At 37.2% G+C, this 125,559-nt stretch overlaps 7 protein-coding genes and 2 pseudogenes across 21 annotated transcripts; 5 read left to right on the top strand and 4 right to left on the bottom strand.

Annotated features, from left to right (window-relative positions):
- The first annotated feature begins 19,630 nt into the window (after positions 1-19,630).
- On the top strand, positions 19,631-23,134 carry LOC110802232 (UDP-URONIC ACID TRANSPORTER 1). Its single transcript, XM_022007674.2, has 4 exons — positions 19,631-20,373; positions 21,327-21,430; positions 22,258-22,486; positions 22,740-23,134. The coding sequence occupies exons 1-4, from the start codon at positions 19,930-19,932 to the stop codon at positions 22,884-22,886; spliced, it is 924 nt and encodes a 307-aa protein (XP_021863366.1). The 5' UTR covers positions 19,631-19,929; the 3' UTR covers positions 22,887-23,134.
- A 1,098-nt stretch (positions 23,135-24,232) lies between these two features.
- LOC110802213 (calcium-transporting ATPase 4, plasma membrane-type) lies at positions 24,233-31,742 on the bottom strand. Its single transcript, XM_022007650.2, has 7 exons — positions 31,351-31,742; positions 28,171-28,222; positions 26,162-28,086; positions 25,915-26,070; positions 25,377-25,548; positions 24,992-25,290; positions 24,233-24,903 (listed from the first exon to the last, which is right to left on the bottom strand). Exons 1-7 carry the CDS (start codon positions 31,510-31,512, stop codon positions 24,598-24,600), a joined length of 3,072 nt encoding a protein of 1,023 aa, XP_021863342.1. The 5' UTR covers positions 31,513-31,742; the 3' UTR covers positions 24,233-24,597.
- Positions 31,743-32,195: 453 nt separating this feature from the next.
- Positions 32,196-36,204, bottom strand: LOC110802214 (uncharacterized protein At2g39795, mitochondrial). Its single transcript, XM_022007651.2, has 3 exons — positions 36,013-36,204; positions 33,295-33,629; positions 32,196-32,641 (listed from the first exon to the last, which is right to left on the bottom strand). Exons 1-3 carry the CDS (start codon positions 36,136-36,138, stop codon positions 32,476-32,478), a joined length of 627 nt encoding a protein of 208 aa, XP_021863343.1. The 5' UTR covers positions 36,139-36,204; the 3' UTR covers positions 32,196-32,475.
- Positions 36,205-38,934: 2,730 nt separating this feature from the next.
- LOC110802225 (uncharacterized) lies at positions 38,935-62,034 on the top strand. Of its 15 annotated transcripts, none has more exons than XR_008930293.1 (8): positions 38,938-39,138; positions 39,669-39,869; positions 39,951-40,031; positions 40,117-40,197; positions 46,716-46,832; positions 47,005-47,078; positions 58,025-58,112; positions 58,309-58,613. XR_008930293.1 is itself a non-coding variant. In XM_056840080.1 (7 exons), exons 1-6 carry the CDS (start codon positions 39,109-39,111, stop codon positions 58,064-58,066), a joined length of 666 nt encoding a protein of 221 aa, XP_056696058.1. In that variant the 5' UTR covers positions 38,935-39,108; the 3' UTR covers positions 58,067-58,112; positions 61,810-62,034. The 15 variants fall into 15 exon arrangements, 13 of the variants coding, with proteins under 13 accessions (XP_056696058.1, XP_056696057.1, XP_056696056.1 ...); XR_008930294.1 differs by having other exon boundaries at positions 58,574-58,613; XM_056840080.1 differs by lacking the exons at positions 46,716-46,832; positions 47,005-47,078; positions 58,309-58,613 and adding exons at positions 57,603-57,833; positions 61,810-62,034 and having other exon boundaries at positions 38,935-39,138.
- A 17,505-nt stretch (positions 62,035-79,539) lies between these two features.
- Positions 79,540-81,454, bottom strand: LOC130469612 (protein FAR-RED ELONGATED HYPOCOTYL 3-like). The gene is made up of 5 exons (XM_056839001.1): positions 81,114-81,454; positions 80,601-80,994; positions 80,091-80,435; positions 79,829-79,969; positions 79,540-79,701 (listed from the first exon to the last, which is right to left on the bottom strand). The coding sequence occupies exons 1-5, from the start codon at positions 81,452-81,454 to the stop codon at positions 79,540-79,542; spliced, it is 1,383 nt and encodes a 460-aa protein (XP_056694979.1).
- A 6,603-nt stretch (positions 81,455-88,057) lies between these two features.
- Positions 88,058-89,771, top strand: LOC130469613 (uncharacterized; annotated as a pseudogene).
- A 48-nt stretch (positions 89,772-89,819) lies between these two features.
- LOC130469614 (granule-bound starch synthase 1, chloroplastic/amyloplastic-like) lies at positions 89,820-92,985 on the top strand (annotated as a pseudogene).
- A 2,576-nt stretch (positions 92,986-95,561) lies between these two features.
- LOC110802221 (nuclear pore complex protein NUP93A) lies at positions 95,562-110,038 on the top strand. The gene is made up of 15 exons (XM_022007657.2): positions 95,562-95,802; positions 95,903-95,994; positions 97,137-97,203; positions 97,485-97,544; positions 97,846-97,935; positions 98,870-99,139; positions 100,222-100,317; positions 100,418-100,552; positions 100,759-100,812; positions 100,913-100,996; positions 101,346-101,432; positions 101,526-102,425; positions 102,781-102,962; positions 109,161-109,452; positions 109,567-110,038. The coding sequence occupies exons 1-15, from the start codon at positions 95,701-95,703 to the stop codon at positions 109,642-109,644; spliced, it is 2,589 nt and encodes an 862-aa protein (XP_021863349.1). The 5' UTR covers positions 95,562-95,700; the 3' UTR covers positions 109,645-110,038.
- Positions 110,039-110,341: 303 nt separating this feature from the next.
- On the bottom strand, positions 110,342-112,281 carry LOC110802224 (flavonoid 3',5'-methyltransferase). The gene is made up of 5 exons (XM_022007664.2): positions 112,122-112,281; positions 111,930-112,015; positions 111,276-111,420; positions 110,927-111,058; positions 110,342-110,829 (listed from the first exon to the last, which is right to left on the bottom strand). Exons 1-5 carry the CDS (start codon positions 112,182-112,184, stop codon positions 110,518-110,520), a joined length of 738 nt encoding a protein of 245 aa, XP_021863356.1. The 5' UTR covers positions 112,185-112,281; the 3' UTR covers positions 110,342-110,517.
- Positions 112,282-125,559: the final 13,278 nt, after the last annotated feature.

The following is a 125,559-nucleotide window of genomic DNA, read 5'->3' on the forward strand; positions in this document are numbered from 1 at the left end:
GTCACTTTGTGATTCAATTCCAATTAATTAGAAACTTCATACTATCATAAAATAAATATTCTTAATTAATCACCAAGTTCATTAAATTTTTAGCAACATATTTAGATTTGACATTGCTTTAATTAATTAGAAATCAAATTTTTTTTAGCGTAAATAATAATTCTAATTAGTTAGCTGAAACCATAGCATGAATATTAATCAAAATCATGCATAAACCTTTAAAAATCAACACTTTAATGGTCATAAAAGAATATGGAAATTTCAATTGATTATCATAATTAAAATCAAAATCTAATTATGCGAATCAATAAACCATATAGTTTTAATCAAAACCCTAATCATATAATATAATTAAAATCATTAAAACTTATAAAAATTCATGCTTTAATAATTAAAGCCAATTTGAAAATTAATTCTCTAATCCTTACTTTAAATTATCCAACAATCATCCATAAAAACCATAACTTTAATCATCAACAATAAAAATCCCAAAACAATTAATCATAATTTTAAAAAGAGGAGAGATTAGGAAGAACGAAAACACACCGGCCAGCCAACAATAAATGGGCATGACACAAGGGACGATGGGGGTGGTGGTTCACGGCAGCCGGGCGAACAGAGGAGAGGGAGAGAAGCAGTGTTGTTGCTTCTTGATGAGTGCGAAAGTAGGAAGGAGAGCGCGGGCGAACGCATGCGCGCGAGGGGCGCTGCTCATGTTGCTGCGCGTGCAGCTGAGCAGCCTCACTACTGCTTGCCTTGTGCGTGGCATGCGAGCAAGTGTGGTCTGGCAAGCTGAAGGGCAGCGCGCGAAAGAAGAGAGGAGAGGGGAGAGGAGTGTCGGGAAAGGGAGGAGAGAAAAGAGATGAGAGAGAAATTTAGGGCTTATCAAAATTATGTGGGGATCAAGGGGGTTATGAAGGAGTATTTATAGGCTTTGAAACCATTAACGGGCTAGGCTTAAAAAGTCCCCCTTCCGGGATTCATTAAACATAAGATGGGTTGATTTAATTTTTTTGGACTTGAAATTGAAATTGAAATTGAATTGGGCTAGAATATTTTAGAACTTGTTTTCTTTTCTAAAAACCCTATTAAAATTCTCCAACTTATATAAAAATCATTTTCTTTCCAATTAAAAATAATTCATACTTTTAATTAATAAATATACATTAAAAATAAATATTTAAATGCAACTTTAATTATAAACTCTATAAAATTCTTTATAAATATAATTAAATTTATTTATAATTACCTAAAAATACGGGGTATTATAGAAGGTGTAGGGGTTCATTTTCACGTCCCTAGCCCACGAGGCCTTTGTGAAGGGGTTCAAATAGACGAGGATTTTCCGAAGAAATGACTCGAACGACTACCCTCGCAGATGTGGAAATCATATTAAGTAAAAGGGTATAACTGTGGGCTATAACCTCCTTTTTACTAGATCTTGGAGTCACCATTCAGTTTCCAACGACATTGAGGAGAACTGATAAAACCAAGTTATTGTGATACGCAAGTAGAGCCGAACCCCATGCGAACGTATTTGTCCCCAACGACCTTAGGTTCCCTTGTGATCCCTAATGTGGAGATCTCTCAATGTACATCATCAGAGTAGGGATTGAGGGTTCGGGGGACATTTACTAATGTTGGGAGTGCACAACATTAGCCCATGCAGGTCCTTACTAAGTTACTAGTTCAATGCAACGACAAAAGGGATATGCGTTAGGCTACATTACTAATATGAGTTGATTTTAATGCACAAGTAATTAACTAACAATTGTCAAAATAGTGATTTGGGTTGATTAAAGGTTCTTAACAATACCGGTTTGTCCAAGAATTATCTTATTAGGCGTGAGTAATATAACAGATTATGTGACAAATTTATAATGGTGATGAAAGCAGTAAAAAATATGTATATTTGCAGGTTACAATACAACTTAGGCTATATTGCGGTCCTCAGGAATACATACCACTTGTCCTTACTAGATTTCCGTTTCTGCTTAAAACTTCCTGGCAACTGACTGACTGTTCCCGATTTCTGGTGCGATTCCTCCACATTTTCCCCTTAGACTCCTTAGTTTAGGCTCAATAATTGGTTATAACTTCGTCAGTGAATGGGATGGTTCGGGTGTTTATACGGGCAGGGCTATTAAGGGTAGGGCGGGTTTAAGCTTCGGTTAATACTCGAGATTAAGGTTAAGAATTCTTTGGGATTTGGTACTGATCGAGGGGAAAACTAGGTCGTTACTAGTCTCTCCTAATCAAACAAATTACCTAAACTAACCACTAAACAAAAGTAAAGCGGTAAGCAAGGGTCGGAATCCACAAGGACTAAGGTGCGCTAATTTATGCTAATCGAACAACAAGCTAGGTCGGAACGAGTTGAAAAAGTCAACTAACCAACTAAAACTAAACTAACCACCAAAGGACAAACATGGTCAAGGAATGAGATCAAACACCAACAATAATGAAACAAGTATACAAGCAACAATTAAGAATGATGAAGCACAAGCAAAGTATGAATGATGCGTTGGTTAGAAATAGATCCTCAGATGACTCCCGCATCGTATCAATTCTTAGAATAGTCAAATGCGAACTCCAGTCCTACACACAACTACCCTTAGGTCACGATTAAGCACAAACCAAACAATAGTCAACTTAGGTCACGATCCCTCGATTTTCCTAAAGTCAACTACCCCAAAATCAAAGTCATACACAAGTAGAGCTGGCAATTTCAACCGAATCCGATGGATATTCATCCACCCGATCCAGATTATACGGACGAAAACCCGAAAATAAGCGGATGGTTGACGGATGATGGATGGATCGGATGACGGGTGGGTTGGATATGGATGAAGGTGCATCCAACCCACCACCCGATCCATCAACCTATTACATTAGTTGTATGCTTTAATTTATCGTAATTTACTTTCATAATATATTTATTATTGTAAATAAAACTATACTAGACATAAGCGTAACACAAAATATTGCGCGCATTCCCTTACTAGTATAACACAAAGATAAATCTAAAGCTTTGTAAAAGTTACGCAATGGTTTTATAAAAAGAAAAATAGTCATGTGGACTATATGTGGAGTAATTATTCCTAATTGAAATATGTGTCACTTTAAGTTGTTTTTATATATCTTCAAATTTATTTCACCCGATTCTCACCCGACCCACTCGAATCACCCGTGGATGATGGATGGGTTGGATGTGGATGAAGAATTTTACGGATGATGGATGGGTTGGATGACGGATGAAATGTCATGGATGGATGCGGATTGAGCTTCACCCGATCCAAACCCGATCCATTGCCACCCTTATACACAAGTAGCTAAATTGCATACAACCAAGTTCGAGTATGATCAAACAAACAATCATTTAATCATGCAACATCACAAAATTCAAAATTATTTACCCAAACCAATCATTGTTAGATTTTCACCCAAATCCTAACCAATACACTACTCAATCAACATAAAAACACTAAATTTAAAGACTTTAACAACTAATAACATGATACTAAGCAAAACAACAACTAATTTAAATATTAAATTATAAAACTAAACATGAAACTAATCGAATCAAAGAAACATATAAAACAATAAATAAGACAATAAATGAAGAGAGAAGAGCAAAGAAAATCTCATTGATTAAATGATGGAAATCTCCATATCATCAAGTTCCCCATCTTTAATTCTTCAAAATCCAATTTCAACCCATGTTTCTCTCACTTTCTCTCTCTCAAAAACTAAACTAAACCCTAGAAAATTAGAGAGAAAAATAAACTAAATTATGTATATTGTCCCCCAAAATAAAATGAGAAAAAGGAGTATTTAAACAAAAAACTAATAAAAGAACTAAAAATAGAGAAAAGAAAATAAATGAACAGTAATTAAAAAGGGAGGAAAGAAAAAGAAAAAAGGAAAATTAAAAGGATTAAAATCCCCCCAAAAGGAATGGCAGACCCAACCATTTTTCCTTCGTCCTTTTCGATCCCAAAAACCAAACAGACCCTCTTCCCCTTCTTTGTCTCCCGGTGCTGCGCTGCTCTCCTCTTCTTCTTTTTATCATTTTCTTCGCAGCAGCCAGCAGGTCATGGGATTTTCTCCCAATTCGCAGCTCCATCGTCCTCCTTTCATCAATTCATCATCATCGTCCATCATCATCAACAATCTATCATCAACCGTCCATCATACACCATCCTCAACGGCCCTCATCTTTCGATTCAATTTCACGGTTCAAATTCGCAGATCAATCTTCATCAACTTGCAGCCATTGAGCGTCATTTAATCCGTACAACAATTAAGCGCCCAAAAGTTCGGTCGAACCCGGCAAAGGTCCGTGCGAACCGATTTCTAGTTTTGCTAACACCGTTCAGGCTCGACCGAACCTCATGCTTGCATGAACTTTTCTAAATTTTGGTTTCGTCCGAACCAATTTATGGTTCGAACGAACCAAAGTGCCCTGTTTTTGCTATGTTCTTGGCTTCAGTTTTGGATTATTTTGGGTTAATTTTGGTGTTTGTTGTTACGATTGATGTTATTGGTGGTGCGAATTGGTATAGGGGAGGAGTTACGGGCTTATGTGGTTGTTATATTTGGTAGATGTGTAACATGACAGTATAAATGACAGTTACTAAAAATGGAATGCATATTCTGGGATCGCTTTAGTCAGTCGTAGGATGTTATTTGCTTACTTAGGAAAGCATCAAAAAGTTGTGTTCGGTTTCAACATTGAACTTACGGCTTCTGTCCAGGGATCAAATGTAGGCGTCTACAAGTAGCCCCCACTTTGATTAAGTCTGATTAAGACGATGATCAAAGTATTGACAAGGTGCGTCGGGAATTCAGTCTGGATTGGAACAGATTTATGCAAGGGGTCTTACGAGCTCCCGAGTGATAACATTTGAATTAAGGTTCATCACTAGGAATGTCAACATTTTTTTTTCTCGCAAGTCATTGGAAACCTGTTGGTGTGAACTTAACCTTCTCATCGAGTCATAAGAGGTGTTCGGGTGGTGGACGAAACTTTTCGAAAATCAAAACTTGATTGACTTAAAATGGGTTGATGAAATTTTATTAAAGAGGAATGAATAAACCTCGATATATATATATATATATATATATATATATATATATATATATATATATATATATATATATATATATATATATATATATATATATATATATATATATATATATATATATATAGGGTCACCCTCCAATGAGAAGTTTCTTAGTATGAGAAGAATGAGAAGGAGTATAGACCGTACAAATAAATTGATCCAATGGCAGATATTCACGGAGTTGTGAGTTGTAAACTGACCGAAATTAAATCTTAGCTGAAACAAATACCACCTCTTCTTTCTCTCTCCACGATTTGTCATTGTGGGGAGTTCTACCATTACCCTCTTTTCCTCTCACAACTGTTTCACCAGCAATCTTCTTCTTTCTTCAATTTAATTATTAAAAATCCATTATTTAAAAGTTCACAACTTAGTTTTCAATTGGTATCTAAGTAAAGATATTGACTAAAGTCTTACGCTAATACCAATGAAGGAAACACTGATACTAATACCAATGAAGGTTTCCTCCTCTATAACAATACTCTGTACCTTTATTTCATAATGTTTTCGGTTAAATTACTACACTGTTGATTAGAATGAAGAAATATTGGGTATTTTTTCTGGGATTTTTGGCGAAAGTTGAGTGTGTGGCAGTGAAAGTCCAAGTGCCTGATAAGACACGATTTAATAAGAAGAGTTCTAGCCTAAATCAACTTATTAGAATTAAAGGTGAATTCACGAGAAACACTGAAACAGTATGTTTTTTAATTTGCTCATTTTATTCAAATGAGCACAAATAATTTGCTCATTTTATCCAAATGAGCAAAATTAATTTGCTCATTTTATCAAATGAGCAAAAAAAATACCAAATGAGCAAATTTCCAAAAATTAATTAGCAAATTCTGCAAATTACCATTACTTGTCGAAAATTATGTGTTCAATTGAATGGTGATTGTCGATTCAATTAATAGTACCTCCGATTTAATTATCCATACACGAAACTGCACCCTTTTTTTGGTTTGCAGTGGTAGTATAATTCTTGATTGGGCTGATGAGAGGAGAGAGAAAAATGAGGATCTTAGCTTCCATTGTTGAAAGCTTGAGGAGGAGAGAGAAAACAAAACTCAATTATGGAAGTTTGGAAGTTGACCAGTTAGGCGAAATAACGATGGTGGTGACTGGTGGTGTGGCAATAGGTTGGGCGGAAATACGGTGCATGGTGATGGAGCGGTTGCGGGTTCGGCGGAATCACGATGGTGACGGTGCGGTGGCACGTTGTACGATGGAGCGACGAGAAGGGAGAATAAAGAGGGTGAGGGTGTTGCTTCCATGGTAATTGGTTGAATGCATGAGGAGTGATACAATGAAGCTCAAATAAAGGAGCATGACGGTTGAGAGGAAGAAGATCGAAGGAAGTAAAATAAAAGAAAACATAAAGTAGAAAATTCATTGTTAATTTCGGCGGTTGATTTGAAGGGTTATAATTCCTTCTCATTCTTCTCATTATAAGGTGTTTTCTCATTTGAGTGTAAATATATATATATATATATATATATATATATATATATATAATTCATAACTTTCATTTAAATATGAATAACTATACGTTAAAATATATTAATAAATTTATAAATTTACAGGGGATTACATACATTGAATTCTGAAGGAAATAATGCCTTGGTACAAGTTTGCATTTAATGCATTTAATGCTAAGTCTAATAAATGCGGTTCAGTATTAATTAACAAGTTAATAATTCAGTGAGATCAAGTGAACTGAATGCCTAGCTAGAGGCTGCTTCAGTTCAAGTGGAATTAATAATATTAATCCACAACTTACTCTTGACTGAACCCGTAGGGTCACACAAATAGTACGTGAACGGATCAAGTATTTTAGTGAATATATTATTTATTAAGTACTCTATTTATGATCATTCGGAAATGACGGATCTCGGTTCCAGTGGGAGCTGAAATAGTCAAAAGGAAAAGTAAAGAATATTATGAAAATGAAGATATTGCCGGAAACAGAAATATGGTTCATGACGGAAATATAAATATTATCCAAGTCGTAGATGTTTCCGGAAACGGAAACATGGATCGTATCGGAAAATATTATCGGAAATAGAAATATTGCCGAAATCGGAAATATTGCAGGAAACGGAAATATTACCGGAATCGAAAATATTAACGGAAACGTAAATATTTGTTCAAAAGGGATATAGATTCCGGAATCGGAAAACGAATTGGAAGCTCGACGAGCGACAAGCCGGCAAGCGAGCCGGCCCATCGCTCGACAAGCACGAGGCCGAGCGCATAACACTGAGCACGAAGCCCAGCGCCAGCGCCCGGCCATAGGCGATGGGCTTGGAGCGCTGTGGGCCGTGAGCACACCAAGGCACGAGCAGCAAGCCAAGGCAGCAGCAGCCCACCAAGGCCAAACTGCAGCGCGCTGGGCCTTGGGCCAGCTGCGGCTGCGTTTGGGCCTAGGCAGACAAGCGCGCTAGCGTGGCCCATTGTGGCTGCGTTGGTTGCTTCATCTTGGTCTCCAAGCAAAGTCCTATTAATTAGTTTCCAAGTAACTTTGGCATTAAATATTGGCTTTCCAGTCCTACTAGAATTGGATTAATTAAGAGTTTAATTATTGCTACAATCTTAATTGGTTAAGAATTTCAATCCTAGTAGGGTTGGTAATTCTTTTCCTAGTAAGACTCAAATTCCTTATTTCCTACCCTATAAATATGAGGCTAGCCCTCATAATTTATATACATCAAAACATATTCTTTACATATATTGTGTTCAAGAGAGAGCATAGTTTATAGCCTAACTCGAGTGCATAAAACCTTAAGTAATATCCTAGTTGGTTGAACATAAGGCGGATCCGAACGTGTTGTGGACTTTCTACGGAGGGGCGACACTTGAAGCTCTAAAGACTTGTTCTTGTTCGGTTCGGGAGCAGCTAGGGAAGGCACGCATCACATTGTATGTAACCTAAATTATGCTAATTGACTATGTGGCAATTAATTTGGATTCCTGGCTTTATGGTTTATTCCGCATGAATTATATTGTTTGTATTATTCATAACCCTAAAAATTCAACCGAGTTTAATATTTTCCTATCACATATTGTGAGTTCCCGAGTGCATAAAACCTTAGAGAATATCCTAGTTGATTGAACCTAAGGCAGATACGAACGTGTTGTGGGCTATCTACGGAGGGGCGACATTTGGAGCTCTTTACTTATTCTTGTTCGGTTCGGGAACAGCTAGGGAAGGCACGCATCACATGGTATGTATACTAAATTATGCTTATTGACTATGTCGCAATTAATTTGGATTCCTGGCTTTATGGTTTTTCCGCATGAATTATATTGTTCATAACGTAACAATTTTTTCTTTGGACAGACAGTGTGAGTGTGATTTTCATTACCACAATGAAAGAATACTTTGATGCTAGGTAATTCAACATACTTCTTTTTAGTGAAGCTATTCTTCTTATGAATGTACCCTAGGCCTTATATTCCTCTAAATCTAGCGTTCTCCATCCACTTGGGAACTTCGAGAGATTTCGATTGGTTCTAGCTATTTATTTTGTTCAGTGCCTTTTTTAGTCTCTCTTTGTGACTACTAACTGATATTAAGTCATTATTTAATCGCTCAAGACCAGTATTGAAGTCCCATATTTATTTCAGTCGAGCCAATTGGATCTAAACTTATCTTAAACAACTTGTGCTGAATCAATTCAACCTTTAAGAGAATGTTTTCGTTTTTTACTTGCTCAAAGGAGTTCCTATCAAGAAATTCAGAGAATCTTCCTTGAACATCAGACCTAACATTGTTTAGATAGGTTATGTGACTCTTACTTAGTTCTAGAGATTTATCGTTTTGACTCTTAATAATGCTTAGATTTTTATAATCATTCAAAGTTTCAAGTAGTAAATCAACAATCTATTTTTGTGTACAGCTTGAAGGTTTTCAGGGTTTACCTCGTCAGAAGGAACTTGGTCCTTCTTGTCCATTCCAGCCAACATGCAAAGATTAGATGATTCCTCACTGGGTTGTTCCTCTTCTTCCTCAGAGTCTGAGTCTCCCGGTGCAGCAATCATAGCCTTCCGGTAGTCAGTCTTACCAAATGGGGGTCTGTTGTTCCTTTCCTTGGTTTATTCCTTTATCTTTCTTAATGTCCCATTATGGACATTCACGGATCACGTGGTCAGGGTTCCCACACTTGAGCATCCTTGATCGGACTTTATTCCTCCAGTCTTTTTGGAAAAGGTTATTGCCTTCTGATTTTCAGGTTTGAAGTTCTTGTAAGATCATTTGAACATTTTCACCAACATGGCTGCTTCTTCCTCATCTGGTTGCGATTCTTCTTCATCATTGGCTTTTAGAGCAAGAATTTTGTTTTTGTTTCTCTCAGGAACACTTGCACCAAGATACAATTCATGTATTATGAGAGATCCTGCCAATTGTTCAACATTGAACTTGGTAAAGTCCTTGGTTTCGAACAAGGCAGTTACCTTTGCTCTCCATCATTCGTCATGGGGCATGCTCCTTAGGATTTTTGTGACTTGCTCATCAGTTGGTATGTTCCTTCCAAGTGACACTAAATCGTTAGTTATATTTGTAAATCTTGTGAACATATCATGTATGATCTCCTTAGGATGTATTTTGAAGCGTTAGTATTTAGCCATTAGAAGGTCCATTTTGGAACGCTTGACCTCGTTGGTTCCCTCGTGGGTTACCAAGAGTAGATCCCATATTTTATTTGCGCTCTTACACCCCATGACCATATTGCGTTCATGGGGTCCAAGACCACTGTGGAGAATTTTCACAGCCATTGCATTAATCTCGTATTTTTTAAAATCTTCTTTAAAAAATTTAGACATAGGTTTAGGAACTACCTCATTTTCAGCATTGGTTTTTGTTACCTTGAAGTCTCCAACCTCTATCACTCGCCAGACTTGATAGTTTTCATCTTTGATAAAGATTTCCATGCGGTTCTTCCAGTAAGTGTAAAACTTGTCGTTGAACATGGGTGGCCTTTGCGTGGAGTACCCTTCTTCAAGTTTCTTGTGGGTGTTCATCTTCTCCAGGAACTGCTCAACAGGGCATCATGTTTGGATGGAGTTCCTGCTCTGATACCACTTGTTACTCGGATGAAGACTACAAGAGGGGGGTAAATTGTAGTGTATGAACTTGTAGCTAATTTTGCGAAATTTAAAACTAAAAGCTACAAGAACTCAAACGCAAGTGCAAGAGAATTTAGCGAGGAAACTTTTCGGTGCCAATCTGAAAATAAAACCTCGGCCCACTAGGGATTTACTTAAAAATATTTCACTAAAAATGGCAACAACTCTGTTACAACTTATCTCACTACAAATAACTCGAATTCCTCTATGAATTCAAGTTCCCACAGTAGCTCCCTCGAGCTACTGAACCCGCTCAACTTTAACTCAAAAGTTATACCCTCCTCTCTTAGACTTAACTCAAGTCTAAACCTTAAGGATCCACTCAACCCTTACAAACGAATGAAAAAAAAAATTACAAGATAAATAATTGTAACACCCCGACAATTCTCTCTTTTCCAAACTAACCTTTTTATATAAAACGTAGAGAATTATCAAGGCATTATCGCCCGTGTGAAAACGTAACGGCTTATTCAGAATTTTGCAGCGGAAAACATAAAACTAACTTTAGGTTTATAAATAATCGATGAAAGGTTTAATCCCAAAAACCAATAAACGAAAATAAGGAAATATAATTAGTACGACAAGTTTAAAGTCCAAATTAACAAACCAAGTCACTTAGCAAAACAAAACTAAATACAAGCTCTCTAATCCCGATCCCCATGATGCATCATCTTCAAACCTGTAGATGGGAAACGCTTATTGATCCTTAGAGACTGCTCACCAAAGATGGGTCATCACAGGATCAATAAGGCATAGCCATGATCAACACACACAAACAAAGCACGTAATCAGCAAAGCTGAGTACTAAACAATAATAATCCTAGCATGATACTATTAAACGAACAACCCTAACATGATACTAATAAAACACGAGTAAGGGCAGACAAAACATGTTTATTTGACGACCACACTTGACTAGACTAGGCTAGAATTTTATAACAATAACAATATTATTTTAATTGAGATAGTCAATGGACCGAGTTTTCCAGCTAGAAACTTCTTCACTAAGGAAGACGAGGTACGGGCGCGACTCCGTAAACCCCAATGACCTGCGATATCGAGGGACTTTTAAATAAAATAGACACGGTGATCAATCCGGTCCGAGAAAAGGCCATGGGCTACCACCATGAACCCCAACTCCTGTTTGTCCGTCACTTCAGACGTGCACAGTCTAAAGCTATTGCTATTCAGTTTCACTTTACATGATTTACATATTAAACTCTGTTGTGACTCAACAATCACATAAGGCATACAATCAACAATTATTCACAACTGCTTTTATCTTGGAATTAAGTAAGTGATCACAAAGGTATCAATCAAGACTCATTCCAATTAAATTCAACCTTTCCTTTAATACTGAACAACCCCTGTATATGGGTATAAGGTTTCAACTTACTAAACAAGGTCCACGGCCCTCATAAAGTAGTGAAAAGCTAAAAGGGAACAACGATCAATCGATCTGAATCAATATATATGAAATAATCTAGTGTTCCCAACCAACATGCTCGCATAAATCATCTATACTAACATGTTATAATTCTCATAACGAAATGTATGTTCAACATGTTCGTTTAACAACATTAAACATGTAAATTTCAACACAACCAGTTCATCGACAAATTCAACATGGTTTCAATAATAACACACATCTCCAAGCACACAGGTATGTACGTACCTTGTGTAAACAAACTGCGAAACCACTTTAACAATTCAAAAGTCGCCTAAAGAGAATTCTCCGCCTAAAACAACCAACAAATAATCCCAATCAATTCCTAATCATTCACGACTATAATAAAGCATTCTGAATACATCCTAAACATATTTAGAACCTTCCCCAATATCCAAACTTGAATATTTGATTTCCTAGCATCATAATTATTGAATTAGTGATTGAAATTCGTTAAAAATTCTTTGCAAACATCGTACTTTAAATTTTCAGCAATATAAACTCATTTAAAACTTCACCAAAACATAATTAACATGTTTGAATCATAAAAACAATAACTTTAATAGCTTATAAGCATCCTACCATGATTTGAAAACTATTAAAAATTTAAAATTCAAGCCTCTAATAATTAAAACCCTTATTTTAATTCAATTATATAAATCTGAAAATTAAATTATTAATCATGCAAAATATATAATCTGAAATTCATAACTAAATGATAAAACTATAATTTAATTCGATAAAAAAACATGAATTATATTAATAAAACATAATTAAAACACTAAATTGGTTTAGGGTTTAAAGAAATAACCAAATAAAGAATAGAAGGAGCTGCTGGCCGGCGACAATAGCGGCAGCAGGCGGTGGTCCGGCAGGGCGACACAGCTGGTGGCATGGGTGGTTGCGCGGTTGATTGGTGCCGTGAGAAAAGCTTGTGGAGCAAGAAAGAAATAAAGGACAAGGGTGAACTTCCACGTGGAGAAGGAGAAAGAAGAAGCCGACGGGGAGGTTGGGCGGCGACGAGAAGCTGGGCGGCGGAGGCGGTGCAACAAGGTGGGTGGTCGTCGGCAGGGCGACGAGACTCGGTTGTGGCTGCGGTTGCTGGTCGACCAAACAACAATCATTAAGGTGTGAAAGAACTAAACCAAAGGAGAAAGAAACAAAATTAAAAAAAAAGGAAGAACGAAGGAGAAGGAGGTTACCGACGGCAAGCAGAGAAGGACGACGGAGGAGAGGAGCGCCGACGGTGGTGGCGGCTGGGCAGCAGCAACAATGGAGGTAGGGTTGAGGTCCTTATTCACGTGAATAGTGAAGGAGCAGAATGTCTGATGTAATTCTTTTGTTTCACGTGAAAATAGAAAAGGGGAGGGATTATTGTTTTGGGTTTTATTGTTTTGGGCTTTACCCAATTGGGCTAGGAGTAGAATTAAGGTTGTTTGAATCCAAAATGGTTATGATTGTTTTCTAAATTCAAATTCTTTCCAACTTAAAATTCTAAAATCATTTTCGATTTCGTAAATCGTTGAAAATATTAAAATGTAATAAATAAATATACGTTAATTATATATTTATTTCCAAAATTCATAAATTCTTATTTAAATATATTAAATATACGTTAAAATATATAAATGAAATGTATAAAATTACGGGGGATTACAATAATACTCTAATGTATGTTAAGAAAGGAACTCGGTAGGAATACTTAGAGGATCTGATCTTATGAGAGCAAAACAACTTAAGAAAATGTAAACTACTTTTCTCAATTTAACCAGGTAATGTTTTGGCAAATCAAAGCATAATATTTATAGGCAAGGTCCACGTTTTATTCAAGCTAACCTAACATAACCCTAACTAACTTTCCTAGGCTTAAGGCACGACTAGGCTGACTGAATCATGGAGAGAGTGGTGGCGTGGAAAACAAGTTTTCCTAAATTTTCTCTACTATCCATGCTTAAGAAAAACACTTTCCAAAAACATTTTTATTTTCAGCTTTATTTTAAGCATTTCCTCTGACTTTCAGCTTGATTAGTACGCAACCACCAAGGAGAAAATCAAGGAACAAAAACGTTTCGTAATTACTAGAATTTAATTAAAACATGGGTTTATTTGATTGCCATAAAACTCATCGTTTACTTAATAAAACAGTTTAGGAAATGAACAGGCTAAGATGATGTTTTTGTATTTATTAATATACTAACTGAAAATACTCTAATGTTCTTTTGCTCACTAAAGATCAGATACTACAAAGTTCTTGCGATTCCTTCTTTTCAAACACTTACACTTTTATCCTAAAAATAACTCTATTTTTAGTCTTCATTTTCTCCATATTGAAGCTTCTTGTGTAGCAGCTCCAGTCCGGTGTTCCTTCACAAGAACTCTCCAAGCTCCTTGTCTGGAACTTCAGATATTTTTGATTGTTTGATAGTTCTCCAAGTTTCTCTGATTGATCATCGGCATGTCTTACTCCAGACACTATGAACACCTTCCCTATTCACTTCTTAAACTGTTAGTAAAGTTTGCATGTCATCTTCAAAACCTAAGGGGCAACAAAATGTTTCAGTTCCACTTTAAGATGCTTCTATGTCAGCCAATTCCCTGCAAATCAGTTCTGCCATCAGCCCTACCCCAACCATGTCTCAAAACCCCATCAAAGTCATGATGCTCAGCAAGATAATTGGGGAATTTAAAAAGCCGACCCCCATAATTCTCATTCATAGTGCAATTAACAATCACAGGACAATGGTCAGAAAGCGAAGGATTCAAGTATCGAGCTTGAATCTCACCATAAGAATCCATCCAGTCAATGTTACCGGCTGACTCTACCTTCACCTAGTGCTTTATTTGAACAAGAATAAAACCACCATGTGTTATTCAACTCAGTTAGCTCATTACTTTACATAAATTCCAAAAAATCTTTAGTTTCTGTTATGGAGACCTCATTCCCATTTACTCTATCACAAGAATAAAGTACAACATTGAAGTCACCAGATAAAATCCAAGAATACCCCATAATAGTGCTAGCCATAACACCAAGTCTATTATTTTTTAATTATTTTTTAATTATTTTTTAATTATTGTTTAATTTTTTGTTATTATTATTATTTAATTTTTTGTTATTATTATTATTTTTTAATTACTGATTTATTTGATAAATATTTGTTTTAATTATTTAATATAATAATTTCCATTTATTATTAATAAATTTTCAGACAGGTAGCGTTAAAAGAATAAAAAATAATTTATCGCTGGAAGTTATTCCTGTAGAAGGGAAGGGGTGAAAGATGGATGAAAAAATGAAATGCGGGTTTAATATTTTTATCAGGCCCGACCCAACGGGGTAGGCGAGGGGTGCGACCGTCTAGGGCCCCAAGGCGGAAAGGGGGCCAAAATAATAACATGTCCAGTAAATTAGTACTAGGAATAAACAAATACACATGTTATTCCCTTGGCTCATTGGTAGAAACTAGGTGCTAAAGTTTTAATATCTACCATTGGTCTAGAGTTCGACTCCCCATACTTTTATATGCTCAAAACGAACGGATCAATAAAGTAAAATTACAACAGGAATGCATGATTTGTTACTTTTTATGGGGTAAAAGTATTAACGACGACAGGATTTTCCGTCGTAAAAGAACAATTACGACGTGATTCCGTCGCAAACCCGTCGTGAAAGGGGTCGTTATAATTGACTACCTCATCGCATATATCATATCGATAATTAGATATCATGTCATAGATTTTTTTTTTTACGTAAAAGGCGGGATTTGAATCTTCCATAATAGCCTTCTTTAATGAGATTGTTTTTTTTTTTGTAGTTGCATTATATAGAGCATAGTAGTTGACTCCTGGTAAAGTTTATCTCATATTATCTTTTACTAAGTATTTATTTATCTATTCAGACTCCTAACAAAATTTATCTCTTATTATCTTTTTACCATTAGTTGACTCCTATTAAAATTACTAAGTATTTATTTATTAATCTCTGATTTTGAAATTCTAGGATCATGCGAAGGGGATATAATAATTTTTTATGATTTGAGTTCAACAATATAATGGATTTAACAAAACAAAAAATGATATTATATCAGTTAAAAACGTATCATTTCGGAAGGGGTCCTGATCCTTATTTCGCTTAGGTTCCTCAAAATACCAGGATCTGAGCTGATTTTTATAAGGATAAAAGTATTTTTCACGTGAAAATGCGAGCGATTTTTGAGTACCCGAATCACTATAAGGGGCCGTTTGGTTGGGAGTATTCATCAAAGGGAAAGGCAATCAACTACCTTGATTCCCTTTGTTGTTGTTTGTTAGACCAAATCAATCATTCCCTTTACCCTCATGATTACCCAATTTTCCTCTACCTTCATTCCCCACCACCCCCCAAGGAATCATCCTTACCCCCAAAGTCCTCATCACCCAACTAACCCAACTACCACTTTGACCACTATTGACTATCTCTATAACCACACCACCCACCGGCTAACACCACTACAACCACCGACGATGTCGTTAAAGTGTCCAACCAACACCCAACCACCTCCGGCACCACCCAGCCACCGCCGGAACCACCCAACCACCATCGGAAACCTACTACAACTCCCTCAAAATTACCGAAGCACCATCGGAAACTTACTCCAACTCCCTTAAAACCACCCAGCCACCTACGGGGCCAACCACCACCGAAAACCTACTCCAACTCCCTCAAAACCACCACGAAACCACCCTTGCCATCACCAAAAATCTAACTTATCTACCACAAAACCACCAACCCCCCACCGAAAACAACCCCACTTGTCCCAAAAATTACTTTAATCACTTGAAAATCATAACTCCTACCATAAAAACAACACCAATTATAAATAAAAGTCTACCAAACTCCAAGATTTAAGAGTTAAAGATGAAGGGGAAGAGAGAGAAAAAGATGCGAAAAGATAGAGAAGGACGAGCAGAGGCGGCAACCATGGTAGGGAGCAACGTCGGCGGCGGGATGGTAGCAAATTGGTGGCGAAGATGGATGGACGATGATGGAAGAGGAGGAGGAAGGGAGGGTGTACCTGATTTTAAATTGAAAGGGAAGATAGTTTATGGGTTTCATTTTAGAAAACAAACAACATGATAAAAGAAAGGGAATTGTTTTCCATTCTCTCTCTTTTCCTTTCCTATTGTCATTCCCTTTACCCTTTACCTTTTACCCTTTACGAACCAAATAGCCCCTAAGAGAGCTCTAGTTTATTACCAAACAAAATAGTAACCCCCCTAGGCCCCCAACGCGCGGATGGTGCAGGGGCCTGCACGTAGATCTACGTGCATCTGCACCAAAACGCAAAAAACAAAAAAAATACAAAAAGAACATAAGAAACTAAACAGAAAGAACATAGTAAACGAAAAGAACATTAACCAAAAGCTGAAAAGAACACTAATGTTAAAAAACTAAAGAAAATGTACAAAATTGAAAATAACATATTCTCTCCCCTGATACACTATAAAAAGAACAACTATTTTACAAAAAGAACATCAAGTGAAAAATGCAACAGAAAAACAAAAAAAAAAAATTATTGATAATATTATAAAAAATTAAGAAACAGTAAAAAAGTTTAAAAGAACACAAAATAATTAAAAAAAGAACAACACCTTTTTTAGAAAACACAAAGAACAAAATCAAAAGAAAAATAAAATAACAAAAACTCAAAAAAGTTTAAGAAAAAGACAACAAAAAAAAAAAAGAACAAGAGAACAAAACACATGAAAAAGAACAACATTTTTTTTCCTTATCAAACAAAAGAACAGAATGAAAGGGACGAAAAGAACAACAAATCTATGTTCTTTTATTAGTTGTATTTGTTCTTTTCAAACCACTTACTGTTCTAATTAAAATGACAAAAATGACGATATTTTGATGCACGTAAAACTAGATCTATATTTTTATTTAAATGTATTTTTGTTCTTATCCAACACATCAGATCTATGTTCTTTTATTAAGTGTTATTTGTTCTATTCAAACGATTTTATGTTCTAATTAAAAAAAGACGAAACGACGATTTTTTGATGCACTTAAAACTAAATCTATATTTTTTTAAAAAGTAATTTTGTTCTTTTACCACGAATCAGACTATGTTCTTTTTTAAGTGTTATGTGTTCTTTTCAAACCATTATATGTTCTTTTTTAACAATTTAATCTATGTACGTTGATATAAAGGAACAAACTATGTAGATTTAAAAGAACAAACTATGTTGATGCCACAGTAAAAGTAAAGTTGTGAAAAGAACATTACAATTTGAAAAGAACATTAGAGGAAAGAACAAGGAAACCTACCTTAAACACTTGATCAACATTTATCAGGAGCATTAATATCTTTTAATAAATCTTCAAAAACTGATCTCAATCCTCGGAAAATATCACGCTCTCTAGATATTCTCTTGCTTCGAAAACTAGCCAAATTGAACTAGTGTTTTTCTTAATTCACTCATTTTTCAACAAAGGAGAAACATTCAGAAGGAATTTTAGAGAGAGAATAAGGAGAAAATATATTTTTTACTCTTTCACTCACCATCTCACTCTTTCTCTCTCAAAAAATCTCTCTTATGTTGAGAGAATATAAATCCTCTCCTCTTTCTCTCTCTAAAATGTATTTATAAAATGACTAAGGGTTATGATTCATAAGTACAATTATTATATATATAGTTGCCGAAAAATAGAAAATGAAAAAATAGGAAGTAGAATCAAAGAATAACAGAGAAGGAGAAAAGAAAGAGTGCATAATGAGAACTATGCACGTGTTTTTATTTTGTTCTTTTAACAGAATATTATAAAAAGAACAAATGAAAAGACTAAAAGAACAAATAGAGAGACTAAAAGAACAAGTCAAGTACCTTGTTCAACAAATAGAGAGACTAAAAGAACAACCCGGAATCATCATTTTCATCATTCTGTTATGAATTATCAAGCATAATATTCATAATATCTGAAAAAATAATAGGTTAACATGTATAAAACCAAGATAAAGAATGCAACCAAAAGAACAAAGGATAAATAAAAAGTAAGAGAAAAATAACACAATAAAATAAAAAGAACAAGTTATGAAACGCAAATGAAATTGAAAATAATAAAAAAGAAGAACACAATAGAATGAAAGAACAAATTATGAAACGCAAATGGTCTATTTTTCTACTATAATGAAACTGTTCTTTTAATACGAGCATAAAGAAACTGTTCTTTTAATACGAGCATATGTTCTTTTAATACGTAAAACTGTTCTTTTCTGGAAAAAAATCGTAATTACATAATCCAAATCTTCAAAATCAGCGATTTCAACGAAATCAGCGTGTTGTTACATAATTTGATTCATTAAAATCATCAAAACCATCAAAACTCGATTATTACAAAAACAAAATCATCAAAATAATCAAAATCATCAAACACACGATTATTACAAAATTAAAATCATCAAAACCTAGAATTTATTATTTCAAAATTGGAAAATTACCTCCCAAAATCTGATTATCAGCTGCAAAATTCAGATTTGAAGAAGAAGAATCGATTTAATTTGATGTTGAAGCAGAAAAATCAACGAATTTTTGGGAATTTTCACTACTTTCTCTCTCTAAGAACCATTTTAGAAAACCTAGTTCATACTTTCTCTTTCCTCTTCACAATTTGAGTTCAAAACATAACATCTAGAATAATATATATCGCAAGAAGAAAGCAAATCGAATAAAAAACGCGAAAAACAGAGCTGAAAAGAACAGAGCCTTTAATATTCTTTTGTTCTAGGGTATTGTTCTTTTGTTCAAGGAAAATGTTCTTTTGTTCCCGGGATTTAATGAAACACGCGCGTTTTATGTATTTTTTATGTCGTTTTGTTTTCGGTGCACCTAGAGCACAGTGCACACGCCTGCACCATCAAATTTGCGGACTCCTACTATTCGCAGTACGAACATTCTCCCAAAATAACACAAACATCACGCTTTCTATCTTCCTCTTCTTCCCCACCACCTGCAACTTCCCCACTCTTCCCAGCAACCTCAAAAACATCCCTTCCTCTCTCCTCCTAACCCCAAAAAGATTGTTTTTTTTTAATTGATACATTATTCCAAAAAAAATCAAATATAAAAAAAGATCCTGATCCAGTCGCCATTAAAACTCCACCAAAAAGCTTCAATTCATCCCTTCAAAAAAAAAAAAAAAAAAAAGCTTCAATTCAAATTCCCCAGATCCCCAGAAAAAGAAAAATGTCAACAAAGAAAGAATTGATTTTCATAGGAACATTAATAATAATATGGTATTCATCAAATATTGGAGTATTGTTGTTAAATAAATTACTCCTCTCAAATTATGGATTTGGGTTCCCAATTTTCCTAACAATGTGCCACATGTCAGCTTGTGCTTTGCTGAGTTACATCTCCATTGTTGTACTCAAAGTTGTTCCATTGCAAAGAGTGAAATCGAGATCACAATTCCTTAAAATTGCAACGTTGAGCATTGTGTTTTGTGGGTCCGTTGTGGGTGGTAATGTTTCTTTGAGATATCTTCCTGTTTCTTTCAATCAAGCTGTGGGTGCTACGACGCCGTTTTTCACTGCTTTGTTTGCTTATTTGATCACTTTCAAGAGGGAAGCTTGGGTTACTTATGCTTGCCTTGTGCCTGTTGTTGGTGGTGTTATCATTGCTAGTGGGGTAACTTTTTTTAATTTGATCTTCTTCTTCTTCTTATTATATGATATTTTATTCGTCGACGATCACATGAGATAGACTCTTGGTTCATGTAGCCGACCCCATCCTTGTGAGGTTACTACGATTCGGCATTGTTGTTTTTGTTGTAGGATTGTATTTTTGGGGATTTCAATATTATATGATTGGTGATGGTTTCCCTTCTTAATATGGATCTTGTTTGTTATGATTTGATCTGATTTGGAACTTTTTAGTAGGAGAATTTTGGATCTGTTGATGTTTGGTTTAAATATGGCTTTGTTTGTGATTATTTAGGATGTCAGAAATTTCTGTGTTGGAGCATTGGTGGAATTTTAATTTTTGTGTTGGGTGTTTCTAAAGATAGTGATCATGGATTCATGATATTGTGGAACAGTAGATGCTTGAATAAGCTCCCATTTGGTCCACCATTGATGGATATTTCGAAGTAGAGGGTTGCGTGGTGATATGGTGGTTCATCAATTTGATTTAGAAAGAGAATTTATAGGTTGCTAATGAAGATAGGTTTGGGAATATTTTGTTGGGGTGGTGGTGGTAACATTCCCAAATTGCAGGGAAACATTAATTGAATTGCTTGTTCAGTTGTTTGTTGATTTGGTTTGCTGAATAAATAACCCCACTTGTTGATACTCAATTGATTACTCCGTACTAATCTAGTTGCCAATGTGGTCCTTTCTGATTATAAATAGAATATTTGCATGAAATTGGTGCAAGAAAAGAAAATATAAATATGCATGCCATGCATATTTTTCACAGTGATTCTCAGTTATAGCTTTGCTTCTTGTGAGAGCATACACTAAAGCGAAAGCGAACAACTACATTTCCTGTTGACCATCTTTGTTTGGAAGTTAATTCGGAATTGTGATTAAGTTGAACTTAAAAGTTAAGAGCTTGATGGAATTCTTGTGGGTTTTTGACAGGGGGAGCCAAGTTTTCATTTGTTTGGATTTATTATGTGCATAAGTGCAACTGCAGCAAGGGCGTTCAAATCTGTTCTCCAGGGTATCCTACTTTCTAATGAAGGGTGAGTTGTTTTCACATTTTTTGCACATATATCTATCTTGTCACTGATGTCAATGGACATTACTATGAAACAATATGTATACAACACACTATGTATTCACAAGTATAGGATCATTACAGGATATTTGTTAATACATTTTATCATTACACACTATATATGTATACAAACAAGGAAATTTGTTAATACATTTCTATCATTACAGGATCAGAGCGTAATGAGTTGACTAGTTGAGTCAGTAGAACACTACTATATATCTATATACTCAAACTGTCAACATCTAGCTTAGCTCTTCTTTGTCAGATCACGAAGAACTAGGGTTGACTGTTAGCTGTTAGCTTGATCTACGGAGTATTAAGTACTGTACGGTGTAGCAAGTAAAAAGGAAAAATCTCCCCAGGTTGTCTTTTACTACTCGTGGATTTCTGTTGTATTATATACAAGATCACAGATTTCCTTTCCATATCTTCCCCTATCTAAGAAAGAAGTCAAATATCTTGGTAAGTGGTGAGTGAGAGTGTGAGACATACACAAAGAATATGGTGAGGAACATGGTCATGACCCATAACAAGTGACACGATATAAGGCGTGGTGCGTCAAATTATTTAGAAATGAGTACTACATGACCACGGTGCTGATCGATAACACAACTGCATAGCAGTCTTTCATGTATCTTACAACAGACACTTTTGTAATAAGATATTACTACGTGTTAGTTACCTTTCTTATTGAGTTAAACTTAGAAACAAGGTGCAAAGGTAAAACTGAGGTGGAATTCAATATATTTCTGTTAGACTTTTTAATCTGACATGATGTATTACTTATTTCAGGGAAAAGTTAAACTCGATGAACTTGATGCTGTATATGGCCCCGATTGCAGTTGTCGCCTTAATCCCTGCTGTGCTTATAATGGAGCCCACTGTACTAGAAGTCTTTGTTTCTTTAGGAAATCAGCATAAGTTCATGTTGATTACTCTAATACTGAACTCACTCATGGCTTATGGAGCCAATTTGTCCAACTTCTTGGTGACCAAATATACAAGTGCCCTAACTCTCCAGGTATGACATCCTCTTGTCACTTTCCTCTTGTTTTTAATGTTTATTTATTTATTTATGTGTTACTTTTAGTAAGGGAATTCTTGATTCTGCTTGTGTTATAGCGCGAATATCTCTATCTGTTGTCTAACATATAATGGCGAGGTTTTATACCTCTCATCCTACTTATAGTCTGTTTCCTAGGGATCCCTGTGATATTGGTGTTTCCCCTAGTTCTAAGTAGCTTCACTCATAAAATGTTAAAATTTTCTTACAGGTTTTAGGCAATGCAAAGGGCGCTGTTGCTGTCGTTATATCAATACTTATTTTCCAAAACCCAGTTACGGTGATTGGTATTGGTGGTTATACAATGACTGTTCTTGGAGTAGTTGCTTATGGAGAGACGAAGCGAAGACTCAAGTAGTAGTAGATTCTTGACTATTCAATTTGTGTTTTTTCCATCTTAAAAACTAGGAAGAACGATTAGCTAGGTAATTACAGATAACTATACTTTGCCAATTATTTACCCCCCTGTACTTTAGTAGCATTACATGTTCATATAGAGAGAGGTGAGAACAGGGACTATAATTTTAGTTTTGATGTAACTTTCTGTTCAAGGGGCGGATTAGCTCAAGAAATTTATTGGAGAATTTTTAGTGATGGATTATACTACGAAGTTGGTTTTAAATCGGCACTTGTGTCATTGTCTGGATATAAGCCGATATAATAGTATCAGAAAACAAGACAATCTTTTCATGTCTAGGTCCATGCAAGAAAACACTTGTTCAATTGTTATCGCAACTCTTGGAAACCCTACTCCCAAGTAGGGGTGCAAATAAGCTGAGACTCTCAATAAACTACTCGGGTTAGTGTTCTGTTAAAGCTCGTTCATGTTCATTTATTTAATAAATGAGCTGATCTTGAACAACTTTTGAAGCTCGTTTAATAAACGAGCTTGAACGTGAACATACATATGCTCGTTCATTTAAATTCATGAACAACTTGTTCATTTATGTTCGTGAACAAACTCGTTTATTTCTGTTCACAATCAAAATTTTCATACATAATTGTTTTATTTATAGATAAAAATCGTATTTTGACTTAAACATCCATGAAAAAAAAAATATCATAGAATAAAACATTTTGAATTTAAATGGCTAAATTAGTGCGCATTCAAAATTATGTTTTCAAATTGTTAAATTTTAAAGCGGAAGTTAAGCTCTTTTATGATCTCGGCTCGATTAATAAGCAAGACGTTCATGAACCGTACTAAACGAACCGAGCTTGAACAAATTTTTGAGCTTGGTTGAAAGCTCGGGCTCAGGCTCGAACTCGCCTAAGTTAATTGAACATGAACAAGGTAGTACTCGGCTCGGCTCGGCTCGTTTGCACCCCTACTCCCAAGTGCATCTAATAATTTACCTCAATTAAAAACGGCCAGGAACATTAATTGTTACTTCTAGACGACAATTTAAAAGACTAGTGAAGGCATACAGTCTAGGTTCCAATTAATGGCTTCTCAGTTAAACATGGTCATAAAACTACTTGAAGTATCCTCAGAAGTTGCTTCAATTCCACATATTTTCTCATACCAGAGACTTTCAACTCAATTCACTCGCACCAATATCACAGGCGTTTGTACTTTTTAATAACTTTCATTTTTAGCTATTTTGAATATTTTCGTCTCGGAAATAATATTCAGGCTAGATTTGTGTTCAGTATTTTCGTTTTAAAACGAAGTTAGCACATCTATATTTATAGACTAATATATAATGGTTGAATATCAATATTGAAACAATTGAACCATTAGATCAAATTTACCAATGTTTTCAAAACATTGTAAATTCACACGCCTTAACTATCTACATATGAATTTTAACAGAAGAGTTAACTCCGGAACCTAAAACGAAAACCACTTTTATGAATATCTGAAGTGAAAGTCGGCCTAATCTCAAACAACTAAAACAAAATTATCCAAAAATATCAACACCTGAGATATTGGTTAGACTGAATTGAGTTGAAAAAAATGTGGAATTGACTCAACCTGTGATGATACTTGAAGCAGTTCTCTGGGTCGTGCCATTTTGTAAAATTGAGTTATGCAACTGTCTGTTGTGATCAAAGTTACAATGTTATTAGACCTGCTCTGGACCACTAGGTAGGGCATCATACCCGTCGTGTTGTTGTGGAGAAGTATTTCTTTCAACAGGAATGCACTTTAGAATGACAGCCAAAGGCATGCTAACTGCTCCGATCAAAATGCAGATTATCCAATGCTGCCAGCTTAAGGGCACAGTGCTTGCAAAAGTTCCCAGAAACTCAACTATGACGGCTTGAAATGCAATAGTGCAAACCATAACGACAATGAATATCCAGCTACTGAATATGCCACGGAACACATTTATTTTCTCTATATCACGACTATTTATTTCGTTGAACACCTGATGAAGAAGAATAGAGCAGAAAATACACATTCAAAAACTGATGAATAAAAAAACCCAGAAAGGCAGGGAAGTAGCAAGAAGAAACCTGGCAGAACACGAAGGAGTTGAATATGAGTGTATTCAGGATAGTATGCGAATCTGAGCCGCTAAGTTTAAGTAGCCGCTCTCCATCAAAGCTTAGAACAGCAAGGACAGTTAACTGATATACACTCTGGCCAAGGATATTTCTCCACATAGCCTTGCTAATAAAACTTGCATTTCTTCCAATAGGTGGTCTTTTCATCAGCTCATCAGTAGGTGGTTCTGTAGCTAGGGCCAGTGCGCCAAGTGTATCCATAATCATGTTCACCCACAGCAACTGCACAGCCGTCAATGGAGCAGAACCTACAAATCATTTTCCCAACTAATTCTATAAATTTCTCAAACAGATTATGCAAACAAAGAAAATACGACAAGACTGTTTGACTAACCAGTGATGCATGCAGCTACGAAATTGAGCATGAGGGCTACGATGTTGACTGTCAACTGGAACTGAACAAATTTTTGGATGTTTACGTAGACAGCTCTCCCCCATTTTACTACATTCACAATGGTGCTGAAATTGTCATCTAAAATGATGACATCTGCGTTTCCCTTTGCAACCTGTACACAACAGCTTCAGGGGTCAAAACTCAAAAGGCTAAGCAGCATAACATCCACATGCAACTTTCAGTTCACAAAATTTTAGACCAAATATGGTAACTGCTGGATGAAGCTCAAACTCCAGTCTGTTCAAATACGAGTAATATACTAATATCTAACCGTATAGAAGCACATCTGCAGTTTATCTGGATTTTGAAGATGATAGGTGTTCAAAATATCTTTTATCAGAAACATAATACTAGTGAAAAGATATGCAAAGCTATCAACAACAATAGCAAGTCCTAATTGACCCCTTAATCCATTCTCTAAATAAAATCAAGGCACATCAATATTGAATATTCACAAGTAATAAAATTATTGACAAACCTCTGTTCCTGCAATTCCCATAGCAAGTCCTATATCAGACTCGTGCAATGCAGGTGCATCATTGGTCCCATCACCTGTCACAGAAACCACCTCCCGGAGCAGTCTCAAGTTGCTCACCAATTTGTGCTTGTCTAAAGGAAGAGACCGTGCCATCACCTGATTTTATTCATTAAAAACAATCCATGCTTGTTAAGTTACTATTCAACTATAAATGCGTGCAACTAAAGAGGGTCTCTACAATAATGACCTGGATTCTTTGTATGGTCTCTTTCAACTCCTCATGAGTCTTACTACGGAAGTCTGATCCTTCTATGGCAAGGCCCCCTTCTGTTAGTATACCACATTCTCTTGCTATGGCCTTGGCTGTGTTAATGTTGTCACCAGTGACCATACGCACAGTGATTCCAGCAGCTAAACAAGTCTGAACAGCTTCTGCAACCCCAGGACGAACTGGATCCTTGATTCCAACAACTGCAACTAATGTATACCCGTCTTCAGGAATGATGTTTTCATCATATCCATCATCCATGTCTCTGAAAGCCAGACACAGAGTCCTCAAAGCTTCATCAGCATAACCATTTATGACATCAGTTATATTCTTGATGTTCTCTTCAGACATATCAACAGAATTTCCATTGGAATCAATCATTCTGTGGCACAATCCCAAAACTATTTCTGATGCACCCTTGCAAAAGGCTCGAGTGCCACCTTCTGGCAAAGCCACAAGAACAGACATCTTCTTTCTAACAGAATTAAAAGGCTCTACATTTTTTATCTGGTACTTGTGGCGAAATTCATCAAAATCACCCCCCAGAAGCAATCCAAATTCAAGCAATGCTGAATCTGTTGGCTGCCCTAAAATGGAAGTCTTGCCATCATGGTTCTTTACCACTTCTGCACCAGTATTTAAGAAAATTACTTGTAAAAGAGCGGTCAAGGTACTCTCAGATGTTTCTGATTTCAAATCATTTCCTTTCAAATCTTGGTTTTTTCCAGATAACCATATCTTATCAACTACCATATGGTTTGTAGTAAGTGTTCCTGTCTTATCAGTGCAGATGGATGTGGCAGAACCCATCGTTTCACAAGCAGTAAGATGCCTTACCAGTGCCTTGTCATTCATCAATTTCTTCATTGCAAAGGCAAGACTTAGTGTAACTGCTAATGGAAGCCCTTCGGGAACAGCAACAACAATAATTGTTACTGCGATAGCAAAGTAGTCTAGGAGCATCAATGCGTCTGCTGAAGACCAGTGTGTGAACTCATCATGAACCACTTTTTGAATTATAAATCTAGTGGTCAACATTAAAAATGTCAGTACTGCAAATAATAACCCTATTTTCCCAATAATAGTAGCAACTCCATTTAGCTTCACCTGCAAAGGCGTCTCATCTTGACCCCCCTCATTTAGAGTCTCCATCAACTTTCCCCATTCAGTCTTCATACCAACAGCAGTCACAAGCATTTTAGCTGATCCGTCTTGTACTTTTGTTCCAGATAAAAGAAAAGGCTTTGCATGATTTATGTAAATTGGCTCGCTCTCACCCGTTAAGCTTGACTCATCAATCAACAAGCTATAGCCAGAAATAAAGATTCCATCAGCAGGAACTATATCTCCAGTAGACAAATTTACTATGTCTCCAACGACCAAATCAAAAATGAGTACCTTCTGCCTATGTCCATCCCTTGTCACCTGAACAAATATTTTCTTCTTCTCTTTATCCAGATCTATGAATTGCAATGACTGTTTGTAGTCACTGACAGCAGTGACAATGACAACCAAAAATATACTGAGTAGAATTCCAACACCATCATACATTCCTTTCGGAAACCCTTCAGTACCAACTCCTACGCCTACTGAAACCACCGCACAAACCATCAGAATTATTAATGTCAAGTCATGTAACGCCTCCCAAACAAATCTCCAAAAACCTCTTGGAGGTTTTTCAGTAAATGTGTTCACTCCATAGATATTTTGCCTACGAGGTACATCATTTGATGAGATCCCATCTTTGAGTGACGATGTTACTTTCTTGGCAAGACCATCTACACCCCCATGGGTATTTAAGCCCTTTGTATCACTGCCACGAACAATGGATGCCAACTCATCGGATTCAATTCCAAAACCTTCCTCTTGAGTCTCCTTTGAAAGCTTATATTCAGTTCTACCAGCTGCAATGATGATAACATATTACACACAGATTACTCGTGAAATAGATAGTACGTAATATCACAGAATACTGCCAAGCTCCATACCATCACTAAAACGAATTGCCGCTTTATGTACCATGAATGCAACACGTAATTCCTGTAAAAAATAACAGTTCAGTACATGGATCTAGATAAAACTAACTCAAGGAACACACCAGACATTAATGGGTATGGCACACAGTCTAAAGCTACAAGCGACTGCCTCGACATAAGATTCCCTAGTGAAGTGTCAAGAACACAGGAGACATAAATGTGTATAGCTCACAGTTGTAGGAGCTACAAGAGACACCTCTTAAGATTAAATTCCCTACTTTTAGCTGGATTATTCATTAAAAATAGTTTTAGCTGGATTGTTCAGCAAAATTTTACATTTTCTCTCAAGATCCTCTCAAAGGAAGGATCTGTTAGAGTTACGATAGAGTTATGACATCTATCTAGGGTTCAAGTTTATGTATGAAATCGTTACATAACTGTAAGACTCTATACCATTAGATCCTAAACTAACACAATTCTAGTTTCCTAAACATACAAGAACCCTAGACATATATCAAAACTCTTCCATACCTCTAACATGATCTACGCTGGATCATTGTTATTATTCTTCTTACTGACTTACTGTAAGACATTATCCACAACCAATAACCAGAAATTCATAAGACTTGTCCAAAATTGACCAGATCTAGCTAGTCCGGCTTTGTTCTAGCTCCAGTACATCCGTTATTTAATGGGTAAGATACCATACAAGAAGGCTAATTGCATTACCAATAATTGACCCCTTTTGCATGGAGACTAAAATGAAGAACAACCGGACATAGTCTTATTAGTTTCATGCAGATTACTGAAGTTACACTAAGAGTTTACTTAAGCCCCCTCCAATACACCTCGAGAAGACAAGTTAATACACAGAACTCATACTCAGGAGAGAACAAATAGTACCAGTTACGAGATTCAGGCAAGAAATCGAAGGTAACATGCCATTATGCAACATCAGGTGAACATAAACTTGGTCCATTCCACAGTTATGGAAAGATGGTGCTTAGAGTAGAAAAAGGGTTCAGATAGGATTATGAACTTCAAAGCAAGAATTTTATATCAGGTTAGACATCCATGCATATGTATCCAATTCTCAACTGCAAGATCAAATTTCCTTATACCAAATGTATATAGAGTGTTCATTGACCATGCTCAAAGTTTTACGCCAAGAAACAGCGTAATAACACACATTCCTCACACAGGTTTAAATTCATCTTATTTCATTTCATTCTTTACTTGAGTTATTTCAAGGCATTTTTATCAGATTATAACGAGCTAGACAGTAGGTAACTAGGTCCGTAAGGTACCTAAGTTGTTAGGTGTTACGATTTTTTCACAAGGTAACAACTCTTAACAAGGGATCGTTCTCGTGACTCGTGAGTTGCCACATTGGGTCAGTGGTATCTAAATGCACGTACAAAGATTTAAATTGAGGCATTTAAATTAGCACAACAAAAAGATAAAGAACAGCTACAGCATTGTCAGATACAAGGGCCAAAATTAGCCAACTTTCACCAATTTGTGGTGACAGAATCTATACCAGTACAAGATGCCCATATCTACCAAAGTTCAACGAAATTTCCTGGGATATTGTAGAGAAGTTAAGTTCAAAAAAGTGATGTCTAATAAACCCAAAAAAAACACTTTTAAAAGGTAAAAAAATTGCGGTCAGAATCTCTCTTTTCCCACTACTTCTATCTTACAGTAATTAAGAAAAGTCAAGCTCCATATTTTTACTGCTATTTATGGGTGCACCAACTTGCTTCCACCACTACACTGCAGAATTTAAAATTTAATGAATGAACACAGAAGTGGGGCTTTTCGAATAGAAGTACCCCTTCGGTTTCGTAAAAGATTACTGTTAGAATATTTCTGCAACGTTTCTTTCCATGTAACTATCATTCTGGACTAAGATTATCTGTTTTAGGTCTATTTTCTGGGTTTTTCCTAATTTGTATTGAGAGTATTATATAAACTCCTTAATGAATTGTTAGTTTGTTAGTGAACCACGTTAAATATCTTTGTTCTTTGTTTACGTTTTTAATTGTTTTTTTTTTACTTCCATTGTATAACTACCTGTATTGTCTCGTCAAACTAATATGGAAACTCTAAAATAAATACCAAGAATGGACAATCTAACAAATTAGGATAGGAATAGTCTACACCTTAGATGCGCATTATACTCCACGAGAGTTTGGAGAATCATATGATGATCACGTTAGCCTTTATCAAGTGGAAACCTTTATCAAGTGGAAATCAGGACATTGGAGATATCGTGTGTGTAGTTGTGTACCATTGAATTACGTTGTTTAGGACTTTAGGTGCGTGATAATGTTATATTCTCTCCCATCACTTCAATCTTTACGTACGGAGTATTATTTTTTAAACTTATTTTTAGAAAAAGGTTTAAATAAATAAAAATTAAAATTAAAATTAAATATACTCAAAATAGATTTAGAAGTTTAGGTAAAGAAAATAACGTGTTTTCCATCGTATATCCTTTATATTATTACTGATTATGTAAATATACTTTAACATATTAGGTAGATTTGATTTTATAATATCTTCTAATTATGTACAATATCTTTGTTATTTTAGCAATTGATATTATTATTGACTTTGTAATATTTTCAGACTTGTATAAATTTTTCATTGCAAGCGTCTATACAATTAAGTTTTCTCATAACTCTGATAATTTTAACTACAACCACGACGGATTTGAATCAAAGTCTTGTTGAGTTGAGTTCAAAGTCTTGATTACCATTTTTCAAAAATGTAACAACCACCGAGTAAAGATTACTTGGCATACGAGAAATGAATTACTTCAAGGTCGTACGAAGTATGTTTTGAATTGAAGATACGCAACACATTTTAAAACCATCATAAAATTCTATACTATTGACTTTTGTTCATTACTTCGTAAATGATAAAATTTAGAGACTATAATGGATAATTTTAGAATATCTATAATAAAATGGTAGCTATGGTAACTTCCTCCTATCTATACCATTGATTTTATACCTTATAATCTTGACCATTTATTATAATGACCAAATTACAGTAAAAAAAAAAAAAAGCATCAGTAATCAATCGTTTATGTTGTATAAAGCCAAATGTATTCCGTAATGAGTGGAGTTTTTAGAATAGAACAATCAAAAGGAAAAAAAAAGTCAACCATAAGTTAGAAAGAACCTGAAGAGTTTTGGCATCTTGAGAGCGTTTTTTAAGATTAGTAACATAACGGAAACGACGGCGGCGATTGAGAATGAGTGATCCGACGGCTTTCCGCCACCGAACACGAGCGTCTTCTGGCGCATTCGGCGGCAAATTGAAGTCCTTAAGCAACCTCTCCATTGATTAAGCTTCTCCTTCTCCTGTTTCTACTTCTGCCTCTACTTCTGTTCAGAGCTGTATTGGTGAGAACTGAGAAGAGAACAATTTGGCCATCCGCGAATTTGCAACAAAAAGACTAAAAAAGAAGAGTTGTGTTTTGAGGACTAGGAATAGAGATATAATAATGGGAAAAAGTGGACCAGATTTAGTACCCGCGCTTTTATTACTTATGGACTGGTCCATTTAGTTGGCTTCACGTTTTTTCTGTATAACTTGAGGAACTCTTTTTTGTGAAAATTGTTCTTTTTTTGTGCCTACTTTTTTTTGGATTTTGAATTTAGGACTTCAATACTAGACTTGTACGAATATAGTTTTGGGAAAGAGAATTATGAACCTTCATGGTCAAAGTTTAAAAACTAGTGGTCGGTTTTGTATCCACTTAGGTTGGGTTCTATTCAAATTATACTATTTGAAATTATTTGAACTTGTCTGAACCTAAACTTATAGGACGTTATTTAACTTTTTTTAAAAAAACACTCATATTTTTTGCCTTGGTTTTTATTATTGGTTTAGAACTTAGAAGTATCTTAGCATCATTAGTAATAATAATTAGAAAGTTTATTTAAGGTGTGAAAGAGTAGCTCCTGAATGTGGAAAGCCTACCTGCGCCTCTGCTGAGATGTGGAAAGCCTTGGATATGCCAATTCAAAAAAATAATGTGAACGACTACCATAAACTTTTCATGACAAGTTCCTCCTGAATGGAATCAACGTGCTCAGAATTGAATATTTAGCAGTAAGTCGAGTTTTCTTTGAAACTTCTTGTAAGCATATGAGACAGCTAATTCATGTTATCTTACAACGAAGCAATGACTAGACCATGATTTCTATTTCTAACCAGGTCACCGAAGACAATCCTGCTGTATATCCATCTGTGGATCTTCATGCTAACATCTGAGGAAGGAACGACGTCAGAACACCATTCTCAATCACCTTGCGATACCATTCCTTGAAGTTTCTGCAGCCAGTTGACATACTGATTTTCTTCTTTTTTGTGCATGTGGATTAGAAGGAAATTCATTAGGCTTTCTCCAATACCCTTGCTTTCTAAATAGTCTTTGAACGCATCTTGCAGACCGGGGTCTAGATCACTGCACAAGTAGAACCAAACATGGTTATCAGAATGTCAACACGGACAACATTACAGCAACAACAACATAAAAGCCTTAGTCCCAAAATGATTTACAAGATTTTTAACTTAGATCAAAAGGGCATTGACTGAATTTGAATATAATAAAAACTTAATGTATCCAAAGTAGGACATTAGATTGGAAGACAGAGGTAATCAAGCATCATGATCATTAGGGTAGGCAATTCAACCGATACCACTGATCACCCCTCCTCTGAACGGGAAAAATGACAGATCCAAAATGTTAAAGGAGTGGTACGGATAAATAAGAAACTCTGTGAGCAAACCGTTTCAAAAAAGCTACTCCCTCTGTCTAGTACTTCATATTAACTTCACAATTGGGATTATATTTCTTAAAATGTTGAAATAAAGAAATGAAAGTGTGTAACTATAAAACAAAGGATAAAACATTGAGGAAGAGAACAAAATTGATGGGCGGGGACAAAATAAAGAGGAAATGTAACGTTTTTCTTGGACACTCCAAAATGAAAAGGGTGAAGTTAATTATTTTGGGTTGTAGGGAGTAACAATTAACATATAATCCCATAATTTCCTTTTTTGTTTCAAATAAACTGACTGGTAGAGCTTGTTAATCACAATAAGAACAAGCAATACCTAAATAATAAGGGGCCCTTGTAAAATCTAGGACCAGTAGAACTTGTTGATCTGAGATAATCTGCGCTATAGATGCAGAATTCTGGGCCAGTATGACTTGTATTGGTAACTTCGCAGCCAAAATGCAGGAGAGAACTTAAGCCAGGCTTTTTTATGCACACTTTCATGTGAACACCCCTTGGGTATGTACCATCTCTTGCATTATCTGGTGGTCCAAGTAAAGCGGAAACAGCAACTTCCTCACCAGTATCACATTTCTTTCGCAATACTATGTCACAGGAATTCGGAGTATCCCATTCCACTGTGAAATCTCCAGGGGAACCAGTTTGATAATTCTGTGTCGGGAATAAGATATAAGGTCAGACCATCAAAGTAGCATGGCATTCAATTGAAGCACTAGGAAAGAAATAAAGAGACAAAAATAAAAGGAAGGAAAGAACAAGCTCTTGAAGCAGTTTGGTACTTCGAGAAAGCAATTCAGTTTGGGATGATTACCAAAAGATAGCCCTCTATAAGTTGTATATAATTTGTACGGAGTATGTACCAAAATATTCATTGCAAAGCATGTCAAACAGAAGCAACAGAAAGATCTTACTGATAGCAGCATATACTCCGGACTAGTTCCTTCAGCAAATACAGACAATATAGCTTTTACTTGAAGCAACACAAGGCACAAACCATTCACTTCAGTTTGCAACCCAAGGCACAAACCACTAAGAGGTTTACCACGACATGTTCCATTATACTCTCTCTCTCAAATACCCTATAGGCCTATACATGATATTCAAGCCTTCTCTCATTCTCTTTCCTCTCTTTTGGGAAGAGACACATATTACTTGTAATTTCCCTGTAAATTTCTAACTCTGTAACAATGAGTCACATCCACACTTCCCCTTTCAATCCAGTAGTGGTAGGCTGGAGGGTTCCGATGCACAAACAAAGATAATGTGCACAATCATAGACATATTATGCACTATTTTCTCTCATCGACTACATGTTCAAGTATGAGCACAAGCTTAACGCAAGAGGACTATTAGTTTAACCCATAATCCAAAAATTAGCTGGGAGTCAAGCAAGACATTGCTACTGAAACGAAGAATGCCGATCAATCAGGTCAACAACTAAGGTGTCCTGGTTCCTTGTCTGAATGAAAAAAATACACAAACCCCACAAACAAAAATCTTCATTTGCAATTGAACCCTCCCCCAACCCCCCAATGTCTGAAATTGGGTTACTCGTTTCATATCCACTATAAAGTCCGAGATTTCCCTATGCAGAGACTACAATGATCATACTTTTAAAAGTATTATGAACTAACTGATATTTGTTCCTATTTTAGCATGAGAATTATTTACTGTTCTAGACTTCTAGCTACTTTTTGCTAAAAGAAGTTCCAGCATTCTAGACGTAAGCAACTTATGCGAGTAACAAGCCATTAAACTGTGCAAGTAGAAATGCACACAGCTGGGGCATTGAATCACAACCCCAAAAAACAATTATTCCCTTAGATGGATGTAGCCCCATAAGTTTAGCATTAACAGAAAACCTCTTGCATTTAAGCAACTGCATCAAACTCAAAATCCTCATTTACCACCTTGAAGATCAAATTAGAGTATTAGGTAGAGATAATCAATTTCTTTAGAGTTAGAGTGCAAATAATCAAGCTTCACAAAAGGCACTTGACTTTGATGTAAAGCTTTTCTCGTGCTTTCCCTTGACTGTCGGATCCAAATTTTCAACAAGTATCACTCTTAATTTAGGTGGACGGTGGACGGTGGACCCATCTTGGTATCTTGATTCAACCACTACAAAACAAACTCAGGTGATGACCAAACCATAGAGGGCAACAACATTCAACTTCCCCGTCCTTAAAAAGAAGCCATATTTCTGTTTTTCGGTCTTCTCAATATTGTAAGTCACTCCATAAATTAGGTAGGTTACATCAAGCATCTCCCAAATTATCCTTTTTATAGCATGATACCCTTAACTAAGAATCACGGATTACAACCAAAAACTACATTGATGTGATTAAGATTGTAAATTTTCGATAGTAAACCATAGTGTTTGTATACTAACACAATTTCTTAAAACTAACCACTAATCAATTGCGGCCAATTTTTTCAAGAACGAAGATGTATACGTGATAGGAGTACTCCGCAATACATCCCTAAAACAAGTGTCTACGTTGAGAAGTTGTTTGATTATACACATGAAATTGAACTTCCTAACAAATTGTTATTACTAAGAACTTGCATTTCTTAAATGACACCAAAAAACAAATGTGTTTAACACTTCGACAATAGGAAGCAAAATTTTTGCCGGAGTTTCCCTTAACTAGATGAGCAACTTCAAACAGTGTTTTTGTCAACCAAACAACTTCCGGATTTCTATTTATGAAGTTCCTTTACAACCAAATGACCACTACAGCTAATCCAATCCACCACCATTGCCTTGTTACAATGCCCAGGGAAAATAATCAAACAAAGGAATTGTAATTGCCACTTACCAATTACCACTTTACCAGGAATTCAAAGTTCACAACTTTAACCACATTTTCAAAGAGAACCCACAAATTACTCAGAAAAATAAACAAAAATTTAATCATATCATGATTTCGAATGAAAAAAGAACAAAAAAAACAAGCAATTATAAAATTGTGGATTCAAATTAAATACAAAATTTAGAGAAGTAATTGAAGAAAAAGAGAGGAAGAAGTACTTGAAAGCAGGGAGAAGACAGCTCGTGGGTGATCTCAGACTGCAAAACTTTGAGCAAATCGTAACCTTTGGCTTTCATGGCTTCCCGATTCTTAATAATTGCTTGCATTGCTCTCATCTTCCGCATTCTGGACTACAAAGAATTCCTAAGAACTTCAAACACCTTCGACTCTTTGTAAGGGGCGTTTGGTTCGAATTAGGGGTGTAAGTGGATTGAGAAAAGTCCAAAGTCCAATCCAGTCCAGTCCAAATTTGTCGGACTGGATCGGACATGAAATTTTTTGGATCGGACTTGGACTCAAATTACCAAATCCAATTATTTTTGGACTGGACTTGGACTCAACCTTTTGGAGTCCAAAAATCCAATTAAGTCCAAAGTTTTAAGATATTATTTATAGATAAATATTTGTAATTTAAAAACTATTGTGAAATATGTGATTTTTGGGCCTTATTTGCTATGTGCAACAAAAAACAACAAAATATTACACTCCATATAAAACTCATAACCCAAAAATATTATGTCAACCTCTTTCTCTTCCGCTTTCTCTCGTCGGCTGTGATGGTTGATTATTGAGTTTTAATATATTTAAAGTTATGTTTTTTTAAGAACTGAAACCTTTTTTTGGCTAAGTGTTTTATGTGTATAACATATTGTTATTTACAATTATATCTATTGCTTAATGGCTATTTATTTTTTCTTTATAAAGGAGTGACTTATAATATAGGTGTTAAATCATTTAATACCCACTATTTGATACTCGTGTACGGAGTATTTTATTTTATGTGTTAGAAAAGTTACCCGGTAACATAATTATTTACAATTATTTTCGAACCGTTTGAGTTAAAAAAAAAAATTAAAAAAAATAAAACTTAAATCATTTTTTTTTTCAAAAAATAAATTGGATCGGATCGGATTGGACTGGACTGGATTCGGACTCAATAAATTTTTTATGGATCGGATTGGATCGGACTCGAAAAAAGTTTGGATCGGACTTGGACTCAATTATCCAAGTCCAAAAAATTTTGGATTGGATTTGGACTTGGCAAAGTCCAATCCAGTCCATCCAATTTACACCCCTAGTTCGAATAGTGGTACAGGTTGGAATGATATCAATATGGTATTGGTTTGGAAGTTTGATTCTTAATACCATTTGTTTGGTTCAGAACGTGAAAGACTTTTTCCTTTTATTTTAGGAAAATTTGTACTCCCTCTATCCCTTAATACTCGCACCGTTTTGACTTTTTACACTATTCACATAATTCACTTTGACCTTATTTTATTTATAGTATATGAAAACAAATATTAGTATATACTCCCTCTGTCCCTTAATACTCGCACCGTTTTGACTTTTTACACTATTCACATAATTCACTTTGACCCTATTTTATTTCTAGTATATGAAAACAAATGTTAGTATATAATATGTTGTTGGCTTCATCTTAATATATATTTTCAAAATATTATAATTTTATAAGTTTTTATAATATGTAGTTAAAGATATTTGTGGTCAAAGTTGTGCATTGGCAAGCGTGTCCAGTCAAAACGGTGCGAGTATTAAGGGACAGAGGGAGTAATATATTGTTGGCTTCATCTTGATATATATTTTCAAAAATTAATAGTTTTGTAAGTTTTTATAATATGTAGTTACAGAGATTGGTGGTCAAAGTTGTGAATTGGCAAGCGTTTCCAGTCAAAACGGTGCGAGTATTAAGGGACGGAGGGAGTAATTATTAATTCAACATTTGTCCGATTTTCTTTAATTAAGTCTACTTATGCGATATTTCTAAATAATCCAACCTTTATGACCCAACTACTATTATTAAGCCTAGATGACCGGTTACCTGCTACAAATTCAACGTTAAAAACGTTGACAACCTAAAGTTGGTTTCCCTCCTAAAATATTGGACACGTCATCATCACTTGCCACCTAAACAAATATTTTATTTTTTTTTCAAAAAACCCTTAACCCTTCTCTTCTCTGTACTGTGTTTCAATTCCTCTCTCCTCCATTACTGCTGCTTCAACCACAATTGTATTGGTTCATGACATCATCAGCGATTTTCTTGTGGAAGTAGGTGACTTCATCCACGCGCATTCATATTTCGTCTCCAAAAGCGTACAATTGAAGGTGAACTTACGAACCTTAGCGTTTTTGTTCTTTTTTTGGTAAATTTTGAATTTTGGGCTTCCTTGATGGTCAGTTCGTAAAAACCCGAACTGTTGCAATAATATAGTATTTTTTATGTTGTGGGATGTTGGTTATTGTGGTCTTGTTGAAAATTTAGAAAGAAAAAAAACCTTGAATTTGAAGAAGATCCAAATCCAACAGGCAATTGCTTTACCCCAGCCATAGCAATTGCTGATTATTTTTGATGAACTTCGAATGGAGAGTATGACCGTATGAGGGATCGACAATGGTGGAGAAGAGGTAGAAGAGAAATAATGGAGAGGAGTGCATAGATGAAGCAGAAAATCGCAGAGGAGAGAGGAACGAAAATTAAAATAGCAATTAAAGAAAATAAGGGGGGAAAAAATAAAAATAAAATTATAATTCTTATATGCCACGTAAGGGTGAATACCGCCTATAGCAGGTTAGTAACTTGTTAGGCTTAATAATAGTAGTTGGGTCATAAAGGTGTATTATTTAGAAATATCGCATAGGTATGCTTAATTAAAGAAAACCGGGCAAAGGTTGGATTAATAATTACAAATTTTCCTTTATTTTATATAGAGTTGGTATGGGTTTGTTCAGAAAATACTAGTTAATCTTCCAAATTAACAGTTGAGCAAGTGTATCAACCTATCGGGTGACATTAATGTAAATAAGAGGTATTATAATGGCTTTTCTGTATTTCAATATGGGTGGGGTGAAATGGGCGTTTAGTTGACGTTATAACGAAGACGGTAACGGTTGTGAGTACAATAGTGAGCAACAGTACGAAATTAATTTGGGCTGTTATTAAATCAAAAGAAAAGATGGTGTAAAGTCATAAAGCTTCCCTCCTCCATTTGTTTTTCTCTCTATAAACCCCTCTCTTCAAACGCATCTTCTATCATAGTCTATGTAATCTGAATTTGTTGTCAATTTAAGGAAAGATGACGAAGTTGAAGTCTTCTTGCAAGGAGGTAAGTGATAAATCCCTTTGTGCATTAATTTATTTTAATTTCGGATAATTTGTTTTGCGATTTAGTTTCGTGAACCCCGAAGTTCTTGAATTTGTATAAATTAGAATGTGAAAGTGTTTGATTTTGTGGGGTTTTGTTGTTAAAACTTTGTATTTGAGTACCCAGATAGCTTAATTGGTAACTTTGGTCAGATCGAACACCATGCAAATCTTTGTTATTTAACTGCTTTATTATTTTATTATTTATATGCAAATCTCTGAAATAGTTGTTTACATTGGTATTTAATATGTGTAATTAAAAAATTAAGTTGGTGTCGAGGATAATTGAGAGAACTCTTAAGTTGTTGACACTATTGGTATTTAATTTTAGGAATATAGGGGATTTAAATTGATGTTGAAATTACTTGTGAAAACTTTGAAGTTGTTGTTATTTGTGTACAGTTAAACTGAAATTTGGTTAAAAAAACTGGGGCAATTAACAATCTTAGTAATTGACTGTGTTGTGTATATATGCCTGATTTCATGGGCAAGAAGATGAGTAGATTTCGAAATTGTGGGAAGTTTAATTTGAATGAAGTTGCTGAATTTGAAGTGCATAGCAGTTCAAATAGTGAGCAAGATGACAGTGAAGATCGTGATTTTAATGCTGATATTGTTGATGACGAGGATGATGATGAGCTTTTAAATCCGGTGAGCACTACCACTATGAAACAGAAGAGGGGGCGTCCAAAGGTATGGTTTTTCCAAAATTGAAATAGTAATAAGCTTTAATGTATACAAACTTAAAAAGGGTGTATAAAATGAATGTACTAGGGATCGAAGAACAAACAGCAGGCGATAGTGGAAAAGAAAGTTACTAAAGTGAAAGTCACGCTAGAGACGCGAGTATTCGAGGTGGGTGTTGAAATGTTAACTTTTTGGTTTGGTATGTGTACCATTAAATGTGAAGAGGATAACATTCTTGGAAATTATTTTATAGGACAATAGTTTCACTAAGGGCGGTGAAGTGAAGGAAGCTGGTGACGTGTTGAAAGTCCTTCAAGAGGAATATAAAGGACGGGTAAGAATGTCAAGTAAACGTCGAATATCATTTTATGCTTAATACATCATCAGTGGGTGCACGAAACATATCAACAGCAATATCAGTGGAAGCAGTGGGTACTAGTATGCTAAGAGGAGTAAGTGAATCTGTGCTAGGAGTATGCAAAGGCAGAACATTATCGCCCGCATTAACAACGCTTTCTTGTGTGCCAGGAGTAAGTGAATCAGGAAATCAGGAGTTGATACAGGACAATCATATACAGTTGATTCCCGTTTTCTTTTAAGGGTTATTGAAGCAGAACCATCACCACCAGGACCACCATCCCCTACGCTGCTGTTTGGTGCTGACTCCAATATCCCCTTATCCAATTGTTCATTAATCTCTTTGATCTTTGTAAGCACCATTTTCGTACTCCCATCCTTAACCATTGCTTTGCACATACATGTTCGAAAGCTAACGCCATCTTATCAACCTGTGTAAAAATAAAGTGTCATTTAAGAAAACTTTGAACACTCTAATAGATATCACTAGGTTATTGACAGGCTAAATTGCACTCCTATCAAAGATAAACCTAACGTTCACCAACTAAAAATATAGTAAGAGAAGCAGGGATCGTATCCACAGGGAAACATGCATTCTTTCTACTATTAAAAGACTAATCTAGACTACTGGTAACAAGAGTTGAGTTGGTTTGTATATTAAACTAAAGCAAGTAATCAAATCGGAAAATAACAATATTAAAGGAATCTAGGGCAGCGGTTCACCATAAATGCAGACCAGGATTGGACAACGGACAATAACAATCAGTTAACAATCATAACTAGGAAAACATGCATCTCTCGAATCTTATGAATTCCTTAGGATAAAACAACTAGCAGGCTCTCGCTATGTACTAGAAATAATTCCTATCTAATAGCCACAGACCAAAAACATCAGATTTATACCTCTCGGCGCATAATCTAAGGTTAATCAAACTCAAATCAAAATAGTCCGGCCGGACTATTTTGACGAGCAATAATAATAAGCTATAGAAATTATAATCAATCAATCAATTAATCAAGTCCACATATAATCTCAATCATGCATTCATGGATCCCCTAAACCCTAGAAATTAAACTACTCACTCATGATAATAAATAACAAAGCAATTAACATAATGGAAAACACGATTAAAGCAATAAAATAAATTAAAGTAAGAAGCAATACCGAATTGAAGAACAATTAAATAATAAAGCTTGAATTTTTACTTGGAATTAAAAACTAAGTATTTGAACAATTAGAGAGAAAACTAGAAATAAACTAAGTATTCAAAACTAGAATAATAGATGTCCTCAATAATAAAAAGGCTGAGTATAAATAGTTTGCCCAAAAATAACATTAAAAACGGAAATAAGCCACGCGAAAAACTGCTGGAGGTTGGGGTCGCCCGATCGGGCGAAGTGCTCGACAGTCGGCCCGATCGGGCCAAATTCTGCCCGATCGGGAGGTTTGCGAAGCGTCCAAATATGCCCTCTGATGAGCGCCCGATCGTACCGGGCGAAGTGCGCCCGATCGGGCGCGTACGGATGGTTCCAATTCTTTGGCTTTCCGCCCGATGGTCGCGTTTCGCCCTCAGCTCACAGGGCGATTTGCAATCCTCAATATCCTTCGCCCATATCACCGAGTCTAACTCTCGGGGCTCAACCATAAGCATCTAAGGCTCCCGAAAGTCGACGATAAAGGTCCCAAACTTCCTCGGGCTCGTGTAGTGGCCTAAATCACCATGAAACGGGTCCAAAAAGACCAATTTCTCATAATCAAACCTGAAACTCAAGGCACACTCAATAACACATATTAGTACTAAAAACGGCTCCTAAGAGCTCATTTGACGCATAAAAGTACTAAGGGACGGGGGTAAAACACTATATAAAACACACATATCAAACTCCCCCAAGCTAGATCCTTGCTTGTCCCTAAGCAAGGAAATCATCGATGAATACAAGACCAACTTCACCCCCAACATATTTCCAATGAAAAATATAATTCAAGGCAAAATCCAATGAGCATGCATCAATGTCAACCAATCAAATCCATCCAACTTCTAATCCACCTTAACAATCGTCACGCAAAGCGAACCACAAATGCACAATGGAATTCAAGACTAGTGCTCACACACTCGTCACTCATTTATGTGGCGGATAAAAGGTGTACCCATTCGCTCTCCTCCCAACATATAAGTGAACAATGCCCTCCCAAACTCACAACACTCGTGTGTCTAGAAAAACATACACTCAACCTAGTAGTCGACTCGAAATGCGTCATGTCATAACTTGCATCGATAAACAACTGTTTTCACATAAGTACGACTCTATGCACAAAGGTCGGAAGGTCTTCAAAGCTTGTAATGTTAGGCTTAGGTAAGGGTGCGGTAAATTTGGGTATAATGTGAGCTTTAAAGCCTTGGCTTTGGGGAGTGTGAGGGGGTCGAAAAAGCACGAGGCTAATGCGTGACCTCGTCCCTCGTGGGTATGACGATTCTTTTTTATTCAATCAAGTGTAATTGGATTTCCTGTGAGTTTACACCCAATTGACTAGTAATATAGGAGTCGCCATTCAGTTTTTAACAACAATGAGAAAACCTGACAAAACACGGTTATCGTGACATAAAGGGAGTGCAATTATGTTTCACCACGACGGCCGTAGGTTCCCTTGTGATCCCTGGTGTGGGGATCTCTCAACATACACCCGCAAGGTAGAGATTGAGGGTTCGGGGGACTGTAACTACCGAGAGGAGTACTCGCTCGTCGATAACTCCAGAGGCAGGATATCCTTACTAGCTCAGCATAAATAATTGAAGGGACATGCGTTAACTATTAAACTAATCTGAGTTGATTTTAGCAATATGCAACATATAATACTAGATCGATCGCGATTATCTGTTTTAAATAGCATTAAGGGACCTAGCATGATAATCCAATTTCCCAAAACTATTATATTTGTTAGGCGTGATAGAACAATCAGATTTAGTTAGTTTAACAGTTCATAAAAAGGGCGAGGAAAGCAATTAAATCATCGAAAAGGGACACATTACGACGCACCCTTGAGAGGTGCGTCACGGTTCTCAGAAAACTAACCACTTTGACTTTGCTATTTCTCCTTTTTATTTAACGAATCTCAAATTATGGGACAGGATACGTTCTGTTCGATTTATGGATCGATTGCGACAGAACGCGTGAACAATTTCGCAGCGTAAGGCTTAGGCTAGGGGTTGGAGTCAATACTCAGAATATGAATTGTGTGTTGTTTTCACGTCGAATTTGGGGCTGTATTTATAGGGAAGAGTTCGTGGAAAGATAGAATTGCAGAGTTCTAATCCACAAAGAATTAGGAAAAAATCATGTACCCAGGTATTTTCAGCGCCCATCTTCGGCGCCCAGAGCCAGGCGTTGAAAATAGGGTCTGGGCTGTTTTCTTAGTCAGATTCGGATTCCTGAAATCCGTAGTGTTTGAGACTTAATCGAGTCTTTTGGTGCGTATCAATTTCATGACGGAATGCTTCTGGGCCCGTTACGAACTCTAGGCTCGTTAGGATTTTAATTAATACGTAACTCTTTTTCCGAATCATATTAGGAATAGGATTCTCGCAGTTTTCTATCTCATTTAGGATTTATGTTGGAGTGCAACACCTAATTCTGACAGATTTCTATCTTTTATGACTTTCCACTTTTAGAAGCTACCCTTTACGGCAGTTACTATTTTTAGCAGGTTTCCATAAATAGCAGGTTTCGGGTGAAACGAGAAGGGTGATTGAGATTCGTTATTTTTATAGGAGATGCGTTGTCAAGTGGAGATTTATGTTTCCATCATCGAACCTTTCCCTTTCGGGAATGGGGACAAAAGTAGGTGTCTACAGTTAGCCCCCACTTTGACTGAGTCTTGGAGTAAGACGATGGTCAAAGTACTAGACGGAGTGCGTCACACAAGCCATGGTGTATGTGACCTGTTTTGCGAGGGTCTCACGAGCCCCCGAGTGATAACATTTGACTTAAGGGTCATCACTTGAAATGTCGACATATCCCTCACGTGTCATTGGGATTTGTCAACGGATAGTATAGAATACTCCCTCACTTTGTCATTGTAAGTATCTAAAGAGGCGTAGAAACTCCCTCACTTCGTCATTGGGAGTAGCTACAGATGTTTTCGAAATCAAAGCTATAAAGTGTTATTGGGCCTGGCCAAGCCCAACCACGAGGTAAAAATGTTTTTAAAGATTCTCATTTTCAGGGTTAGCTAAACGAGAAAACCCCCTTGTTTTTTATGGGACGTAAAACGAAGGAAAATCCAGCACATCGTTCTTTTTTGGAAAAACGGAAAACCAATCTTTTAAATTTTGAAAAAAAGGGAAAACTACTCACATCGCTTTTTTGGAAAAAACGGAAAACCAAAAGCTACTCACATCGTTTTTGGGAAAAACGGAAAACCAAAGGCTACTCACATCGTTTTTGGGAAAAACGGAAAACCAAAGGCTACTCACATCGTTTTTGGGAAAAACGGAAAACCAAAGGCTACTCACATAGTTTTTGGGAAAACGGAAAACCAAAGAAAGTTATCGCTGCAGCGACTAAGGACCTGCGCGGTTAGTGACGCAGACCCCGCCGGCTAAAGATGGCGAGCCTGTCCGCTAAGGGTGGACACCCCGTCCGATAGAAGTGGACGAATCTGTTTTGAAATTTGTTTGTGTTTATTTATTTTTTGAAAATAAGGACCTACGTGGTTTGCGCCGTAGACCCCGCCGGCTGAAGATGGCGAGCCTGTTTCATTTTTTACTTTTGAAAATTTCATTTTTGGAAAACTGAGGACCTGCGCGGCTAGTGATGCAGACCCCGCCCGCTGAAGGTGGGCGAGTCCTGTCCGCTGAGGGTGGACGTCCCTGAATTCGTTTTCCTATTTGGAACTCGCGCGGTTCGTGGCGCGATCTTGCCCGATTGAGGTGGGCAAGTCCCTATTTCATTTGTTCTCGTGATTTCTTTGAGAATTTCTTTTCTTATTCATTCTTGCAAAATGCTCAGATTTAGTTGTAACCTGAACGTGGGTTGACAATGGGTTTAGACGGACCTTTGTCTTGCGACCGTCTGCTTTCGTGGTTTTGAGCTAGTCTTTACGGCTCGATTTTTTCCACTACTTGGTCTTTGATCAGATGACCATGCACAAGTGTCAATGACGACCTTTTCCTGAGGTCGAACCTGCTTTTTTTGAGATATCCAAACATGAGATGGTGTATGGCGTAGTCCGGGAATGTGATTTTGATTGTGCGCTCCTTGTTGGAGTATATTTTTTCGCGAGCCCCCAAGCACTGGGGCTCGTCGGTCGTTTCTCGTATCTTGTAATCATGTTTGGGGTCATGCTCGTATGTGCGAGCGACCTTTTATAGTAGTGTGCTACTTTAGCGAAGCCGTGGAGTGCGACTTTAGTTTTCAGGCGACATCCGATTTTAGCTTGGTCCGGATTAATTCTTTGACAGACAAACATTTTTTATTTGGAAAACCAACGACTTAACGACACACATTTTTGGTGTTTCGAAGAATGACCATGATATTTAATTTGTTTTTGAAAAGTGTATATAAGCATTTTCCGAGACAAGTCTAAGTTTCGACCAAGTTTTAATGTTTATTTTTTTGCTTATTTGGGAGCTAAAGGTGCTTTGGGCTTGATCCTACTTGCAATAGGGCCTCGTGTTTAGCAACACGGTTTTAAGTCCTTTCCTGTTCCGCGTTTTGTGAAATCTGGGCCTTGGGCTGCATTTCCGGCGCCCAAGGCTAGGCGTTAAACATTTCGGCGCCCAGCCATGGGCGCTGGAAGTCTTTTCCTGGTGATATTTGACTTTCGGATTTTCTAACACGTTTCCGAATGGGATCAGGATGTCACTGGGTGCGTTCAGCTATATATAGGGACTAGATACGTCCCTATTTTCCACCACTCTCAATTTGATTTCTCTCTTTTTTGCTGTGTTTTAATTACTCATTGCTTTGCCATGTCGATCCCTACTTTCTCACTCCAACGGACTGTTAGGCGTTGGCTACGGGCCCTTACTCCCATAGAAAAGGCTTTGTTAAAAGAATACCACTTAGAGGCACTTTTAGGCTTACAACAAATTAATATTGATTATAACTTTCTGCATGGTGCCCTAAGTTTTTTGGGACTCTGATCATCATGTTTTTGCCTTTCGGGGCAACGAAATATGTCCTTTGCCAGATGAATTTGCTGCGATCCTTGGTTATCCTACTAATGCTACTCCTGTTACCCCTGACACTATTGAAGAGGGTAAAACAACCATAGGGGCTTTCCTAGGACTAGATGATAACATGTTTGCTGAAATTGTTGTAGGTGACGAGGTTAACTTGGCAAAACTTGTAAAACACCACTTTAGGCCTAGTAAGAATATGACCGAACATAAATTGAATATTCGAGCCCTTGTATTTTGCTTGTTGAATCATTATTTGCTGTCGAATAACAATGGTGAGTTCGGTGACATAAGGTTGATCCCCTTGATTAGCCAGATGGAAAGTTGCTATTCTATTATGCCGTTGGTTGTTGCCGAGACTTTGCTGAGTGCGGATGAGCTGAAGAAGGATGCCAAATCTGAATATTTTAAGGGAAGCCTCCTATTACTGCAGGTAATCGATTTTTTTTCTTGCGCACGTATACATGTTTTTTTTTTGCGTACACAATGAGTTTCAGCGCCCAGGGCTGGGCGCTGGAATTTTCGGCGCCTGGTCCTGGGCATTGAAACTGCGCACCAGGAACTGTTTTCTTTTATTATTTTTTGATCGTGCCCGCTTTTTGCAGATTTGGCTCGTGGAACGGGCTTAGACTTTTGGAAGCTCCTGCCGATCCTAAACATTATCGCCCTATAGCCTTGGGTAACCGAAAATACTTGCACCAAGGCCAGGACGAGGCCGAGTGGACCTCCTTTTTTACTTATGGCATTTGTTCTATTAAGTGGGTGGTACCATGGTGGGGTTTGACTACTATGACAGGGGGTTCTGATGTATCGGTTTATGTTTCTTTGTTGGGGCTATCTCGTCCCATTTATATTTTCCCTTAACGAGTCATGCGTCAATATGGTTTAAGGCAGAATATCCCCTTTTCTGATACGGTACCACCTAAGGTAGCGGCCTTTTCACAAGCACGGGTTCTAGCGTGGGCTAAGTATTATGATGGTCTCCCGCGTTGGGCCGTAGCTACAAATGGCTTTGTGGGTCTTTCTGAAAACTACAAGTTGTGGATGAGCTCCGATGATAAAGATGTGAGGACCGAGGCTCGAAATGGGGAGCCGGCTGAGCTTTTGATACCTCGTATTCGTGTTAAGTATGAGGGTCCTGATTCTGCCAAACGTCGTACCTATAGTATTAAGACTGTGAAAGCTCGTCCTGATCGAAAGCGAAAGGAAGTTCCTCCCCGTTCCAGTTTTAGGCCTAAAAAGATGCCTAACATGAAGGGGCCTGCTGTTGTTAAAAGAAATGCAAGCTCTCGCGGAGATCGTCGCCGGAAAAATGTATGGGTTAGGAAGGCTCAGCCGCCTGTAGAAACAGTGGCTAGTCTAGTTGATGATAATAATCCTTCTCCCACCATTGTCTGTGCCCTTGAGGCTGAGCGGGCTATAACTGAGAATGTTTCTGAAGCCTTGGCATCTTTGGAAGTTAGTGTCCAGGAGCCGGTTCTTATGGAGATTGATATTGGGGCAGCGCAGAAGACTGTGGGGGTGGATCCTGCGAACATTGCCCCCTACAAGACTTTATTTGATGATCCGGAAGAACTAGAGTAGTGTAGTTCTTGCTAGGGTGTAGGTGCCCTTTATTTATTTCAGTTGTGTTTGTTTTTATTCTTAGCACTTTGTTTTCCTTCTTATTATTTTTTCAATAAAGGCGTATTTTTATTTTTCATTTTCATTTATTTTTGTTTCTCCTCTTTTTTATGTTTTTATATGTCTAACACTTTTTGCACAAAGAATATGTGTTTTTTTTATTGGACTGAATCCTTGGTAAGGATTGCCTACGTATCTTGTCAGAATCAGGTCGCGCGTAGTTCTAGCTTTAGAATAAGTTCTAGTATGCCGGATTTCGGTAGATATGCCCTGAGGTGGAAGCATATTACTTAATCGGTCAAATGAGTGAAGTATTATCATTATTTTCATCTGTCGTTTTTTGCCATAAGTCGCGTAAAAATGAAATTCGACTAATTTGTATGGATATATTTTTGGTAAGCCTATTTGGATACGTACTGTACCCCCCAAGTGTTCGTTATTTTTCCGTTGTGTGCGGATAAAATGACGAGCACTTCTGAAAAGAAAATCTTTGGCAGGCAGAGAGTTTCAACGCCCAGGCTGGGGCGTCAGAAATTTCGGCGCCCAGCCCTGGGCGCTGAAAATGATTTCTGGCGGTCGTTTTTGACGCTTTGCTTCACATGTTCTTGCATTTATTTCTTTTTTGTGCCTTGATTTTTGCTCGTATTTAAAGTCAATTTTGAGGCTATTTTGGAGGCTTTTTTGACTGTTAGCGTGAAATGCATTTTTGTCCGGATTAATTTTTTCTATTCGTGACTCGAAACAGTTTTGAAAATGGAGTTAAGGTGCGGAAGTTATGAAGATCTTTGTGTAGGCTTTTGAGTGGGTTGAGGTGCGTGTTGATGCGGGGGGCGGTGTCTATTTTTTATGAGTTTTTTTCTTGAGCAACCTTTGTATTGTTTGAATTTGATTTCCTTTTGATTTCTTTGGGTTGCATGGATTGATTTTTATGATGACACTGGTTGACTTTTATGTTTTGGGGATATGAATGGGATGGTGCGGTTTATTTTGTGGGTTTCGGGAATTGGTTCCCATGACACTATTTCAAAACCGAGTGGGCTTTGTTTGTTGGGCCTAGAGTGGGCCGCCTCTTTATTTTTGTATTTTGCAAGTACATTTGGTGTTTATTTAGTGTTAGAATAAAATTTTTAGGAGAAATATTACGCCTTTATTGATTCGGAAAGTAAGGAAAACACACTGAAATAAAAATGACCTATATTCTAAGGGGCCTTAGGACCATCTAAAGTCTCTATTATTTTTTCTACCAATCTAAAGAACTACTAGGCGCTTTTTTACTAATGGTGCTCTATGTGGCTCAAGCCTGGGGTTTAGTCTCATAAAACTTCGGTCCTTCACCGGTACTCATCTTGAATTCTATTCCTTTTGCATTGACCCACTGATATGTCTTCACCCATCCGTTCTCGATCTCTTCTAGTGTTGATGCAGGAGAGATTAACCGGGTTGGATCGAAACCTTCATCTTGTAAAGCTAGGGTAGTCATCACAGTCTCGTCCTCCATAGGCCTCGATTCGTTAAACAATGTCCATAGAGTCTGGTTGTCCAATATTTCAGCTGTTTTAGTCTTGGTAAGGTGGGGTGCCTCATCCAAGGTGTGGCAGTCATGGAAAATTTCAAATCCGGGTTTTAGCAAGCCATCCTGAACGAAGGGTTCAGGGAAATCCCAGCATGGGTGTTCTTCTCCTTCCCGAACGAACATCCCGTTAAGGGTTCTTTGATACGGGGGAAGGAGGGTGGTTTGTTTGGCTTTGTTAAGGCGTAGCCCAGACAGGCGGTCAGCAATATCTTCCTCCGTTGGTTCATAGCCTAAGCCAAAGGGAGTAGATTTGTCGGGTAAAGGATGGAATGTGCATTCCTTCTTCCTTATGCCCAATGGGGTTCCTGGAAAATAACCTTGAGCTAGCAGCATTCTAGGGATGACCCGGGATGCATGCGGGTCTAGGAATGCTGGATCATAGTCTTCGATGAACTGGATTTTTCTTCCATTTGAAACCCATAAAGGTCGTCCGCAGTTTCGGCCGTTCCAACCATAGTACAACTGATGTCGAGAGGAGGGGCGCGGATTTCTAGTATTACCCCATTATGGTTAAGTTTAACCATTTGGTGCATGGTAGAAGCCACACCTCCTAAGTCATGGAGCCAAGGTCGCCCCAATAGGAGGTTGAAAGTGGGCTTGATGTCGATTATTTGAAACTCCGTGGTGCGTGCCACAGATCCGGTTTGTATGGTAAGGTTGATTTTTCCCAACACAGGCCATCAAGATTTATCATAGGCTCGTACCCCTTGTGTGGAGGTTTGGAAGTCATCGCTTCCTAGTCCCAAGCAATGGGCGGTTCGCAACGGGCAAACGTTAACCGCCGAACCGTTATCTACGAGCGCTAGGGGGATGTTTTTCCCTTTGCATCCAACTACTAGATAGAGGGCTTTGTTATGGGCACCCCCCTCTCTGGGTAGATCTTTGTCAGTGAAAACTATGGCCTTTTCTCTAGCATCTCTCGTGACGTGGTTAACCAATGAGTCAGGTGTGATATCTGTAGGTACTGAAATGAGGTCAAGTGAGCGAATAAGCTTTTCGCGATGTTCTTTTGAGGTACACATGAGATCCCAGATGGTAATTTCGGCCTTGGTTCTTTTCAATTGTTTCAAAAGAGGATTTTCAATGACTTCTGCGATGGTGGTGTGCCGTCCATTCTCAGGAGCTTGTCTGACTGGGATATCGTCCATAGGAGGTGGGCGAATGTCAAGCTGGTATATTCTCCCTGATCTGGTGAGGTTGTCGACTCCGGGTTCTTGAGTGGTGGTGTCGATGAGAGCATACCCGGGCCAAGTTTCAGTAAAGAGGTCTTGGCCCGACACTTGAGATAGGTAGATATCTTCAGCATCATCATCCCACACACCGCACACTTCTCTCTCGATTCGATCCATAGGGACCACAGCGAGTGGTGCACCTTGAGGTTTAATGTACACCGTAGGGTCGAAGTTCTCATTTTCTGGTTGGTCGAGAGAGATGTGACAAGAGCCGAGTGGGCTCTTGTTGTTGTTGGGTTTGCCAACGTTAGGGAGAGGTATCACTTCATCCTCTATCATGTCCTGGATGGTATTCTTTAGGTTCCAGCAGTTTTCAGTGTCATGCCCATTTCCTTGATGGAATTTGCAGTAAGTACCTTCGGCCCAATATTTGCTTTTGACAGGAGGGTCACGGGTGGGGCCTATAGGTCTCAATTTTCCTTGATTGGTTAATCTTTCAAAGGCTTGTACCAAAGTCGACCCGAGTGGGGCAAACTTTCGGTCTCGGACCCATCTTCCAGGGCTTCTTCGGGCGGGAGTCTCTTCTACAGCATGGACTTCTTGGGCTTGGGATGTGTTACCCCGATTATAGGTGTTGTTTTTATATGTGGGTTTGCTTTGTATGGTTTTGGCGAGGTCGTCCTCGGTCTTTATTCCCACATCATAAACTCTTTTGAAAGTGTCAAGTCCCAGGTACCTAAGGTGTTGTCTGTAAGCCGTGTCCAGGTTGTCAATGAATTTTTGGACCAATTTTGTTTTGGGAGGCCTATTGATTAGCCGGGCCGCCTGGTCCCTCCATCTAGCAAAGTATGTCGTGAAACCCTCATTTTTCTTTTGGAAGAGAACTTCCAGCTCGCGCATGGTGACTTGGAAATCCATGTTCGACGAGTATTGCTTGATGAAGACATTGACAAAGTCTTCCCAAGTGGGGAAGAGCTTAGGGTCCTGGTGATAGTACCATTTGAGCGGCACAGGTTCCAAGGACAAAGGAAAGGCAGGTAAATACATGGACTTGTCCACGCCTTTCAAGTTCATGGCATTCACAAAGCTCAGTAGATGATCACGGGGATTGTCCGTGGCCTTGAACTTTGGTAAGTCAGATGAACTGAACTTTTGTGGTAGTTTGCCAGGAAAAGGTTCAGGATCGAGGGAGAAGTATTTGCTCCCCATGGTTTGCTGTAGGACCATTTTTTCAATCCTCTTCTCGTTATCGAGGTCATTTTTGGCTTGCGCAGCCGCTAAAGCTTCATTTTCCATTTTCAATTGGCCCATAAGTTGGGTCATTTGGACCATCTGGTCTCGCAAATCTTCGATGGACATGTTTGAAGGTGCGAATCGAGGTTGGGGAAGCGGAGATCCTTAAAATGAGGGACGACGGACGGAGCTTGGTGTCACTAAACCTGATGTTGGCGGTGTATCTTCGAGACGCACTAACCGTTGATTCCCTGATCGGCACCAAGTGGCAGGACCAGTCCTATGGATAAGACAACTACGACTTTAGGATTTGGTTTGTACTTTGGCATAGCCTAGTCTAGACTCGGATTTACTTACTTTTTTATTTGAACATTATTTTTTTCTTGAAGACTTTATTTGAACATCATTTTTTTTGAATACTTTGCCCATGTGACATTCAAGGTTATTTCATTAGCATGCTCGGTTTTGGTGCCGAACATTGTCGTCATAGGAGGCCTAACAACGACACAAAGAGTTATTTTATTTTTTACAAGTCGCTTTTAGAATCGAGTGCCTTTTCATACGCCCTCGCAGCAATTTTTTCGAACTTTTTTTTTTGCTACGTATATTTTTTATGCGCGGGCACAGAGGCTGCCGTGCCTGACCAAAAGGACAGGCAGCAACTTCAACGCCCAGCAGTGGGCGTGAGAAATTTTAGCGCCCAGCCAGGGGCGTTGAAAATGCGTCTCTGGCTGGTTCTCGTTTTCAGTTTTCGTCTACTTTTGTTTATGCGACTTCGATTTGCGTGCTTGCCTAATAACGTCCTTTACGCGTTGTGCAGCGTTTGTGGGATTCGTTACAGGCCATCCCGAGCGTCGCTTATTTTTGTGGCGATCATTCGGGTTTGCGAAACACGTATTTCGGTATAACTCTTTGGCAAATTAGTCCATGAATGTTTGGGCAATTTTTAAGGTCGTTGGTTTTCTAGGATAGTTTGTCACACACAATCACATATTTCGCTACACATAACTAACATTCATCATGAGGCGATAATAACATGTCATGTTGTTTATGATAGGCTTCTATGGGTAGTTATTTGCGCCTGGCTTGGTACCGCTTCTATCGTAGATCCAACACATGCCCCGGTCGAGGTAGTGTCTTCAACAGACGAATTTCGCTCAAGAGGCCAACCCGTAAGTGCAAGCCAAGGGGGCATGCAGGCGAGAGGGACCTAATGAGCGAGCGATTGGGTTCGGGATAGGTGTACTACCTGCACAAGTACCGAGTGGGAAACATGCGCGGCGTATGCACCCCCCTATTGGCGAAAAAAAAGGTATCCTTAGTCCCAACTCCCGAGGGAGCCGAGATTCGTTATGCGGTTCTGCCCGTTCACATTAATATGCTGATTTTCAGGTCGTCCCAACTTGATGGGGAAATAAACGCGGGGTAGGATCGTTTCACCCTTCGGCTATTTTGATTACCTACAAGCACGAGTATTTCCTTCACTATCCCCAGTGGAGTCGCCACTGTGAGGGGGTCGAAAAAGCACGAGGCTAATGCGTGACCTCGTCCCTCGTGGGTGTGACGATTCTTTTTTATTCAATCAAGTGTAATTGGATTTCCTGTGAGTCTACACCCAATTGACTAGTAATATAGGAGTCGCCATTCAGTTTTTAACAACAATAAGAAAAACTGACAAAACCCGGTTATCGTGACATAAAGGGAGTGCAATTATGTTTGACCACGACGGCCGTAGGTTCCCTTGTGATCCCTGGTGTGGGGATCTCTCAACATACACCCGCAAGGTAGAGATTGAGGGTTCGGGGGACTGTAACTACCGAGAGGAGTACTCGCTCGTCGATAACTCCAGAGGCAGGATATCCTTACTAGCTCAGCATAAATAATTGAAGGGACATGCGTTAACTATTAAACTAATCTGAGTTAATTTTAGCAATATGCAACATATAATACTAGATCGATCGCGATTATCTGTTTTAAATAGCATTAAGGGACCTAGCATGATAATCCAATTTCCCAAAAATATTATATTTGTTAGGCGTGATAGAACAATCAGATTTAGTTAGTTTAACAGTTCATAAAAAGGGCGAGGAAAGCAATTAAATCATCGAAAAGGGACACATTACGACGCACCCTTGAGAGGTGCGTCACGGTTCTCAGAAAACTAACCACTTTAACTTTGCTATTTCTCCTTTTTATTTAACGAATCTCAAATTATGGGACAGGATACGTTCTGTTCGATTTATGGATCGATTGCGATAGAACGCGTGAACAATTTCGCAGCGTAAGGCTTAGGCTAGGGGTTGGAGTCAATACTCAGAATATGAATTGTGTGTTGTTTTCACGTCGAATTTGGGGCTGTTTTTATAGGGAAGAGTTCGTGGAAAGATAGAATTGCAGAGTTCTAATCCACAAAGAATTAGGAAAAAAACACGTACCCAGGTATTTTCAGCGCCTAGGCCTGGGCGCCGAAGATTTCGGCGCCCAGAACCAGGCGTTGAAAATAGGGTCTGGGCTGTTTTCTTAGTCAGATTCGGATTCCTGAAATCCGTAGTGTTTGAGACTTAATCGAGTCTTTTGGTGCGTATCAATTTTATGACGGAATGCGTCTGGGCCCGTTGCGAACTCTAGGCTCGTTAGGATTTTAATTAATACGTAACTCTTTTTTCCGAATCATATTAGGAATAGGATTCTCGCAGTTTTCTATCTCATTTAGGATTTATGTTGGAGTGCAACACCTAATTCTGACAGTTTTCTATCTTTTATGACTTGCCACTTTTAGATGCTACCCTTTACGACAGTTACTATTTTTAGCAGGTTTCCATAAATAGCAGGTTTTGGGTGAAACGAGAAGGGTGATTGAGATTCGTTATTTTTATAGGAGATGCGTTGTCAAGTGGAGATTTATGTTTTCATCATCGAACCTTTCCCTTTCGGGAATGGGGACAAAAGTAGGTGTCTACAGGGAGCATAAATCCTAAATACAACCATGATCAACCAATATAATGAACATAACTCTCCCACTCAACACATGACAAAACAACAAACAACCAACACCATACTTTCTTGCCTTTTTCACAATTATGACCAATCACTCATAAGGATATAAATTTGCAAAACTTGATTGAAACAATACTTTGAACTTTTTCAGAGAGTATTAGATTTTTCTCTTTCTTTTCTTTTTCAATCTCTTTTTTTTCTTTCTTTTAGAAACCTTCACATTTGTTTTATTCTTTCATCTCTTTCATTTTCGACACATTTTTCAACAACAACCATGATAACATGAACTCCTTTTTCAACATTCACTTTGTGCTCAAAATGTGGCACACTACAACTCCCTCACCTCACTGCTATTAGCTCCCCCAAGCTAGGCTTGGGACTAGTAACCAATGGGGTTTTCACAGGCTTGTAATACGGCTAGTCACCGAATAAAGGGCACAAGCAACAACATGGGTGGAAAAGGAGGGAACAAATGTATCTACATTCATCTGAAGGCTACCTAAATAGAAAAATGCCTTCGTCCTCCACAATGTGCATGTATATGAGTCATAAAACACTACTAACGGTTGCAAATCAATACTCAAAATCAATGACACACCAGGAAACTATCACACAATCCTAACCAAGTCAACTAGCCAAGCACCAAGTCCACAAATAGTTAGTCGGAGTTGACTCATGTTAAGGCATCAAAATAATCGAATTTTAAATCATGGCTAACACATCTACATTTCTCATCATCAATTACCAAGAATAAAAACAATTTCCAATCTAGGGGCACAGGGAAGCATGATTTTGTATTCATCGGAACGTATTTTTGTATTTTTTTTTCAAAGCAATAAACTAATCTAGAAAGCAATAAACACACCAAAATAAACACACAAAAATAAGTAAAACCAAAAATAAAAAGAAAACATACCTAAAATGTACAAGTGAGTGAAACACCCCCCCCAAGATAAATCAGACAATGTCCTCATTGGCTCAAGGGGTATCGAACCATCTCGATCCTCCTCAGCATCATTGATGGCCTTGACCATCATCACCATCATTACCATCATCACCACCTCGACCACCATAACCGTTAGTGCCCGCTCCATACCCACCGTAGTAGGTGGGTGTGAAGGTTCCCATAGAACCGGGAGATCCATATCCCTCCGCGAGATAGGTAAACCAGGAAGGGTGCTGAGCATCCGGAGCAATGTAGCCCTGTTTGGCATACTGATCATAGATAGGGAACATGGCCCTCTGGTGATCACTCGCAAACTCATGAAAACCAATCTCGAGCCTCCCTAACCTCTCATGAACGGACCCCTGCTCCTCCTCTGGTGTAGGGCCACCCTGAGGCCTGCCCCCCATCCCCTCGGCGCCCCCTCCTAAAGTAGGTGCGAGGCTCGGGCTGAAACTGGTGGGGCTCTGGCTGTGGGTCAGGCTGGGGCTGTGGGTCAGGCTGCTCTTGCTCAAATCCAGCATATAAATAGTGAGCCTGGCTGGGTCTGAAACTGGTGCGGCCCTGAGGGTCGGGCAAGGTGAAAAGCCTGTTCCCCTCGAACACCCAATACATGGAACCCGGCCTAAACAACCCATGCTCACCCTGTAAGCGGCTAAGCCCAGCAAAATAGGCCAAGTCTAATAGGTTGCTACCCAAAACCGGAGTCTGGTTAGCCTCAACAAAGTTAACCGTGGCCATGGCAATGTGGGTGATCAACCCACCAATGGTGATACGGGTGGTGTGCGTGCTAGTGGCTATAAAATAAAGTTGGGAGGCCATTGATGTGCTAAGTTCATGGTATACCTCTCTTCCCCCTCTAAAACATAGCCACCCAAAATCTCCAGCTCAGTACTCCTAACATTTTGAGTCTCCTCTCTACCAAAAATTGTGAACCCCATGAACCTGTAGAAAACAATAGGGACAGGGTGTTGAATCTTGGAAGCATGCAAGTGCTGCATACTACCGGGATTATCATTACCAATCAGCTTTCCCCACATGGTACAGTTATTATGAGCACTATCAAGCTTCCTACTAGGGGCAGTGGACAAACCAAAAATTCCACCAAAATCAGCTATACTCAGGCTCACATTACGGTTCATCAAGCGAAAATGAACCGACGATACAGTCCTATAACCATCTCTACGCAATTGCAAAGAACTCAGAGATTCCAAAGTCAATCGTCTAAATGTAAGACGCAACATGCTATACATACTTTTCATGCCGACACCATAAAAAACTCGTTTTACATCTTTTTCAATACCCATATCATGAAGAGATTTTTGACATATAAAACGAGTAGGGATTACCCACTAGTAGAAAAAACCCCTGTTGCAGCCCCCTTGTTGCAGCGTACATATATAAATACGCTTCAACAACCAGTCGGTCAACGCGGGTCAAACCCTTTAAAGGGTTATCGCAGCGTACATTTTAAATGTTCGCAGCAAATGTGTTTGTTGCAGCGTACAAAATAAAAGCCCGCAGCAACAACCCGACTTTATCGCAGCGTACATGCTATTGCCCCCTGCAACAAGTCCGCGTTTCAAAATTTTTTGCTGCAATAACGTTATTTCGTCAATAGCTTTTTCACTTAACAAAATATCTCAAAATTTTATTTTCCAGCGCTCTCTCAACTCCTTCTCTCCAAGCATCTGGCCTTCGAACTCAGCCGTCGAACTCAGCCGCCGTCGAACTCAGCAGCCGTCGAACTCAGGCGTTGCTCGGCCCTGCGTCGCTGTCTTCGCCGGTGGGTCTGTGTTCTCGCCTCATCTCCCCCATCGCGTTCTGTTCTCGCCGTCACAGTCCCAAGTATTTCGATCTCTTACTCTCTCTTGCGCGAATCTGTTTGAGGAGGTATAGTTTTCCAACTTTTTGTGTTTGTTTTCCAACGTAATTGTTGGAGCTTGCTAAAACAACATATTTATCAATGTAATCCTTTAAAATTTATGCCCTTTCTGTTTAGTATTTCACTCAAATAATCCCTTTTTCTGTCGTTTGGAGTTTTTTTTAATACAATTTTTGCTTTTTTGGTGTAAAATATTTAGGAGGCATTCAGTGAATCGTCCACCAACACCAGATGCAGGTGATGAGCAAGAAAAGGAACTTACCCTTCAAGAGAAAATCAATATTAAGGTCTGTTTCTTCAACCCCGTTAATTTGTTCTTTTAAAAAGAAGAAAAATAACTTGCTTCTTGCTGTTAATTTGCTGGGCAGATCCTTTGATTTGGGTTTTTTAAATAATTTTTTGGACACTCAAAAGTTATGGATTTTGATTTTGTGGATTGAATTGCGTGGTTTAAGATGGGTATTTGGTTAATTGACTTTACAGTTGATGGAAAGTGGAGAAAAGGAGAGATTGATGGATCTTTTGAGAGAAATGCTGATTGAATGTGGATGGAAGGATGAAATGAAAGCTGTTTGCAGGATTGAACCTCTCCCCCACATCCCTTGTAGTATAAACCTAATCCTGCTGGTGTTGGGATTTAATAATCAAGTTGATAGTGTAATTTGAATCAAGTTGATAGTGTGATTTCTTGTAATCCTGCAAATTAGTCATGTTTGAGTTTCAACTAAGATTTGCTTCCAATATTCAGGACATTTATAATGAAGAAAGGGAGGAACAATGTAACTATAGATGATCTTATTCGTTTAATTACTCCAAAAGGAAGAGGTATATATCTTGTTTAAGGTTTTGCTTCTCGTGTTGTGTATGTGTTGTCAATTGTCAAAGCATGCTCCTAATTACATTGCTTATTGCTAAGCAATGTAATTGTTTAGGGAATAAGAAAACGAGGCGATTCCTGATTTCAAGCTTTTCTAGACAGGAATTCTTTTTACTTTGTTCCAAGTACTGAGATGTTAAGGTTGATTGAGCTTTGACATTTACTTGTAGAAATGAGATGTTAAGGAAAATCTGATCTGACCCAAAAGCTGAAGTTACCTTTGTTTTTGGTATTACCAAGTCATGACTCATGTGCGAGCAATGAGTTTATGAAATATTGTTTGGTCTTGGTGTTGCAGAACGTGTAAGCTGTAACAATGCTAAGAAATGATTGGAAGACTTAAAACTAATTAAGTAATTATAGCAGTTATATTTATTATCTGCAGTTGAATACCTTCATTTTGTGTGTAATAAATCAGCAGTTGCAAAACATTTGAAATTGATGCGGGTGAGATCTTTTGTAATGCATCATCTATTCCTGATCCCGTGAAAGCTGAGCTGTTGCAGCGAATTTGGACATTTCTAAATGCTACTACACTTTGATACGAGAAGCTGTTACACTTTGATGGTGGCCCTTTACCGTCTTAGTAGAGGAAACGCTAGTTCTTCGACCTACCTAGGTTTGTGACTACAGTATCATTGTGGCTAAAATGAGGCTTTTTTGCTCCCAAATATGAAATAAAGAACCTTAGGACTCATTTTAAACATATTAAATGTTTTATATGATTAGTTTTAACTTTCCAAGACTTACTCCAATCTATTTATGCACATTCGAGACTTCTTTGGCCGTTATAGGTCATATTTAGGCTAAAATGACATTTTCGCTCCCAACTTTGATCTAACGAACTTAAAAACTAATTTCAAACTTATTACATGATTCATATGATTATTTTTAACTTTTCAAGACTCAATCCGATCTATTATGCACATTTGAGACTTGTTTGGTCGTTATAGGTCATATTTAGGCTAAAATGAGACATTTTCGCTCCTAACCTTGAACTAAAGAACCTAAAGACTCATTTTAAACCCTTTACATGATTAATATTCTTAGTTTTAAGTTTCCAAGACCTAAGGACTTATTTTAAACTTATTACATGTTTAATATGCTTAGTACGTTTTAAGTTTCTAAGACTTATTCTAACTACTTATACACATTTAAGGCTTGTTTGGTCGTTATAGGACATATTTAGGCTAAAATGACATTTTCGCTCCCAACTATGAACCAAAGAACCTAAGGACTCATTTTAAACTTACTAAATGTTTTATATGCTTATTTTTAACTTTCTAGGACTCATTCCAATCCATTTATGCACATTTAAGGCTCATTGTGTCGTTATAGGTCATATTTAGGCTAAAATGACATTTTCGCTCCCAACTTTGAACTTAAGAACCTAATGACTCATTTTAAACTTATTATATGATAAATATGCTTAGTTTTAAGTTTCTAAGACTTATTCTAATCTATTTATGCACATTTAATGCTTGTTTTATCGTTATAGGTCATATTTAGGCTAAAATGACATTTTCGCTCCCAACTTTGAACTTAAGAACCTAATAACTCATTTTAAACTTATTATATGATAAATATGCTTAGTTCTAAGTTTCTAAGACTTATTATAATCTATTTATGCACATTTAATGCTTGTTTTATCGTTATAGGTCATATTTAGGATAAAATAAGGCATTTTCGATCCCAACTTTAAAATAAAGAACCTAAGGACTTATTTTAAACTTATTACATGTTTAATATGCTTAGTTTTAAGTTTCTAAGACTTATTCTAACTACTTATACACATTTAAGGCTTGTTTGGTCGTTATAGGACATATTTAGGCTAAAATGACATTTTCGCTCCCAACTATGAACCAAATAACCTAAGGACTCATTTTAAACTTACTAAATGTTTTATATGCTTATTTTTAACTTTCTAGGACTCATTCCAATCTATTTATGCACATTTAAGGCTCATTGTGTCGTTATAGGTCATATTTAGGCTAAAATGACATTTTCGCTCCCAACTTTGAACTTAAGAACCTAATGACTCATTTTAAACTTATTATATGATAAATATGCTTAGTTTTAAGTTTCTAAGACTTATTCTAATCTATTTATGCACATTTAATGTTTGTTTTATCGTTATAGGTCATATTTAGGCTAAAATGAGGCATTTGCGCTCCTAACTTTGAACTAAAGAACCTAAGGACTCATTTTAAACTTATTACATGATTAATATGCTTAGTTTTAAGTTTCTAAGACTTATTCTAACTACTTATACACATTTAAGGCTTGTTTGGTCGTTATAGGACATATTTAGGCTAAAATGACATTTTCGCTCCAAACTATGAACTAAAGAACCTAAGGACTCATTTTAAACTTACTAAATGTTTTATATGCTTAGTTTTGACTTTCTAGAACTCATTCCAATCCATTTATGCATATTTAAGGCTCATTGTGTCGTTATAGGTCATATTTAGGCTAAAGTGCCATTTTCGCTCCCAACTTTGAACTTAAGAACCTAATGACTCATTTTAAACTTATTATATGATTAATTTGCTTAGTTTTAAGTTTCTAAGACTTATTCTAATCTATTTATGCACATTTAATGCTTGTTTGATAGTTATAGGTCATATTTAGGCTAAAATGAGGCATTTTCGCTCCTAACTTTAAAATAAAGAACCTAAGCACTCATTTTAAACTTAATACATGTTTAATATGCATAATTTTAACTTTATAAGACTCGTTCCAATCTATTTATGCACCTTTAAGGCTCATTAGGTCGTTGTAGGTCATATTTAGGCTAAAATGACATTTTCGCTCCCAACTATGAACTAAAGAACCTAAGGACTCATTTTAAACCTACTAAATGTTTTATATTCTAGTTTTATCTTTCTAGGACTCATTCCAATCCATTTACGCCCATTTAAGGCTCATTGTGTCGTTATAGGTCATATTTAGGCTAAAATGACATTTTCGCTCCCAACTTTGAACTAAAGAACCTAAGGACTCATTTTAGACTATTAGGACATTGTCATTAGTTTCTTGAATGTTAAAATGTGATATTTAATTTGTATTTAATCTAATGTTTAATTTAAATTTCTGTTTTTGTAAAGGTCTACACTCCGAGGATTGCGCCTTATGCGAGGAATTTGATGTGGTTCGTGAGCAATGGGCTAAGTTTTTTACCAGCAAGTATTTATTATTGGCTTTAGCGCGCTTGATCGAGTTGGTTTAGTTGTTATAGAATAAATTTTATATTAAAATGTATGTTTATGTTGAAATTGGAACATATATTTAAATGTAATATGTGCACTTTGGTTTTGGGATATATAGTATACAAAACTCCAGTTGTTGTTTTTATATTTGTTATACAGGTTGCGTTATTCTATTATTGTTTTGACAGGTTTCTATATTTGGTGCAAGACACTCTAGGTATCCCTAAACAAAATTAGAATTTTCCCGCCAAAAGTGCTTTGTTGCAGCGTACATATATATTGTACGCTGCAACAAGGGAAAAAAATTTCGCAAAATTTCAGACTTGTTGCCGCGTACAAATAAATGTACGCTGCAAAAAGTTGAGTCTTTTGCAGCGTACATATATATGTACGCTGCAACAAGTCCAAAATTTTGCCAATTTTTTGGCACTTGTTGCAGCGTACATACATATGTACGCTGCAAAAAACCCCTTTTAGCAGCGAACATTGTACGCTGCAACAAGTTCAGACTTGTTGCAGGCCCCCCAGTTGCAGCATACGATGTACGCTGCAACAGGGGTCTAAAAGCCCGCTGCAATAAGGGTTTTTTCTACTAGTGACCTCCCTCTTTTTGAGGTGGATGAACCGATCACGTTGCCACTCCGTGGTAAAAATAACGTCCGGAAAGTCCCGGTCGGCTTCGAATTGGGGCGGCGGTGGTGGTGGTGTCGGCTCACGAGCTCGGCTAGTCGAAGCCTCATGTTGGTTCCTTCCTTGCATGGTGCAATTTCTCTTTGGACGGCTAGACATGGTTAAAATCTGAATTTTTGGTGGTTTTTGAGTTTTTGGTGAAATTTGGGGATTTGGTGGAGAGTGGAGGAAATTGAAATTGGTTAGGTGTAGGTTGTAGAGGATGATGAGAGGAAGATTTTGATGTAAATTGTGTTGAATTTGGTGGAGATTTGAGGGAGATATAAAGGTTGGAAGCTTTTGGGAGGTTGGGGTTTAATGGAGGAAGAGAGAGAAAAGGGAGGTTGAAGATGAAGGAAATGTCGAGGAAGTGGAAAGAATCGTTCTAATATTTCGCTGAATCGCACTTCGCCCGATCCGGCAACAGCTCGCCCGATCGGGCGATTTTCTGTCTTTTTCTTTCAATCCATACGCGCCCGATCGGGCGCACCTCGCCCGATCCGGATCGGGAAAAACGCGAAACCCATTTTTTTGACTTTTCAACCCAGAATTCATCTGAAGGCCTCGAACTGACGTCATCGCCAACCGCCCGATCGGGCGGATTTTCGCCTGATCGGGCATTTTACTCGCCCTTGGAGTCGTTCGGGCGATTTTCAAGCTAATTGTTTGGATCGACTCGCGCCCGATCGGGCGCACCTTGCCCGATCCGTATCGGGCGATATGCGAGCTGCTCCATTTCAGTTTTAATTCAACTTTTTCGAACGTGGAGCCTTAGACCTGCACATCATTAAACACCCAAACCATAAAATACCCTCTTCTCACCTCTCCAATACCAAAAACCACTGAGACACACACTTGAAAGAATTACACTAAAACACACAAACGAAAGCAAAAAGTACACTACGGAAAGCAATAAATGGATAGTTAAGTACTCATCCCCCGATTAGATTGATGCAATGTCCCCATTACACAATCTCAGTTTATGCGCAGACAACGAAAAGAAGGGGATGAGAGCCACGACAACTCATCGAATGGGGGCACCAAAGATGGTGCCATCTGGTGTCAGATCAATTGCCTTGAATGAGCTATGTGGTGCGGAAAGTGACAGATCACGACCCCGATCATGAATACGGTGCCCATCGTTTACAGAACTTTCGGCCTTTTGGGTCGCAGCATTATCAAACCGTGTCTCCTTTTGAACCCATGCCAAAGAGTTGATATTCTGGTCACCTCCACCTACAAAACAATTTGAAACACATGCTTTCTCCGAAGGATTGTTAGAGTTAGTATGAGTCAATTCATTATTGAAATAATCATTAGAAACATTGACTCCACAACATGACTCCTCTACCATAGGACTCTTAGCAACATGGGTTAAATTGAAAGTAACCTTGTCATCCCCAACATTTAAGGTCACCTTGCCATTCTTGACATCTATGATTGCCCCCGCAGTGTGTAGGAAAGGTCGACCTAAAATAATAGGAATCTGCCTGTCCTCTTCCATGTCCAACACAACAAAATCAACAGGAATAAAAAATTTACCTACTCCAACAGGCACATCTTCTAGAACACCTAGGGGGTACTTCACAGATCGACCAGCCATTTGCTGTGTTATGTTGGTAACTTTTAAATCACCCATGTTCAACTTAGTACAAACAGATAGGGGCATGACACTAACACTGGCACCTAAATCACATAAGGCCTAAATCACTTCAACCTCTTCTTCAATAGTCATAGGCGGCCCATCATACTCATACCCACTTCGCAAAGTGACAGCATTTACAGACTCTCTGGGCACGGGCTGTGAAGGGAGTTGACCTTGGGGTCTTTCTGCAAGAGTAGTAGCCATTTGTGCTAACTGTTTATCCATGATCTTGTTATGAGCAGTGAGGGCATCAATTTTGGCATCCTTTTCTCTCAGAGACCTCTTCAATTCGAACATCATATTCCTCATCTCTACCAGAATGGGATCAGACTGTGTGGGTTGAGGTTGTGGAGGAAACCCAGGTGGTCCACTAGACAGCGGGTTGTAGTTACTCCGCGGTTGGTAGGACTGTTGTGGTGGTGGTTGGTAATGTTGTTGTGGCGGTGGAGGGTGTTGGATCTGATGGGGGTTCTGGACATTAGTGTTAGGTTATGATTCATATGACAAAACATAAATCATGCGGAAAAACCATAAAGCCAGGAAAGCATATTATTTACACATAATCATTTAGCATAGTTTAGATGCATACACTTTGTTGCGTACCCTCCCTAGCTGCGCCCGAACCGAACAAGAACAAGTCTTTAGGACTCCAAGTGTCGTCCCTCCGTAGATAGTCCACAGCACGTCCGGATCCGCCTTAAGCTTGACCAACTAGGATCGCCCTTAAGGTACTTAGAATTTTCGGCTATTGTAGGCAATTATATGACTGAATTTTTGCTCTCAAAAATCACTTTGAATACTTTTTTTTCGTTCGTATAAATTATGACCCTAGGCCCTTATTTATAGAGGTTTGGAAAGGGAACTGGAATCCTAGTAGGATACGATTTAATTAAACTTAGAATCCTACAAGGACTCTATTTAATTAAATAATCCTAATAGGAATAGGAATTTAATCATACATCAAATCCTAATAGTTTTAGGAATTATGCATGGACACAAACACACACACGAGCATGACCCGCAAGCATGCAGGCCATGCCCGCTCACAGCCCACACGCCCACGAAGCCCATGCGAGCTACCGCAGCCCACGAGGCTGCCATGGCCTAAGCTGCGCGCTGGGCCTGCCTTGCGGTAGGCCTGCCACAGCCTTGGGCTGTGTTGTGGCGCGCCATTGCTTGCTGGGCGATGGCCTGGCTTCGTGTTGGGCCTTCGTCCGGCAGGCCTCGTCCGATGCTTATTGGTACGATACGCTTCCGATAAAATTCCCGATTTTCGGAATTCATTTCCGATACGAACAATATTTAATATTTCCGATTCCGGAATTAATTTCCGTTTCGAACAAATATTTAATATTTCCATTTCCGGAATTATTTTCCGATTCCGATAATATTTCCGATTCTGACAATATTTCCGTTTCCGGCAATATTTCCGATTCCGGCAATATTTCCATTTCCGATAATATTTTCCGATTCTGACAATATTTCCGTTTCCGGCAATATTTCCGATTCCGGCAATATTTCCATTTCCGATAATATTTTCCGATGCGTACCATGTTTCCGTTTCCGGCAACATCTACGACTTGGATAATATTTATATTTCCGATACGATCCATATTTCCGTTTCCGGCAATATCATCGTTTCCGGAGTATTCATTTCTTGCCTGTGACGATCTCAGCTCCCACTGAAACCAAGATCCGCCGATTCCGAATATCCATAGATGGAGTATTTAATGCCATTAAATACTTGATCCGTTTACGTACTATTTGTGTGACCCTACGGGTTCAGTCAAGAGTAAGCTGTGGATTAATATCATTAATTCCACTTGAACTGAAGCGGCCTCTAGCTAGGCATTCAGCTCACTTGATCTCACTGAATTATTAACTTGTTAATTAATACTGAACCGCACTTATTAGACTTAACATAGAATGCATACTTGGACCAAGGGCATTATTTCCTTCAATCTCCCACTTGTCCTTAGGGACAAGTGTGCATTTCCTAATTCCTTTGTCGCTCGATGCTTGCTCTTGAACATAAGGTAAGAGTTGTCATCCTTATTATGTCCAGAGGTGTTTCTCGGTTTCAGAGTTCAACTGATCAAATAAACAGATAATCATAGCCTATGAATCATCCGAGCACGGCCATGCATTTCACAGTTTCTAGCTCTCCGAGTGGCCTTGTATAACTTTTAAGCATCTCATCCCGATTTATGGGAGGACAATCCCAATCTTGCGATCTTGAGATTAGACTTCGTTTGATAGGTGATTACCTGAGCGTTGCCTTTATAGCCTCCTTTTACGGTGCGACGGTTGGTCAACGTCAAAGCAACCAGTTCTCAAACAAGTAATCTCAAATCACTCAGGTATTGAGGATTTAGTGTCTAATAATTTTAATGAAATTTACTTATGACAGATTTTCATCTCTTACAGTAAAGTTTCATAGGTCTTGTCCGATACTAGTCTTCCCAAAGTAAGTATCTATGCAAATGATTATGACATTGCCATGTCCACATAGTTCAAGAAACAGAACTACTAGTCATCTTGCATTCTAATCGTCTAACGTTTTCTATGCGTCCAATTTTATAGAAAACTCCGACTAGGGACCATTTTCAACCTTTGATATTCAAGTTCACTTGATAGACATTTCTTAGTCACAGGACTGGTCCTGACAGTCTATCTTGAATATATCGTCAAATTGAAGGGACTCATCATTTAATACTAAACCAAGATTAAATGGAATATGAAAATACATTTCATATATGATAAATGTTCAACCCCAATGTTTTACAACCATGGGCCTCAAACCCATCTTTAAAACAGTTCATGGAATTTCAAAGCTATGCTTGATTTCCAGTGCTACAACGTGAGTGTTGCTTCTCACTTGTTGCATAGGTTTAGTTATCATGCTTTGCCAATCTTAATATCCTTTTTATCGAATGTTCTTCGAGATATGATGATAAGATCTTTTGAGTATGTTTATTTTGTGATCTAGTCTTTCTTGCTACATTAGTGGTACTACGCATTTTGCAATGAAGAACCATTAAGTCAACAGACATGTGATCTTCCCAAGTTCAATGAAGAACTCATTAATATAAACAACTCTGTTTTATTGCTTCTTAGGCAATAAGTACTTTTACTTCAACTGTCTAGGTTGCTAGTGATGCTTTGTTTAGATTTACTTATCCAAGCAGTTCACAGATATGTGGAAGACTTTCCAGCTGTATCTTTGGAACATAGAAATTAATATTTTAATTTCCCACGCAACAACTCATGGTCTCCAACCCATGTTGCCATTTCAAAACACGATGCTCTATAGCTCGTCCTTATCAATGGTTAACTCCAAGGGAATCTTGCTTGATCCTTTGCCAGTGTTTATGCGTGTAGCATCAATATTTAGCATATCTGTGTTTCCTTGAATCAAGAACTATTCCTATGTACCTTTTCAAGTACCATAAGTATTCTTGATCTCAATCTAGTTGATCTTCACTTAGATCAATAGAGATTGGTATATGTTCGTCATGCCTAAAGTCATACGATACGTTTTTGGCGATCCTCATATTATATCATACATGATAAATTCTTTTGCAGAATAATTCCCAATTGAATTCTATTCATGTAACTTTAGCTCATTCAATTTCAGTAGATACTGAATCCAGCTAAATTCTTTGACATATAATATAGGTTAAGAATCTCACTTAGATCCTTTGATGTTTAACTTAGTAAATGCTTATACATAGTTCAAACATTCTTTACTTAGATTTATTCATATGGGTCGAATATCTCCAATGGAGTATTTCGTGTTTGATTTAGTAAATGCCATTACTTAATCCAAAACAATATTATAAGATCTTTGTAAATAGATCTTAAAACCCAATATGTACTAAGTTTCGCCATGGTCCATCATTGATGAATAATTTCAAATCTAAGTCATTAGCATTTGAATGTTATTTCATAATAGAGAGATATGTGTGTGATATACATAAGACCAATTAAGTTTTACGTACTCCCACTAAACTTCTTATATATCTATAAGAATCATGTATATTTTATGAAACTAAAATACTTATTAGCTTCACTAAAATACAATTCCAATTCCCAATTGCTTGCTTAAATCTGTACTTAGATTTTATAAGCTAGCTTTCCTTTTTCAAGCATTTATTTGGATCCACAAATCTTATGACATACCATGTACATAGTTTATTCCAACATTTGATTGAGGAATACGTTTTGTCATCCAATTGCTATATGTACCAATATGCAATCATTGCTTGAATTATAGACTTGAGCATTACGATTATGCATGAGGTTTCAACACAATCCACACCGTGAATTTGCTTGTAACCTTTTAGAAACTAATCTAGCTTTGTGTTGTGAACACAATTTCATGTTTGATGGTTTTTATCCTTAAAACAAACTTGCAACCAATAGGTGTGAAACTATTCTTGCAAATCAACAAAATTTCAATTTTGTCATCAAAACATTGAGTATGTTTTATGGCCTCTAACCATTTAAAACATTGAGTCTATATATGGCCTCTAACCATTTTAGGGAATCTGGGTTTCGTCATAGCTTTCTTACAAGTCACAAACTCATTAATCTACATGATAATAGTTTGACTGCAAGTTGTAGGTTTCTTCACTATCTAATAGAAGAATCGCATAGCTTCAGTGACCTGAACTCCATGATTCTTCACTATTTAATAGAAGAATCTCATAGTTTCAGTGACATGAACTCTATGCCTACTTGGGTATAGAACATCAAACAATAGAATATCAATAGCCACTTGAAAGTCCTTTGAATATTCTGTTCTCCTTGAAGCACTTGTAAAGTCTTCTAAGAGATGTCTATTCTTTAAAGCCACTTGTAAAGTCCTTACAGAATAAGTTAGGATTTTCTGAAGCACTTCGAAAAGCCTCCGGAATGTCCGTTTATGTTTGTTGTTCGCCTCGAAGACTTTCGAGGTCTATTTTCTCCCACTTGTCATTTTGGAAACGAATCTCCAAAAGGACATCATTTCGAGCAAACAAACATTATGTTCTCAAAAATTCGTGGTAGAAACAATACCCTTGTGTCTCATTTGAATAAATCACAATGAAACATATATCTATACTTGGGGCCTTAGTTTGTTGAATAACAAACACTAAGCTCCCACTGAGTTTAGGAACTCTTTAGATATATTATGAAAAGATATTTTGAAATTACTTTTCAATAGCTTTGACGAATTTGGTTTAGTTTGGTGGTAGTTGAGCATTTTGTTTTAGAAATTATAGGAAAAGTCTTTATGATCCATCATTGATCGAATCAAGTACTAATTGACTTCGATTATTCCAACTAAGATATGCCATATCTTATGGACCTAGATTGTGAAATTACAACACACAATCATTGATGATCATATTTGGTCTCAAGTAATCATCAACATGATCTAACCTAGATCTTTATGATTTCTTGCCAAGTGGATTTTATACTTCTGAATCTTTGAACTAGCCAAACAGATTCAACTTATATCACATTTGAGTAAATAAACCTATATTCACTCAAATCCATGTGAAATAATAAAGTCATAAAACCTTTCTTTAGCTTTGAACTCTATCGTCTAGGCGTTCTAACAATAGTTCATGTCTTTTGTTACTTTCAACAAGTAAGACTAGTTGTCTTAAATTTATCTAGAAATCAATCAACTTTCAAAAGTCCATCAAAATAGAGCTTTTGAATGTTAACTTGTTGATATGGTCTAAGCAACAATGCCAAAGATTAGTGGAACTCAAATCAAGGGGTTGATTTGAACCTAGTAAAGTTTTATTGTTAAAGAGTTGTTTGTTTTAATCAAGCATATTGACTCAACCCGTAATTGACCATTTCATTCAAATAAACAAACAAACATTGTTTTTGTTTTCTTGAATGTGAGTCTTTCTGTGTTTGAAACAGAAATTTAGGTATGCTGATTATGGAACAAAATAGCCATTAAGTTCCAGCCTTGAAGGACTTAAAACAAACTAGATGACCCTACAACTAATGTAGCATTGCCATGCTTCATTTTTCACTTGTAGGCCATTAGTGTAGCCTAGCTTCCATTATTTGAGTTATTACCGAAGTAAGAACCTCAAGCGGTATATGATACCAAGGAAGTTTGATTGCTAGGTCACTTCTCTTTAAACATAAACTTATAGGTAGAACCGGAATCGTAAATTCCTTTCATTTGTTCCTTTGTTTTCCTATTTCTTGTACCCTTTCTTATAGTCTTAAGAATTGAATTCTCTAGTGTTGACTTTTATACTTTGTTAGACATGTCCAATGTCATTTTATCAAAGTTCTTACCATTTAAGTTGAATATTCTGTTTCAACTAGATGATCTTACCAGAAGCTTCTAAAGTTCTCTAAGCATCGATCTATTCGAATGTCTAGGAACTAGACTCATTCGAGAATTAAATGGAAAAAGGATTTTAGGTTGTTAACCATTGGTAAAGCTGAGCGTTTAAACTCAATGCTTTATGATCTCAAAACTACATTGTATTTTGAATTCACAAGCACCAATCGGTTTGCCATTCGAATTTGATACTCGAAAACAACCATAAAAGTCGATATAAGAAACGTACATTTTAAATTGCTCACTTTCTCTCATTTCCGTGAATCGTTCTTGGATTCACTACCAATCGAGGAAATTTACTGTTACCTTTCTAAAAGGATTTATTGCAGTGCAAGATATTCAATTATAAACAATAATTAAAACATACATTGAAGCATGCAAAGTCTAAACATTTATCATGAATAATAACTTGAAAATTAAAGCAATCATGCAATTCAAACAAGTTATTAGCATTTTATTCGAATTTAATGTTCCGGCAGGTGTGAATAAAATGATTCCAAGATCCTAAAATCATTGAAGAATTAAGCACAGTTTGTCGACTTAATCCTAAAACATCTTAGGTAAGCAAAAACCTTTTGCTAATAGTCTAGAAACTATTCTTGGTTGATAGGTACGTCTAAGAACTTATTAGGTAAACCTATTGATTTTGCCACGACATAAAAGGACTCCTTACTTATATCGTTGAGTTTCACCAAAACTAACATGTACTCACAATTATTTGTGTACCTTGCCCCTTTAGGACCAATAAGTAACACCTCGCTGAGCGAAAACTATTACTAGATTGATGTAAAGGATATCCAAGCAAGTGTATATTTTGGCATGGCACCTTTTAACTCAATTTTTAAGTTTGGAACTTAAGGCTCTTACTATGTTGGTTAGATTTTAAGTGAACTAAAATCCTTAATCATGCAACATAATCAAGCCGTAATCTCATGCATTTTAAGACATATTTAAAGCAATAAATAACTTAAAACATGCATAAGATAAATGTGATCTAGTATGGCCCGACTTCATCTTGAAGCTTCAACTTCAAAGTCCGTCTTGAAATTCTCCGTGGGGGGCACCATTTTCTTTAAATATAATAAGCTATAATTAAAACTAATTACAACTATTTGATGGTACGCATACCATATTTGAATTGAAAAACAACTTTGGTACTTTAGACCAATTACATTCAAATTAATGGTACGCAGACCATATTTTCTATCCTTTTTGGGCCATACTAGTCACTTCATAACCTGCAAAACAGTACATATACAATATATACCATTCACCCATTCATTATCATGAATGGCCCACATAGCTGGTTAGTAAAACATATTATGCATCACATAAATATTTGCAGCAATTAATCAAGGGCACCAATAATCTACCAATTATTCAGTCCTTATTAATTCTAATCAAGTTGTTTTAACCTTAAGGATTTGTAGACCTAATCAAGAGTTTATGACTAAAAAGGGCTCCCACTTAAACCAATAAATTCATATGCTTTACTAATTTTAAACATAAAAATGTATTTCTAGTCTAATCGGAGACATACAAATTTAATTAAAATTTAAAGCTCATATAAATTTATAATTGAATCCAAAAAGTTTAATTTAATTTCAGTCATATTTAAATTAATTCATGATTTTAATTTTAGTAAAATAATTAGAATAAATAAAATTTATTATAATTACAATATTCAAAATTAAAATCCAAGAAAATAATTTAAATTATTAATTTTAAAATTAATTAAAATTACGTAAACTGAAAATTTCAAATTAAAATTTCAAAACGATCTAATCGCAACGCAACAATCCCACGCAACGCACGCCCATGGGCCACACGCACACAGCCATCGCTGGCTATGTGCGCGCAGCCCATGCGCTGCGTCGCATCGCTGCTGCTCCCCATCGCAAGGCATCAATCGAACACGCGAGCTGGTGCTCGCTGCGCGCACCAGCGCTCGATGCACGCGAGCCATCGCTCGCTGCGCTCGCTTGCCAGCGCTCGATCCATGCGAGCCATCGCTCGCTGCGCGCCTACCTTTCTCGCACGCGAGCTTGCGCTCATCGCACGAGGCAGCAGTATGCGAGCTGACGCTCGCTGCGCACGAGCCATCGACGCTGTGCGTAGCGCTCGTGGCACGCGAGCTTGCGCTCGCTGCGCGCGAGGCTCCGCATGCTTGCGCGAGGCAGTGCGCGCTGTGGCGCAGCACGCTTGCTGCCCACACGCGACTGCTCGTGCCTTGCTCTCGCCCCTGCCCACACGCCCATTGCTCACAGCCCACGACACAAGGCATGGCTACTGCCTTGTGCTCGTGCACCATGCCCTTGCTCGCTGCATTCGTACCGCATGGGCGACGAGCTCCCTTGCTCGTCGTCACATGTCCGCACTATACAACACCCCTTTAGGGTAACACGTAGCGTCCATTGCTTTGTGCGTGCAAGTTATATGAGCGAGTCGCATAAAATTAAAAATTTATATTTAAAATTAATGACAAATTAATAAATAATATTAATTTCATAATTTTAGGGCGAAAAATCGAAAATTTATTATTTAATTGATTTCCGATTAACATGGATTCAAGTCTAGGTCATAAAAATTTAAAATTTAACATAAATTTACAATTTTTATGGTGGTTTTTAATCATAGGTATCTAATTAAATTATAACTAATTATGAAAATCAAATTAATTCTAAATTATTCCAATTTTCAACAAATTAATCATAATTACAAATTAGATTGCATAATTAACAAGGCTAGGCATTCAAACTTGTTAAACATATACAGTAGGTCAATCAAAAATTCAAGATTTATCAACAAGAATCGCAAATATTTAATTTAACATCTTAAATTTACGAAATTTTGCATTCGAAAAACTAAAACCTCCGAAAAGTCATAGTTAGGCTTCGAATTTGAGAATTCTGGGTTCGGCCGAAAAACACTATTTTTGTCGAAATTTTAGAATGCCTTTTACATGCGGAATTGACACAAAAATCACTCGATTTGGATGAGTAACGAAGAAACTGCCGAAAAACTGCGTACGTATAATTAAATAAACGCAATTTGCAATTAATTAACAATTACGAAAATTAATCACCCCTTTTAATTCTTGCAAATTTGTAATATTTAACCATGTTCATGCAATTTAGATTATGAAAATAATAAGAGGCTCGTGATACCACTGTTAGGTTATGATTCATATGACAAAACATAAATCATGCTGAAAAACCATAAAGCCAGGAAAGCATATTATTTACACATAATCATTTAGCATAGTTTAGATGCATACACTTTGTTGCGTACCCTCCCTAGCTGCGCCCGAACCGAACAAGAACAAGTCTTTAGGACTCCAAGTGTCGTCCCTCCGTAGATAGTCCACAGCACGTCCGGATCCGCCTTAAGCTTGACCAACTAGGATCGCCCTTAAGGTACTTAGAATTTTCGGCTATTGTAGGCAATTATATGACTGAATTTTTGCTCTCAAAAATCACTTTGAATACTTTTTTTTCGTTCGTATAAATTATGACCCTAGGCCCTTATTTATAGAGGTTTGGAAAGGGAACTGGAATCCTAGTAGGATACGATTTAATTAAACTTAGAATCCTACAAGGACTCTATTTAATTAAATAATCCTAATAGGAATAGGAATTTAATCATACATCAAATCCTAATAGTTTTAGGAATTATGCATGGACACAAACACACACACGAGCATGACCCGCAAGCATGCAGGCCATGCCCGCGCACAGCCCACACGCCCACGAAGCCCATGCGAGCTACCGCAGCCCACGAGGCTGCCATGGCCTAAGCTGCGCGCTGGGCCTGCCTTGCGGTAGGCCTGCCGCAGCCTTGGGCTGTGTTGTGGCGCGCCATTGCTTGTTGGGCGATGGCCTGGCTTCGTGCTGGGCCTTCGTCCGGCAGGCCTCGTCCGATGCTTATTCGTACGATACGCTTCCGGTAAAATTCCCGGTTTTCGGAATTCATTTCCGATACGAACAATATTTAATATTTCCGATTCCGGAATTAATTTCCGTTTCGAACAAATATTTAATATTTCCGTTTCCGGAATTATTTTCCGATTCCGATAATATTTCCGATTCTGACAATATTTCCGTTTCCGGCAATATTTCCGATTCCGGCAATATTTCCATTTCCGATAATATTTTCCGATTCTGACAATATTTCCGTTTCCGGCAATATTTCCGATTCCGGCAATATTTCCATTTCCGATAATATTTTCCGATACGTACCATGTTTCCGTTTCCGGCAACATCTACGACTTGGATAATATTTATATTTCCGATACGATCCATATTTCCGTTTCCGGCAATATCATCGTTTCCGGAGTATTCATTTCTTGCCTGTGACGATCTCAGCTCCCACTGAAACCAAGATCCGTCGATTCCGAATATTCATAGATGGAGTATTTAATGCCATTAAATACTTGATCCGTTTACGTACTATTTGTGTGACCCTACGGGTTCAGTCAAGAGTAAGCTGTGGATTAATATCATTAATTCCACTTGAACTGAAGCGGCCTCTAGCTAGGCATTCAGCTCACTTGATCTCACTGAATTATTAACTTGTTAATTAATACTGAACCGCACTTATTAGACTTAACATAGAATGCATACTTGGACCAAGGGTATTATTTCCTTCAATTAGTACTCCTATATGATAGCAGGGGGTTGTTTTTATACCCCTCATTGTAAGAGTTGGAGTACGGATTGTTCTGCTTGTAGGACTGGAATGCATTGCATTGTTCGATAGAGCTCTTGCATTCCTGTGCATAATGACCTTGCTGACAGGCTAAAGTCGTATCACCTAATCAAAAATAACCTAAGTCCACTAGCTAGGTAGAAAGGGAAGTCAGGATCGAATGCACAGGGAAACAGGCGTTCTTTCTACTATCAATTAATTAATCTAGACTATTGGGAACAAGAATTGGTTGGTGGTTTGTATGATAAACTACGAACGATAATTAAACGAGTAAGAATCAATATATTAAGGAATTTAGGGCATAGTTTCACCAAGAATTAACAATCCAGGACAATGAACAATCACGATAATCAACAAAGTAATTAATTAGACTAGCATGCTCTCTCGAATCGATACTAGTCATAGACTTAGAATTAACGGGCTCTCGCTACGTATTAACTCTAATTCCACCTATTGACACAAGCCTAAACATCAAATTGCATCTCTCGAATCTTAATTTGATATTGCATAACTACCACAATTAAACCTGCGCAAATCTAATTGTATAGTGAAATAAACCAATCAATAGGAATCAATTACAATGCCAACAATCATGATTATTCAATATCCCTTCATATTATTCATGGATCCCCAAACCCTAGAAAATAAATTACTCAAGCATAATAACAAATAACAAAGTAATCAACATAATGGAAAACATGATCAAAGGTAATTAATAAAGCAAAATAGAAAGCAATACCTAAATATAGAACAAAGGGATGAACTAAAAATTGGAGCTTTGATTGAAACTAAAAATAAGTGCTTGGAACAAATTTGAGAGAAAAACTAGATTAAGAGCAAATAAACTAAGGGTCTAATACTAGAGAATAAGATGCCTCTAAAATTAACTAAGGCTTGTTTATATAGTTTTCCAAAATAAAGCCTAAAAAACGGAAAAGTAAATGCGCGAAAACTGCTGGAGGGATCGGGCGACGCTTCGCCCGATCGGGCGAAGTGCTCGACAGTCGTCCCGATCGGGCGGTTTGCAATAGGCTCAGAACAACTCCGGATGGCCGCCCGATCCGGACCGGGCGAAGTGCGCCCGATCGGGCGCGTATGGATGACTTGTTTCCTTTCTTCCTTTCGCCCGATGGTCGCGTTTCGCCCTCAGCTCACAGGGCGATTTGCAATCCTCAAAATTCTTCGCCCATATCACCGAGTCTAACTCCCGGGGCTCAACCATAAGCATCTAAGGCTCCCGAAAGTCGACGATAAAGGTCCCGAACTTCCTCGGGCTCGTGTAGTGGCCTAAATCAACATGAAACGGGTCTAAAAAGACCAATTTCTCAAAATCAAACCTGAAACTCAAGGCACACTCAATAACACATATTAGTACTAAAAATGGCTCCTAAGAGCTCATTTGACACATAAAAGTACTAAGGGACGGGGGTAAAACACTATATAAAACACACATATCAGGTGGTCCACTAGACTGCGGGTTGTAGTTACTCCGCGGTTGGTAGGACTGCTGTGGTGGTGGTTGGTAATGTTGTTGTGGCGGTGGAGGGTGTTGGATCTGATGGGGGTTCTGGACATTAGTACTCCTATATGATAGCAGGGGGTTGTTTTTATACCCCTCATTGTAAGAGTTGGAGTACGGATTGTTCTGCTTGTAGGACTGGAATGCATTGCATTGTTCGATAGAGCTCCTGCATTCCTGTGCATAATGACCTTGCATCCCACAACTATTACAGACATTGGCATATTGGACACTCATTGCAGCAACACTAGCATGTTGGGTGGATTGGGAAGATGCGATCTGTATATTATCCAGCTTGTGGTGTAGGGCAGTTAGCTGAGCAGTAAGCTGTTCAATAGAATTCATCTCATGCTTAACACCCCGGTCGGCAAAACCACTAGGATTCCCATATTGGGCACTATGGATGGCCATCTACTCAATCACCTCTAAAGCTATAGGCACCTCCAGTTGCATAAATCTCCCACTAGCAGCAGAATCTAGAATGGTTCTAGACTCGTTACCCAGACCGTTGTAAAATTGTTGGATCAGGAACCAGTCATCCATACCATGGTGTGGGCACTCTCTCTGCAGATCCTTGAACCTTTCCCAGACTTCAAACAAACTCTCGTCTGCTCGGTGGGTAATGGAAATTATCTCTCCCCTTAGACGAGCCGTCTTCTCAGGTGGGAAGTATTTCACATAGAAAGCAAGAGCCAAAGAATCCCAGTCGGTGATTTTCATAGTTGCGCGGTTGAGACTATTAATCCATATCTTTGCCTTCCCACTCAATGAAAATAGAAAGAGTATCTCCATAGTCTGCTCTGGTGTTAAATTCTTCTGCTTAATGGTAGCACAATACTGAATGAAAGACTGAATATGGAGATTAGGATCTTCACCCTTTTCCCCACCGAACTGGTGTCTCTCAATCATATTTATCAGCTGGGGCTCAATCTTGAAATTCTCGACCGCAATAGAAGGCATGATCCCCTTGGGAAGCACAGACAGACTTGGCTTAGAATAGTCTATAAGCCTTGGCACAGGTGGGGGTGGTGGTGGTTGGTCACCCATCTCTGAATCTGTATGGAATAGATTGCTAATCAGATAGTCGGATTCAGAGTCTGAATAGTCTCTCAATTGTTCAACGAATCTACGTTGTCTACGGAAGGTCCGTTCAGGTTCAGGATCGAACGAAGTCAGATCACTGGTATGGACAGTCCTGGGCATAAACAAGCAAAAACTAGAAAACAGTCGTGAGATCCGATCTCAAGGAACGGGAGTCCCTTGAGAAGTAACAAACAATAATCTAGAAAAACAATTAATAACAGAAAATAAAACCGTTTCCCCGGCAACGGCGCCAAATTTTGACAGGCTAAATCGCACTCCTATCAAAGATAAACCTAACGTTCACCAATTAAAAATATAGTAAGGGAAGCAGGGATCGTATCCACAGGGAAACAGGCGTTCTTTCTACTATTAAAAGACTAATCTAGACTACTGGTAACAAGAGTTGGGTTGGTTTGTATATTAAACTAAAGCAAGTAATCAAATCGGAAAATAACAATATTAAAGGAATCTAGGGCAGCGGTTCACCATAAATGCAGACCAGGATTGGACAACGGACAATAACAATCAATTAACATTCATAACTAGGAAAACATGCATCTCTCGAATCTTATGAATTCCTTAGGATAAAACAACTAGCAGGCTCTCGCTATGTACTAGAAATAATTCCTATTTAATAGCCACAGACCAAAAACATCAGATTTATACCTCTAGGCGCATAATCTAAGGTTAATCAAACTCAAATCAAAATAGTCCGGCCGGACTATTTTGACGAGCAATAATAATAATCTATAGAAATTATAATCAATCAATCAATTAATCAAGTCCACATATAATCCCAATCATGCATTCATGGATCCCCTAAACCCTAGAAATTAAACTACTCACTCATGATAATAAATAACAAAGCAATTAACATAATGGAAAACATGATTAAAGCAATAAAATAAATTAAAGTAAGAAGCAATACCGAATTGAAGAACAATTAAATAATAAAGCTTGAATTTTTACTTGGAATCAAAAACTAAGTATTTGAACAATTAGAGAGAAAACTTGAAATAAACTAAGTATTCAAAACTAGAATAATAGATGTCCTCAATAATAAAAAGGCTGAGTATAAATAGTTTGCCCAAAAATAACATTAAAAACGGAAATAAGCCACGCGAAAAACTGCTGGAGGTTGGCGTCGCCCGATCGGGCGAAGTGCTCGACAGTCGGCCCGATCGGGCCAAATTCCGCCCGATCGGGCGGTTTGCGAAGCGTCCAAATATGCCCTCTGATGAGCGCCCGATCCGTACCGGGCGAAGTGCGCCCGATCGGGCGCGTACGGATGGTTCCAATTCTTTGGCTTTCCGCCCGATGGTCGCGTTTCGCCCTCAGCTTACAGGGCGATTTGCAATCCTCAATATCCTTCGCCCATATCACCGAGTCTAACTCTCGGGGCTCAACCATAAGCATCTAAGGCTCCCGAAAGTCGACGATAAAGGTCCCGAACTTCCTCGGGCTCGTGTAGTGGCCTAAATCACCATGAAACGGGTCCAAAAAGACCAATTTCTCATAATCAAACCTGAAACTCAAGGCACACTCAATAACACATATTAGTACTAAAAACGGCTCCTAAGAGCTCATTTGACGCATAAAAGTACTAAGGGACGGGGGTAAACACTATATAAAACATACATATCAGTTATACACATACCTCCGAACTTCAATAGTCTTAGAAGGATCATGATACGCAACCTTGATTCTCATGTGCTTCCTAGGAATATCATGTCGCCACCGGTCCAATATGTACTTTTTAGGTACATCAGTTACCATATGTAAATCATATACCTTAAGGGTATGCTTACACATTATACCATGTGTTTCAAATAATTTGCATTCACATTGTACATCATGTGATAAAGGTCACTTTATAGTTCTTTCGTGTTTTCTCTAGTGGAACTTATCTTCTTTCAACCAAAATCCAAACTTTGTCCTCAATGATGTGCTCTACAACGGTTTCTGACAAATCACACTCCTTCCTTCCATTACAGTATGCGATTCGTTGGCACTGTTTTTGCACATCTACGAACTTCCCATCCGTGTACACCCGTTGAAACACCCTCTCCACCTTCACATACCATACATCAAGTCAGTTTCAAACAAGGACAGTTACGGGATAAAAAGAAATACTCACTCTGAAAATAAAGACATACTCACCCTAAAATCAGTTGCCAGTCTTCTTGTTGAACGGATTGGGATGCATCCGCTTCCGCCTCAGTACGACATCGATCCTCCATTGCAGTCATGTATTTCGTAGCAAATTCTAACGACGTTGTGCTCTTATGAAGATATACATCAAAAAAACTATTTATGCTCTCAACCCGTTGCGCTGTTTTCATGCCTGTCCAAAATATATCTCTCATGTAAGCAGGAACCCACATATGATGTTCATCGTACATATTCAGTAACCACTTTTCATTTTGGAGCTTGAACCTTTCCATAAATTCCTTCCACCTCTGCTCAAATTCATTAGGCCCGAGACTATCATAAATCACATTTAAGAGTTCTGCTTTCAGTTCTTCATACTTCTCCTTCTTTCCAAGTTTAACCCCGAATTTAGATGTTATGTGTCATAAGCACCATCGATGCCTACTGTGTGGCATAACAATAGTCAATGCATTACGCATTGCTCCATCTTGGTCAGTTAGTATGGCATTGGGGTATTATCCCCCCATAGCAGTCAACCAACTTTGAAAGACCCAAGTATAAGTTTCTGTGTTTTCATGAGAAATCAAAGCGGAGCCTAACAAAATTCTCTTGCCATGGTGATTGATACCGACGAAGTTAGCGAATGGTAGGTTAAATTTGTTATCGAGGTAGGTTGCATCGAAACAAACTGCATCACCAAAGTCCTTGTATGTCGCTCTACTTCTAGCATCAATCCATAACACGTCCTTCGAATATCCTTCCGCATCAAGTCTACGAACATGGTAAAAGTCCTGATTACATTGTTGCATTTTGTTGAAATAATCGTCCATCGCTTGTGCATATCCATCGGCTGTTTCTGATTTTCTCTTTTTTGCAAACAAATTGTGCATATCCTTTAAGGTTAATTGAAGTTCCTCAAAACCATTTCTTTTCCGAGACATTTGTCTATGTATTTGAGGACAACTCATACCAGAATCGGTGTCTTCAAAGAACCTTTTTTTCATAAGCGGTAATTTACCTAGCTCGTACTCCCTATATATGCTGGAAAATTGTACTGGATTTACTTGGTGTAGGGTGGTGGTTTGTGTGCTCTAGTACGACCTTTTCTAACTACCCATTGACCATCTGTAACACCAGCATACATGAGAGCCTTACATCCACATTTCCTAGACTTTCTCGGGTTTTTCAAATTTGTTTGATTCAGAAACCTTTTAGGTTGTACGGGCCTTCTATGCCGTTTATCTGGTTCACCAAAGCAATCACATGTCCATGTGGCAGTTGTTAGAACCTTACTCGGACCCTCTCCTGGACCACTAGCACCAGAACGGACAACCCCAAACCCTTCTTGCCTTCCATAACTTTTGTAGTAATCATTTTCCTGATCTATGGTGGTACCTATCACCATTCCAACTGTTGGAGGTGGCACAAAATCAACATCCATGATCCCTACTGTTGGAGTTTTTGGAGCTTTTGGAGGTGAATCCATGATCCCCAACAGTTGGAGTTTTTTGAGGAATTTTTGGAGGTGAATCAACGATCCTCCCAATCCTCCCAACCGTTGGATCATCCATAGTTTGTACAACATCATCCTCCGAATCAAATATCCTCCAAATCCTCCCAATCCTCCCAATCTTCCCAACTGTTGGATCATCATCCAAAGTTTGCACAACATCATCATCCGAATCTAATATCCTCCCCATCCTCCCATCCTTCATATAATATCCATAGTTTGCATGTACAACATCATCATCCGAATCATCATCACTTATTTCTTGCACAACATTACACCCCAAATCATCGTCACTTATTTCCAACATCTCACTCTTCATTTTATTACTGCAATTCAATTAAAACTAGTATAATTCAATTAAACTAGTATCTAAAATCAGATTAACAACTTCAAACAACATCAATTGTCAACTGTCAACCCGTTGCGAAATTCAACAACTGCCAGACATTAAAAGTCAACAGAAGTCAACTTAGGCAATTCAACAACATCTCACTCTTCATTTTATTACTGCAATTCAATTAAAACTAGTACAATTCAATTCAACTGGTATCTAAAATCAGATTAACAACTTCAAACAACATCAATTGTCAACCCGTTGCGACATTCAACAACTGCCAGAATCGCGAAATTTCATTCAATTACCCAACAAAGCATCATAATAAAAGGCAAAACATCATATTAAAACGCGAAATTCCATTCAATTACCAGTTCACAAATTACCAATTATATTCAATTACAAACCCTGAAAACTGCGAATTTAAGTGTAATTACCTGATGCGCTCCCAAATTGCACGAGTTCTGCTCAATTCCGACAACTAGGGATTATGTTCTTCCCCAATTCAATCTCTAATTCCGCTCAATTCCGGCAATTCCGGCAACTAGAACTAAGGTTTATGTGAAGGATGATGAAGGAATTAGTTTTTCCCCAGTTCAATCTTGCCGGAACTTAAAGAATCGGTGAAGAATAACAATGGAGGGAGATTGGAGACGAGCCAGTGAAGAAGAAAATGAGAGAGGTGGGAAAAAAAGGAGGGAAAAAAAGGAGGGAAACAAATAAATGATGTATTCCTATTGTATTCCTATTGTATTCTTGATAATATACGTATGGAATACGCAGTCCATTTGCCATCTAAGCATTGCCACCTCAGCTCACTTATACCCCATTACACAGTCATAAAATATGGGGATTTTTAAACGACGCCCTTATTGACTAAAAACACCCTCATTTATTAGGTTAAAATACGAATTTACCCCCACTCTCTCCCCCTACCTCATATCTGCTCCCTTCTTTATGTTAAGAGCTCCGGCCACCCACCCCTATATGTTAAGAAATCCGGCCACCCCAAAAAACTCCAGGCACCAATAAAATCTGCTCCTCCCCTCTCTGTTTCCGGTCTCTCCTTCGTCCTCCCCTCTCCGTTTCTTCCTCCCCGTCGTGTGCCCTCCCCTCACCCAAACTCGCCGGCAAGAGTAAGCAAATCGCAGAGCGCCAGGCCGCAGAAGGTACGAATTTAATTATTTTTATTTTTTTTAAATATGGGGAGGCCGCGCACGGCTTTTGCGTTGAAGTCATGGCTGCCGTGCACAGGTTGTGCGTCGGCGACACGTTAGTCGTGCAGATCTGGTGCACGAGCTCCGTGTCACCGGTGCATAACCTGTGCGCGGCGGCCATGACTTCCCCCGCAAAGGTTGTGCGCTGGTTCTCAAATAATTGATTTTTTTTATTTTTAATTTTCTGTTTTTATTATGTTTTTTTGTTGGATTTTGATTTGAAATGAAACAAAAATGTTCGTCGAGGAATGGTGAAATTCCTTCATTGCACAATCTAACTTAGCTGCAAGGTTAAGTTGGACTCCCCATTATTTTGGTCCCTTAGTCAAGCTTAGCGGCACAATTGTTAGATTATAATCAATTATTTTATTAATTACATAATCTGATTTATATACAACGGGTCACCGAAAAATGGGTCACCGAAAAACGTAAGGGGCTGTCGGAGAAGGGGTGTAAAAAATTGAGGTGAAAATTGAAGGGGGTGGGTAGTTTTTATAAGGGTAAATCTGTACTTTTAAATAAATAATACGGGCGATTTTAGCGTACGTGAACGTCGAATAGCGATACACTAAAATATATATATATATATATATATATATATATATATATATATATATAGGGATCCGGTGAGAACACCTCCTTATGTAAGAACACTTCTTATGGTGAGAACACTTTTACACTCTCTATGTTCTATATTTATTCAACAATGTTCTAAATTTTCAAACTCATGTTCTAAATTTATTCAACGATGTTCTAAATTTATTCAAGCATGTTTTAATTTTATTCAACCATGTTCTAAATTTTTAACCTCATGTTCTAGATTAATTCAAGCATGTTCTAAAATTATTCAACCATGTTCTAAATTTTTAACCTCATGTTCTAGATTAATTCAAGCATGTTCTAAAATTATTCAACCATGTTCTAAATTTGTAAGCTCGTGTTCTAAATTTATTTAAGCATGTTCTAAATTTATTCAAGCATGTTCTAAATTTATTCAAACATGTTCTAAATTTATTCAACGATGTTCTAAAATTTCAAACTCATGTTCTAAATTTATTCAACCATGTTCTAAATTTTCAAACTCATGTTCTAAATTTATTCAACCATGTTCTAAACTTATTCAACCATGTTCTAAACTTATTTAACCATGTTCTAAATTTATTCAACCATGTTCTAAATTTTCAAACTCATGTTCTAAATTTTTAACCTCATGTTCTAGATTAATTCAAGCATGTTCTAAAATTATTCAACCATGTTCTAAATTTGTAAGCTCATGTTCTAAATTTATTCAAGCATGTTCTAAATTTATTCAACGTGTTCTAAATTTGTTCAACCATGTTCTAAATTTGTAAGCTCGTGTTCTAAATTTATTCAAGCATGTTCTAAATTTATTCAAGCATGTTCTAAATTTATTCAACGATGTTCTAAATTTGTTCAACCATGTTCTAAATTTGTTCAACCATGTTCTAAATTTGTAAGCTCATGTTCTAAAATTATTTAATCATGTTCTAAAATTTTAAGCTCATGTTCTAAATTTATTCAAGCATGTTCTAAATTTATTCAAGCATGTTCTAAATTTATTCAACCATGTTCTAAATTTGTTCAACCATGTTCTAAATTTGTAAGCTCATGTTCTAAAATTATTTAATCATGTTCTAAATTTTTAAGCTCATGTTCTAAATTTATTCAAGCATGTTCTAAATTTATTCAACGATGTTCTAAATTTGTTCAACCATGTTCTAAATTTATTCAAGCATGTTCTAAGTTTATTCAAACATGTTATAAATTTATTATATGCTTTCCTAGCACAACATAAGCGGTATAAGTTAATTATCAAGAGGTTCAATCAAATTATAATGCGAATTGAAAAAGTAAATTAACCACATAAATCACTAAAATAAGTTATTAAAATTACAAAATTGATAACTAAAATCAAAATTCGGAATAATACATTTGAAACAAATCTAAGAAGATATTACAAAATTAAAATCAACCAAAATCTTTAAAATCTGTCCTCTTGAATTAATTCGGTCCATCTCCGCCGTCGCCTCTTAGTCTCTCTCCACCAGAAATCACAAGCACATCACCACAACCACAGATATATTACGCAGCCACCAAATTGAACTCGGTTTTAATTTTTGGAATTGAGAAATCAATTGAAATCGATTTTAATTGTTGAATTCAGATTTCGATAATCGATTGAGAATGCCGATTAAAATTCGATTTTGAAACCTCCTAACAATCAATTGAGATGTCAATTGAAAAATCGATTTCGAAAAATTAACAAATTGAATGAAACTGATTTTGAAATCGATTTTAACGAAGAATCGAATGAGAATTGCTGAATTGGAATTGTGTTTACCTGATTCGTACCTGATTCGCGAAACACAACCAGCGGCACTAGCATTTTTGGTTCGAGTTCAGGTTTCGCGACCGGCGATTTTGTTCGAACATCGGCGAACATCATCGAGCAACCACCGCCGGATGCTTCTGAGGTCGCCAGATAATTGATCGGAGGAAGGAGGAGGGACATCGACGGATGTTGGTGGCGGCACCGTTGAGAAGAAGCGGCGGCGAGAAGAGAGAAGCAACGACGAGAGGAGAGCGCAATCGGCGGCGAGAAGAGAGCAAAAGCAACGATGAGAGGTAAGCAGCGGCGGCGGTGACCGGATATCTACGACCGGCGGCGATTGAATTCAACGATTTAATTGTTGCGACTGGCGGCCGCGAAAGGAGAACATCGGCGGCGGAGAGAGGCAAGCAGTGGCGAGAGGAGAGAAGAACCGGCGACGAGAGGAGAGCAGCGACGGAGGCTAGCGGCGGCGGCGACGATCAGCAAGGAAGATCGTCGGTGGTGTTCGAATAGGAGAGAGAAAGGAATTGAAGAGAGAGAAGGGTGCCCGAAATAATGAAAAAAAAACGTGAAAAATAATTAAATTGGTTTATTTGTTTATAAAAATTACGAAAATGCCATTATAGAAAGTGTTCTCACCGTAAGGAAGTGTTCTATATATATATATATATATATATATATATATAGAGAGAGAGATTTGCACTCAAATGAGAAGGGAGCTTAAAATGAGAAGAATGAGAAGCAATCTTATGCGTTCAATGTAATTAGATCTGACAGCTCTAATCTCTGATTTTCGCGTTTTAGTAATGGCAAGATCGTAATATTGGAAAGAAATATGAACAAATATATTCCGCTCTCCCGATTTCCAGAAATGTGCTCCATTTTCTCTCTCCTCGTGCTTCACTTTCAGGAGCTCCTCCATTTTTGCTCTCCATCTCCTTCGTGATTCTCTCTCCTCCATTTTCACTCTCCCTTCGTGATTCTCTCTCGCCACCGCCACAGTCACCGTGTCCTCACCTGCTGCAACCACACCGCCGCCACCATCTCTACGCTGCCATCATCTATGCTTCGTCTCCTTTATTGCAATTGGTGAGTGATTCTTTGCTAATTTATGAAATTGTAGGGTAATATTTTGAGTTTTATTACAATTTTGTTGAGATTTAATGTTTACTTCATGATTTATTGGTTAAATTGTTCTTTCTTTCTCTAATTGTTAATTTAGGTCGAATTTTGGTGCAATTAAGTAGTGTTGTGATTGATTTTTGCAGTATGTCGAATTTTGGTGCAATTAACTCAAATTGGATAGTAAATTAAAAGTTTTTTTATGTGTTTATGACTATGAAGATTTATGATTTCTTATTCAGTTCAATTTTATTGGTCACAGTTCATGGGATTGCAGAATAATTCGAGAAAGGAAGGACCTGAGCAGGAGACCAATTCCTCAGAGAATTTAAGCTGGAAGTATTTTGCAGCAGGTAATATTTGAGTGGGATTCTTTCTTCTTATTAGCTTATATATATACACATGGATCCTTTGAGTGGTTCTTAGACACTTCACACAGTTGCTTAATTTTACAAGGAGATTTTGTTTGACATTTTTGTTACTGGAATCTTTTGTTTGAAATTTTACAAGATGAATGCATCGGTTTAGAATCTTTGGATTGACAGATCAGATGAATGTATTAGTTACTAGAATCTTTTTCAGTGCTACACTGTTAGTATTGTTAGTTTGTTATTGATAGACTACACTGTCATGGTTCCTACTATACTTATCGTTGATGAAATCAGTAAGAAATTATAAACTTGAGAACTACTTTTTACAGTTGCTCAGAAAGGGTTTTAGCTATAATACTCTTTTACATGACAAGCAGAGATTCCGTCATACCCTCCACCATTAGATTAATCCACACAGGCAGAAAATTTTAGATTATGTAGATTTTTTCTTAGACAAAATGTGTAGCAACATTTTTCTCTTTTAACCAAAAGACGAAGCTGTCAAGCTGAACAACATTTTTTGTGATGCCTTAAAAATACGACTTGCTAGCCAAATAATCACATGTTTTAGTAGAACAGAAACATGTAAGAGTAACTCAAATAATCCTGATAATGATACTTACTGATATATGTAGTTTTTCAACGTTAGGACAACTTCGAATTATGGCAACAACACAGGATAGTTCCTTCCAGGAGTGAAGAGCTGTTAGCCACAAATTCGTGACATGTGTAAAGGTGGTCACAGGAAGAATTGTTGATACACCACCTGCAACCAACATCTTTGATCCACAATGCAGATCGAATCAAGATTGAATGTTTTCATTAAAGTTGAAATAAAACATATACAAATGGAAACGAGCAAGAAAGGATATCTGAACTGACCTTGATAAAGTACCTTGTAAAACAAAGATATTCAAGTTTACAAGGAGTTGCAAGAAATTGGATCAACTCTTGTGTCCTTGTCTTATTAGGATTCTGAACCAGTTTGGCTAAAAAGATTGAAACTGACAGGAGACTTTCAGAACCATTGAGACAGAGAGACTGAAACGTTCTAGAGATGGCCGGACAAGTACTTGAGCTTAGGTGCATTGATAACTAGACATGGTAATTGATGGTACAATAGTTGCAACAGGAGAATCTAGTGACTGGGATCCAAAATTTTCCTGTAGATGCATGGACTGATGAGTGATAACCACACCCTTTCATGTCATCGCAGAAGGGCATGAAAGATTGGCAGCCATGATCTCAGGTATACCTTGCTGCTGTTTTTGTCAACTTGGACCAGCATTGACTTCTGGCCTTGTTGGTTCTTATGTTGTTGTTGCTGTAAGTTTTCGAATTATTTTGATTTACTTTTTTTGGTTTTTGTTTTACTTTTGTTGATTCTATTTAAAAACACTAGCCTACTATCTCAATAGGTAGAGCATTGTGCAAATGCACAAAAGATGTGGGTTCGAATCCCACGTAGGTTAATCTTTACTTTTTGCTCATTTTTAAAATTTTAAAGTTCGGATTTGTTAAAATTGAAAACTTTTGCTCATCGTGTCTGAATGAGCAAATAAATTTGCTCATTTTTTTATAGTTTACCCAAATGAGCAAATATTTTTGCTCATTTTTAAAATTTTAAAATTTGTGTTTGTTAATGTTCAAAACTTTTGCTCATTGTGTCTAAATGAGCAAATATTTTAAAATTTCAGATTACTTAACATTCAAAAAATTTGCTCATTTTTTTTTTAATTTACACAAATGAGCAAATACTTTTGAATGTTTTCAATGGGTTGAAGATGGATATGGTGTCTTTTTCCATGGAACTTCAGGCTTCAAATTCACTAGAAGAGCAGCTTATGGGAGCTCGGATCCTTCGAAGCTTTGCATGGAATAAGCGGTTTTCTGATGACACTACAGAAAATAGGAATCACTTCCTCAGCAGTTGAAAGATTAGTAGAGATGTTGAACTGGAAGGACTATGAAGAAGAGGATATCAGACAGTCGGCAGCAGAAATCTTGTCAAAACTAGCAGGAAAAACAAAATTCCATTCGAGTTGCAGGAATTCCTGGTGCTTTGGAATCGATTTCATCCCTTCTTTATGTTAGCAAGACCTCAAATTCAGCACTCGATGAAGCTGGTGAGAAATGTATTATTGCTGATCATGAGCATTATGGTTTCTGGACATTCAATCATCTAGGATTACTACTTCTCAAGAAGCTTGCTCGAGACCATGGCAAGTGCGGGAAAATAGGGAATACAAGAGGTCTCTTATCGAAAATCATAGACTTCACATGTGCTGAAGGGAGGTTATTGAAGGATGATCATGTCGCAACATCTCAAATTCAAACAATAAAGAGGTCCCTGCAAGTTATAAAAATGCTAGCGAGTACAACAGGTAGCACAGGGAAACAGCTTCGTAAAGAAATTTCAGAGATTGTTTTCACATTCAACAACATTAGAGACATACTAAGGCATGGAGAGAAGTATCTTGATCTGCAAAACCTCGGGATTGAAATACTAACAAGTTTAGCAATGGAAGATGACGCGATAGAAAGGATCGGAGGCACATGACGAATTCTTAAGGAGTTGCTCAATATATTCTTCAAAGATGGGATGCCTATAGCTCAGGTACATGTTAGAACTGCAGCTGGTGAAGCATTATTCATGCTCGCATTGGAGAGCAAGCAAAACTGTAACTGTATCTTGAAACTAGGCGCGCTACAGAAGCTTGTCAAAGCACTAGAAATTCCACTTGTTCGTCTAAATGCAGCAAGGATTTTAAGAAATCTATGCACCGATAGTCTGGACGATTCTTCCTGGAGTTAAGGGGAGTTACTGCAGCAGGGAATTGAAATAGGGCATGACAGAATTCAGATGCGGTATTACACCAAGGGCATTCATCTACATGGAGCATATGGCGCACTTTCAGTAGCACGCAAACAGCAAGTGAAGCAGTACAAGTTCACCAGAGAAAGTGATCGAAGCAATACAAGTTCTCCAGAGGAAGTTAACCCAACAACCTGTTATTTGCTAGCTTAACTTGACAGTTTCTTATACAACAGGTATACCAATATACCATACCATAACTCACAAGGTGGCAAACATGCTAATTCAATATGGAAGAACTAAAGAAACAGAGGAAGTACTCTACAAAGCATTCAGGTATACCAATATTTTCTCATTTAGAAACAATGAGCAAAATTTTAAAATCCGAACTTTAATATTTGCTCATTTAGACTCAATGAGCAAAAATTTTAAATAGAAACTATAATATTTGCTCATTTAGACACAATGAGCAAAAGTTTAAAGTTCGGATTTTAATATTTGCTCAATTATACACAATGAGCAAAAAATTTAACATCCGAACTATAATATTTGCTCATTTAGACTCAATGAGCAAAATTTTCAAATCGAAACTATAATATTTGCTCATTTAGATATAATGAACAAAAGTTTAAAATCCGAACTTTAATATTTGCTCATTTAATCGAAACTATAATATTTGCTCATTTAAAAACATCGAGTAAATGTTTAAAATCCGAACTTTAATATTTACTCATGTAGACACAATGAGCAAAAATTTTAAAATCCGAACTTTAATATTTGCTCATTTCGAAACAATGAGCAAAATTTTAAAATTCGAACTTTACTATTTGCTCATTTAGACCCAATGAGCAAAAAATTTAAATGGAAACTATAATGTTTGCTCATTTAGACACAATGAGCAAAAGTTTAAAGTTCGGATTTTAATATTTGCTCATTTATACACAATGAGCAAAATTTTAACATCCGAACATTAATATTTGCTCATTTAGACTCAATGAACAAAAATTTCAAATTGAAACTATAATATTTGCTCATTTAGACACAATGAGCAAAAGTTTAAAGTTTGAATTTTAATATTTGCTCATTTAGACACAATGAGCAAAATTTTAACATTCGAACTTTAATATTTGCTCATTTAGACTCAATGAGCAAAAATTTCAAATAGAAACTATAATATTTGCTCATTTAGATATAATGAACAAAAGTTTAAAATCCGAACTTTAATATTTTCTCATTTAGACCCAATGAGAAAATGTTTAAAATCCGAACTTTAATATTTACTCATTTAAACACAATGAGCAAAAATCTAAAATCGGAACTATAATATTTGCTCATTTAGGCACAATGAGCAAAAGTTTAAAATCGAACTTTAATATTTGCTCATTTAAAAACAATGAGCAAATGTTTAAAATCCAAACTTTAATATTTGCTCATTTAGATACAATGAGCAAAATTTTAAAATCCGAACTTTAATATTTGCTCATTTAGACACAATGAGCAAAAATATTTTAAAATCCGAACTTTAATATTTGCTCATTTAGACACGATGAGCAAAAGTTTAAAGTTCGGATTTTAATATTTGCTCATTTAGACCCAATGAGCAAATGTTTAAAATCCGAACTTTAATATTTACTCATTTAAAAACAATGAGCTAGCAAAAATTTAAAATTGAAATTATAATATTTGTTTATTTAGACACAATGAGCAAAAGTTTAAAGTTCGTATTTTAATATTTGCTCATTTAGATAAAATGAGCAAAAACTTTAAAATCCGAACTTTAATATTTGCTCATTTAGACAGAATGAGCAAAACTATTTTTGCTCATTTTATATAGTTCACACAAATGAGCAAATATTTTTGCTCATTTTTAAAATTTTAAAATTCGTGTTTGTTAATATTCAAAACTTTTGCTCATTGTGTCTAAATGAGCAAATATTTTAAAATCTCCGATTACTTAACATTCAAAAAATTTGCTCATTTTTTTAAAAAAATTAGACAAGTGAGCAAATACCTTTTCTCATTTTTAATAAGTTTACACAAATGAGCAAATATTTTTGCCCATTTTTAAAATTTTAAAGTTCGGGTTTGTTAATATTCAAAACTTTGGTTCATTGTGTCTAAATGAGCAAATATTTTAAAATCTCATATTACTTATTATTCAAAAAATTTGTTCATGTTTTATATTTTACATAAATGAGCAAATATTTTTGCTCATTTTTTATCGTTTACACAAATGAGCAAATATTTTTGCTCATTTTTATCGTTTACATAAATGAGCAAATTTTTTTGCTCATTTCTTATACTTTACACAAATGAGCAAATATTTTTGCTCATTTTTTATCGTTTACACAAATGAGCAAATATTTTTGCTCATTTCTTATAGTTTACACAAATGAGCAAATTATTTTGCTCATTTCTTATACTTTACACAAATGAGCAAATATTTTTGCTTATTTTTTATCGATTACACAAATGAGCAAATATTTTTGCTCATTTCTTATAGTTTACACAAATGAACAATTTTTTTTGCTCATTTCTTATAGTTTACACAAATGAGCAAATTTTTTTTGCTCATTTATAAAATTTTAAAGTTCGGGTTTGTTAATATTCAAAACTTTTGCTCATCGTGCCTAAATGAGCAAATATTTTAAAATCTCAGATTACTTAACATTCCAAAAATTTGCTCATTTTTTATCGTTTACACAAATGAGCAAATATTTTTGCTCATTTTTTATCGTTTACACAAATGAGCAACTATTTTTGCTCATTTCTTGTACTTTACACAAATGAGCAAATATTTTTGATTGATACTTCTACAGGTTGCTTTATGCATTCACAATATTGTATATCAAGGAAGATTTGCCTTGGAAGATTATCGCATCTTAATCTGCCTGAGGAATTGAAACTAGCTTTTGATTTCGTTGATGGGTAATGTAAGTTAGTATCTTATTAATATTGCATTCCATGGATTAATTAAGTAGTAGTTCAAGAATTAATATAATGTCAAAGGATTTTTATCAGGTATGATAAACCTGTAAAGGGTAGGAAAATTAACTGGATGAAGGCGGGTATTCTGGAATCAGACCGTGTTGTAATTGTTAGCCCCTTTTATGCACAAAAGCTTATGTCGGGTATTGAGAGAGGAGTTGAACTCAACAAAGAATCTCAGAGAACTGGAATCACTGGCATAGTGAACAGCATGGATGTAGGATAGTCCGGTAGGAGAACTAATATCATAAACAAAAGACAAGAGTTGCCTATGTAGGATTCGAACCTACATCATTGTGCAATGGCACAAAGCTCTACCAATTGAGCTAATAGGCATTACTTCATGTTGGTACCAACACAATACGAACTTTTGATGTTTTGTCTAAACATAAATTTTTTCAGAAACGCTTAGAAGTAGCAGCAACCAGAAAATCAAATCAAGATTCCAAGGTTATTATATACATACCCTGACACTTATGCTTGGTTTGTTGAAAAAATTGTCTAATACTACAGTTACACACTTTAACTCCATTTTAAGTACTCCGAACTCCAAAGAGACACGAGGATATCAGCAATACAAACCATCAGATCAATCTCAAATTGGTTGTACTAGAAATGACCACTTTCAAATACTTCTCTGGTAAAGAACACTTCCCGAGATCCAGACCTTGAGTAGCTCAGAGATGCAGCAACAACATGAAGGTTAGTTACATGGCCTTTGGTGATAAATAAAATCTTGAAAACAATACAGGACATGAATAGGGAAGAGAAAAACATCTCTTATTTAGTTCTTTTGTACAAATTCACTGACTTCACCTATCTACACCTCACGCTTTCAACAAAAAGATATTACCTCACACGCAAACTCATCTAGAAACCCGGCTAACAACAAACTCTGTATTTCTTGTACTATAAAATCTGTATCTTCTTCTAAGTCTAACCATGCAATCTCCTTTATATACAGTTTATCAAATATTCAAATGAGTCCCTCTTGAATTCCTGTTGCTGGTTCACCAGCAACGACCATAATTCTTCCTCGATGCCCTCCTGACATTTTTGCCTTTAACTTAATCTTTTTGTTACAGATTGTTTCCATGTATTTAAGCCAACTGAAGGTTTGAAAATGTCCAGAAGCCCTGAGTTTAAGCAGTCAATTAAGAGTTGTCTATCTGACTTCTCCCATGGCATATGCTTGCCGTACTTCTCTAGCGTGTCAAACACTGAAGGTTCCAAGACATAACCCTGCAAACACCATGTTTTGCTTTCCATCTCAAAGTCCCTCATATGAAGACCTCATTCCACCACCACATCAACTACATATGAAAAATCCCAGCTTTCTTTGATTAAAGTTTGATAAATTTCCATCATTTGTGGATTGTTCTGATACAAACCAACTGAACCTTCATTATGAACACATATTTTCAGCAGCTCAGCATAACATTATCACATACAACAACACTATAATTGACTCCAGAGATAAACACCAGATGTTCTATACAAGCACTGAAATCTCTCCCCTTCATCCTATAATACGCCAATGCTAAAAAAACAGAAGCCCCAACACAATAATATTTATTTTCTTCTATCCATTGCTAAAAAAAATTAAGGGTGAACTAAATCGATTTGTGATATGACTGATGTCCAGAAACTTGCACATGAGCAAATCAAACCCCCAACAAAAAATATGAGCAAATCAAACGTAAAAAAGGTGTTAATAATTGACATAATTTCGCAGTAAGAATTTACTAATCAATTCAATATATTTCGAAATCAAAATTTACTAATCAAGTCAATTTCGCAATCAATTTGTAATTTCGAAAACAACAGCAAAATAATCAGAAAAATAAAAAAAAAGCTACAGACTAATTGAATGAAGAGAGAAAAATTAAAGCAACAAAAACTAAGAAAAACAAAAAATAAAAAACGTACCCTGGAGAATTGAAAGAAGATCGCAAAGAAGCTAAAGAGATATGCAAGGAGAATCAAGTAAGTTGAAGAAAATGAAGAACAACTATCGAGTAATTGAACGAAAAGAGAGAAATTAAAGTAGCAAAAACTGAAAAATATCAAAAAAATCAAATACGTACCTGAAGAAGACGAGGATCACCAAAAACCTCGAGATTTGCAAGGAGAATTTCCAAATTTGAAGAACACGAAGAAACACAGGAGAGGTTTTAAGAGAGGAGAGAGAAAACTGAAAGATGAGAGAGAAAGAATTCCGAAAAATCACGTTGTGAGGGAAGGTCATTCAACGCGGCGAAATTACTAATTTGCCCTTAATGTTTCATTTAGTCAGACAGATCGCGCGCCGTTGGATTTTTTTTGTTTGGACGGTATAGATCGCTTCTCATTCTTCTCATTTTAGTGATCTTCTCATTGGAGGGGGACCCTATATATATATATATATATATATATATATATATATATATATATATATATATATATATATATATATATATATTTGGCTATATTGGGTACTGTAGTCCCATATGCTATAGTATGAAATTATGGACTAATACTTCCTCAAATTGGACACAAGCCATGGGCTGGCGGGTTCGTTTTTTCGGATATCTGATATGTGTGGAAACACACATATCAACTAAAAGACAAATAGCTAAAAGACAAAAAAGAAAGTACCATTCATGTAAAAAAAGTACCATTCTGTAAAAAAAAAAGTACCATTTGTATTTAGAAAAGTACCATTTAATTATTTTTTTTGTCATTTTTCTTATTTTGTCTTATGTTCTGATATGTATTTCTCCATACATATCTGATATGTATTTGTACTTCCTCTAGGCTGAGAAACCCTCCCACTGTTTCGAAGTTGCATCTCCCTCCGGCCACTATTTCGAAATTGCATCCAAGCGCTCCAAGCAGTGGCGCAGCTCCATACTCTCTGCTCACACTACACACTGAACCCGAGTTAGAGAGAGAAACAGCAATGGCGAACGATGCAGACATGAGCGGTTGGACAGACCTTCTTCACTCCTCCACCAAACTTCTCGAACAAGCCGCTCCTTCAGCACAGTTCCCCCCTCTCCAGGTTTCTCTATTGAATTTCATCGTCGATTTTTCAAGCTTTTTCTACATTTTCTGAATGTTTAATTATATATTCTAACTATTATTTGGATTGATGATTGTAGAGGAATTTGGATCAATTGGAAGCCTTGTCGAAGAAACTCAAGGCTAAAACCCTAAGAAATGAAGCTCCTTCTCAGTCTATTGCTGCTACCAGGTACCCTTTTTTCATTTTATGGCCCAATTGTTTCTGAAATGAAATCACATTATGCTGAATGTTCGCCATTTTTGTTATAATCAATATTTGCTTGGTATATTTATTGTATATGCTAGTAATGCAGCCATATGCTGGATATCTCCGGAATTCTGTAGTTTTTAATTTGGTATGGGGCCGGGGGGCAGGTTGTGGGGATAGAGGACGGAAAATACGAACATTTTCTCGATGACCAAGGTAATAACTTTTAGGAACGGTAGTGTTTGTCTCCATTTATATTGATCATCATTGATTCCCACCTTTCTCTAACAGGAGGTATACATTTCCTGGGATTTAATTCCTTGTACCAAACCAATTACTAAGTTCCTCATGGTTGTATGCTTGTCTTAACTCTTAAGGGAAGTGGAAGATTGCAATGGAACAAGGTTAAGGAAGGAGATGCGTTTTGTGGTGTTCGGAGGGATAAAGAGGAAGATGATAGGATTTCGTTTTTCGTGCCTCATGTCTACTCTCTTTTCCGTAGACTCTATTTTTTCCTTTATTTCTCTTAACAAAATGATTTTCACTATAAAGAATGCAAGTATTATAAGGAAACAAATTGAATATTAAAAGCTAAAATGGCAAATTAATGTTAAGCATAAGGATAGAACTCATGACCAGTTGTACTTTAACAAAGCTTTAATTGCATCCTCAAGTACCACCAAGCTACAACTTTGTTTTTTCTATTAAATATAGTAATAAATATTTTAAAGAGGGTAGACAATTGTCTACCCACTTTGCCTTATAGATCCACCCATGGGAGTAGTGGGACTAAGGCATGGTTGTTGTTGTTGTAGTACTTAATATATAATAATTCTGTATCATGATAGTATGATTATAAAAGAGAAATTTGACCTTTCGGCTTTCGCTCTACCAGATTCCAGATCACCTATTAGGTGTAAGATAACTTGGTCTTGGGCAATAGTGTGTTTCAGAAGGGGCAGGGGTTTAGTATTTACTTCCTTTATGTTTTCTCCTTTAATAAACTCCTTAACTGAGTTAAAAGGTGTTATGCTGCCAGTTAGTTATCCGTGTTTTCACTTTCCATTTTATGCTTATCGGCTATTGCTGTGAACTTTATTCGGCTATTTGCTGCCTGTTAATAGGCTATTGGCTCGTGAGGGGATTAATGCAGAGCAACTTGCCAGGGATTTGAAGTCTTTTGAACTGAAGGTAAATGATATTGGATTGTTTTCAATGTACGGGGAACATAATCCTTGCTCTCAGCCTTTTTCAAAGGGAATAGTGTGTTTATATAATATGTTCTTTACGCTGTCCTGAAGCTCTTTATATTCCCATTATTATTTTCTTCAATTGGTGCAAATTGAACTTGCTGTACTTGTCAAAAGAATCTGGAAGTTTCACTTTAATCCCTTGCACTACCCGTTTTCCTTTTCTTTTCCTTTTATGTTGTATGGAATGGCTTGACTCATTTTACTTTCTTTGTCCGGAAGACCACATACGAGGATGTTTTCCCAGCTGAAGCAACTACCGTTGAAGAATTCCTCCAACAGGTATTTTCCTTTTGCGGTCATGGAAAGCATGTCTGTTGTTGCTTATGAGTATTTGAAAGTTACTGGCTGCTCATGTTCTAAGACTAAAATTTCAAGATAAAATCCAGGAATAGGTTTATGTTCCGTTCTTTTCTTATTTACTGTTAGATAGCTGGAAATTCAATAAAAATATGGATTTCTGCCTACCGTTCATTTTGTGTAAGAAACTGACTGTTCAAACTTTGTGCATATCTGTATACTTCCTAGTTCCTAGCACGAGTTGTTGTTTGTATTATTTTGTTCCTTACATTTTTCTTTGCAGGTACATGAGATGGCAATGGTCTCAGCCATCCAGGAAGCTCAGAAAGATAATCTGAGAAATTTTAATGATTATATGATGAAGGTTTTGGAGGTTAGTGTTCCAAGCAGGTTCCGCTGGTTTGTGCTCTCTTGTTTTTACGAACTTATTTTTGCAGCTGCTTCTCCTTGTTTTTCAGTATTATGTGCTTTATCCCAATATCTCAAAAAAGTTGCCATAATCTCCTGTAGTACATTATATTATCAAGAATTCGTTATTGTGATAAAATTTATTAGATCACTAAGTCTTCTATGTGGAATATTGTGTTAATACTTAAATTTTACGAAGTATGCCATTTATAAGTTGATTATTTGTTTGATTTATATATGCTTACTTAATCTTCTATTGAGAAAATAAGTGGGTTATTGTCTTTGTTGTTATTTCTTTTTTCCATGCTCACCTAGCCTGCACAACTATGATTAAAATATAATTGTTCCTTTGTGAAGTTTTATGCTGCATACAGGTTTCATCTTTCTGTGTTGTGTAATCTTGTGATTCATGCCGTAAATTGATGGTCACAGATACAATTCTGAGCTTGATGGTTATAATGTCATTCTCAAATTTTGAAATTGGCTTGTATTTTTACCCTTCATTGCAGTTAGAGAAGGATTTGATTTTTAGTAGATGTCCAACCCCAAGGTGCTATCACATGTGAGGAGGAGTGCTGAGATAATTAGATAAGGGATTGTAGATGTCTCTTTTACAACCCTCATGGTTTAGTTCTATTGTCAGTTGGCTTTAAATTGTATCCTAATCTGGGTTTGTAAGTTGTTTTATTTCCTCAATAGGTAGAAACTTTCTCATGTACAAATTGTTTTTATGCAACTGTTCTCTTTCTTTGATCATAGGCTATTTTGGCTTTCTTGAGTTCAAAATCTTAATTTATTTGATTATTGTTACTATGCTTCCAGAGTAATATTGCAGGAGAAAAAGAAGTTGTCTAATTACTGGAATTGAACATTAAAGTTTGTAGTTTGATTTTCTGCAGGATGATTGGCAAAAGGAGAAAAGGGATTTTCTTCAAGGCTTGAGCCGTATTTCAACCTTACCACGTTCAAATACTGGTGAAGCAAGTAATGCAATTACTCGTTCAGGTCAAATTGTATCAGTAGCTTCTACGCCTCTTGCCCTTAGTGGTTCCTCCAATATGGAGATTGTCCCTCATACTAATAAGCCCATTGAGGAAAAAAAGGCTTCAGTATATGCTGAGGCCGTGAGGAGCCTCAACAGCTCAAGGGAGCGGGCTTTATCATTCAAAGTAAGAATGTGGATTTGTAAAAACCATTCATATTTTACTGCATTTTTCTTAGTGTCTTTACCTGTGTGTGTTTTATTCTTATTTTATTGACATGAGTGTACCTGCTTAGCTCTTGTGATAGTGCATGACTGACCGCCTACTGAAAACACACTGGATAAAGCTTAGAAAGAGTACTAGAGAATTTGTGAAGGTAGAATTTCTGTTGGACATTGGACGTCAAACTTCAATAAATAACATTTATAATAGAATATACGAAGTAATTATTTGTTTTCCCCAAAAATCTCCAAAATGTTAGTCAAATCCCCCCCTTTCCCTCTGAGAAGAGATTAAACAGGACAACCCAATTCGGGTTTAGCATGACGACTTATAAAGGATAGGGTCTGTCACATTCACTTCTCTGTTCCTATACATATATATTCATTTGTTTATGCTTTAAGGACCTCTTCTCTTTTCCCCATTACTTTGTGATCCAATCATTCTTTTAGCATAATTGGACATAGTTACTTGAGGAAATCGTTTCTGTAACAACATATGTGGCTATTTAAAGAGTGTTAAGCTTTCCAAGCGAATTTGCTTATATTCTTATAAACAGCGCTCTATGACAAGCTTGACAACACAACACAAAACAAGTGTTTGAATGTCTAGGATTTTTACCCTTGTAAGTAATCAGGCCAATTCAACTCTACTTGTTCAACTAAACAGATCGATTTTGTGTTTAGATTTATAACACATAGTTAACTTACTCCAACCTATTTAACTGATTTGTGCCGGCGATCTCGGGTTTTCAATATACTTCCTCCATACCAAAATAAGCTTCCAAATTACTATATGAGGATGTTTGAAAAATTAGTCATTTCTTTTGAATTAGTGTGAAAATATCGAGAACTTTGAACACGTGATTTCCAAATCTACCTCTGTATTATTTGTTGAGAACTATAAGAAAACAATTTAAAGAGGACAAATTTGAACTTTGGAATGATAGTTTGGTAACGTTGTCATTCAGAGTTTGTTTGCCATGAATAAGAAATCCTTTATTACCGGAGCATTATTAACTTATCTTTTCTAGCTATTCTTTTTTGAAGCCTGCTACAGCTTTTAAGGTTGCTTTTGAAAGTTTGGCTTATGAGCCATATGGGGGAAAATCAGTCGGCATGCAGAAAATATGGCACCTTGTGCAGGTTAGTTACGAGATTATATGATTATTCTTGATGACTAAACAAGAACTCACTACTTTATTGATCATCCTTGCTTTAACTTTGACGAATTGGTCCCTTGCAGACATTGGTGGGTGAGGATATTAACTTTCAGCAAAATATTTCTAGGAAAATGTTATTGGTGAATGGTGCAAGGCGGCATCTGGAGTGGGGACATACGAAGCATATAATTGAAACAATACAAAATCATCCTGTACAGGTTATTGCCTACCTTCAGATTTATTGTTCAAGAGTTTCTCAAACCTGTTGCTTGTGCAATATGGTCTCCTGGTTCTTTCTTGCTTGCATTTGCATATGGATCTCTCAATTTGTCAAACAGGAATCGTCCAGTCTTTGCATATGTGTGCTTGCATCTTATATCTAACATGGGTTTGTCGCATTGACATATTTTGGTCTTGTTACCAGGCTGCACTTGGGGGATCAGTTGGTAATCTACAAAGAATACATGCCTTTCTTCGGGTTAGTTGGAACTATTGCAAATCAGTTGATTAACTTGATTGTCCCATGAAATGCTATTGTTTATTTTAGGACATTGAAATCATCAACGGCTTGTTTGCAGATCCGTTTACAAGATCATGGAGTTCTAGATTTTGACGCAGCTGATGCCAGGAGGCAACCTCCTTTGGATACAACTTGGCAACAGGTCCTGGATTTCTGTTTAATCAGATATACTATCAAGCATGTCCTTCCTGCTTTTGTTTTATGCAAACTGTCGCTACTACTTTGGTGAAATGACAAGGACGGAAGCATTTCTGACAATTTGAATCCCTACAATTTCCTAATTTATCTATCAGTATCAACATACTGTTTGAAACCTTGTGTTAGTTGATTAGTTCTTGTTAAATCAGGATCAAGTTCTGAAATTTGTTTCTCAACTTGGTTTAATTTCACATTTGATGATCATCTCTGTCACTTGGAACTTATAGAAGACCCAGTTATGAGATGGCTGTTGCCTGTTTAAAATTCTGAATCTTCTCATATGGTTATTTCAGATATATTTCTGTTTGAGAAGTGGGTATTACGATGAAGCGAAGAGTGTAGCTCAGTCATCTCGTGTTTCTCTTCAATTTGCTCCTCAGGTATTAGTTGTCCATCTTCTGCACCTTTGTGGGATTGTAGCTTTAAAATGTGGGATTGTAGCTTTAAGATGATGTTTCATATTCTGTTGGCAGCTTTCAGAATGGATATCTACTGGAGGGGTGGTATCTGCAAATACTGCTGCCGCTGCTTCTGAAGAATGTGAGAAAATGTTCAGAATGGGTGATCGTGGGGCTCGAGCAGTGTATGACAGAAAGAAACTGTTACTTTATGCCATGGTTTCTGGATCTCGCAAGCAGATTGACCGCCTGCTTAGAGAGTTACCAAATCTTTTCAACACCATAGAGGACTTTCTATGGTTTCAGTTGTGTGCCATACGTGAGAATTCTCATGGACCCTCATCCTCTGCACTGAATGAGGGATCTGTGCCTTACACCTTAGAGGATCTACAGACGTACCTTAATAAGTTTGAACCATCATATTACACCAAGAGTGGAAAGGACCCTCTCATGTACCCATATGTTTTGCTTTTAAGCATTCAGTTGTTACCAGCTGTCATCTACTTGTCGAAGGAAATGGGTGAAGGGTTTAACATTGATGCAGTTCACATAGCAATTACATTTGCGGATCACGGGGTTTTTTCAGAAGGTGCTGCTTCAGGACAAAAGATAGGATTGATGGATGCTTTTGCTGAAGTATCTAGCATGATTAGACAGTATGGCTCTGCATACTTAAGAATTGGGAATCTATCAATGGCACTGGAATATTTTGCACAAGCAGCTGCTGCAGTTGGAGGTGGCCAGTTGTCGTGGGTAGGAAGAGGTAGTTTAGATCAGCAAAGGCAGAGGAGCTTGATGCTGAAGCAGCTTCTTACAGAGTTGTTGTTACGTGATAATGGAATCCATCTCTTACTCGGACCTAGGGGAGCCGGAGAAGAAGCTGAACTAAGACGGTTTTTTACTGATGCTGGTTCGAGGCAACAATTTCTGCTTGAAGCAGCTCGGCAGTGCCAAGAAACTGGTTTGTATGACAAAGTAATACTCGAATTCTCTGGTTCATTATTGCTTTCTAGCTAATTAGTACTCTTCTATGAAAATAAATATTTTTTAATAATGCCTAAGAAAAGATGGTCACCTCCCTAATACAGTGGTAGTACTGCAATAGTTTCTCATTTGATTTCCAAAAATGCCCATGCTAAGATGGCCATGTTAGATTTACTTGAAAAAGAACTTCTTGGATAGTCATATTAGATCCTTAATATAAGGAGTTGATACTGTGTTGCCACTCCTTTGGGATGGAAAGTATAATATTTTACCTCGTGTTTCCTTGCTGTAGTCACAAATTCGACCATCGTCATTTTCCTAATGCCCTTTCCATATTGAATATCAGTCTGTAGAAATTCAGAAGAGAGTCGGTGCATTTGGAATGGCTTTAGATACAATTAATAAGTGCCTATCTGAGGCAATCTGCTCATTATCACGTGGAAAACTGGATGGTGATAGTCGGACAGCTGCGCTCATCCATTCTGGCAATGAGATATTAGAGATGTGCAAATATTATCCTGAGATCAGGTATTTCTTCTTTATTATGAGTAATCACAAAATTTTCCAAAATTTCCATTCAGCTGCATTCTTGTTTCATTAGCTTTATCTCGTACTTCCTCCGTTGCTTTTTGATTGCTCCATAGTCAAAAATTCACTTTATTAAAAATTGGGTGTAAAATGTGAATATGGGTTGATAAAATGGGTCCATGAGGAGAGAGATAGAGAGAGAACAAATAGGAAAACTTACCATAAGGTATGGAGCAATCTCAAATGGACACCCTAAAAAGGAATATGGGGCAATCTAAAGGGACAGAGGGAGTAGACGCTCCAGAAAGGGAAATGTAATGCCAAATACTGGCTAAACTTCAGCAGGAGTAAAAATTAGGATTGTATTTACAGATTCTTGGTTCTGTTGCTTTGTTATTAGCTTAGGATCTTGCTGGTTTCTGCCTTGTGCATACATTAATCTATACTGTAGCAGTAGGGGTAGATCCACCAAAAATTTGCTTGGGACAAACTTACTTGGATATTGCTCATGGCAGTTAAGTAATTTATATATGAAAAAACTGTAATTTTGCTCCTGGCGACCAATTTGGGAAGATACCTATTATAGTTGGTATCATTCCTAGTTAATTGAAAGCTGGGACTGTTTAAAGAAGACGGGGCATAGTTGGGACTGTTAATATCAAATTTTCCTTGAAATACACATTGAAACTAAATTAGGAACTTCTTACATAATAACATTTCTTTTATACTACCTCCGTTTTCCTGTTGCTGTAGCAACATAAACCAAGAAAAACTGAAAATTGGTGCCACCAAGTCAATCCGTGGACTATGGACCATGGTGCACAGTGAGCATGGTGCACCAGAAGAACATATGTGCATAAGCAAAAGAAGATGATACTACGACAAATAACATGCGATATAATATTTCATTTTTTTGTTATAAAAAATAATACTCCGTATATTATTTACTATTTATTAAAACTATAAATAAAAAATATATTCATGTTCTTTTCACGTAACCAGATGTTCTTTTAATTATATACTAGGGTTCTTTTAGTGCACCATGGTCTACCTTCTAAATTGCGCCACCAAGTGAGTACTTTTACATGGAGGATAGAGATAGAGAGTAAGAGAATTATTAAATATGATTGGGTCCCACAAAGTGACAAAGTGGGGTGGAAGATGATAATACATTAATAAAAGGTTATATAAATGGAATAAAGTGGGTACTTCAATGTTTATGATTCTCTTTATTTTTATTTTTACTTTTATTTTATTTTTAAAATTCTTTCAATTTTTTTTGTTTTTTGTTTTTTTTTTAATTTCACATGCTATTTTGAAATGTACTTATTTTACTTATTTATTTATTTTAAATTTTACTTATTTTTTATTATCTCTTACAATATTTCTTCTATAATACTTCTTATTTCCATGACACAATGGTGTTTTAGACACTATTCACACAAGCACCTTTGACTTCATTTTGTGGTTTATACATAAGAAAAAGCATAGTCGTGTGGGGTCTTATTAGATTTGTATCAATAAATATTATTTTAATATCAACTTTTTATAAATTTTTCCGATCCACAATTAGAGATATTGATGTTTGAAATCATGCATTGGCAAACGTGCCTAAATAATTGTGTCATTTAAAAAAGAACGGAGGAAGTATATATATATATTTTTTCTCTTATCCTACTTTCATTAATTTCACATTCTCTTGTTTTTTTCTTTTTACTTCCTGCTCCTTTCTGGTTTGATTGGTGACAATGATGATCTCCTACGACGATTCATGTTAGCCGACCCCAAATCATTTTGGGACTAAGGCTTTGTTGTTGTTGTTGTTGTTGTTGTTGTTGTATAAATGGAATAAAGTAAAAGCGAGTAGAACTTAGGAAAACACCTCCAAATGGAAAGCGCGTAGAACTTAAGAAAACGGAGGGAGTATATCAGTAAAAGAAAGTAAAAATGGAGTAAGTGAATAGTGCTAAAGTCAAAACGTTGCAATTAAAAGAGAACGGAGGAAGTATTACCTTTTTAGTTTACAAGTGAATTCGATGTCATTGTTTTCTCCCTCAGTGTGACAAGTCACACAATCAACTTGATTGCGTGACGACTTCACACTCATTTGGAGTTCGGCCCAAAATAGCATGGACTCACTGCATATACGTAATATTGCACGGGCTAATGACGTAAAATAAGTGATGGAGCGGATTGATCTGAATATATTGACGTAGTAAATTAGTAATTAGTTAATTACTTTTCAGTTTTTTTAGTTGGTTACTTTTCATATATTTTCTGGCAGTTACTTAACATACTCCCTCCGTCCAATGTATAAAAAGGCTAAAGCGCACCAAGACGGTTTGGAGTTCCCAGAGCCTTAGGCGCACCTGGTTGAAGTCGGGCGCCTAATAAAATATAGTTTTTTTTAAAAAAAAAATGGTGTGCGCCTCATCAAAATCGCCTCGCCCATACCATAAAAGGCGTCGCCTCCAAACGCCTTGCCTCTCAGGCGCGCCTTTCTATATGCTGCCTCCATCCCAAGTTAATCGACGCTATTTTTTTTTCCGTCCGTCCCAAAATAAGTGTCATACTTCCTTTTATGGCATGGACTCAACAATATTTTATTACATATCTCTTCCCACCACTAAAAGTTATGGCCCCACATCCTCTCACATTCAATTAAAAAATTTCTTCCACTATCTCCCACCATACCTACTTTTCTATTAAACTATAATAGATAAACTTACAACAAATTATCGCATAAAACTCCGTGAAAAGTCTATTTCAACGATTAAATAGGGACGGGTGGAGTAATATTTAAGGTTACTAATCGTATACGACTCTTTTAAGGGGTTATTTTTTTATATTATTTTGAGTTATTTATTATGTTATCGGGAGTTACTTAAAATAATATTTATGAGTTACTATTAAATTATTTGTCGGTGGGTTTATAAGGAGTACAATATTTTTGTTTTTTTGTTTTTGGACATAGGTTTAACACACATAATTAAAAAGGTTTTACAAACCTACATACTACAACCTAAAACAACACTAAGGTCTTTAAAGACCATTACATCTATTACAATAACACAAACCAAACACAAATGCCTAAACATTGAAAGGGCAACACGCACTTCTCGTTTCACCCCTTGATTGTAGACAAAGTTTTGCTTGCACAAGCTATGCTGCACTATCGTGCCAAGACTTCGTATCAATGTGATTTCTCTAAAGAAGATGACTTTGATGGTGGGCCGACAACCACCCGGAGACTCCTTTAAAAACCCTTGGATAAACCGGAAAGAGCGAAAGAGAAACAATGTTACGGCTTAGGTGGAAAGACCTTCTGCATTCACAAGCTTCACAAGCGTCTGGAAAAGACTTGTTTAGCATGTTATGAAACCCAATAAAATGGGGAGCAGCATTCAAGTAACTGATTTTGAAAGCGTTAAGATCAACTCTCAACGCTAACCTAAAGTGAAGATTAACAAAAGTTAACCTCCACAGAACAATACCCCATACCCAAACCCAAAGACACCGATCCTTCCTATTAACATGAACTTCTTACCTAATCAACCACCTTAGGAACCAACTCCCAAGCCCACATCCAAAAGCTTACTTAGTTACTTCCCCCCGTCCCACACACTACACAACCATTACCTGATAGGAAAATGTAAATGCTCACGCCAACTCCAAATTGAAACAACCAACACATGTTTTCCAATTTAAACCAGAAACCAGACAGCAAAATCAGCAATCTCACAAGGGATATAACTACAAACAACAAGAAAGAACCAATCAAAAACTGCGTAAAGCATCGTGTTAATGGAGAACTAACTTATAACTAATTAACAAACCACACAACAAGCAAGGGAGGAACGACCACTACGAGTTAGGCAAAATCAAATCCCTAGAACAAAACCCTTAACTAACCTTTATCTTTACCGTCAAGGTCGGGGTGGTTCGACACTACTAGACGGCGACGGTTAAAAAACGCGGGAAATGGCAAGCCTAAAACCTCACAAGATAGGTATACAAACCAAAAACTTGCAAAGAACACAACCTAAACTAGCGTTTCTAATTCCAAGCCAAACCCGAAAACCTAAACTAACCTTTACAGACGAACACACGGTGGCGTCGTCTAGGGACGATCTAGAAGAGGCGCTGGTGTTGTGAAGTTGACCGATCTACAACCTCCCAGCGTGAACCTAAAAGAAAAGAACAAATCCCCGACAAGAGGAGCTCGATCTAAGAGGAGGTGGAAGTGAATGCTTGGTTCCTCTTTCACCACTCAACTGGAGAATACAACCGCTCTGAATTGATGCAACCACTAAGAAATGAAACAAGTGCTTGTCGGCGACCCGAGTTGAGAGGCAAGCTCAGGCCGCCGACGGCACGATGGCTAGGGTTTGAGGGTTTTCTGTTTCTTTTTAGAGAGAGGCTAGAAAATTGTTTTTATAGAGAGGCTAGAAAATTCTTTTTATAGAGAGAACAATAGATAAAGGTTTCTATCCGCAAATGGGTTATTTATGGAGTATAATAATTTTTTTTTTTTAAAAGAAAGGTTTAGTTTTCATATTATATTTGAGTTACTTATGATAAGAAGTATTATTCGGGAGTAACTTTACATAATATTTGGAATTACTAATAACGTTATCTTGGGTTACGAATAATATATTAACTGTTGCTATTACATATTTTGAGTTAATTTTTACGTTATTCGGGTGTTACTTAACATAATGTTCAGAGTTAGGAATTAGATTATCATGGGTTACTAACTTACTATTAGTAATAAGTGTTACTATTGCTCTATTTTGAGTTACTTATACATTACTTAGGTGCTACTTAATATTTAGAGTTATTAATTAGATTATCGTGGGTTACTAGTAAGTGTTGATATTTCTCTATTTTGAGTTACTTTTTATATTATTCGGGATTTACTAATTAGATTATCGTGGGTTACTATTAATAATAAGTGTTGCTGTTACTCTATTTTGTGTTACATTTTACATTCTCCATGAGTTATTTCACCTAAAATTTAGAGTTACTATAATTTGATTATCGCAGATTTGCTGGTTACTATTAATATAACGTGTTAATATTATTCTATATTGAGTTCGGGAGTTATTTAACCTGATATTTAGAGTTACTAATTAATCATTTTCCTCTCTAAAGAAACATTACATATTCACCCAAAGAGCATTGCTTAATTTGCTTCATATCCATCAACCTATTTAACAACACCACAAGAAAATTAATGGTTTAACACTATTAGTTGTGAAGAGCTATTGAGTTTAGTCAGTCATGCTGAAGCGTAATACTCCTAGTACTCCAGATAACTAACTGTTAAACCCGAATTCAACTAGAAATATAAAAAATAAAAGGTACCCATGCTATTTCTTCAATCCCACATCGATTTCAACACCTCAAAGCTTCATATTTTCCAGAAAAATTGTATAAAAAAAGATCAAAACCACCAATTACAACAGATTTCTCAACAAATTGATAGTCCATACACAAATTAATTAACCTCATAATTCCCTACGCTGCATCCTGCACCCTCCACCCATTATCTCTCCTATAAACCCAGAGTCAAGAACTCTTGTTTCTTTTCTGAATTCGTTAACAACCGAAGAGCACCATTCAATTGCCGAAATCGAAAACCCATAATTTGAATTTGATTGGGTTTTTTTGTTATTCTCGCGAGGGTTTGCGAGGAGTTTCTTCAATTTTTTGCTTGAGAAAAAAAGTAGAAGCTAATTTAAGTGATGGAAGTTGAGAGGCATGTCAGAATAAAAACAGCCAAAGGGAAGGTATAATGGGGAATACTAGTGTGAACATGTCATACAATCAAATGAAGGCGTGGCAAGTCACATACGAAGTATAAGACTTTGTGTTTCTCCCTCTTCAACTAAATGCGATCATTTTACAGCTAAATAGACGTTACATGATGCAGTCTGCCTGTCTTAAAAAATTTCAAGTCAATGTGGACTTTGGAGTTCAGTATTTGTATGAACGTATGATTTTACTTGAATTAGCTTTTGGGTCGAATCTCGAGAGTATCTTCATCTACCTGCTGTTTCCTACTTCCCTGGTATTATGAGTTCTGTTCGCTCTTGTAGAGTTTCTATAGCAAAAAGCCATAATGGATATCATGTGCTATGGTATAGCTGGATTCATATTTTCTATGCTGAATAGTAATTTGAATGTTGTGTGCAGTGTGAAAGATAGAGAGCATGTCATAGAACAAGAAACTGTGTTAAGACAACTTGAGGCGACACTGTCAATTCAAGAGCATGCACGACAGGGCCACCATTTGGATGCATTACGGGAGATAGCTAAGCTTCCTTTTCTACCACTGGATCCACGTGCAACAGGGTTAAGCATGGATTCATTCCAGAATTTATCTCCTTATGTCCAGGCTTGTGTCCCTGACCTTCTAAGAGTTGCCTTAAGTTGTTTAGACAATGTGACAGATACTGATGGATCTCTCCGTGCTTTGAGAACAAAGGTAGTATTTAAATGCTTGTACACTAGTGATTACATTACTAATGAGATGTGCTGGTTGCTATTTATGGTAGATATGATTAAATTGCTAGTCTGATATGAATTTCCACTTTTGCAGATTGCAAATTTCCTAGCGAACAATCTACATCGAAACTGGCCTCATGATTTGTTTGAGAAAGTTGCAAGAAGCCTTTGAAGTAAAACATAAGGGAAAGGTTGGCAGCTTGGACAGTGTTGCCATGCTTACTTTTCAGTCAGGTGCTGGTGGCAAGCGGTCACCATTCATCTTGCACATTTTGTACAAATATGAAGCAAGAATTTCATTTTTCCTTGGGTTTTGTTCCTCCCTTCCCGAATGCAAATGTTTATATAGAGTTTTTCTTTGGGTTTGTGTGTATGTTTGTGATAGTTTTAGCTTACATCTTTGTCCTTTCATGAGTAACTTATTAACTTTGCTTATAGCAGTTAGAAAATATTAACGATAACTAGAATACTATTTAGCAATAGTTTTTCAGCTATGCTCCCCGAGTGTATAAATTCGTTGTACGGAAAATATGATTGTCCTTGATATTAAGTTTCTGTTTCTTTAACCAATATTCTGCTATTTAGGGTCTCCACTCTTGTGAATCCATGGATGCCATTTGGGGTTATATAAAAAGGTTTCTCTTTTTTCCATACTGGGGTTTTGCGGTTCTAACTGTTGATTTCTAGTCCATCCTTCGTGAATTATTACTAGTAGCCATAGGGCTGCCCAGGGTTACACTGTATATACAGTGATATTTTGGAATAGCTATAGACTTCCAGATAAAGGGAGGAAGTAATACCTAGGTGCAATTTCTTAATAAAAACATGAAAATTAAAAATTAAAAAGAGGTAACGTAGTGAATGGCATGTTTGTTCAAAAGACACGATAATAGAGTTTTTGTTATTCATACAAATGACAACATTTATTTTCCACAACCTGGTGTATCTTATACACGATACAACCAATATTATTTCTTTGCTGATTTAGAAGTTAGAACTTCCTCAAATGAGCATATATATCCGTAGAGTAAATAATTTCCGGAGATCAGTACTTACGCCTACAAAGCGTAAGACCGTCACCAATAGAAAGAAGGACAGACTCAATTCTAGGGTCAGTAGCAAGGAAAGTATTCAAGTTCTTAATTGCTTCATGTCCATGTTTTTTAATGTATTCCATAACAGGATCATTCTTGAACACTTGATCATCATCAGCAAATGCAACTGAACCAAACCAAAGAGTGTTATCAAATGCTATTACTCCTCCAACCTTTACTAGTTTCATCAATGGCTCATGGTAATTTATGTAGTTCTCCTTATCCGCGTCCACGAATGCAAAATCAAAGCTCCCTTCCTTGCCCTGCAGCAATAAAATATATTTTATTTTATTTGTTACACAAAACTAGCTATTTTTCTACAAACCAATTATTTCAAAAATATACTTCTCACTTGTGTACCTTGCTTACTAGGTCATTCAAAAATGGCATGGCATTTCCTTGAACAAACTCGATTTTGTGTTCAATTCCGGCCTTTTTAATGGATGGCAATCCAACCTCGTAAGCCTCTCTGTTCGGATCAACTGCTAGAACCTACGTACATATAATCATACAAATAAGTGTTAATCAGTCTCCTAACACTTTGTGCCCCGAGGCCCTGATAAGTAAAAGTTACTCATTATGAACGAGTATCTAGATGAATTAATGTGGCTCTAGCTTGATGACACTTCCCAATTATACAAAATTACATATATTTCCCTAATAATATTTAGGCAAATATTTACTTCCTAAAATTTTATTAATATTTTACCTTGCCATCATCAGGGAGAGCGAGTGCAGTAGCAAGAAGTGAATAGCCGGTAAAAACTCCAATTTCCAAAGTGTTTTTGGCGTTCATGAGCTTCAATAACATTGCAAGGAATTGTGTTTCATCAACTGCTGCGTTCATGATGCTCCTGGATATCAATCCACACACACAATTATTTAAGTAACCTCATTCAATTCAATTTTGTCAACATACCACATTTTCGTACTCTTAGTTAGTGTATATGGAGTACACTAAAACCGTTATATTAGCATGTATGCGACATCTCATAAAATTGGAATATTCCACATATCATACCAAGTATTTAATTTGCACATCTCTAAGGCCATGTTTTATGGTTCACCTTATTTTCAAATTTCAATTATACCAAGAAAATTAAGTTTAGTTAATAAGGAAAATAAGCTCTAAAGTTCAAATTATAACTAAAATAGTTAAGTATAAGTCTAGAGGAATATAACGTCCGCTCATGCATAGTATAACCGGTTATACCAGATTGAACTATTTTCTTTACTTATTTACTCATTTAAAATTGAACACCAAGCTCATACAAGATATATACAACTGGTAAGTATCTGTATAGATTGATAGAGTAGAGAAAGATAGATAGAACGAATAAAGAGGAAGAGAAAGATAAATCACATGTGCTTGTATTTCTCAATAGTGGTCTCTCTAATTTCCTTCAATTGCTCGTGCTCATTGGGGTAACCACTGGTTTTCAAGATATACTGCCGTTATTCAACAACAACAAAAAAACAATTTAATAATCAAATTTTCATAAAATTAACTACACAAAAAATTAATTGTAAGAACAATAATATGTATATAACTAACCTCAGCAAGGGCTGGACTGTTGAGAATGATTTTTTCCTTAATTGTTTTAAAATCATCATTCATTGCTCCTAAGATAATTACTTGTTAATTTAATTTTCTTAATTAATTGATAATTAGGAGAAGTAAATTATAAAGAAAATCTTTGAGGCAATAATAAAATTAAGCTAAACGGAGTACTATATATATATATTGATTTTTTAGGCTATTTACATGTGGACATATTTTTCAAATTCTTGCTTTGATAATTTGAGTTTGAATATTCAATATTGCTAGCCGCCTTGCATGAAAAAACTAAAAATTTGACTCTTCCTTCAGCCACCTACTTTTGATGATCACTACTTTGATGATCAATACAGAGTTTCTCACGTCTAAATTTGGTCAAAACCTCTACTCCGCAAGTCCGCATCATTCTACTGTTACTGTTACTCGCATTCGTTCCTCTTTGTTTACCCGCAGTGGCGGATCCAGGATTATAAAAAAAAAAGTGGATAATTCTTAATGTTTTTTTTATAATGATAAACTCGTGTAGTTAATTCTAGAAATCGCAAAATAGATTGAGATTTCTTTAAAATGTGTACTAAAAACTATAAAGATGACTACTATGATAGAGTAGTAGTTAAAGTACATTATTTTATTGTTATTAGTCTTTCCTTTCAGTAATAATAAACTTTATTTGCCAAAAAAGTGGACTTTTGAAAGAAAAAAAATTTAGTCTAATTAAATGAGGCGGAAAAAGAAATAATGTTATTAAAAAAGAAGAGGAAAAGATACCCATTGTTCAATGTTCATTCCCATACACTAGAGTAGTAGGTTTTTTTTTATAGTGATAATACGTGTATTTGATTTTAGACATCGTAAAGTTTAAGTAGATTGAGAATTTTTTAAATCGTATCACTAAAAATCTATAAAATAATGTACAAAAATGAAAATGACTGTAATAGTTTAAGTAAGTAATTTTATTGTTATTACTCTTTCTATTGGTAATAAATAAACTTTATTTACCAAAAAAGTGGACTTTTTGAAAGAAAAAAAAATAGTCTAATTAAATGAGGTGGAAAACGAAATAATGCTTCGATTTAGTAAAATAAAGGAGGAAAAGGTCCAAATTGTTCATCTCGTGCACTCGAACCCGTGATCTTTGGGGCCCTGCCTTGCAAGAAGATCTCTCCGCTTACTACTGAAGCAAGCTGGGTTTAAGTGTCTTTTCGGCAGATGTAACAACATAATCTAATTTTAGAATTTGAAACTTTTAAATTTGAAACTTTTAAATTAATTATTAACACTTTTAAATTAATTATTAACATTAATAATCAAATTCGCTGAACATAAACGAAATCAACAAAAAGTTAACAAACGAATTTAACCAAATTACTCTGTAACATTAATACGTGGTAGATGAATTTAACAAAATACTTCCTCCATTTATGAATAAATGCATCAGTTTGACTAACACTCTTGCTAATGCATAACTTGATCTCTAATATATCTAATTGTATACGAGTTATTAGTAAAAGTTATAAAAATTTGATATTATAAAAATATAAATTGTGATTAATCCAACAACATATTACTCCACACATGATAACATATATTAATAAAAAAAAAAATCAAGTTAATAATAGCATATAGTGTAAAAGTCCAAGTAATGCATCTATTCAGAAGCGGAGGGAGTGGGAAAAAAACATCGATCAATCTATACTAATATATTAAAAATCTTTGTGAAAAACGTATATGTCTCATGTAATACTCTCCCTTTACGCCACATCTTCCACTCTCACCAAGTGTTATGCCATGGGATAAACAACCAAAAATCAATATAATGAGTTTCGTACACATGATCTCAAGTGTAGATAATAACTCTATTACCATCTTAACCAATCACCAATTGTGGTGTATCTCTTTACATTAATTTATAAATAAATGTTAACATGAAGTTTGATATGTTCATATTTTAGAGTGTTTTTACTCCCGTCTCTTAGTACTTTTCGATCTCAAATGAGCTATTCAGAGCTATTTTTAGTACTAACTAGTTTTTGGGCCCTAGTAATCTATACATAGTATTTAAAAACCCACACCATAAACACAATAATGCCACATGTCATTCTCCTTCCATATTTTTTTAATGCCATATGTCACTCTCTTCACTCATAGTGCCACATGTCATTCTCCTTTCATGATTTTTTGGTTTAAACTTAAAGGAATTAAATAATTAAATACGGAGTAAATCAAGCCATAATTACTTTTTGCCAAGGAAACGTCAATCTGCTCGACTTCCACAACTCCCCCCTTCATCTTCAATCTTTTATACTCCGTATATAATTTCCTCAAACTTCACCATTGGTAATCGGATCGAACACCAGACCTCTTTGTTAAATGTTGCACGTTCTACCAACTACAACTTATATTATATTTTCTATATAAACATATATGTTCTTTTTACAATAAAATAACAAATTGAATAAATTTGAATACAAAAAAAGGGAATGATTACTTCATTTATAAATGTACAATTATTATTTTCCTAGGTTAAGCCTCAAAAATAAAAATAAAAGCCCGTGGTAAGAGAAGAAACATTTACGGTGGTTGAGTAATTATAGAACAATATACATGCACAAGGGTGCACCGTGAACTCTCTCACATTTTCTCCTTATATGTGAGGAGAAAATGTGATAGGGACCACCAATGGGTATAAAAGTTCCATTGGGTGGACGATGCACTAATAATGTCCAGAGTAATGAATCAACTAATGATGAATAAAAGGATCCGAATTTGTTTTGATTTTCGGGTGTAGGGTTTCAGCCTGGAAAGGTTGCTAATCGACCACAACAAATAAATCCGAATAAAAGTCAAAACCCGGGACAACGCTCGGGCCACACACTGGTTATTCTTCAACAACCTCCCCCCATTAACTCTTTCCTAGTTTCCTTCGATGGTTCCTTGAGTCCTCATCGTATTATATTATTATGAGACTTTGCCATAAAATATATCATAAGGTTTTCTCTTTATATGTTATATGTTATATGTTGGAAGTATAATGGAGTTTAGAAGTTATGATGTTTTTAAGCAGGTGTTAGAAGGTGTTTAAACTAAATGACGATAATAAAACTTTATAATCTATGAAGTCTTGTCTTTTTAATCATTATATTTTTCTCCTTATGTTCATCTCTCCTAAAAAAATAGATCCACTTTAAATCACTTATTACCACTAATAACATATCATTTGTACAAAAATCAAATAAAATTGTTACATTGTACGACTATACTCATGATATCCAACGAAGGGAAAGGCTTAAAAAATTCTAACTATTAAACTTTATTGACCAAAATTTTCTTATAGGAGAACTAAAACTAATTGTAAGTTTCCTAACAACAAAAATATACAAATAAACCCCACATAAAAGTCTCAAAATGTTGATGACGATTTACCTACCTTTAATAATTTGCTTGGAAACCATTACAATATAAGATTCTCCTTCTTCGCAAAATGAATTGCAACTAATTAAGAAAGAAAAATCACTAGAGGAAAAAACCTCAAGTGCGGGCTCATTTTATGGGGTTTAGTGCGGGCTTTTACATGTGCAGCACATGGCCTGCCCGCACTTGATGTTTCTCAAGTGCTGCCAATTTGTAAAATGACCCCGCACTTGACATATTTTGTGCTGCCAATTTTAGAATATGAGCCCGCACTTGATATATTTGGTGCTGCCAATTTTGAAAATGAGCCCGCACTTGACATATTTGGTGCTGCCAATATTGAAAATGAGCCCGCACTTGAAATATTTTGTGATGCCTGTGAGGGGGTCGAAAAAGCACGAGGCTAATGCGTGACCTCGTCCCTCGTGGGTGTGACGATTCTTTTTATTCAATCAAGTGTAATTGGATTTCCTGTGAGTTTACACCCAATTGACTAGTAATATAGGAGTCGCCATTCAGTTTTTAACGACAATGAGAAAAACTGACAAAACCCGGTTATCGTGACATAAAGGGAGTGCAATTATGTTTGACCACGACGGCCGTAGGTTCCCTTGTGATCCCTGGTGTGGGGATCTCTCAACATACACCCGCAAGGTAGAGATTGAGGGTTCGGGGGACTGTAACTACCGAGAGGAGTAATTCGCTCGTCGATAACTCCAGAGGCAGGATATCCTTACTAGCTCAGCATAAATAATTGAAGGGACATGCGTTAACTATTAAACTAATCTGAATTGATTTTAGCAATATGCAACATATAATACTAATTCGATCGTGATTATCTGATTTAAATAGCATTAAGGGACCTAGCATGATAATCCGATTTCCCAAAAATATTATATTTGTTAGGCGTGATAGAACAATCAGATTAGGTTAGTTTAACAGTTCATAAAAAGGGCGAGGAAAGCAGTTAAATCATCGAAAAGGGACACATTACGACGCACCCTTGAGAGGTGCGTCACGGTTCTCAGAAAACTAACCAATTTGACTTTGCTATTTCTCCTTTTTATTTAACGAATCTCAATTATGGGACAGGATACGTTCTGTTCGATTTATGGATCGATTGCAACAGAACGCGTGAACAATTTCGCAGCGAGAGGCTTAGGCTAAGGGTTGGAGTCAATACTCAGAATATAATTATGTGTTGTGTGTGTTCCTTTCACGTCGAATCTAGGGGTCTATTTATAGGGAAGAGTTCGTGGAAAGATGGAATTGCAGAGTTCTAATCCACAAAGAATTAGGAAAAAACACGTACCCAGGTATTTTCAGCGCCCAGGCCTGGGCGCCGAAGATTTCGGCGCCCAGAGCCAGGCGTTGAAAATAGGGTCTGGGCTGTTTTCTTTAGTCAGATTCGGATTCCTGAAATCCGTAGAGTTTGAGATTTAATCAAGTCTTTTAGCGTGTATCAATTTTATGACGGAATGCGTCTGGGCCCGTTACGAACTCTAGGCTCGTTAGGATTTTAATTAATACGTAACTCTTATTTCCGAATCCTATTAGGAATAGGATTCTCGCGGTTTTCTATCTCTTTTAGGATTTATGTTGGAATGCAACACCTAATTCTGACAGGTTTCTATCCTTTATGATTTGCCACTTTTAGAAGCTACCTTTTACTGCAGTTACTATTTTTAGCAGGTTTCCATAAATAGCAGGTTTCGGGTGAAATGAAATGGGGAATCGAGATTCGTTTATTTTATAGGAGATGCGTTGTCAAGTGGAGATTTATGTTTTCATCATCGAACCTTTCCCTTTCGGGAACGGGGACAAAAGTAGGTGTCTACAGTTAGCCCCCACTTTGACTGAGTCTTGGAGTAAGACGATGGTCAAAGTATTAGACGGAGTGCGTCACACAAGCCATGGTATACGTGACCTGTTTTGCGAGGGTCTCACGAGCCCCCGAGTGATAACATTTGACTTAAGGGTCATCACTTGAAGTGTCGATATATCCCTCACGTGTCATTGGGATTTGTCAACTGATAGTATAGAAACTTCCTCACTTTGTCATTGGAAGGATCTAAAGGTGCGTAGAAACTCCCTCACTTTGTCATTGGGAGTAGCTACAGATGTTTTCGAAATCAAAGCTATAAAGTGTAATTGGGCCTGGCCAAGCCCAATCACGAGGTAAAAAATGTTTTTAAAGATTCTCATTTTCAAGGCTAGTTAAACGAGAAAACCCCCTTGTTTTTATAGGACGTAAAACGAAGGAAAATCCAGCACCCTTGTTTTTATAGGACGTAAAACGAAGGAAAATCCAGCACCCTTGTTTTTATAGGACGTAAAACGAAGGAAAATCCAGCAAAAGTTATCGCTGCAGCGACTAAGGACCTGCGCGGTTTAATGGCGCAGACCCCCGCCGGCTAAAGATGGCGAGCCTGTCCGCTAAGGGTGGACACCCCGTCCGATAGAAGTGGAAGAATCTGTTTTTGAAATTTGAAAATAAGGACCTACGCGGTTTGTGACATAGACCCCGCCGGCTAAAGATGGCGAACCTTGTCCGCTAAGGGTGGACACCCCGTCCGATAGAAGTGGACGAATCTATTTTGAAATTTGTTTTTCTTTTTTGAAAATAAGGACCTACGCGGTTTGTGACGTAGACCCCGCCGGCTGAAGATGGCGAGCCTGTTTTAATTTTGAAGACTTTATTTTTTCGAAAACTGAGGACCTGCGCGGCTAGTGACGCAGACCCCGCCCGCTGAGGGTGGGCGAGCCCTGTCCGCTAAGGGTGGACGTCCCTGAATTCGTTTTTTGGATTTGGGAACTCGCGCGGTTGGTGACGCGATCTTGCCGACTGAAGATGGGCAAGTTCCTATTTCTTTGTGATTTCTTTTGAGAATTTCTTTTTATTCATTCTTGCAAGAGAGAATTCTTTCGAGGGATGCTCGAATTTAGTTGTAACCTGAACGTGGGCTGACAACGTGTTCAGACAGATCTTTGTCTTGCGACCGTCTTCTTTCGTGATTTTGAGCTAGTCTTTACGGCTCGACTTGGTCTTTGATCAGAGGACCGTGCACAAGTGTCAGTGACGTCCTTTCGATGAGGTCGAACCTGTTGTTGTTCTTTTTTGAGATATCCAAACATGATATGGTGTATGGCGTAGTCCGGGAATGTGATTTTGATCGCGCGCTCCTTGTTGGAGTCTATTTTTTTGCGAGCCCCCAAGCACTGGGGCTCGTTGGTTGTTTTTCGCATCTTGTAATCATGTTTGGGGTCATGCTCGTATGTGCGAGCGACCTTTTATAGTAGTGTGCTACTTTAGCGAAGCCGTGGAGTGCGACTTTAGTTTTCAGGCGACATCCGGTTTTAGCTTGGCCCGGATTAACCCTTTGACAGACAAACATTTTTTATTTGGAAAACCAATGACTTGACGACACATTTTTTTTGGTGTTTCGAAGAATGACTATGATATTTAACTTGTTTTTTTTTTAAAAGTGTACATAAGCGTTTTCTGAGACGAGTCTAAGTTTCGACCAAGTTTTAATGTTATATTTTTTTTTCTTGCTTATTTGGGAGCTAAAGGTGCTTTGGGCTTGATCCTACTTGCAATAGGGCCTCGTGTTTAGCAACACGGTCTTAAGTCCTTTCCTGTTCCGTGTTTTGTGAAATCTGGGCCTTGGGCTGCATTTTCAGCGCCCTAGGCCAGGCGTTAAACATTTCGGCGCCCAGCCGTGGGCGCTGAAAGTCCTTTCCTGGTAATATTTGACTTTCGGATTTCCTAACACGTTTCCGAATGGGATCAGGATGTCATTGGGTGCGGGAGGGCCCAATAGAAGCTAGGGCCCCCTTTTTTGAGCCTGGGTTCATTTTCGGCGCCCCGGCCTGGGCGTTGAAATAATTCACGCCCAGGTGGGGCGTTGAAAGTGTTGTTTGGGCTGGTCTTTTGATGACACAGTTGGCCTCTTGTTCATTCGCTTATTTCACTTGGAAGTTCTATGTATTCTCTTTTTGTTTTTTTTTTCTTTATTTTTAGAACGTGATGATTTTCTTGAGAAGCCGTAGCCGATTGGTGGACTACGGTGCTTGTCGCTTTGGGGCAATTATTTTAAGGAACTGTTGCTCTTAAGGCGTACGGTTATTGCGATAGTTGGGCAAGTCTATATGGCCCGAGGAACATACCTTGAGGCGTAAGACTTTGACCGCTCTTGTTGTTGCATATTTTTCCTTTTGAACGTGTTCGTGAATGTTCGATACTTAGAATGATGATATATATGTGCGAGCGAGCGTTCATAGAATGGCCGTTGTGTGCGGTCCATTAATCAGTTTGCTTGAATCATTTTTTTTTGAGCAATGACTGATTTTGAATAGTTTGCTTAGAAGCTTGATAGGGTTCAGGCCCATTCATGAAGTGGGCTCAAACACCGTGCCCTTTCGATTGTTCAAACATTTGCTTCGAGATTTTTTATTTTGCTATGGTTGTTTCGTAGCTTGGAGCCCCCAAGTATGCATGTTGGGATGCTTCCTTTTGGCGTATGATTTTTGTGGGTTCTTTCGAGAAAGATGCCTTGGGGTTCCGCTCGTGTAGGTGCGAGCTATCCCTTCCATGGTAGGTAATATTTTGCTACTTTTATTCCTTAATGTAGAAGTCGTGTGGCTTGCATGATAAGTAGTCTTTGCCTCTTTTACACGTGCTTTTGGTCGTGCCTACATTAGTGCAATATGTCTTACTCTTTTTTTTAGACTTGTACCGTGGGATGGCTGAACTTATGGTGCGACGTAGGCTTGTGTGGCCTAACAACATGTATTAGAACATTTCTCCAGGTGTTGGGATATCATTGCATTGGAGTACTTCATCACGCCTCGTTCAGGTGCTCGAACAAGTGTAGCACCTTTTGCCTGGTTTGCACGGCTTATTACTTCGTTCGATGCGAGGATTCATAGATGCTTATTTCTTGTTTTTTATATCTGGGAAAAACTTGGCTAGCAGAAAGATTCAGCGCCCAGGCTGGGGCGTTAAAGATATCGGCGCCCAGCTCTGGGCGTTGAAAATGATTTCTGGGCAGAACTTTGACAGTATTTTTTTCTTTCGCTTTTGCTTTGGAACGATGTAGACTGCGTAACGAGCGCTTTATAGGGCGAGCGTTATGTGCAGTGGTTTGATCGGAGTTTTGGTGACTCGCGTTTTTAGTTACCCTTGTTAGTGGGGTGACTTTATATATTCTAAGTAGTGCTTAGAATTTGGGAGGGGTTTTAGCCATTCTAAGGTTCGTTTTGCACGATTAAAGCTTAGGATTGAGCCCCTATGACATATGTATAGCATTAGCGTCGAGAATTTGCGATAAAATCGTCGTTTCGAGCACTTTTAGAGTGTTTTTCTCAAGCCCCCAATTGTAGCTACGGGATTGGCTTGGTGCTATAATGCTTGGCATACGTTTTTATGCATTCATGGTGACACGGATCATGAATAGTTTGAACCAGACTCGTTTAGTGCGAGGTATGTTCGAGTAGTGATTTGCTACTTTTCTTGTAAATGTCGTATTGTGCGACATTGCCATGGTCAAGGTAGTCACATGTTGAAGTGTGCCTTTGACCAAAAGCTAGGTGCCTTTCTTTACCCATAATCATATTTAGAAATCTCTTGACTCACTCGCAACATTGAGATAAACGCATACTTAGCTTAAACCAACGACACTTTATTATGTTCGAAGAAGTCTTTTAAAAATCATTTGAAAATTTATTTAAAATCCGAGTCCTATTGTGTACAATCCGAGGTGTCCTAAGTAGGTTGACTTATAGAAGGGTTCGTACAGGATTACATGAGTGAATCAAAAATACTGTTACGATTTTTGGAATGCTGTCTAAGGATTTGCTGGGAGCCAGGGTGCAGGCGTCAAGATATACTTGTGTCCGTTTGGCATATGCTTTTAGGCTTTTAGGGCCATCTTTTCCAGAATTGCGGGAATATAAACCGTTTTCAAATTGACTTAGATTTACTTGGTGTATGTCTGTATAAAAGGTCAAGGTATACTTGGTTCCTTCCCTATCTCTTTCATTTCAATCTTTTAGCCCCCAGTTGCTATTATGTCTTCCCATTAACGATGCTTTTTAAATTTCGATTTTAGATGCCCGTGTCATATGTCTGAGTAGGGTGAGCCTTGGTTAAGTGCCAAGTCCTATTGACAATGTCTGATTTTTTTTCAAAGGGGATTCGCAAGTATTTGAATTACCATGAACGGGTGCCCTGAGTTCGAAGGAACGATGGGGCAATGCCGTAGAACAATTATCTTTATTGCAAGCCTACTGCCTTTACTACTTGTTGGCGATCATGACTGTGTCTAGTGGTGAAAGAAAGTCTTTAAGTGAGTTAGTTCGCTTTATGGAGGGTCAAGTCGAGTACTTTAGAGGTCATGGACGCTTGCGCTAGCCCCCATTCAATTGAGGCAAAGCGATCTTTTGAGTCTTGGCTAAGTGCCTAGGAGTGTGAGTGCTCCTTCTGGCAAGGGTACGTGCCTTTAATATTTTTCGATGTGTGCTTATTTTGGCATCTTGATGACTTGGATTCTTCTTTTGACTTAAGTTTTTCTTTCGACTTGGATTGCAAGTAATTAAATTTCAATAAGGGACTCTATTTCTTTATTCTTGTTTTTCTATAGGCTTTAATATTTTTGCAAATTGGTTGGACCGAATCATGGATTGCCTACGTATCCGCCTTAAATAGATTTAATTTGGACTCAGGTCTTGCGTAGTTCTTAGCCTAGAAAATGGTTTCTTAGAATGCCGAATTCGATAAGTATGTTCTGAGGTGGAAACATATTATTTGAAACGGTAGAATAAGTGAAGTTTATTATTATTTTAATCTGCCGCTTTGCCGTAAGCCAAAGATTTGTTTTATATATTTTTTTGAGTACATGTATTTTTTGGTGGTACGTATATCTGAATACGTGTTGTACCCCTCCAAGTGTTCGTTATTTTTCCGTGCATGTGCGGATAAAATGACGAGCACTTCTGGACAAATTTTAGCAAGCAGAGAGATTCGGCGCCCGGGCAGGGGCGCTAAAGATTTCGGCGCCCAGCTCTGGGCGCTGAAAATGACTTTTGGGCGGATCTTTTTTTTTGGTGCGCTAAATGCTTCTTTTTCTTTTTAGACTAACTTTAGAGGCGCTTTGCAAAGTTCCTTTTTTATTATTCACATTTTATTTTTTTATTATATTTTTTCCTTAGGTTGAGCGTAGAATGTACTTTTCATTTGTCTTCTTTTTTTATTCGTGACTCAAGACGGTTTGAAAGATGGGTTGAATGGGATAGGATAATTTGTGTTGGTATTGGTCAAGCATGAGGATTATGTTTGCTAGGACTCACAATTTGCAGCCTCGAGCTAGTGTCATGAGTTTACATCAACCAGGGCCAATGAGTAGCATGGGGGCGGCTCAAGGGTGTATCAACAGGATGTATCCAAACAAGTTATATGGTCATTATTCTAATGGTGGTGTAAGAGAAGGTTTGAGCTTTGGAAATAATGGGTATGACACACGTGTCAATGGCCGCGCGTGTTTTGCAGTCAACAAGTTCAAGAACAAGGGTCGAGGTTATGGCAATGAGAATATGGATGGGTTAAATGAGCTGAACAGGGGCCCCAGAGCGAAGGCGTCTAAGAGCATAAGGATTGGAAAGGGTAGACATCGTAGAATTTTATGATTTGGATTGGTTGACTCAATTCTTTTCCTTCGTTTACTTGGGTAAATTTCTCACTTTGGGAGGTACGGGCTAAGTATTTCATGGCTCGCTCTTTTCGCTCTCCCTTTTCTCTTTCTATTTTTTCTTTTTTGCTTGGGATTCCCCCCTTCTTATTTGGGCTAAAAGGTGGATGGTTGTGGTCTTTGAGTCACGAGGCGAGACTGAGTGAGCCTCGTTTGGTAGGCCTATAGTGGACCTTTAATTTTAGTAGGCCTAGGGTAGACCTTTAATTTTAATAGGCCTAGGGTGGACCTTTAAATCATCTTACTTTGCAAGCGTATTTAGTCGTTTCTTTAAAATGTGCAAATAGCGTAGATTCAAAATGTTATTGTTACCTTATTGAATTTTAACGAAAGAATTACATCGAAAATAATTTTTTTGCTTCAGATTCCAGTTTCTGGGATTTAATTGGAAGTTTGATTTAGACTCGAACTTTCATTAATTTTTCTGATTATAACCCATGTATGAATACAAGGAGGTGGCCTAGACTCAAAATAATGACATGGCGTAAGCCTATAATACTTGACCAAGCAACTCTCAGACTTAGGCTAATTGGACCATAACTTTCGTTGGTTGACACTTCAGATTTTAACCCTTGGGTGTTCATTCGTCATGCGCCATTTTGCTTAATGTTGGCAAGGTAGTTAATTGGGGAGATCGAATTTTTATTTTTGCAAGGCTAGAATCATTAGTGCGGCTTCTCTCTTAGTGTGTATTGCTTTACCCCAATGGTAGCCTTATGGTATGCCGATTTGGGTATTTTCATGGTTGGTCATGTTGCATTCATGGAAAATCTTTTAGTCCGTACTTAGTAGTATTTCAGGGAGCGAGTGACTCGAGAGGACTATGACAGTCGTGACCCAATGTGATTATAAGCCTCGAGGCCATTAATTTTTTCTTTGCCAATGGTATTGACACCTTAGGTTCACTTTGGGGGTTGTGCGACTGTGGGGGAACGATTTCCAGAATGTGATTGTTTCCATTTTGCAAATACTATAATATATTATTTTTATTGGTGAGAGAGAGTATTGAGACCGTAGATTCTTAGCAAGGAATGACAATTACATATGGGTGCTTATTGATTTAAATGTTGGGAAGGGAGACTCAATATGATTTAACCTTTTTACTTGCAGAACGACACCAAGCATTAGGACCGATTCTATGGATAAGACAACTAAGACTTAGGATTTAGATTGTACTTTGGCATAGCCTAGTCTAGACTCGGATTTATTTGAACATTTATTTTTTCTTGAAGACTTTATTCGAACATTATTTTTTGAATACTTTGCCCATGTGACATTCAAGGTTATTTCAATTAGCGTGCTCGGTTTTGGAGCCGAACATTGCCGTCGTAGGAGGCCTATCAACGACACAAAGAGTTATTATTTTTTTTATAAGTCGCTTTTGAAATCGAGTGCTTTTTCATACGCCCTCGTAGCAATTTTTTTTCACGAAAAGTTTTTTTTGCTACGTATTTTCTTCATGCTTGGGCACCGAGGCTGCTGTGCCTGACCAAAAGGCCAGGCAGCAACTTCAGCGCCCAGCGCTGGGCGTGAGAAATTCTGGCGCCCAGCCAGGGGCGTTGAAAATGCGTCCCTGGCTGGTTCTCGTTTTCTGCTTTCGTCTACTTTTGTTTTTGCGACTTTAATTTTGCGTGCTTGCCTTATAACGTCCTTTACGCGTTGTGCAGCGTTTGTGGGATTCGTTACAGGCCATCCCGAGCGTTGCTTATTTTTGTGGCGATCGTTCGGGCTTGCGGAACACGTATTTTGGTATAACTCTTTGGCCAATTGGTTTATGAATGTTTGGGCAGTTTTTAAGGTCGTTGGTTTTCTAGCATTATTTGTCTAGCATTATTCGTACGCACAATCATAACATAGTCACATAGTTCGCTACACATAACTACATTACAAACATGGATTTGAAAATTAAATATGTCACGTAGTTTATGATAGGCTTCTATGGGTAGTATTTGCGCCTGGTTTGGTACCGCTTCTATCGTAGATCCAACACATGCCCCGGTCGAGGTAGTGTCTTCAACAGACGAATTTCGCCTAGAAGGCCAACCCGCAAGTGCAAGCCAAGGGGGCATGTAGGCGAGAGGGACCTAATGAGCGAGCGATTGGGTTCGGGATAGGTGTACTACCTGCAAAAGTACCGAGTGGGCAACATGCGCGGCGTATGCACCCCCTATTGGCGGAAAAAGGTATCCTTAGTCCCAACTCCCGAGGGAGCCGAGATTCGTTATGCGGTTCTGCCCGTTCACATTAATATGCTGATTTTCAGGTCGTCCCAACTT

The sequence above is a fragment of the Spinacia oleracea genome, chromosome 3 (genome assembly GCF_020520425.1).
Source record: "Spinacia oleracea cultivar Varoflay chromosome 3, BTI_SOV_V1, whole genome shotgun sequence".
In the NCBI taxonomy this organism is placed as follows: Eukaryota; Viridiplantae; Streptophyta; class Magnoliopsida; order Caryophyllales; family Amaranthaceae; genus Spinacia; species Spinacia oleracea.

Bases quoted from the DNA above. Each gene is read 5' to 3' on its own strand.
- LOC110802232 (XM_022007674.2), top strand. From the start codon at position 19,930: ATGTCAACAAAGAAAGAATTGATTTTCATAGGAACATTAATAATAATA. The intron at 20,374-21,326 runs GTAACTTTTTTT...GGTTTTTGACAG, and splicing joins GTGTTATCATTGCTAGTGGG to GGGGAGCCAAGTTTTCATTT. The intron at 22,487-22,739 runs GTATGACATCCT...ATTTTCTTACAG, and splicing joins CAAGTGCCCTAACTCTCCAG to GTTTTAGGCAATGCAAAGGG.
- LOC110802213 (XM_022007650.2), bottom strand. From the start codon at position 31,512: ATGGAGAGGTTGCTTAAGGACTTCAATTTGCCGCCGAATGCGCCAGAA. The intron at 28,087-28,170 runs GTATGGAGCTTG...TCATCATTGCAG, and splicing joins GGCAATTCGTTTTAGTGATG to CTGGTAGAACTGAATATAAG. The intron at 25,549-25,914 runs GTTTGTCAATAA...TGTTGTGTACAG, and splicing joins TGGGAATTGCAGGAACAGAG to GTTGCAAAGGGAAACGCAGA.
- LOC110802214 (XM_022007651.2), bottom strand. From the start codon at position 36,138: ATGCGGAAGATGAGAGCAATGCAAGCAATTATTAAGAATCGGGAAGCC. The intron at 33,630-36,012 runs GTACTTCTTCCT...TTCCCGACACAG, and splicing joins TGTCTTCTCCCTGCTTTCAA to AATTATCAAACTGGTTCCCC. The intron at 32,642-33,294 runs GTATTGCTTGTT...CTACTTGTGCAG, and splicing joins AAGGGCCCCTTATTATTTAG to TGATCTAGACCCCGGTCTGC.
- LOC110802225 (XM_056840080.1), top strand. From the start codon at position 39,109: ATGACGAAGTTGAAGTCTTCTTGCAAGGAG. The intron at 39,870-39,950 runs GTATGGTTTTTC...TGAATGTACTAG, and splicing joins AGAAGAGGGGGCGTCCAAAG to GGATCGAAGAACAAACAGCA. The intron at 40,198-57,602 runs GTAAGAATGTCA...TTTATTTTCCAG, and splicing joins AAGAGGAATATAAAGGACGG to CGCTCTCTCAACTCCTTCTC.
- LOC130469612 (XM_056839001.1), bottom strand. From the start codon at position 81,454: ATGGTGATAGGTACCACCATAGATCAGGAAAATGATTACTACAAAAGT. The intron at 79,970-80,090 runs GTTCAACAAGAA...TGGTATGTGAAG, and splicing joins AAGCGGATGCATCCCAATCC to GTGGAGAGGGTGTTTCAACG. The intron at 79,702-79,828 runs GTTTGGATTTTG...ATAATGTGTAAG, and splicing joins AGCACATCATTGAGGACAAA to CATACCCTTAAGGTATATGA.
- LOC110802221 (XM_022007657.2), top strand. From the start codon at position 95,701: ATGGCGAACGATGCAGACATGAGCGGTTGGACAGACCTTCTTCACTCC. The intron at 100,318-100,417 runs GTTAGTTACGAG...GGTCCCTTGCAG, and splicing joins AAATATGGCACCTTGTGCAG to ACATTGGTGGGTGAGGATAT. The intron at 102,426-102,780 runs GTAATACTCGAA...ATTGAATATCAG, and splicing joins AAACTGGTTTGTATGACAAA to TCTGTAGAAATTCAGAAGAG.
- LOC110802224 (XM_022007664.2), bottom strand. From the start codon at position 112,184: ATGAATGATGATTTTAAAACAATTAAGGAAAAAATCATTCTCAACAGT. The intron at 111,421-111,929 runs GTGATTTATCTT...ATTGATATCCAG, and splicing joins ATTGAGAAATACAAGCACAT to GAGCATCATGAACGCAGCAG. The intron at 111,059-111,275 runs GTAAAATATTAA...ATATGTACGTAG, and splicing joins CTCTCCCTGATGATGGCAAG to GTTCTAGCAGTTGATCCGAA.